Source organism: Oncorhynchus tshawytscha, linkage group LG27 (assembly GCF_018296145.1).
Source record: "Oncorhynchus tshawytscha isolate Ot180627B linkage group LG27, Otsh_v2.0, whole genome shotgun sequence".
NCBI classification, from domain to species: domain Eukaryota; kingdom Metazoa; phylum Chordata; class Actinopteri; order Salmoniformes; family Salmonidae; genus Oncorhynchus; species Oncorhynchus tshawytscha.
The window spans coordinates 11,737,279-11,880,664 of record NC_056455.1 but is presented as its reverse complement, the minus strand read 5'-3'; the positions used below and the strand labels follow the sequence as shown (position 1 = coordinate 11,880,664).

The window sequence follows — 143,386 nt, the reverse complement described above, 5'->3', positions numbered from 1 at the left end:
AAGAAAAAACAAATTACTGTCGTATATACTACAGTTTTCTTTTTACTACCGTATTTATACTATAGTTAACTGTAAATACCACAGCCGTTTTTTGCACAAAACACTACAGTGAATACTATATTAAAGTCGACAAAATACTTCAGTGAATACTATAGTATTTATACCATAATATAGACAAAGACAGAACAGCATGTTTAGAAACGATGTGGTATAGAGGCAGTGAAGAGGTCAATGGACCAAAACAATGGAAATGCCATGTAAACGTGTAGTGGGAAGATGCCATGGGGGAAAAAGCCTGAATCTACTCATTGCCCCCCAGCAAAATTAGCCTACATTTAGTCTATTGTTTATACATGTATGTGTATTTCACACTATATTGAGTTTAAAATTGGAGTATATCGTATGGAGTATATTTGTATGGATGTGTCACGTTCTGACCTTCGTTCTTTTGTTATGTCTTTGTTTTAGTATGGTCAGGACGTGAGTTGGGTGGGTTGTCTATGTTAGAAAAACTATGATTTGCTATTTCTGTGTTTTTTCCTGGTATGGTTCTCAATCAGAGGCAGCTGTCAATCGTTGTCCCTGATTGAGAACCATATTTAGGGAGCCTGTTTTCTATTGTGTTTCATGGGTGATTATTTTCTGTCTTTGTGTATGTCACCAAACAGGACTGTTTCGTTTCATTCTCGTTTATCGTTTTGTTGTTTTGTTCGAGTATTCGTTTTCATTAAATGGCATAATGAATACTTACCACGCTGCACCTTCGTCCTCCTCTCTTTCTCCCAACGACGAACGTTACAGGATGTCAACCCCAATATATGTTCATCTTGTCATCATCAATCAACTGCATTACAGTTCAAAACAACTTTGACTACCAGCATCGATATCTGTATACTACCTATGGTAAAAGCTTATACTTATGGGAGTTAGCGTTTAACAGTCACTTCTTCTAAACCTGAACAGGGACAACTTCTAAATGTTATGCAGTGAAAACAGCCAAATATATCCACATCGGACTTTAGGAACCACATCAAATTGTATTGGTCACATACATATACAGTTGAAGTCAGAAGTTAACATACACTTAGGTTGGAGTCATTAAATCTTGTTTTTCAACCACTCCACACATTTCTTAGGTTTGGCAAGTCGATTAGGACATCTACTTTGTGCATGACATAAGTACATTTTCCAACAATTGTTTACAGACAGATTATTTCACTTATAATTCACTGAATCACAATTCCAGTGGGTCAGAAGTTAACATACACTAAGTTGACTGTGCCTTTAAACAGTTTGGAAAATTCCAGATAATTATGTCATGGCTTTAGAAGCTTCTGATTGACATAATTTGAGTCAATTGGAGGTGTACCTGTGGATGTATTTCAAGGCCTACCTTCAAACTCAGTGCCTCTTTGCTTGACATCATGGGAAAATCAAAAGAAATCAGCCAAGACCACAGAAAAAAACTGTAGACTTCCACAAGTCTGGTTCATCCTTGGGAGCAATTTCCGCTTGAAGGTGCCACGTTCATCTGTACAAACAATAGTATGCAAGTATAAACACCATGGGACCACGCAGCTGTTATACCGCTCAGGAAGGAGACGTGTTCTGTCTCCTAGAGATGAACATACTTTGGTTCGAAAAGTGCAAATCCATCCCAGAACAACAGCAAAGGACCTTGTGAAGATTCTGGAGGAAACAGGTATAAAAGTATCTATATCCACAGTAAAAAGAGTCCTATATCGGCATAACCTGAAAGGCCGCTCAGCAAGGAAGAAGCCGCTGCTCAAAAACCGCCATAAAAAAGACAGACGACGGTTTGCAACTGTACATGGGGACAAAGATCGTACTTTTTGGAGAAATGTCCTCTGGTCTGATGAAACAAAAATGGAACTGTTTGGCCATAATGACCATCATTATGTTTGGAGGAAAAAGGGGGAGGCTTGCAAGTCGAAGAACACCATCCCAACCGTGAAGCACAGGGGTGACAGCATCATGTTGTGGGGGTGCTTTGCTGCAGGATCCGTGCTTTGTACTCGGATTAAATGTCAGGAATTGTGAAAAACTGAGTTTAAATATATTTGGCGAAGGTGTATGTAAACTTCCCACTTCAACTGTATTTGGCAGATGTTATTGTGTGTGTAGCGAAATGCTTCAGGGTCTCTTACAAGACATCAATCATGACGGATTTGATGAATATCCACTTTTTAAAAACGTGTTTAATTTGCCCCAATACAGCTCCCTTCTATCCCTCACGGTCTGCATTCCATTGACCGCCTAACAACCTCTATACTACAGTATTTTTTCATGTGGGAGACCACATAACTTCATAGAGGAAGTTAATGAAAGACCATTGGATATTAAACCATTATTCCCACCCATGCTTTGTCTTTGTCACGTTCGTTAGTATAGATGGATCAAGGCGCAGCGTACGTAGAGTTCCACATAGTTATAGACATTGAAACTTAGAAAAAACGAAACCATAAAGAATAAACAAAACGTGACGACTATGCAGTGCGAACAGGCAACTAAACATAAACAATATCCCATAACCCACAGGTGGAAAAATTGCTACTTAAGTATGATCCCCAATTAGAGACAACGATTACCAGCTGCCTCTAATTGGGAATCACACAAATCACCAACATAGAAAATTAAACCTAGAACCCCACATAGAAATAAATAACTAGACTAAAACTCCTAGTCATGCCCTGACCTACTCTACCATAGAAAATACAGGCTTTCTATGGTCAGGACGTGACAGTCTTTGAGACAACAAAAAAACAAATTTTCTTGAGTTCCTGTGAAGATTCCAGTCACAAACAGTAGGCAACTTGGTCTGCAGTCTGGTTGTCAAAACAGCATGGTAAAAGATTAGATTGTCTTTCTTTCTGGAGGATGTCATTGATCAGTCAGCCCAAGTCAGAATTGGGAATGGACCATGGAAATGAAATGCCCATGGGAGAAAATTAGATTTGTCTGTTTTAACCCCTAATGTGACAGATACGAGACAGTCATCCCACTTGAAAAAAAAAACTGATCTCTTTTGTGTGTCTGAATATCAATCATGACATTTGGTCTCCCAAAAGATTTTTAAGTAAAGCCAAGAATGTAAAAGTTGGAACTTGTCAGGATTCTCCTATCATAATGTATACAACAGTGATAATTAAAGACATATCTATAACCATGCTCAAGAGTATAGAAATATATTTAGAATTATGTTTTAAACTCAGCAGAGCTGTGCATTAGGACAGAGGTTTACTTGACTAATGCAAGGCACTATGCAGTCAGATGCAGCTCCTCATCCCCTTCTCTGCTCTGGTTTCACACACATCTGAAGGAGATGGATCCCCAGACGTCTCTCCAACACACAAAGACTTCCACTTGGTTTGGATGAAGATGCAGGGAACAATGAGAAGCAATCATTCTCAGAGTGAATGGACTCTGGGGATTGGGGACCACTTGTTTAATAATAGGTATGTCAGGTCGGGACTGTTTGTACAGACGTAAAAGAAACATACACAGAACAACCCATAGAGCTTTCAGGCCGTCCCCACTCTGTGTTGTGCTTTCTACTGTATATCACTGGAAAGACTAATAAAAACCAACATGATTTGATTTGTTCATGTATTGTGTACATGAGTGAACCCATCAGTATCAGTTCACCCTTGTTTCAGCTCCTCCTTGGCTGTCCTGTGCCCACCAGCAGTCAGCTCCTCCTTGGCTATCCTGTGCCCCCAGCAGTCAGCTCCTCCTTGGCTATCCTGTGCCCCCAGCAATCAGCTCCTCCTTGCTGTCCTGTTCCCCCAGCAGTCAGCTCCTCCTTGCTGTCCTGTTCCCCCCCAGCAGTCAGCTCCTCCTTGGCTGTCCTGTGCCCCCAGCAGTCAGCTCCTCCTTGGCTGTCCTGTGCCCCCAGCAGTCAGCTCCTCCTTGGCTGTCCTGTGCCCCCCAGCAGTCAGCTCCTGTAATCAGCAGTACCAGGAGGACATAAAGCAGACAGGGTCAGGGTGAATTGACTGCCCTGCTTGTTCACCCTGACAGATCTGTATGTTGGGCCGACAGTGTGCCACAGTTCCTTGTTTGAATAGAGCCCCATGGTTCAGCCTGCAGGGAGATAAGTCTATCAGGGCAGCTCAGGAGAGTTGGCTTCGACACCAGACAAAACGTTTGTCCAGAGGGGAATGTTAGATTTGAGCTCACCACCCAGCTGTACCTTCCATTAGATTGTCTAGAACGTAAACTGTCATAAGGTCCACAAGCTGTGGTGTGGTTCAGTTTGAGTTTAAGTGATGTGCAGATTGGCCATGGACCTCAGGATGACCCAACCTACCTACACATCCAACTGGTTTATGTTTACTCAGAACTGCATAATAACACAATGGCCCCTGCATGCCCAGACCTGCTCCACCACCTCCACCTGACCTGACTCTTCCTTAACACCTGCCTCTGGGCTGCTCATGTTCAGGGTGACGATTACAAAAACATTAGACTTACACAGACAGACCAAGTTGCACCATGGTTATTAGTCCAGTGGGTCTGGCCATCTTATAAAGCTTCGACAAGCTCAGACTTGCCTGAGGGAAATATCTACTTTTTTCTGTTGTGAAAGACAAAGAGGTTATCTTCATTATAACATGGGGCAAGAGAAGGAGGGAAGTGTTCAGAACAGGTCACGCACACGCACACAACACACACACACATGCACACAACACACACACACACACAAACACACACACACACACACACACACACAACACACACACACACCACCAAATGATTATTTTTATCCTGGAATAACTTCTCCACCATGAGTGGAATTGAATGGGCACTGCTACAATACCTCATCACGCTCTATCGCTAATGGATCCTCCTCTGGAAATGGAATTTGGATTTGTTGGGAAAAAAACTCCTTGAGGGAACTGAAAGAAACGTTTCATCTTGCAGAGATGGAAGTGTGTTCTTCTGCCCTGCTGGGTGAAGTGCTTTGTTTTGTACCATCCATTTCAGAATGAAATGAGTGACCTGGGCTTAGGCAGGCTGGTCCTCATAAGACGAAGGTTCAGTGGTGTATGGTGAGAGGGTGTAGGTAGGGGATAGAGATAGGACAGTTCATTCCTGGTAGAGTAGAATAATATTTGTCTGTCTACATACATTAACAATAGATCATCCAGTATAGTTAAGCAATAAGGCATGAGGGTGTGTGGTATATGGCCAATATACCACGGCTAAGGGCTGTTCTTAGGCACAACGTATCGCAGAGTGCCTGGACACAGCCCTTAACAATGGTATACTGGCCATATACCACAAATCCCTGAGGTGCCTTATTGCAATTATAAACTGGTTAATAACATAATTAGAGCAGTAAAAAACATGTTTTTGGTCCTACCTGTGGTATACGGTCTGATATACTAGCGCTGTCAGCCAATCAGCATTCAGGGCTCGAACCACACAGTTTATAATGAGATTTATACAACGGGTGGGCCTAATCCTGAATGCTGATTGGTTAAAACCTATTCCAGCCAGTGTCTATTCCACAAGTTAACACCTATTTACTCTGTTCCATCTTTTTCCTATCCTTAGGAAGATCATATAAACTACATCATGAAATAATTAATTTTTTAAGTCCACTGTATTTATTTAATTAATGCATTATTTACAGCCTTTGAATTAATAATTCAATAATTCATCACAACATTCATCACATGTACGTTTAGATCAACTTACTGCCAAAGAGATGACCATCTATGCAGAAAAAGTGATTCAGTGTTTTCATATTTGAGCTGTATTACTTGAATCATACATAAAACATCCTTTACATAACATACCCTTACAACCATGGCTATACTAATGTTAGGTAATCCTGAGCCTTTTTAGAATATCTACTAATGGAAAGAATATAAAAAAATCATCATAAGGTTTTACAGTTGAAGACTTTCAGAGTATAATGTAGCCTGCTAGACAGCCAGCAAACGGTCACGGCACAACTCTCTCTTGTCTGATCTGATTGCCCACAAAATACTGATTATGAAATTATATTATATTAATATGTGAAGAGTTCCAAAACACTATATACACACATTTTCACATTTGTTTTTTTCATCAGAAATTATTTCTTATCCTTCATGTGTGTGTAAAATATCAAATTGCCACCGGTCTAATGTCCATTGCTCATGTTTCTTGGCCGAAGCAAGTCTCTTCTTCTTATTGGTGTACTTTAGTAGTGGTTTCTTTGCAGCAATTTGTGCATGAAGTCCTGATTCACACAGTCTCCTCTGAACAGTTGATTTTGAGATGTGTCTGTTACTTGAACTCAGTGAAGCATTTATCTGGCCTGCAATTTCTGAGGCTGGTAACTCTAATGAACTTATCCTCTGCAGCAGAGGTAACTCTGGGCTTTCCATTCCTGTGGCGGTCTTCATGCGAGCCAGTTTCATCATAGCGCTTGATGGTTTTTGCGACTGCACTTGAAGAAACTTTCAAAGTTCTTGACATTTTCCAGATTGACTGATCTTCATGTCTTAAATTAATGATGGACTGTCGTTTCTCTTTGCTTATTTGAGCTGTTCTTGCCATAATATGGACTTGATCTTTTACCAAATAGGTAAAAGTATCTTTTACCAAATCTTCCGTATACCACCCCTACCTTGTCACAACACAACTGATTGGTTCAAACGCATTAAGAAGGAAAGAAATTCCACAAATGAACTTTTACGAAGGCACACCTGTTAATTGAAATGCATTTCAGGAGCCTACCACATGAAGCTGGTTGAAAGAATGCCAAGAGTGTGCAAATCTGTCATCAAGGCAAAAGGTGGCTATTAGAAGAATATAAAATATATTTTGATTTGTTTAACACTTTTTTGGTTACTACATGATTCCATATGTGTTATTTCATAGTTTTGATGTCTTCACTATTATTCTAAAATGTAGAAAATAGTAAAAAATAAAGAAAAACCCTTGAATGAGTAGGTGTTCTAAAACTTTTGACAAGTAGTGTAAAGATTTTTTGGAATAAAACCCTTCATGTAAAACGAAGTGGTTGCTAATTAGGATAGATTTGTTTTGTTCTATAACAGACATTCAATACTACAACAAAAACAGCATGTTTGTTTCATAGATGCAAACATTCACAAAGCAAATAGAAAATGCACATTAAAAAACACAGTAAATGTGACTCAGATGTTTCTCCGAATAAATCCATAATGCTAATGTAGCAAAACAGTAGTCTATAGGTCCTCTGGCCTCCTGCTGGACTGCTTGGTCAGTATTGGGGCTGGTGCTGGGTGAGGGTGTCACATATAAGACTCTGCTGTCCCCCATGGCTGCATCTCAGTGAAAAAGCCTTCACGGAAGCTGAGACTATGGTCCAGGGTGATAGGCACTGCCTGCACCTCCTCTTTCAGCTCCTCCCAGGGGTGCCTCTGCTGCTCATCAGGGAACAGTGTCAGCTCCTCAAAGTGCTGTGGGTGGACCGCCAAAGGGAGCGGCTGCTGCAGCCCAGTCAGGTTGAGGTGCTGCTGGATCTCCTCCATGCTGTAGCAGCCCATGGTGGTCACCTCCATGTACCTGCAGGCCTGCTGGTGGTCCCGGTCAGCCCCTCCGCTGCACCACCTCCCCAGGTGCCAGGCCCGGCCTTGATCCTGCTGGGAGAGCTCCACCTTACAGCCCAGGGAGTTCAGAGCTAAGTTAATGTCTAGATCCTCAAAGTTATTGCTGCTCCCATTCAGAACATCGTCAAACACCATGGCCCAGTCTAGTTCACCCTTCAGTGCCTCTGGTTCCATGAGATCCGGTGTCAACAGTGGTGACTTATGGACTGTCTCCCACTTTGTGCCACCAAGTTTGCGTCTGTTCCCAGCACCTGCCCCTCTGTGGGACACTGTGTAGTGGGCCTGGGGGAAATGCTGGTGGTACTCCTGGGTTTTTCGGTTACGGGATGATCCTTGGGTTTTGCTGTGTCTCTGGGTGTTGAAATGGATGGCTGACATCCGCTTGCGCTTGAAGACTCCATTGACAAACATGTCTGCGTACTGAGGGTCAATCTGCCAGAATCCCCCTTTTCCTGGTTCATTCTTCTGCCTGGGAACCTTCATGAAGCACTTGTTGAGTGACAGGTTATGACGGATAGAGTTCTGAGGAGAGAATAGAATGTAGTTCATGAAAAGATGAGCTAACTGACAGCAGTCTCATTAAAGATTCTCTGTCATGTGTTGCTGGATCGTCATAATGTTATAACTAATGATGTATATATAAATCATTGGTTATAACATGTCAAATGTGCATCATCAGGACAAGGTAATAACAATTTAGGTTCAGTGTACTCCTGAATCATATTGTCCCCATCACAGAGATTCCAAGAAAATCAAACAAAGTCAATCATTTAACTTGTCTAATAAAACTACCCATTTTGAATGGTAAGCGAGCGTTGCGTCTTTTTTTGTCCAATGATGTCTACCCATTTTTAGGTTGCACCTCTACTCACGTTGGTTGAGCACCTTCTACTTATTTCCCCCCCCCAAAAAAAAATCAAACATTAAATAACCCACGATTACATCAATGATAAACATATTTAATCATGATAGGCCTAGAACATATTTTCCATACAGCATCAAAATAAATACTGTATCTCTGAGGGATTAGTTGCATGCAATCGCCCACCCATCTCTCTCCCCCTGGGTTGTGTACCTCTCTCAGGTTTGATCAATAATGTAGAAGACAGACTGAGTCACTAACCTGCCAGCTGGTCTCAGCATGTCTGTAGTAGCAGAAGTTCTCTGTGATCCAGTTATAGATAGCAGACAGTGTGATCTTGTTCTTCTTGCCGGCCTGCATGGCCATGCAGATCAGTGTGGCGTAGGAGTAGGGAGGCTTCACCTCGTGGTTGGTATTGAAGTCTACCTCGTCCAGGGACTTGGCTGGCACAGTGATCTGGTGGTGGTTGTTGGTCACTGTCGGTTGAAGTGAGTAGTAACTAGTCCTGTTGGCTGAGGCACTGGAGGTGATGGGGCTGCCTGCACTCTGAGGCATGCCGGAGGCTGCAGTGTCCCCAGCAGGTGGACTGGAAGGGGAGTCGGAGCCCTGAGGGTGCAGGTGGCTGAGCTGAGGCAGGTGGTACGGCTGGCAAGTGGAGCCCGGTAGGCTTTCTAGACTCACACTGACTATGGTGAAGTCCTGGAGCCATTGGAGGCTGGTGAGACTGTCATCCAGGTGCACTGCACCATTCACATTGTCTTGGTCTTCTGGGTGAAGCTTCATCCATTTCTCCTTGAATCTGGTGGCAATCTCCTGACTTGGTAGTACTGGCATTGTAAAGTGTCCCTGTTAATAAATTCCCACAAAATATTGGTGTGATCTCACTCAACTGCATTATAATCTCATAAAAATAAAAGAACAGTGGCCATTCATTCATAAAGAAGTATTTGCAAAAGCAGTACATTTACCTTGGTCTTGGTGTACTCCGCAGTACAGCTTGAATGATCAGCTCCACTGTTCTCATATGGTACCCAAACCTCTTACACGTTATTGCGATGTCTGTACAGATGGCTTGGAGAGAAACTGCTATCTAAACATGTAAAGCCAAGACTTCATTTGCAAAAGCAGCCTTTATGTTTCCACATTCGTTCAGATCCTGTCGATGTGTGATAATAATCCCACAACGGCGAGGGGCAGATCAGAACATACTGAGGGAAAGACAGAAAAGACCGCCTTGAGTTTTAATAGCTCTAAACAAATAGCAGGTCGCTGATTGGCTCCGTGGTTTTCAGGTTTCGCCTTTGTTTCTACGGCTCGCTGTATGCGTGCATATACAGGAAAAATGTGTTAAATCAGCGAAAGCAAACAGAATGTAATTACACAGAATATTCTATGTAATATTTTTTACCTAATTAATCAGAAACAAAGTGGCTTCTGACTGTCATGAATACGTTGTGCATTCATGAATTGTAAGAAGAATGAGTTTTGATTTAAAAACTGAAGTGCAGTTTTGTTACTAAGGGTCTTCTGTAGGCTATTGGACAGTTAATGATACATAATATTTAAAATATATCCTGAATAATTGTAGATAATGAATACATCCTTAGTTAATTGTAAAACAGCCACCTTTGGAGTTACATTTTTTACAACAGTGATGTGACTTTAGCTACACATGGTCGATATTTGAATTGACTTTTGATTAATTCCTCGTTTTATAGACATTGAAGACATAAATGTTACAGTTAATGACAATGTGTGTAGTTGAAACTGCGAACATACTGGCTCTGGGATGAAATTGGGTAATTCTGGCTTTGACATGATGTATTAGTGACATCTACTGGTTATTGTCGATGTTAGGTTCTCGAATTTGCTGTATCCGTTTTTTAATCAGTAGGTATACCCAGCTGACAGTGAAACTATGATTCCGTTAAAATGAATATGATCATTGTAGAAAACTCCATCACAGTTACTCTTTCTCTGGTCCTGGGAGTCTGGGAGACAGGCTCACAAACTCTTGTCTTTCTAACTCAGGGTGTCAAACTCATTTTCCCCCTGCGGATCGCATTCGCGCACTCGGTCTTCGACGATGTCCGGAGGGCGCACTAAAATGTCTTATATTTCCTCGCCATCAGAAATTGGCCTAAAATAGTTCTCTCTCCATCATTTTTTGAATTGCATATACTCCCTGGCTGTCTATCTTTAATTTTGATGATTATTAACGAGTTGGACACAGTCAAGAAACTGCATGAAGGTACTGTAGGTCCATTATCGTTTCTACACTGTCTCTGTATGGTTTTAGTCATACATACACTACATGACCAAAAAGAATGTGAACACCTGCTCGTCAAACATCTCATTCCAAAATCATGGGCATTACTATGGAATTGGTCACTCTTTGCTGATATAACAGCCTCCACTCTTCTGGGAATGCTATCCACTAGATGTTGGAACATTGCTGCCAGGACTTGATTCCATTCAGCCACAAGAGCATTGGTGAGGTCGGACACTGATATTAGGAGATTAGGACAGGCTTGCAGTAGGTGTTCCAATTCATCCCAAAGGTGTTCGATGGGTTTTTAGTCAGGGCTCTGTGCAGGTCAGTCAAGTTCTTCCATACCGATCTCAACAAACTATTTCAGTATCAACCTCGCTTTGTGGACAGGGGCATTGTCATTCTGAAACAGAAAAGGGCATTCCGTTACTACAGCGCAAACTGTTGCCACAAAGTTGGAAGCACAGAATTGTCTAGAATATCATTGTATGCGGTATCATTAATATTTACCTTCACTGGAACTAAGTGGCCTAGCCCAAATCATGAAAAACAGCCCTAGACCATTATTCCTCTTCCACCAAACGTTACAGTTGGCACTATGCATTGGGGCAGGTAGCATTCTCCTTGCATCCACCAAACCCAGATTCATGTGTCAGACTACCAGATGATGAAGAGTGATTCATCACTCCAGAGAATGCGTTTCCACTGCTCCAGAGTCCAATGGTGACGAGCTTTACACCACTCCAGCCAATGCTTGGCATTGCGCATGATGATCTTAGGCTTGTGTGCGGCTGCTTGGGACGAACAGTTCTTGTGCTGATGTTGTTTCCAGAGGCCGTTTGGAACTCGGTAGTGAGTGTTGGAACCTTGGACAGACAATTTTTATGAGCTACACGCTTCAGCATTTGGCATTCCCGTTCTGTGAGCTTGTGTGGCCTACCACTTCGCTGCTGAGCCATTGTTGCTCCTAGATGTTTCCACTTCACAATAACAGCACCTACAGTTGACCGGGGCAGCTCTAGCAGGGCAGAAATTTGACTAACTGACTTGTTGGAAAGATGGAATCTTATGACGGTGCCACGTTGAAAGTCACTGAACTCATCAGTATGGCCATTCTATTGCCAATGTTTTGGATAGAGATTGCATGGCTGTGTGCTCGATTTTATACACCTGTCAGCAATGAGTGTGGCTGAAATAGCCAAATCCACTCATTTGAAGGGTTGTTCAGATACTTTTGTATATACAGTACCAGTCAAAAGTTTGGACACACCTACTCATTCATGGGTTTTTCTTTATTTTTACTAGTTTCTACATTGTAGAATAATCGTGACGACATCAAAACTAAGAAATAACACATATGGAATCACGTAGCAACCAAAAAAGTTTTAAACAAATTAAAATATATTTTATATTCGAGATTCTTCAAAGTAGCCAACCTTTGCCTTGATGACAGCTTTGCACATGCTTGGTATTCTCTCAACCAGCTTCATGAGGTAGTGTCACGTTCGTTGTAACGAGGAGACCAAGGCGCAGCGTGACATTCCTCTTATTAAAGGAAGAACACAATCGTGACACTATAAACACCGGTGCTGACACAGGCAACTAATACATAGACAATAACCCACAAAATACCCAAGGAACATGGCTACCTAAATATGGTCCCCAATCAGAGACAACGATAAACAGCTGCCTCTGATTGAGAACCAATCTAGGCAACCATAGACATAAAAACACCTAGACTAGAAACAACCCCATATACATACAAAACTCTAGACAGGACAAAACATATATATCACCCTCGTCACACCCTGACCTAACCAAAATAATAAAGAAAACAAAGAATACTAAGGTCAGGGCGTGACAGGTAGTCACCTGGAATGCATTTCAATTAACAAGTGTGCCTTCTTAAAAGTTCATTTGTGGAATTTCTTTCCTTTTTAATGCGTTTGAGCCAATCAGTTGTGTTGTGACAAGGTAGGGTTGGTATATAGAATATAGCCCTATTTGGTAAAAGACCAAGTCCATATTAAGGCAAGAACAGCTAAAATAAAAATAAGCAAAGAGAAACGACAGTCCATCATTACTCTAAGACATGAAAGCCAGTCCATGCAGAAAATGTCAAGAACTTTCAAAGTTTCTTCAAGTGCAGTCGCAAAAACCATCAAGCGCTATGATGAAACTGGCTCTCATGAGGACTGCCACAGAAATGGAAGACCCAGAGTTACCACTGCTGCAGAGGATAAGTTCATTAGAGTTACCAGCCTTAGAAATTGCAGCCCAAATAAATGCTTTTTACATTTAACTGGGCAAGTCAGTAAATAACAAATTCTTATTTACAATGACAGCCTACAGGGGAACAGTGGGTTAACTGCCTTGTTCAGGGGGAGAGCAACAGATTTTTACCTTGTCAGCTCAGGGATTCAATCCATCAACCTTTCAGTTACTGGCCCAACACTCTAACCACTAGGCTACCTGCTGCTTCACAGAGTTCAAGTAACAGACACATCTCAACATCAACTGTTCAGAGGAGACTGCGTGAATCAGACCTTTGTGGTTTAATTGCTGCAAAGTGCAAAGAAGCCTCAACTAAAGCACACCAATAAGAAGAAGAGACATGCTTGGACCAAGAAATACGAGCCATGGACATTAGAATTGGTGGAAATCTGTCCTTTGGTCTCATGAGTCGAAATTTGAGATTTTTGGTTCCAACCGTCAAGTCTTTGTCAGATCGCAGAGTAGGTGGACGCATGATCTCCGCATGTGTGGTTCCCACCATAAAGCATGGAGGAGGAGGTGTGATGGTGCTTTGCTGGTGACACTGTCTGTGCTTTATTTAGAATTCAAGGCACACTTAACCAGCATGGATAACCCACAGCATTCTGCAGTGATACGCCACCACATCTGGTTTCACTTAGTGGGACTAACATTTGTTTTTCAACAGCACAATGACTCAACACACCTCCAGGCAGTGTAAGGGCTATTTTGACCAAGAAGGAGAGTGATGGAGTGCTGCATTAGATGACCTGGCCTCCACATTCACCCGACCTCAATCCAATTGAGATGGTATGGGATGAGTTGGAGCGCAGAATGACAGAAAAGCAGCCAACAAGTGCTCAGCATATGTGGGAACTCCTTCAAGATTGTTGGAAAAGCATTCCTGGTGAAGCTGGTTGAGAGAATGCCACAAGTGTGCAAAGCTGTCATCAAGGCAAAGGGTGGCTAACTTTGAAGAATCTAAAATCTATTTAGAATTGTTTAACACTTTTTTGGTTACTACATTATTCCATATGTGTAATTTCATAGTTTTGATCTCTCACTATTATGTATGCTATGTAGAAAATAATAAAATAAATAAAAACCCTTGAATGAGTAGGTGTGTCCAAACTTTTGACTGGTACTGTATATATAATATATACACATTTCATTTCAACTTGTAGGACTATGCATAGGGTGAATTCGGGAAAGAGTGGGACAAGATATAAACTGGGACAGATTAATCCTGATTCCTTTATTTCTTGGTCTGACAAAAGAACATTTAAACTATTGTTACTAACAGCAAAATTACATCACTTAATCGGTGACATCATGGAGGGGCAGAGAAAGCAAACAGGAAGCTCACCCCGGGAAGCACACGGTAAAATCAGTGACATAGCTTCTCTGTTTTGTTAAGGTTATAAAACGGTCCTACATAATGCACTGTGCCGAATGTTGACGTAAATGTGAATACTATGTACTGGTGCATCAAAATACATAAAGTTGCCAATATTATCTTTCAATTTTGAAATTGTCATGTTTGTTCTCCGGCTTTGCCAACCATAACTAGCTAAAGTAGCAGAATGGAGTGGGCTTTTCTAATGGAGGAGAGAGAACCAGTTTACATTAGGGACCACCTGTATTTAGGTTAGGCTCTGGTTCTTGAAGTACTATATCCTGTTATTAGTACTGTTATTTCTGGAATTCAGAAAGCAGGACACTTTTTGCGTTTTCATCTTCTGTAACTTCTTCAGACACCTATACAACATATTGGCCCAACATGATACATTTCTGAAATCCTCAAATGTTTCCTAATCACACCAAATTGAATCGTCATTGAAGTACAATTAGGACTATAATAATGGTGTCAAAGACCAACTGAAAATATGGTCATGCCTCCTGTGAATATGAAATCAACAGTCGTTTTTTTGTGTGATTACGAAACATCTGTAGGATTTCAGAAATGTGTCATGTGTTGGGCTAATATGTTGAATAGATGTCGAAAGAGGTTACAGAAGATGGAAATGCAAAGTGTCCCACTTGTTCCGAATTCACCCTAAATGGTCATCACAGGTCAAGCATGAGACATGCAGTTAAAACCAGAAGTGTTCAACATTACATTTATTTAATTGTTATTCACATGCGGCTATAGGCTACACATGTAGGATCTTAATTTGAGCCAGTTTGCTACAGCAGGAAAATAATCCTGCAGCAACAGGAAATTTGAATTATGTGGATTATAATGAATGGGACATTTTTGTAGGGGTTGATACATTTTTCATTAGTGTAAATCTAGTCTGATATTTTAAAGTAGAAATGACAAACTTTAGAAGCCTTTTTAAACCTTGAATACACTACAAGTTTGCATTTCCTGCTGTGAAGGAAAATTCTCAGTAACAGAATATTGATCAAATGAAGATCCTACATCTGTACACAGGGACGGACAGATATTGATAGAGTTATGAATCACTAAATGTGGTGTTGTCCTGGATACCAGGTCAATAATAGTGAGAAACAGGAACAAGGCACAAGTGTATCATCAAAGTTAACATGACACATCGTTAATCAAAGACACATGACATTTACACCCCTCTACAACAAAACTCACAAGCAAAAGATAACCTAATGTTAAAGATGCAATGTCTCAAGATGTTGCATAAGTAAAATGGTTGAGAAGCATTTAGTTTATTCCCCCTGGGAAAAAAATTAGAACACATACAATGCAGACCATATAACAACCAAGTCTACTCATAATGTAGTTCATTTTTAGATTAAATGTATCAATATATGGACTTAACATAATTGTAATTGCTGAACAGTTGGTTTTAATAACAATTAGGTTTCTTTAAAAATATTTAACGAACCATTGAGAATGCAAAGAAATGTCATACTTTTACAGCTCTGTATATCAGCCAATGGAAATAAAAACCTCCTAGACTACGTGCTCATACAGCTGTACAGTGCCTTGCAAAAGTATTCGGCCCCCTTGAACTTTGCAACCTTTTGCCACATTTCAGGCTTCAAACATAAAGATATAAAACTGTATTTTTTTGTGAAGAATCAACAACAAGTGGGACACAATCATGAAGTGGAACAACATTTATTGGATATTTCAAACGTTTTTAACAAATCAAAAACTGAAAAATTGGCCGTGCAAAATTATTCAGCCCCTTTACTTTCAGTGCAGTAAACTCTCTCCAGAAGTTCAGTGAGGATCTCTGAATGATCCAATGTTGACCAAAATTACTAATGATGATAAATACAATCCACCTGTGTGTAATCAAGTCTCCGTATAAATGCACCTGCACTGTGATAGTCTCAGAGGTCCGTTAAAAGCGCAGAGAGCATCATGAAGAACAAGGAACACACCAGGCAGGTCCGAGATACTGTTGTGAAGAAGTTTAAAGCCGGATTTTGATACAAAAAGATTTCCCAAGCTTTAAACATCCCAAGGAGCACTGTGCAAGCGATAATATTGAAATGGAAGGAGTATCAGACCACTGCAAATCTACCATGACCTGGCCGTCCCTCTAAACTTTCAGCTCATACAAGGAGAAGACTGATCAGAGATGCAGCCAAGAGGCCCATGATCACTCTGGATGAACTGCAGAGATCTACAGCTGAGGTGGGAGACTCTGTCCATAGGACAACAATCAGTCGTATATTGCACAAATCTGGCCTTTATGGTAGAGTGGCAAGAAGAAAGCCATTTCTTAAAGATATCCATAAAAAGTGTTGTTTAAAGTTTGCCACAAGCCACCTGGGAGACACACCAAACATGTGGAAGAAGGTGCTCTGGTCAGATGAAACCAAAATTGAACTTTTTGGCAACAATGCAAAACGTTATGTTTGGCGTAAAAGCAACACAGCTCATCACCCTGAACACAACATCCCCACTGTCAAACATGGTGGTGGCAGCATCATGGTTTGGGCCTGCTTTTCTTCAGCAGGGACAGGGAAGATGGTTAAAATTGATGGGAAGATGGATGGAGCCAAATACAGGACCATTCTGGAAGAAAACCTGATGGAGTCTGCAAAAGACCTGAGACTGGGACGGAGATTTGTCTTCCAACAAGACAATGATCCAAACCATAAAGCAAAATCTACAATGGAATGGTTCGAAAATAAACATATCCAGGTGTTAGAATGGCCAAGTCAAAGTCCAGACCTGAATCCAATCGAGAATCTGTGGAAAGAACTGAAAACTGCTGTTCACAAATGCTCTCCATCCAACCTCACTGAGCTCGAGCTGTTTTGCAAGGAGGAATGGGAAAAAGTGTCAGTCTCTCGATGTGCAAAACTGATAGAGACATACCCCAAGCGACTTACAGCTGTAATCGCAGCAAAAGGTGGCGCTACAAAGTATTAACTTAAGGGGGCTGAATAATTTTGCATGCCCAATTTTTCAGTTTTTGATTTGTTAAAAAAGTTTGAAATATCCAATAAATGTCGTTCCACTTCATGATTGTGTCCCACTTGTTGTTGATTCTTCACAAAAAAATACAGTTTTATATCTTTATGTTTGAAGCCTGAAATGTGGCAAAAGGTCGCAAAGTTCAAGGGGGCCGAATACTTTCGCAAGGCACTGTATATCCTGAAACCGTTTCATCACAAGAACACCAAAAAATGCAACAAGCAGCAGCCATATCTGTTTAGTTGAAGGCACATAGATCTATATGTATGGTGCTACATCTACAGGTTCAGACACTGCAAGTCATGGAACTTGAGCAAGGCAACGACTATGCCAGGATGACAAGCCACAATATAGCTACAGAAATATGCCACGTCTACAAATAACACACTTTGTGCTATACAGTCAGCATTGCGTATTGGCTTGTTGCAGGCTCTATCTATCTTTGTGTTCAGCTGTTCGGGTGTAAAGCTGGACTCTGTCACTAAAAATCGATCAGCTAAATGTGAGATACTGTGCATGTAGCTGTAACTACTAATCTCCTTATTTGAATCCCCAGATGTTCTTCTATAATACACAAATATACAATTTTGCAAATTAATCTACACAATTTTCTAGTACAGGTACAATATATAAGATATCACATAATTCAGTATAAAAACAAACAAATGTAGATATTTACCATTGAAGACAACTTGAAATGAAATGCCTCAATTTGACTTGCTATGACAGGGGAATTCACCATTTCAAAGTAAAATGAATGAATCCTCAAAACCTTTAAAAAAATGACACCATTCAATTATGTCATGTTTAAATCATGTCAAATGTCCACTGAAATGTTTCAAAGTTTGCTTTCAAAAACGTTTCATATCATACAAGCACCAAGAAATAACAGTTTAAAAAAGTTATTAGTTTAGATGAATACAACATGAATGGTATTAATGCTCTCTAAAACAATTAGTGTCAAGCAGTAATTTGAATAGAGTAAACTGAAAGTGAGTGTGCTTCTAGTACTACCATATGGTAGTCATACTCAACCACTGGAATCATGCAACGTCCGCCACTGCATCACAACCCCATCCAGAATGGATAAACAATTACACACTCCTAAATGTATGTATGCAAAGCAATCTAATTAAGGACTTGTTGTTTTTTTATTAAGGTATAGTATGGTTTTAGTAAATCCTTGCAATGACCACCACAAACACATTTTGAATCAATGCCAGTTATGGCATGAATCGGTGACCAAAGTAGGAGAGAGGTCTTCTACAAGGCCCAAGGGGACTGGATCATGGGGGATGGATGGGCTTGGGAGGAGACCATGGCTAAGTCCCAATTATTCATCCTTTAGGCTAAATATGCACTTTCACACTCCCCGTCATGGATTTAAAAGCATTGGATTGGTGTAATTATTGACTGGAGGGAGTTTCCACCATTGTGAAATCCATGTGAGAAAGTGAATTGGGACTCAGCCAGAGAGGGAGAACCGTTGGGTCCAGAGGTTAGGGGTCAAATTGCTCATCCTCCATGTGAAGACTGCTGGGGGGACACAGGAGGGGCTGGCTGGAGCAGTTGGTACTCTGACTCTTCAGGCTCTCTGATGACCCTGTGGACACAAGGAGCATGATCCAATTAAACAAGAGGAGCTCTTACTCCAGTGAAATAAATCTAAACAGTTGCATACTTATCAATACAAACTTGCTGTCTATTTGCATGATAAACAGAGTTACAACCTGCAGCAGATTATTAACCAACTGTCCTGAATCTGACAGATAGCGAGGAATCGGTTTCTCTGAAGCAACGAGACAGAAAAGCAGATAGGTAAAGACAGGACAGAGAAGTCCTACATACCACATTTATTCCTCCACACCAATAGAGCAGGCATCAGGACCTAGAGCTGGCCATAGCAAGGCCAGGTAAAGGGACAGGGCAGGGAGTAAGGAAACAGAGAAGAACAAACAGCACACAGGTTAGATGCAAAGCTGGGGGACTGAAAGCCTGATAGAATAAAGAGAAAAAGAGCCAAAAGGTATTATACGTGCAATCAAAAATGTATGTTAACAATTGGTTTGAGCCTTAAAGACATGCTCTGGTACTTTGGCAACTAGTAAGTATTTTTTAAGGTTCCTATTGTTTGTGTGTTAATGTGTAGTTCATACATAATCTATGAGCAGAACTAGCCAAGAAATCCCTAGTTTGACTGTTTTCTGGAAGCTGTGCAGCGCCATTTTCCCTACATTTACCCCCACATGGGCCAGCCCCCTAGCAATTAAAGTTTCAGCCAATGATCTTCAGCCTGCCAAGGGAGTGACGGCTAGCAACACGCACACAGTAGACAGAGAGAGACATGATGAACATATGTGACAGAGTACACAATTTTCTGGGGCCACTTTTGGCTCGTGGGCGCTACTTTCAGAACTACTAGCTAAAAAGTATACAAAAGAACCAGAGAATATCTTTAATGTCCAGACAAACATACACAATTGTGCACAGATACGCACAGGCCTGGGCCTTGTGTTATTATTAGCTTACCTGGCAGAGACAGGTCCCCTGGTGGGTCACTCTCTGTTTTGGTCAGGCTGCTGTGTTCACTGCTGTAGTCCTGAAGGATCTCTCGCTCTCCTCCAGAGTGCAGCCTGTCCTCTGTACCACCCACGACAGGAGGGAGAGACAAGGTCACAACATGCAACAAGACCTAAATGTCCTTACACTGGTTTGGAATGTACCCTGGTAGGTATTTCAAGTCATTATTTGGAGAGGTCACCTACTCGAACTTGATGTAGACTGGACCACTAACTACGTGCATTCAGAGCATGACAGAACTCACCATCATCTGGGGAGATGGACTCCGGTACATCCTCGGCTGCAGTGGCCTCGGTGGGAGCAGGGCTGCTGGAGAGCAGTGTGTGAGGCTGGGCGTCAGACATCTCAGACAGCTTCTCCTCATCCTCCTCCTGGATGGGTGATGAGGGCGACCTCAGGGTGCTGCGGGGGCGAAACACTTACAATGAGGTGACATGGATAACAAACAAAAAACATTTACAACCGACGTGAAGCTTTATAATAAACAGACTGCACTCTGTACTGTTGTCCTAGTAAGTTTATTTTCTGCAGGTTGGCAAGGCACAGCAATGTCAACTGGATGGATTGCCAAGGACATGCCATATAATCAGTTTGTAGAATGGTGCTGGATACAGAAGATGACCTCTAGCAGCACCTCACCACAACATAAGGACACTCTTTATTCTGACCCTGGGCCAAGCTGTTACACAAAATGATGAGCAATCAATCCAGAGTCAAACCCAATGTCAACAAGCAAATCCATCCAGGGCAGTTAATCTGTCAGGGCTATTAACTTCATACTAAAACTAAATCATTCAAAATTGCATATGCTCCAAGTTAGAGACCGTTCAAATCAAATGGTAATGGTGTGAAGAATTACAGTAGCAGGCAGCTGGACCGTAGAGAGCAGCACTGTGAGACTTTAGCCCACTTCAGCTCCTCCCCTTTCTTCCTAAAGTGTGCACTGATTCACCCTACCTCAAAAGATTTCAAAGCATTGGATTGGTTTAAATATTCGCTGGAGGGAGGTTCCACCATCTTCTCTTACACCTGTCCATTACTTTTAAATCCATGAGGGGGAGTGTAGTGTACGAGTGCACACTTCAGGGAGATGGTCCATCTCAGATGGAGGAGAAAGTGAACTGAGCTTGTTACTACCCTTGTGTCTCAGGATTACCTGTCAGGTGACTTGCTGACCTTGCCCTTCTGCAGGCCCCCGTCCCCGGAGTGTTCTGGGGAGCCCAGCGGCCGGCCCTCCCCTACCAGGCTCCCAGAGAAGTTAATATCATCGTATAGGGGGGCGGGGGGGATGGAGGGGGACACAGAGTGCAGGCCATTCAGGGCCTCCAGCAGAGAGATGGGCTCAAAGCCTGGGGGAACCGAGTCTGAGCTCTGGAGAGAGGCACACGCAGAAAGACTGCTCATATCTTCACTAGTCATTCACAGTCATTTATTAAAGGCTTTGTAACTGCATTGTGATGGAGTTGAGTTTCGTTAAATACAAGTATAAAAAGAAACAATCCTTGTCACACATGATGTCATGTATTAACAACAAATGCCTGGGTCGTGTGCGCCGTACCGAGTGCTCATCATGGTCCATGGTCTGAGCCAGTACAGGGCTGAAAGACACAGGGGACAGCGGCCCAGGCTTCTTCCTCACAGCTCTGATCTGCAGCAAGGCTCGGAAGGCTGGGGAGAGAGACAGACCAAACACTGATTACACTACACACTGTCAAATGGGACTGCATCTTCACTAAAATGTCAACTTTACAGCATTTTCCTTAAATCAGCTCAGTAAACACAGGGCATTCATCTCCACGTCCATTAGGTGTCTCTCTCGCTGAGCTCTGAAACATGGCAGCCTGGCAGGTCTATTTCCTATTAGCTAAGGCATGAAATCTCAGTAGGAAGCCTATTGGAAACAAACTATTGTCGCTCCTTACGCAGTCTGCAGATAGGACAGTTGTTGGCCTGGTAACGCAGGGTGTCAGCACAGGAGTTGCAGAGACACAGGTGTCTGCAGGGCAGAATGATGGTGTCTCGGAGGTCTGACAGACAAACAACACACTCATTGCTGTTGTCACTGTTCTCATCCTCCGATGGCTGCAGAGAACCAAAAAACAAGAGTGTTGTTAAGAGTGATGAACATGTAGAAAAAAATTGACTATGCAAACCAACGGTCTGAAAACCTACAGCAAAATGAGCCACATTTCTGATAGATTCAGGTGTGGTTACACCTCTATAATGGAAAAATGTGCTGCTTTCCAACAGCCTTTGTAAATTCATGTTAAATAAATCTACTGTATGCATCTACAAAAGTTGTTCCTGGTGAGTTCTAGAACAACAACCTTGGTCTCTTGGTTGTTTTTGTTTTCAATTCCATAGATCTCCTGCAGCAGGTAGCTCACACGATCCACCTATAACAGAGCGCACACATGGTAACATGAGGAACACATTGTAGCCTTATGTCCCATAGGGGATAAACAGGACGTAAGCACACATGCTAACAAATGTATGTGTTGTAAATTAACATGTTTTTGTTATTCAGGCATTTGTATTTTGAATAATATAATAGAGAAGACATGGATTAACTTGGATGAACTTACAATTTGCTTCTGCTTCAGAGGCTTGACGGAGAAACTGCCATCCACATGCTTGAAAGGAAGAAATGGTGTTTACTTCACATATTTCATAATGTGTGAAAACAGAACTTCATGACATCAGATTTGCAAATTTGAGTCAAATTCAAACACTGCCCTCTTCCACTCAATCGACACAATGAGTTACTTACTCTCTCAAAGGCTGCCAGCAGCACATGTGCATGTCCCAAGCAATCTGGAAAAGGACAAACACTAATTCATAAGGGATTACTGTACTCTGTGCATACAGTGTCTAATCTAGCACCTGCTATTGTGGTACAGCGGAGAGACAGTTGCCAACTAAGTTTGTTAAGTCAGTCTTGAGATGATATATGGAGCGCAGTACATTAACATCAGCGTCAACCGTTTGGACCACCTACCATCCCCTTCATCCACCACAGCTTGGATCACCATGGGGAAAACACCCCGGTCCAGGTCAAAGTTCAGCTGTAAAGATAAAATAAATGGTGACAACAGATGAGTTTATCAACTGTGAGCTGGTGACATCACTCCACAGGATTGAGTGCTGCTGCCCAGATATACTCACATCCTCCTCCTTCCAGTCGGTGAAATCAATTTTGAAAGAAGGTAGGGAGAAATGTTGGCTCACACCCCTCTTATAGTGTACAGTCTCAGAAACCAGGGCTGGGCCCTTTGGGTTGTACCTACACAAGACAGAAACAGTGATGTCAATTTCTTATCAATACAAAAACTATCAACGTTAATTTAGTATAGCGGAAATATAAGATGTTCTTTATCAGATCTCTTGTTGAGAGCTCTTTCATCAACCACAAATAATGAAAAACAGCATTAGGCCTAACTAAAATCAATTTCCGAATTTTCCCTCTTAAATTTGTCAATGGAAAAGCTCAATAAAAAAACATGCAAAAAAAGGCAGAAAAACACATCCATCCACTCACATAATGACCTCAGCATAAACTATTATATTAATTCCCTCTTCAGATGACATGCGTATCCATGGAGACAGGCGGTTGCTAAGGACCCATTGTATCTCTCCCAGTCTGCTTTTTGGAGACTGACATTCTATGCTGTATATTGGCCACTATCATAAGATGTTCTTATACAACGTGTCTTTAAAGTGAATAAAACAATTTCACTGCAGAAACAGATAAAAGGCATGGATTTCATTTGAGAAATGATGAAATGTAAAATGATGAATTTGATTTAGTTAGCAAGAGAGCAAGAGACAGTGGAAGAAAATATGTATTTCTAATTAGTGAATGACTTAGAAATATCATATTGATGCTAAACATAGTCTATTATGTAAATGAAAAGGTTTCTGAAACAGACTCTTACATACATTGCCATCCCATTGGTGAATTCCTCAAAAGCTTGGCAATACAGGGTGATAGCCACACGAGCATCAGCGTCAAATGTGAACTCCACACCATACAGAACCTTTGGCTTCCCTCCTTCCTCTACTGGAGCATCAGTGTCATCTTTGTACCTAGTAGTCAAGCAGACAAACAAAACAATGTTAAGCTAGGTTTTTCAAGTGGCCAATTTCAAAATGACATAACTTTGATACTGAAGCTATTATTAAGTTAACAACAACAACAAATCCCTCATGCACCACACTTATGAAAGCATGTCGATATCAAATGAAACATAGGCCTAAACAAGTACAGTGAATAGATGTTAAGCTAAAGTCAATCAGCCAGGATTCTTGACCTGAATCACTTGACAATGAAAACAACTAAGAAAAATAAATGAGGTAAGGTTAGTCTGAAGACTACTCGCTGTAGAATATGGTGGTGTTTTTCCTCACCTGACCAAGCGCAGGGAGTCCTTTCTGATATTGACCAGACTTCTCAGGGTCTTCACCGGCTCATGGGGTGCCGGGGTCACGTACGGAAACTAAGCAAAGGTGAGACATGACAACTAGTCTAAGAAAAGAACAGCCCAATGCAGATAAACTTCAAATGCTTTAGCCTAACCAATAACATGGGGGATGTGAATCAAGGACTACTCCTGAACTTCCACTTCAACTAATATGCCTAATAGGCTGTACATGTTACTTCTCTGTCTGCAGCTTGCAAGGTGCAAAACTTAACAACATAGCTAAGAATCTTTACCACTGTATAGCAAACTTGTAGGTCCTTACTTGTACAGGCCTATTTCCAAGGAAGTTCAGATCCATGTTTTCTCCAAATAGGTAACCCTCTGGATGTGGAGTGTCAAATTTCTCCCCTCCCATGAAAAAATGGCTGGCAAAGTAATTCCCTTTAAAAAAATAGAAGTATGTGACTAGATTAGAATCAGGATAAAATCAGGATGGAAGGCCTATCTTTAATCAGGACAAGATCAGGACACTGATGTACAACTCATCTCTGCCTCATCAAATAAACATCTCACCAGGACTGAATATCATCCAATTACCCATTTACAGAGTTCACATGTAACGTTAGGCCTATAATGTTGGGAACTGATGATGTCAGTTTAACTGACGTTAGCAGCGTTGGCTATAGTTCGAGTTTTAGCGTTACAATCCAAATGAATAGCTATATTTACCCGATTTCGGTGGAAATCTGTACGCAGAATTCGCCTGGATATCAATATCCTCAACGCCAGCGATTCTCCGGCTAAGAATCGACCCCATCTTTCCTTGTTGTTGCTAGCTTGCTAATTAGCTACAGACTTGGCTAACTACTAACGTTACTAGCCCCTACGCTAGTGTATTTATCGTCCAAGGGACCGTTTTGTAACAAGTTTTAGACTTTCTTCGGTATTACACAGCCACTTATATATCCAACTGTGTACCTGTCAAGAATAACGATAGAACCAAGGATAACTGGGTTTCCGCTAAAGAAAATAAACACAAGTTTCTAGCCAAAAGACTTCTGATGTGTGATACGTCAAACTACATGGTGTTAGGGACTTGTAGTTCTTTCTGTCACCGACCTACTTACTGATCGACCCTCCCCATGGCTCTGATTTGCGCTCTCGTGCTGCCGATCAAAGGGGCGCTCAGGACACTGAACATAGTTCATACAGTAAATATTTGGGTTTTTACTGCGGACTGTGCTGTCTTCATGGTCGATGAGAGGAAAGGCTAATGCAAGGGAGAATAACCTCAAGGACTGAGCACCAACCCAAGGGGAAAGGTTTAGAATAGCCCGTGTATGCAAATATGGATGATCTAAAGCACCAAGTTATGATAAATCAGTTCGTCCTGACTGCTGGATGCGCCGCAGACCAAGCGAAACAGCTTCTACAAGCGGCACATTGGCAGTTCGAGGTATGGGAACCTTTTCTTGTTGACAATGGGTTTGGTGCATGGAAGATAGATCAGTTACAGAGATCAGTCTGTGTCTGTTTCTCAGAGTCATTAATTAAATACATCTAATTAATACAGTAATGCCAATCATTTGTAAAATAATCTTTACAACATCCCAGTAGGCTAATGCTATTATGCAATGAAAATGTAGCTAACTATGGTATTCAGCAGCCTAATGGCACAATGTAACATTTTCACAGCAGATAGTATAATATCAATTTAGGTTGTATTTGTCTGCAATAGGCTATCATATGTGTAATGCACACTGGACTGTTGCTTATTGACACATATATTTTATTTTTCAATAGACTGCATTAAGTGCCTTTTTTCAAGAAACCAATATTCCATACAGTCACCATCATCAAATGGTAAGTATAGAAAACCTACAGTATTATTGTTAATAATGAATAATTTATGTATTATTATTATTATTACATTATTATGATGATGATGATGATTATTGCAACATCTATGATTATATTTATATTCATGCCCCTGTCGTCCGTGTCCGCCATGTTGTACCCACACACAAGCCTGACAAAAATAAACACACGTTGGCCACGTTGTTCATAGTGCCTTGTCATGTACTGTAGCATATTACTTACTGTGTTATTTCACATGAACGGTGACATGATAGGCTGCTATGTTTCTAATACTTATAGTCGTCAAATGAAGTCATGTGAGTTATGGATGATCTGTACTGCTACTATTCTTTTTCTTGAATCGAAGCCTTGAAAATGTGTCTTGTGGGGGAGGGTGGTTCCAGAAAAAGTGAACATTGTTTTAGTAAAAAATAAATTTAAAAAAGGTCAAAATAAATAAATAAAATGATTTCAGGGCTACAGCACTTATGATACATACTATACAAAACATACAGTTGAAGTATACATACACCTTAGCCAAATACATTTAAATTCAGTTTTTCACAATTCCTGACATGTAATCCGAGTAAAAATTCCCTGTTTTAGGTCAGTTAGGATCACCACTTTATTTTAAGAATTTGAAATGTCACAATAATAGTAGAGAGAATAATTTATTTCAGTTTTTATTTCTTTCAGCACATTCCCAGCGGGACAGAAGTTTACATATACTCAATTAGTATTTGGTAGCATTACCTTTAAATTGTTTAACTTGGGTCAAACGTTTCTGGTAGCCTTCCACAAACTTCCCACAATAAGTTGGGTGAATTTTGGCCCATTCCTCCCGACAGAGCTGGTGTAACTGAGTCAGGTCTGTAGGCTTCCTTGCTCGCACACGCTTTTTCAGTTCTGCCCACAAATTTTCTATGGGATTGAGGTCAGGGCTTTGTGATGGCCACTCCAATACCTTGACTTTGTTGTCCTTAAGCCATTTTGCCACAACTTTGGAAGTATGCTTGGGGTCATTTGGAAGACCCATTTGCGACCAAACTTTAACTTCCTGACTGATGTCTTGAGATGTTGCTTCAATGCCATATATTTTGTGAAGTGCACAAGTCCCTCCTGCAGCAAAGCACCCCGACAACACGATGCTGCCACCCCCATGCTTCACGGTTGGGATGGTGTTCTTCGGCTTGCAAGCTTCACCCTTTTTCCTCCAAACATAACAATGGTCATTATGGCCAAACAGTTCTATTTTTATTTCATCAGACCAGAGGACATTTCTCCAAAAAGTACGATCATAGTCCCCATGTGCAGTTGCAAACCGTAGTCTGGCTTTTCGATGGCGTTTTGGAGCAGTGGCTTCTTCCTTGCTGAGCGGTCTTTCAGGTTATGTCGATATTGGACTTGTTTTACTGTGGATATAGATACTTTTGTACCTGTTTCCTCCAGCATCTTCACAAGGTCCTTTGTTGTTGTTCTGGGATTGATTTGCACTTTTCACACCAAAGTACATTCATCTCTAGGAGACAGAACGTGTCTCCATCCTGAGTGGTATGACGGCTGCGTGGTCCCATGGTGTTTATACTTGCGTACTATTGTTTGTACAGATGAATGTGGTACCTTCAGGCGTTTGGAAATTGCTCCCAAGGATGAACCAGACTTGTGGAGGTCTACAATTTTTTTTCTGAGGTCTTGGCAAATTTCTTTTGATTTTCCCACGATGTCAAGCAAAGAGGCACTGAGTTTGAAGGTAGGCCTTGAAATACATCCACAGGTACACCTCCAATTGACTCAAATGTTGTCAATTAGCCTATCAGAATCTTCTAAAGCCATGACATCATTTTCTGGAATTTTCCAAACTGTTTAAATGCACAGTCAACTTAGTGTGTATAAACTTCTGACCTACTGGAATTGTGATTCAGTGAATTATACGTGAAATAATCTGTCTGTAAACAATTGTTGGAACAATTACTTGTGTCATGCACAAAGTAGATGTCCTAACCGACTTGCCAAAACTATAGTTTGTTAACAAGAAATTTGTGGAGTGGTTGAAAAACAAGTTTTAATGACTCCAACCTAAGTGTATGTAAACGTCCGACTTCAACTGTACATACATTGTCTTTTAATGACAGTGTTAAAATCTTGACACATGTATAACAGGACATTAGCACAGTTTATTCTAGGCTATTTGTCATATAGATTTTCCATTTGGCCAATAGATTTCCTCCTTCGAAACAACATCTGGCTTCATGAGCAATAAGATATCAGTTTATTTAGGTCTAGAACCTTACCTCTCATAACCTACCACTGGGTCTGCCATTTCCCAATGATCTCATCCTGCTCCTATTTTCATTTTTTCATTTTCAAACGGATGAAAATAAACAGGATGTGGGCAGACATTAGATTAGATAAGAAGCAGTGACATTGGCAATACATCTGGCGTGGTCTGTTTACATTAGGGGTTGGCTATCAGGCGTGGCATAAGGTTAAGTTGAGCCCCTTTCATTGACAATTGGTTGACAGGTTAACTACGGTGCAGTATGTGCCCACTGTGTCCTTAAACAGACCAGCGCAGAAAGGCCAAGCGTAGGAGAGGCCCGATGCACATGTAACATGATGTGGAGACATCTCAAGCTGGGGAGTGAGGTTACGAAATGAACTCTGTTACACCCACGGCTATTAAAGGAAGTGTTTTTGAAAGTGCTGTAGGGTATTGTTTCTGTTGTCAGTAGTGGTTGTGTTGTTATGAAGAGCACCGTGACCTTGGTTTAAAATGACACTTGTCACTTGAACAAGTTGACATGACAAACCAGCACCCGTATATTAATCTATCCCTGGCTGTATAACAAGGGACTGTGTTGGGTTAATTATTGACTCACTCTATGGTTGCTCATTGACCTGTTTGTGTTGGAGGTTGGTGAGATTGATTTGTTGATACAGGACACAGTAATGTAAGCTGTGTATCACGTGACACGTGATGTTTGAATTTCCTTTCGTTCATCTCGTTGGACAGTTGACCACGTACATGGAAACAGACATAGTGTATTGTGTCTGCGAGTTAGTGAAACAGCTCTGAAAAAGGTGCAGCCTCGCTAAAGACAGATTACCCATGATGCCCTCAACAATTTTATCTTGTAGATCACACGATGGAGGTCAGTGTTGAAACTCAACGTGCTTATGGGATGTTACATCCACGGATGATTGCGTCCCTTATGATTGAAATGCACATAGGGGTTTTTAAGGCTCATAAGGCATAGGCTGGTGGCAATATTGTAGACGTGTGGCTTATCACAATGTCCCAGTCAATGTCTAGGATGCCAGGAGGTCTGTGGCAGTCATGAATCGAGTCAGTTAAAGAGTCTTCATAACATCGTTCAAAAGAAACAGCTTTTGTAAACTGTACTACTACCCTTGTTATTCCTATTTGGGATTGGCTATTAGACGTTTAGTGTCTACATTTAGATGTGCTCTGATGCGGGATATACTTTTGAAAAGAAAATGTGTCTGTTTACAAGCCCTTTGAACAATGGTAGAGTAGACTGCCTGGTGTACAATAGCACATTTGTTTCAAATGGACAATGCTGGTTGGTAGGATGCAGGACTTTAGTACAGGGTACAGTTTGCCATTGTTTATTCTGAGCCACAAATATGGCAAACTGACAATAAACAATAGGAAAAGGGATGAGAAAGACCACACTCTCTAAAACAAGCTCTCTTGTACTGTTTCCCTGGCTGCAGCTGCTATTACAGGATCCATCCCTATCAAACAGGACTGTTTCTATAGCAGCTCCAGATGAGAAAATACACGGTCGGTCTCCTGTGTGTTTATGTGTACAGAGCCAGCTGATCTGACTGAGCAGCTGCCACACACTGAGGCCCACACCCTGTGTGTCCACATAGCTAACCCCTTCAACACCTTTCTCCTTATACACTGCTGATCTCTTTCAATGTAAAGCAGTGGAAACTCCCACACATACCAGGCTGTCTTGTTATTGTGGTCAGATAACAGAAGGCTTTTGTATTATATGTGTTTTTCAGCTGTACAGTTTTAACCGTTTTGTAAGCAGATGTAATATAAAAAAAATATAATTCTAAATCAAATCTTAGTGTCACGACTTCTACCGAAGTCGGTCCCTCTCCTTGTTCGGGCGGTGTACGGCGGTCGACGTCGCCAACCTTCTAGCCTTCACTGATAGATTTTTCATTTTCCATTGGTTTTGTCTTGTCTTGTCTTCCTTCACACCTGGTTCCAATCCCATCAATTACATGTTGTGTATTTAACCCTCTGTTTCCCCTCATGTCCTTGTCGGAGATTGTTTTATTGTATGTTATATGCAAGTCATGTGTCGGTGTGCGACGGGTTTTGTACCCACTTATATCATTTTTTTGTATATTTTGCTTTTTGGAGTTTTATGAGCACTTATTAAACGACTCCTTTTATACCAAGTTTGTTTTCCTGCGTCTGACTTCCCTGCCACCGACACGCACCCATTACAGAATCTCCGACCGTAACTATGGAGTCAGCAGGAGAGGGTACCCCGGCCATTGAGGTGGAGGAGCGTGTCCAGGAGCAAGCAGTTATGCTCTACCAACTTGGCGCCGCCATGGATCGCGTTGTCCAGAAAATGGACGGCTGAGAGAGACAGGGAGTTCTTCCAGGTCCTCCACCAGCACAACCGGGGTCTCCCCTGAGCGCCCCTTTCCCGCCTGAACCCAGTGGGATCCATCTATCCTTGCCCCAGGAGTATGACGGGAGGGCTGCGAACTGTCAGGGGTTCTCATTGCAGTTAAACCTCTATCTGGCCACCATCTACCCGGCTCCATCGGACCGCGAGAGGGTGTCCGCCCTCGTCTCGTACCTCACCGGGAGAGCCCTGGAGTGGGCCAACACCGTGTGGAGAGAGGGAGATGCGGCATTGGACCAGTTTGAGGAGTTCACCTGCCGTTTCCGGGCAGTCTTCGACCACCCGCCCAAGGGTAGAGTGGAGGGTGAGCGCCTCTACCATCTGAGGCAGGAGACGAGGAGCGAGGAGTGCCCAGGCGTTCGCCCTGGAGTCGACCATTACCGCTGCAGTCTGCGCGAGGACGTCCATCGGGAGCTGGCCTGCAGAGACACCACCCTCACGTTTGACCAGCTGGTGGACCTGTCCATCCGGCTGGACAACCTGCTGGCTACTCGCAGACGTTCAGATCGGGGTCTGGTGGTTCCATCCTCTCGCACTCCCTCTCCGATACCCATGGAGCTGGGAGGGGCGGTACGCAGGGAGACCATAGGGGGTTCACGAGCGTGTACCATCCGTGGCCGCAGAGGTCACACTGCCGGTCGGTGCCGGGTTGGTTCCTCTGGGAAGTGAGGCCGCAGGCAGTGCACTCTAGCGTCACCCCAGGTGAGCCGGCACCACCCTCACCCAGAGTCCTCTGTTGTTCATATGTATGTGTCTGTCACGTTCCCTGAGTTTTCCTCGCATTCAAATCAAATCAAAATCAAATAAATGTATTTATATAGCCCTTCTTACATCAGCTGATATAGCAAAGTGCTGTACAGAAACCCAGCCTAAAACCCCAAACAGCAAGCAATGCAGGTGCAGAAGCAGTCCCAGTATAAGGTGCTCGTCGATTCAGGCACGGCTGGGAATTTTATTGATAGAGCTTTAGCCTATAGTTTAGGGATCCCCATCGTTCCCGTGGATGTGCCCTTCCACGTTCACGCCTTAGATAGTCGACCATTAGGGTCAGGGTTAATTAGGGAGGTCACCGCGCCTTTGGGCATTGTGACCCAGGGGGGTCATACGGAGAGAATTAGTCTCTTCCTCATTGACTCTCCTGCATTTCCCGTGGTGCTGGGCCTACCCTGTTTAGTTTGTCATAACCCCACTGTTTCTTGGCCACAGAGGGCTCTCACGGGGTGGTCGCAAGAGTGCTCAGGTAGGTGTTTAGGGGTTTCCGTTGGTGTTACAATGGTGGTCCAGACCAGGTCTCCACTGTGAGCATCCCCACTGAATATGCCGATTTGGCTCTCGCCTTCTCCAAAAAGGAGGCGACTCAATTACCACCTCATCGACGGGGCGATTGTGCGATAGACCTCCTGGTAGACGCTGCACTTCCCAGGAGTCACATGTATCCCCTCTCACAGGCGGAGACGGAGGCTATGGAAGCATATGTCTCCGAATCCCTGCGTCAGGGGTACATTCGGTCATCCACTTCACCCGCTCCTCGAGTTTCTTTTTTGTGAAGAAGGAGGGAGGTCTGCACCCGTGTATTGACTATCGAGGTCTGAACCAGATCACTGTGAGGTATAGTTACCTGCTACCGCTCATAGCCACAGCGAGAGAGACAATGCATGGGGCGCGCTTCTTCACCAAACTAGATCTCAGGAGCGCTTACAACCTGGTGCGTATCCGAGAGGGAGACGAGTGGAAGACGGCTCGTACTTCGCAGAGTGCTTGGTCGCCTGTTGGCGCATGACCTGTACGTCAAGGCTGAGAAATGCCTGTTCTTCCAACAGTCCGTCTCCTTCCTAGGGTATCGCATTTCTACTTCAGGGGTGGAGATGGAGAGTGACCGCATTGCAGCCGTGCGTAATTGGCCGACTCCCACCACGGTAAAGGAGTTGCAGCGGTTCTTAGGGTTTGCCAGCTACTACCGGAGGTTTATCCGGGGTTTTGGTCAGGTGGCGGCTCCCATTACCTCACTGCTAAAGGGGGGCCCGGTGCTCTTGCTGTGGTCAGCTGAGGTGGACAGTGCTTTTAGTCACCTGAGGGCCCTGTTTACCTCGGCTCCCGTGTTGGCCCATCCGGATCGCTCTTTGGGGTTTATAGTGGAGGTGGACGCGTCCGAGGCTGGGATAGGAGCGGTGCTCTCTCAGCGCTCGGGTACGCCACCGAAGCTCTGCCCCTGTGCCTTTTTCTAGATGAAGCTCAGCCCGGCGGAGCGAAACTATGATGTGGGGGACCGGGAGTTGTTGGCTGTCGTAAAGGCCTTGAAGATGTGGAAACATTGGCTTGAGGGGGCTAAACACCTTTTTCTCATCTGGACTGACCACCGCAATCTGGAGTACATCCGGGCGGCGAGGAGACTGAACCCTCGCCAGGCAAGGTGGGGCATGTTTTTCACCCGTTTTGTATTTACCCTTTCCTACAGACCAGGCTCTCAGAACGTTAAGGCAGACGCATTCTCCCGGCTGTATGACTCAGAGGAGCGGCCCGTGGATCCCACTCCCCGCCTCTTGCCTGGTGGCACCGATAGTGTGGGAGCTGGACGCGGACATTGAGCGGGCATTGCGTACAGAGCCCGCTCCCCTTCAATGTCCAGCTGGGCGTCTGCACGTTCCATCTGCTCTCCGCATTCGGCTAATCTATTGGGCCCATACGTCACCCTCCTCTGGTCTTCCTGGTATTGGTTGGACAGTGCGCTGTCTTAGTGGGAAGTACTGGTGGCCCACTTTAGCTAAGGACGTGAGGCTTTATGTTAGCTCCTGCTCAGTGTGTGCCCAGTGCAAGGCTCCTAGACACCTGCCCAGAGGTAAGTTACAGCCCTTACCCGTTCCACAACGGCCATGGTCGCACCTTTTGGTTGATTTCCTGACTGATCTTCCACCTTCACAGGGTAACACCACGATCCTGGTTGTTGTGGATTGTTTTTCTAAGTCCTGTCGTCTCCTCCCTCTGCGCGGTCTCCCTACGGCCCTACAGACTGCGGAGGCTCTATTTACACGTCTTCCGGCACTACGGGGTGCCTGAGGATATAGTGTCCGATCGGGGTCCCCAGTTCACGTCGAGGGTCTGGAGGGCATTCATGGAACACCTGGGGGTCTCGATCAGCCTTACCTCAGGTTTCCACCCCGAGAGTAACGGGCAGGTGGAGAGAGTTAACCAGGATGTGGGTAGGTTCCTGAGGTCTTATTGCCAGGACCGCCCAGGGCAGTGAGCAGCGTTTGTGCCCTGGGCAGAGATGGCCCAGAACTCGCTCAGCCACTCCCCTTTCTCTCTTCCAGTGTGTATTGGGGTATCAGCCGGTTCTGGCTCCTTGGCATCAGAGTCAGACCGAGGCTCCTGTGGTGGACGTCTGAAAGTTGGCGCAGACCGTCACCGGGTCTGGCTCTTGACCCAAAATCTGCCCCTCCGCCTGCCCTGTCGGAAGCTGGGCCCGCGGTTTGTGGGGACATTTAAAGTCCTGAGGAGAGTGAACGAGGTATGTTACAGGTTACAGCTTCCCCCCGAATACCATATTAACCCCTCGCTCCATGTGTCTCTCCTCAGGCCGGTGGTGGCTGGTCCACTCCAGGAGTCTGAGGTGCGGGAGGTTCCTCCGCCCCCTCTGGACATCGAGGGGGCCCTGGCGTACTCCGTTCGTTCCATACTGGATTCGAGACCTCGAGCGAGGGGCCTTCAGTACCTCGTGGACTGGGTGGGGTATGGTCCGGAGGAGAGATGCTGGGTTCCGGTGGAAGATGTGTTGTATCCTTCTATGCTGTGAGATTTCCACTGTCTCCATCCGGATCGCCCTGCGCCTCGCCCTCCGGGTCGTCCCCGAGGTCAGTGCAGACTTGCGGCTGGAGCCGTGCGCCAGGTGGGGGTACTGTCACGACTTCCGCCAAATTCGGTCCCTCTCCTTGTTCGGGCGGTGTTCGGCGGTCGACGTCACCGACCTTCTAGCCTTCACTGATCCATTTTTAATTTTCCATTGGTTTTCTCTTGTCTTCCTTCACACCTGTTTCCAATACTATCAATTACATGTTGTGTAATTAACCCTCTGTTTCCCCTCATGTACTTGTCGGAGATTGTTTTATTGTATGTTATGTGCAAGTCATGTGATTTTGTACCCAATATTTTTGTATATTTTGTTTTATTTGGAGTTTTATGAGCAGTTATTAAACGACTCCGTTTATACCAAGTTTGTTTTCCTGCGTCTGACTTCCCTGCCACCGACACGCAACCATTACGCAACCATTACACTTAGGTCATTGTTTTATTGCCGCCATGTGTGTCAGGAAGTCTGTTATGATCACTTACAATTTATTGCTGTAATTTATTGCAATGCTATTGACTGAAGCAAATGTAGGCTACCAGTGATCTGCAAAATGCAAAAATACTTTTCTGAAGCAGCCAGCCTTATGCTAGTATGGCTGCTGCTGACCTGTTTTTTTTGTACAAAGACATGCTTGTCCTGAACTGAGCAATGCACATACTAGCTTTATGGTTCACTACGCATCATAAATGATTATGTTGAATAAAGGCATGTCTTGTTCCTATTGAAGCAGCTCAACGCTAATGCCTGTGGGAAATCCAATGTTTGTTCATTCATTCATTAACTCATTCATTCGTACTGCACCATAGAAACCTTAGAAATCCATGTGTGTGGGATACTCCACTAATGTTCTTATCAAGTAATAAGAATTTCTTTATTAGCCTGTGGACATCTTTTTCTTCTTATACATATTTCAGCTCTCATTAACAAAATGTAGTTAAATTGTCTGACAATCCTCCTAAAGAAATATGTTTACCGTAGTCAAAACCTGTTCTGAAGGCAAGCATGTGCCTTGGGGGGAGGGTATCTGTTTCCCCTAGTTCCACTACAAACCACATGACTGTTTGAGATATTGCATAATCTATTATGTGGTGGATATCCTGTCCACACAATGAGAAAACAGACAGTCTGGTAGCCTTCAGATGGTTGGGGTGAATCCTAACACTGGTTGCTTTGACGTTTTATGTCCTGGAAGGTACGATTCCTTTGGATCCTCTTAGGTTCTTACTCATGGAATGGTGTTTGTTTTGGCTGACTGGTCCTGTGTTTGACAGTCACAGAGCAGTCTCCTGAGGCCTGCTCTCTGTAGTGTCAGCTGAGAGGGCAGACTCAGGGCAGGATGTAGAATTCAGTGGAAAGACAAGGGGTCAGTCTGAGGAAGTTGGGCTTCGAAGGGAAAATATTTTTCCCTTTTCGCTTCCACAACTATTATGATGTAGGCACTTCTAAGGACCAGTTGAGGGAGGACATAAGTGTCAAGATGGTAAATCAAACCAAGCTTGTCAATTAGAACTGGAGACAATGCGCCAGTAATTACAAAAGTCAGTAGTGAAATATGTAATCAGAAATGCGTACAGATCGATGTTCTCTTGTTAATGGTTCTCTCCTTTCTCCACAGATGCACACTCCAGCCAACACACCAGCAACACCTCCAAACTTCCCAGACGCACTGACCATGTTCTCCCGCCTCAAGGCCTCAGAGAGCTTCAACGCCAGCAGTCCCATAGCCTCCATGGCGACCTCTCCTCCTCAGGTCAACTGGGCTATGGGCCCTTCTGCCCCAGGTCAGACCCAGCAGGGCCTGTGGACTTCTGGGCAGATGCCCTCTCAGGTGCCTCCCCCTGGGTGGCCCCAAGCCGTCACACAGCAGGCCTCCAGTGAACAGGCCAGCGTCACCATGGAGGCAGAGAGATGAGAGCACTGCAGGGGCCTCGCGATAACAAGAGGAACCAATATCGGGCGGTTCTCTTTGACAAAATGAGAAATGAATTGTCTGCAAGGGAGAGCAGAAAACCAAGTGATGTTGTGGACATGCACTGAGGACAGGAAGGAGGAATTATGAGCATACAGCTGATGAACATTCACATGACGCCACATTGTACAAATTTGCAGACAATTTTAGTTAGGCATACGTCTCATTTTTTTCCATTGATCTGAAACCAGAGACACAGGTGGACTTGTATAACTAGTGCCGAAGAAGGATCTTCTTGTTGTACACACCGATGTGTATGACAGTGTCATCTTTCCTTTGTCTTTCTGGAGTGGTGTCAATGGACTGGATGCCTTTGATACTGGGGGTGCACTGCATAAATAACATCATTCTTCTTGATTTTTTAACCAGTGTAAGTGTGTGAATATCATGTGTTCTAGTATTCTAATGTGCTTAGAAACCAACTTGGATCTGCTTTTTCAAACATTGGGCAATGACTTTGACTGTCTCACTCACACAATCAAGGAACACCAGCTAGCCAATCCAACTTATGTTTAATAAGCAACTTTGCAAACTGCTCCTCTTTGTATACAGTGTTTCTGTCTGCATTGAATGCTAAAGGATGTTATACTGCAATCATGGTTCAGTGTTTTTTGTATGATTTTGTTTTCAGCCACTAGTGTTCAGAGGAAAAGTGAGATAAAGGTTTCTGTCAGAGCGAGACTTCTTGCTTGATATTCCAGCTGTGCACCATCTCGAAGTAGCAGACAGATAGTTTTTGATACAGTGTTGTTGTTGCTTAAGATGGAAATCAACATATTAGGGGAAAATAATAGGGAAAATATATTTAAAAAAATATAGATTTAAAACATATAAATAAAAAATAATAAGAAAAAAAACTGCATATTTGGTGATGCTGTCTCAGGAACTCGGCTCAAAAATGTTTTGTCTAGGCACCTGATCATCTTTTTATTTTGTAAAATGGAATGAATATTGCAATTGAAAGGAACTGATACATTCAGGGAAGGACTCATCCAAACGTTTTCTATTCTACGATCTGTTAATCTGATAATCACACTAGTTTTGCTTTGCACATCGGTTAATCTGAACACACGCCTGTTCCGCAATGTTTTCCAAGAGACAGCTACCACAACAATTTTGTGGATTACCAGACAATTAATTATTTTGTGTTTCTGAATAAATATTGTATCTATTACACTGCATTAGATCTTGGAGTCTGACTCTATGTATCAAATGGCCATGGGGCTCTAATGGAACTATAACCCACAACATCCTGTGCTCTTTTAGTATTTCCCAGATGGCAGTTTATTTCTCTGCGGATGTTGAGTCCAGTGAGTTGGTATGACGCAATCTTCAGTCACACACATCAGGGAGAGATACACTGTTTAAAAAACAGGGGAAATGTGAAATGGTCTAAACAGATGAATGTTTGGCCTTCTCTCTCCATCCTTGGATTGATGAAAGACCTCAGAGCAGACTGAGGAGGAAATCTTGAGTCAGAGACTGTTTATCCCACACTACAAGGACAAGCAGAGACCAAACAGTGCTATGTTATGGCCACTTCCTTGTCTATGTGGTACAGATTTGTTTTTGTATGACAAACCTTTTCACCCCACTGTTCTTTCCCCACCATCTGCTTAGGAAATCAGCTCTCCCCATTTGATAGACGTTGTCTTCATTCATGTCATCCCCTGTGTATGCTATTCAACTTCTCTCTATTTTGACTTGAGTGTTGATGATCGTCATCAGTTCTGTGAGCGTGTTTATGCTCCAACAGTCATAACACATAGCGACATGGATTCAAACATTAACCAGAGCCTAGTTGGACTGTGCACCTATCAACCTCAAACAATTATTGTTATTCTGCTCACATGGTGAACCTCTCCGTATTCTGTAGCTGGACAGGCCTTAGTCTGGTACATTGTATAATGTCATGCTGACATCAGACTGATCAATCTGATCAGTCTGTACTGAGTTGACAGTGAAAGGTGAGTGGCCCCCGAGCAGTCCACCCATCCTTATAACTCCTCAAAACTCATGGGATTGGTGAGTTGTGTTGCTGTTTGTTTACACTGCAAATTGCGGCACTGTAAAACTGTAAGCAGGCTAGCACAAGATACAAGTACTGTAAGCACAAGCTAGTTTGAGCCAAACTACGACATGATGGTTTGGGTATACATACTGGAGATGTACTTTTAGCCTGAAATAGAATAGAGGAAATGGTGAGAGCATGCGCCAGGGGAGATCAGCAATGAGACTTGCTTTTGCCCCAAAATGTGGAGAACACTCAGGCATGCAAACATAAACAACGGCTGCTCTCAAAATGCACAACCCCCCCCCCCTGTTCTTTCTCTTTCTTTCTCACCCTCTTTTTCTATTTCTACCCCTCCTCTCTCTCGGTCCCCCCCAAATAACCAGCAGTAATGAGAGGTGAGTTGTGTGTCTCTTCTGACTATGACTATGACAGTGGGTCTCCTTTAGACCCATCCTGCTGGACCCAGTCCCCCTCCCTATCCCCGTCACCTCGCTGGCTGTGTTGTGTTTCTGTGTTTGCAGGGTGTGACATGAATACCAGGCAGCTGCCAGGTTGGCCAGGATGATAGTGGAGCTGCCAGGAACACAAGACGAGATGGAGGAACAGAGTTACATGGCTGAAATTCCTATAATACACTGCCCCACTCTCTGCTACTCCGTACTGCTCACATTCCAACCCACCACATCCATGACCATTAGGCTTACTTCATAGTTCTTTACATGGATTTCATGCAATGTTTATGAAGCTTATGCATTGTAGGTGGATGGGGGGCAGTATTGAGTAGCTTGGATGAATAAGGTGCACAGAGTAAATTGCAAAGGACAAAGGAATTGTCCGGTTGGAATATTATGTTAAAAACACCCTAAAGATTGATTCTATACATCGTTTGACTTGTTTCTACGAACTGTAATATAACTTTTTTGACATTTCGTCTGTACTAAGTGTGCCTGCGCCTCATGAATTTGGATTTGTGAACTAAACGTGCAAACAAAAAGGTATTTGGACATAAATTATGGACTTTATCGAACAAAACAAACATTTATTGTGGAACTGTGATTCCTGTGAGTGCATTCTGATGAAGATCATCAAAGGTAAGAATATTTATAATGCTATATCTGACTTCTGTTGACTCCACAACATGGTGGGTATCTGTATGGCTTGTTTTGGTGTCCGAACCTTGGGGTGACAGGGTAGCCTGGTGGTTAGAGCATTGGACTAGCAGCCGAAAAGTTGCAAGTTCAGATCCCCAAGGTACCAATCTGTCGTTCTGCCCCTGAACAAGGCAGTTAACCCACTGTTCCTAGGCCATCATTGAAAATAAGAATTTGTTCTTAACTGACTTGCCTAATTAAATAAAGGTAAAATAAAATAAAAAACTCTGATTATTGCATGGTGTGCTTTTTCCGCAAAGATTTTTTGAAATCCGACACAGCGGTTGCATTAAGGAGAAGTATATCTTTAATTCCACTTGTATTTTCATCAACATTTATGAGTATTTCTGTAAATTGATGTGGCTCTCTGCAAAATCACCGGATGTTTTGGAAGAAAAACATTACTGAACATAAACGTGCCAATGTAAACTGAGATTTGGATATAAATATGAACTTTATCGAACAAAACATAAATGTATTGTGTAACATGAAGTCCTATGAGTGTCATCTGATGAAGATCATCAAAGGTTAGTGATTCATTTTCTCTCTATTTCTGGTTTTTGTGACTCCTCTCTTTCGCTGGAAAAATGGCTGTGTTTCTCTGTGACTAGGTGCAGACCTCAGATAATCGCAATGTATGCTTTTGCCGTAAAGCCTTTTTGAATTCGGACACTGTGGTGGGATTAACAACAAGTTTATCTTTAAAATGGTGTATAATACTTGTATGTTTGAGGAATTTTAATTATGAGATATCTGTTGTTTGAATTTGGCACCCTGCACTTTCACTGGCTATTGTCAAATCGATCCCGTTAACGGGATTTCATCCGTAAGAAAGACATACCACAATAGAAGTGCTCCAGCTATTGTACTGATGGGAAATGGTTCAAATATATAGAAATTATACACTCCATCTCCAGAACATTGTGGGTTAGCCTATACAATAACAAGATAGCTATTGTTAAATGTCAGTCATTGTTTGGATATGCTGTCGCAGTATGCAATCTCAGATAAGACATGTTTTTGGAAAACTTGTGAGAAGCTGACGTGATTGCTGAGATTAAAACCTACTTGAGGGTAAGCCTGAAGTGAACCCTCAAAAGCACAAAGTGGGTGAAAGGTGATGAGGACAAAGTGGACACAGCAGCAGATGCTAGAAGAAAGGGAGGGAGGTAGAGATTACAGCAACCAGGAAGAAGAAAAAAGCTGTTCATCACGCGTAAGCCCCTCTGCTACTATGGCATTAACATGTCGCATTTAGCCTACTGCCTAAAGGGAATGATCATATTGACACACACACACACACACACACACACACACCAAGAGCATCTATCGTATCTGCTGTGGGACTGCTGATTACATCTCACATTTGCTCGTGCAAATGGAAGGAATAGGACTGTTCAACTCTCAAAGGATGGGGAGGAGACACTTTTCTTTCCACCATGACTCCCACCCTCTCCCTTCCTCATTGTTACATAAGAGCACTGCGGTGTGCCCCGTCTCTCATCACACAGACTGATCTGAGAACAGAAACGTAGTGTTCCAGTGAAACGAAACAGACAGGAACACAGGTAGAGAGAAATGTCCTTTCATAACGCTCTGGTGTGACAGACAACACTCCCTTTCATTAATTCCATTCATGCATCTGACTGACCCCTCACCCCCTTGTCTGCTGAAACAATCTCACTCTGGACACCCGTCATGCTTCAGTGTAGTAGTTGTAGTAATTGTAGCACCGGCATGCAGGTTTGGGAGAGTCCGGACAGGGAGGCTACCTTACAGCTGGTTTTGCTGATTCAACATGTTACAGCAGCCTCTTCTTATTAGTACTAAAACATGAATTAGTAGCCTGCTGTAGTCAGTTATTTCTGGACAGTGTGTCAATATGTATCCTACTGCAAAACCAAACATAGTAACAACCTTCTTAATATAGCAACATCAAATCTATCTGGCAATAAACACATGGAAACTGTGATCAAATTCACCAATCACAGGGAGTGTGATAGAAAAGGAGAGACTGGGTTGGTTGGCCTCTAAACTTGGCTCAGACTATGGGATGTAAAACTTGCCAGAGAACAAGGGAGTGTCTACTCTGCCAACAGCAGTACTTTGTTGTTATAACTTGTGTGCCTGGAACTTCACTATTGTTTAAGTTTGAATGCATGGGAAAACTTACAATAGGCCAAATGACTAAAATGCAACATGTGAAACAAAACCATACAGAATGCTCTAAAAACAAATATCTCATTAGAGGTAAAACGGCATAAAATTGTCCATATTATCTGCACCTAAGATGCGGGGAAAATAGTTACATTTGAGTGCAGAGTGGTAGACTAAATGTGTCTTCTTCTGAGGAGACTTCTGGATATAGTTATGCATTGTGGACAGTGCTCTCTAGTGGACATTTTAGGCATGGAGCCATTGCTTCGCAACATACAAATTCAGGCTATATAAATAATCGCAAACCTCCACCGAGACACCTATTTCAACCGCTTTCATTCTTTTGTTTATGTCTGTGTATCGAAGTGAATGTTTTTGTTGTTTTGACCCCTAGCATGATGTATATAATTATTGTATCTTCAACAGAGGGCGGAATTAAGTTAAGTTTATTCTCTCTCAGGAAACAGTGGGAGTCTGGGCAATCCTAGGGCCAACGGCAACAATAGCGTAATCCTCTCTTTACATAGCAGGTTACTGTTTTCTCTAATGTGTTACTTTTACATGCACAAGTCTCCAATGAATGTTTTACAAACAGAGATCCAAGCTTTAAAATAACATGGCACTGTTCTGGTACAGGGTTGTGGGCTCAGCTGCTCTCAAGTGTCTACTGAGTATTCTAACAGTGGCTGTCTGAGAAAGACTGAGAGGCCATCTGGGGGTAGTGAAACTGAGAGTGCTCTGAGCCAGAGAGAAGACTCAGTGGATAGTCTGCTTCAGAGTTGCACTGTATCAGGAGGTTTTCTTTGGCTCGCACCCAAGCACTACTTCCTCTCATACTGTGCAAGGAAAGGGAGCTGGTGGTTCATAACTGTCTGTTCTGTAGGACTGAAAATATGCCTACATCTCCCAAAGAACAGGAAGGACATCTGACTCAGCATGCTTATTATTGAAGCAAATGGAACATTATAAGAAAGATGAGGCTGCATATCACATTTTCAGTTCTGTACACACAATAATTATCATGTTACTTTCAATGACAGTGATGGTCTCGGGGTAATCAATAATAAAGAAAGATCAAGATGGCTTTCAGAGTATTAGATGTTTTATTGACAAAGACAAGCAGAGACGTAACATGTGTTGACACAGGCATACATGCCAGGGCCCTTGGGAAAAAAAATAGTACATTTTCTCAAAGCCTTAATTCTCAAAGCCTTCATTTCTTGTTCATCTCTGTTTATACCTGGTTTTGCATCATAATATGCCTTGCAATAATTGGTAATTGTAATCAAATTCAACAAATCACAAGAGCTTGAGTGTAGCATTTCAATAAACCGGTAGGTAGACCATATTTGGTCTATAAGCTTCCAGGTGACGAGCTTAATCATCACATCAATGTTGTTGACATGAGACCACAGATACAAGTAGCTTGTTAGCGGCTGGAGTGGACAACAGGGCATTCTCTCTTGACCTTGGGAGGAAACCCTCCCTATGTTAGACTCAATGGGTTCTGACAAATATTTAATTCGTTTCGGAAACAACCTGCAGGATGACCCCATATTCTATGATAAGAGACAGAAAAAGGTTTTTTTTTTTTTCGAATGCCCATTGGACATCACTGCCCATTTGAGTTTACAAACAACACACAGAGGCATATTAATAAGAAAGACAAATCATTGTGGTTCCAGTGGCGATTTTAGCATGTAAATCTTGGTGGGGCAAAAAAAAAGAATAATAAATGGGATGCATGCCAGCAAAGCCACTACACAACACAATACATTAATTGCACTATAAAGGTGACAAACGGTGCCCACAAACTGTTAGGGCCTACATAAAGCTGTCCCAACATCTTACCACTGCTACACTTGGCTATCAGCGGAGCCTTGTCTGCCAGTGAAACAGTTCATTCAGCCTCATTTACTGCCTCATTTACTGCCATTTACTGCCACAAATGTGGTTTCTAATGACATTTGAGATGTACAAACTATGGCATAAGGGGACAGCAAGCGGATAAGAGGCAATCCGTAATTCCGATTAAAACATTAATGGGTGAGCTAGGACAGACGTAGTCTATATAACTATTTGTTTAGCACTTTTGAAATGTACAGCGACAGAATTCAGAACATGGGTCATTCTTACAGTGTTCTCCCTGTACACCAAGTCAGAACCGTAGGATAAATAAAGGGGGCATATAAGCAGACAATGAAGGCTCTTAAAAAATGTGTTGATTACATTTCTCTAAAATAGGTTATAGGCTACATGTGCACCACCAAGTCAAAACAGTTGGCGAAATTAAGAGCGGTAAATAGACCAAATTATTAGGGTGAGGCACATGGGCTACTAACAGCTTACTACACAACGTACACTTAACATTACTTTCTTAGATACAGTATACATATCTCCCTGGCATATTACATAAATTATGCAGCAGCATACAATACCTTTTGGACTCACCTTGTTGTGCTGTGCTCTCTTGAACAGGAAGGTGGCACGGCAGGCCTTTCTTGTCAAATTTTGTCATCAAAGTCTGGCCTTCTCTGGATTTATGGTGCTTTCAACTGGGAACTCTGAAAAAAAAACAAGGTTGAATCATGATGACGTCATTGATCTTCAGGTCGTAGCTCCAGAAAGAGGCCCGAGTTCCCGACGTACAATTCCGAGTTGGATAACCATTCAAAAAGTATTTCCCAGTCGGAGATCCTTTTTTTCCAGAATTCCCAGTAGGCTTGAACTCACTGAAGTCAAGTTTTGGCAGTTCCGAGTTAACAGATGTTTGGAGTGCGGTACATATCACGCTTCATTGACAGCATGATTTATCATTTTAAACTTCGAAAAGAGACACTTAATCCCAGATTCAAGACCACAGAGCCTCTCCACTGAATAGCAGGCTAGTGATTGCTTTGCAACACTTTCAGTTATCCACTGTTACTGATTCCTTCCCAACCACTCATTGTTGAATTTGCAATTCCAAACTTGTTGTGTAATGTTTATGTCCAATGGCCCATGAGCACCGATACGTTTTATCTATGATTTCTCTTCATTATTTCTCTTCATATGACAAGGATTAAAAGGATTTGCCCGTAGATTGTCGACATGATTCATGATGATGCCTGAAAAGGTAAGATTTTTAAAGTATGATGTTGACAGTCCAATCATAGCTACTGTCACACGGGACTAGATGGGTGCAGGAATCAGACGCAGAGAGAGTTCCACTGAGGTTTACTGAGTGCTTTACTCAGGCATAACAAAATAATAAGCCCAACAGATACAGGGCGCGGGACACACAACGAGACAACCCAAAAACCACAGGGTGCCAAGTTAAAGAAAATAAAATCCACCACTACCTAAAATGCACACACATAACATAAAGACAAAACAAAGGAATAAAGGTCAGAGCTTCACAGCTACTGTAGCTATAATGTAATTTGACATAATTTTATCTGTGACCAATGACCTTGAGCCTTCTTGGATGGGCACTTCTAATGTAACTCTATGGCAGCACCCAAGGGGCTTGAATTTGAGGCCAACCTTAAACTTGGCGGTGACGTACTGTCCCCACGAGTGACAGAACACTGAGCTAATCATGGCACAACTTAAGAACATTACCAAGACCTACGCTCCGTATTTTCCTCTGGCTGCCCCACCACCACAGAAAGCAATGAGGTAGGCTGAAACACCTGCATTTTGCAGCTGCCTTATTCAAGAAAGAAAAAAAGAGACCATGTTTGTATGCAGCTTTATTAACTCAATGATTACATTTTTTTTAATTTTTTTTTTTACATTGTTTGAAAACTGATATGTGACATGTACTAATGCCAAAACAACAACAACAACAACAACAAAAAAATATTTTTTTGGGGGGGGGGGGGGTGTTACGCATGCCTCTGTGAAGAGGGAACGCAACATCCTGCTACAACTCAACTCCCCGTGAAGTGAAAGAGGTATGGACTGTAGGTGTGATTAAGGATGACAATTGACAGAGAGAGTGGTACCGTTTACAAGGAATGTATTCCGTCACAAGATAATATGGTGGAAAGGGGCTGGACTGAACCAAAACAAAGAAAGTAAATATCAAAGCCCCATCTCCTATCTTACCTGCCTAACCACTACTTACCTAATTTTGCACCACCTGGTGCCCTAACCAAAATACAGGGGGTGGTCCTCCCAGGTCTTACCTAGTGTGCCTAGACAGTGAATATACTACGGGTATATGTATGCTCGCGGGCCTCTTGCCTAAGCACTCCCTAGGTGCCTTCCCCTTCCCCCCTAGGAACAAAAGAAACAGAATATTAAACAATTTCACAAACAAACTAAGAAACAAAGGGCATCAAATAAGCTCTATCTGATAATGCAACAAACTAACACAGTACATACCAACTGCCTGTATCACTCTCAAAAACAACAAACATAATATGACCCTCAGCCATCAGCCTCCTCTCTCAGCCATGATCTCTCTAAATTACAACCAATTTTTCTGCAATCTCCTCCCAGCAATCATCTCTCTTCTGAACAGAACTCTGGCTTTTATATAGCTTCAGAAGGAATGGGTAATTGGAGACAGCTGCTTCTTGACGAGGGGGCGGGGTCAGCTCTCCAATTAGCCATAGAGTCGACCAATCAGCTGCTTGAGGGATTTCAGGAAGCCATTTCCTGAAATACACACATGCAAATACACAAACTACAACACAGAAACTGGGGAACGTAACACACCCACCACAAAAAATGCAAACATAGTTTGGAGACGGCGGGCTGGACCGGCTTACCTGAGGAACTGTTGGGAGAATCACGCACATAATATGTTTTCAGCATGTTAACATGACCCACACAGGAAGAACGCCTTCGATCTGGTGTCTTTATCACATAATTGGTGTCACTGAGTTTCTTTTCCACCAGATATGGTCCAGAAAAACATGCTGACAGAGATGAGCCAGGGATTGGCAACAAAACTAAAACTTGATCCCCTGGTGAAAAGAACGGCCAACAGCCTTTTTGTCATAATGCAACTTCATGCGTTTTTGAGACGAGTAGAGACACTTTTGGGCTAACGCACAAGCGGCGTGCAGTCTCACCCGCATCTTACTGACACAATCTAACACATTTTTAGGGGAGCTACTGGGTGTAGGAGATAAGATATGCTCCTTCAAAACTTTCAGCGGACCCTGTGGGGTGTGTCCAAACACAAGGTCAGCAGGACTGAACCCTAAGGACTCTTGTATCATTTCCCTTATAGCAAATAGGACAAAGGGCACCCCCTCATCCCAATCGGTACTGGTATCCATGCAATACTTGCGTAGCATTGCCTTCAGCGTCTGATGCCAGCATTCGAGAGCCCCTTGACTCTGGATGATACGGACTGGAGACCTGATGGGAAATTACATAATGTCTTTAACACATTTGAAAACAGTTTAGACAAAGTTGGATCCCTGATCAGTTTTGGACTCCCTAAAGTAATCCAATGTAGAGAAGAACTTCACTAGTGCCTTCACCACAGTCTTAGCCGTTATAGTACGGAGGGGAATAGCCTCTGGGTATTGAGTAGCACAGCACATTATTGTTAGTAGGAACTGGTTACCTGACCTGGTTTTCGGCAATGGACCTACACAATCAATTATCACTCTAACAGTTCCCCCCCACCACAGGAATCGGGCAGAACGGCCCTCGAGGAACTGTTTGATTCACTTTCCCAGTGAGTTGACATACAGTGCCTTGCGAAAGTATTCGGCCCCCTTGAACTTTGCGACCTTTTGCCACATTTCAGGCTTCAAACATAAAGATATAAAACTGTATTTTTTTGTGAAGAATCAACAACAAGTGGGACACAATCATGAAGTGGAACGACATTTATTGGATATTTCAAACTTTTTTAACAAATCAAAAACTGAAAAATTGGGCGTGCAAAATTATTCAGCCCCTTTACTTTCAGTGCAGCAAACTCTCTCCAGAAGTTCAGTGAGGATCTCTGAATGATCCAATGTTGACCTAAATGACTAATGATGATAAATACAATCCACCTGTGTGTAATCAAGTCTCCGTATAAATGCACCTGCACTGTGATAGTCTCAGAGGTCCGTTAAAAGCGCAGAGAGCATCATGAAGAACAAGGAACACACCAGGCAGGTCCGAGATACTGTTGTGAAGAAGTTTAAAGCCGGATTTGGATACAAAAAGATTTCCCAAGCTTTAAACATCCCAAGGAGCACTGTGCAAGCGATAATATTGAAATGGAAGGAGTATCAGACCACTGCAAATCTACCAAGACCTGGCCGTCCCTCTAAACTTTCAGCTCATACAAGGAGAAGACTGGTCAGAGATGCAGCCAAGAGGCCCATGATCACTCTGGATGAACTGCAGAGATCTACAGCTGAGGTGGGAGACTCTGTCCATAGGACAACAATCAGTCGTATATTGCACAAATCTGGCCTTTATGGAAGAGTGGCAAGAAGAACGCCATTTCTTAAAGACATCCAAAAAAAGTGTTGTTTAACTTCTTGCGTCGAGCCATCCCGGATCCGGGATCGTGAATACAGCCTCAAGCTCATTACCATAACGCAACGTTAACTATTCATGAAAATCGCAAATTAAATTAAATTAATATGCTAGCTCTCAAGCTTAGCCTTTTCTTAACAACACTGTCATCTTAGATTTTCAAAATATGCTTCTCAACCATAGCAAAACAAGCATTTGTGTAACAGCTAGCGCAGCTAGCGTAGCATTTAGCATTAGCATCAGCAGGCAACATTTTCACAAAAACCAGAAAATCATTCAAATAAAATCATTACCTTTGAAGAACTTCAGATGTTTTCAATGACAAGACTCTCAGTTAGATAGCAAATGCTCAGTTTTTCCTGAAAGATGATTTGTTTAGGAGAAATTGCTCCGTTTGGTGCGTCACGTTTGGCTACCAAAAAAAAAATGAAAATTCAGTCTTCAAAACGCCAAACTTTTTCCCAAATTAACTCCATAATATCGACTGAAACATGGTAAACGTTGTTTAGAATCAATCTTCCAGGTGTTTTTCACATATCTCTTCATGATATATCGTTCGTTGAAAGCCTCCTCTCTCCTCTCAATCACTGGATGACTGCGTGCAGCTTGTAGATTACGCACCAATTTAGACAAAGGACACCGGGCGGACCCCTGGTAAATGTAGTCTCTTATGGCCAATCTTCCAATGATATGCCTACAAATACGTCACAATGCTGCAGACACCTTGGAGAAACGATAGAAAGGGCAGGCTCATTCCCGGCGCATTCACAGCCATATAAGGAGACAATGGAAAACAGAGCTTCAAAAATTCTGCCCATTTCCTGGTTGAAGTTTCATCTTGGTTTTGCCTGTAGCATGAGTTCTGTGGCACTCACAGATAATATCTTTGCAGTTTTGGAAACCTTAGAGTGTTTTCTTTCCAAAGCTAAGCTGCCAATTATATGCATAGTCGAGCATCTTTTCGTGACAAAATATTGCGTTTAATACGGGCATGTTTTTTTATCCATAAATTAAAAGAGCGCCCCCTATATCCAAGAAGTTAAAGTTTGCCACAAGCCACCTGGGAGACACACCAAACAGGTGGAAGAAGGTGCTCTGGTCAGATGAAACCAAAATTGAACTTTTTGGCAACAATGCAAAACGTTATGTTTGGCGTAAAAGCAACACAGCTCATCACCCTGAAAACACCATCCCCACTGTCAAACATGGTGGTGGCAGCATCATGGTTTGGGCCTGCTTTTCTTCAGCAGGGACAGGGAAGATGGTTAAAATTGATGGGAAGATGGATGGAGCCAAATACAGGACCATTCTGGAAGAAAACCTGATGGAGTCTGCAAAAGACCTGAGACTGGGATGGAGATTTGTCTTCCAACAAGACAATGATCCAAAACATAAAGCAAAATCTACAATGGAATGGTTCAAAAATAAACATATCCAGGTGTTAGAATGGCCAAGTCAAAGTCCAGACCTGAATCCAATCGAGAATCTGTGGAAAGAACTGAAAACTGCTGTTCACAAATGCTCTCCATCCAACCTCACTGAGCTCGAGCTGTTTTTCAAGGAGGAATGGGAAAAAATTTCAGTCTCTCGATGTGCAAAACTGATAGAGACATACCCCAAGCGACTTACAGCTGTAATCGCAGCAAAAGGTGGCGCTACAAAGTATTAACTTAAGGGGGCTGAATAATTTTGCATGCCCAATTTTTCAGTTTTTGATTTGTTAAAAAAGTTTGAAATATCCAATAAATGTCGTCCCACTTCATGATTGTGTCCCACTTGTTGTTGATTCTTCACAAAAAAAATACAGTTTTATATCTTTATGTTTGAAGCCTGAAATGTGGCAAAGGGTCGCAAAGTTCAAGGGGGCCGAATACTTTTGCAAGGCACTGTATGTTACATGTTTTACAAAATTGGACCACGTCAGACTTTAAACCTGGCCGGTTATAAGTCTTTGTGATCCCCAAATGTCCGGACCACGCCTGGTCATGGGCGAGTGACAGCCCCTGCTGTCAGAACGGTGTAGGAACAAGCACTTGACACACTTCACTCCAGTCATTAACGGTGTCATGAGCTTCCCATTTCCGCATCAAAACTCCTGCTTCCATAAAGTAGGCAGTCTCCTTAGTTTTAGCTTCCTCAATGGAAATTACCGAAGCAAAACACTTGCAAAGACTGGTGTCTCCCTTTTGACATTCAATCACCTTCTCGGGGGTGAATGACAAAAGATTGTAATGTAATTGGGACGCGATTTCGCTTTCCCCTGCCTTAGTTTTTACGGGGGTAAAAACTGTTGGCATTGCAGAAGGCATACTCAGTGCATTGTCTTCTACCTCAACATTCTCAAACATGGAACTAGCCAAATCCACCACATCTCCAAGCTTACGAGATTGTGCCCTCGTTAACACACAAGCAGGAAAAACATAGGGAAATGCTTGAACCAATTTCTCATCTGTAGTTCTGATTTTTGGATTGTCTACTACCTCTAACACAGGGGTAACGTTCCCACCAGCAATATCGTTACCTAGTAGCAATGTGACTCCTTTTCAAATCAAATCAAATTGTATTTGTCACATACACATGGTTAGCAGATGTTAATGCGAGTGTAGCGAAATGCTTGTGCTTCTAGTTCCGACAATGCAGTAATAACCAACAAGTAATCTAGCTAACAATTCTAAAACTACTACCTTATAGACACAAGTGTAAGGGGATAAAGAATATGTACATAAAGATATATGAATGAGTGATGGTACAGAGCGGCATAGGCAAGATACAGTAGATGGTATTGAGTACAGTATATACATATGAGATGAGTATGTAAACAAAGTGGCATAGTTAAAGTGGCTAGTGATACATGTATTACATAAAGATGCAGTAGATGATATAGAGTACAGTATATACGTATACATATGAGATGAATAATGTAGGGTATGTAAACATTATATTAGGTAGCATTGTTTAAAGTGGCTAGTGATATATTTTACATCAATTCCCATTATTAAAGTGGCTGGAGTTGAGTCAGTGTGTTGGCAGCAGCCACTCAATGTTAGTGGTGGCTGTTTAACAGTCTGATGGCCTTGAGATAGAAGCTGTTTTTCAGTCTCTCGGTCCCAATCTTGCCTTCTGGATGATAGCGGGGTGAACAGGCAGTGGCTCGGGTGGTTGTTGTCCTTGATGATCTTTATGGCCTTCCTGTGACATCGGGTGGTGTAGGTGTCCTGGAGGGCAGGTAGTTTGCCCCCGGTGATGCGTTGTGCAGACCTCACTACCCCCTGGAGAGCCTTACGGTTGTTGGCGGAGCAGTTGCAGTACCAGGCGGTGATACAGCCCGACAGGATGCTCTCGATTGTGCATCTGCAGAAGTTCATGAGTGCTTTTGGTGACAAGCTGAATTTCTTCAGCCTCCTGAGGTTGAAGAGGCGCTGCTGCGCCTTCTTCACGATGCTGTCTGTGTGGGTGGACCAATTCAGTTTGTCTGTGATGTGTACGCCGAGGAACTTAAAACTTACTACCCTCTCCACTACTGTTCCATCGATGTGGATAGGGGGGTGTTCCCTCTGCTGTTTCCTGAAGTCCACAATCATCTCCTTAGTTTTGTTGACGTTGAGTGTGAGGTTATTTTCCTGACACCACACTCCGAGGGCCCTCACCTCCTCCCTGTAGGCCGTCTCGTCGTTGTTGGTAATCAAGCCTACCACTGTCGTGTCGTCCGCAAACTTGATGATTGATTAGTCTCTCAAAGCACTTCATGATGACGGAAGTGAGTGCTACGGGGCGGTAGTCGTTTAGCTCAGTTACCTTAGCTTTCTTGGGAACAGGAACAATGGTGGCCCTCTTGAAGCATGTGGGAACAGCAGACTGGGATAGGGATTGATTGAATAGGTCCGTAAACACACCGGCCAGCTGGTCTGCGCATGCTCTGAGGGCGCGGCTGGGGATGCCGTCTGGGCCTGCAGCCTTGCGAGGGTTGACACGTTTAAATGTTTTCCTCACGTCGGCTGCAGTGAAGGAGAGTCCGCATGTTTTGGTTACGGGCCGTGTCAGTGGCACTGTATTGTCCTCAAAGTGGGCAAAAAAGTTAGTCTGCCTGGGAGCAATACATCCTGGTCCGTGACGGGGCTGGTTTTCTTTTTGTAATCCGTGATTGACTGTAGACCCTGCCACATACCTCGTGTGCCTGAGCCGTTGAATTGAGATTCTACTTTGTCTCTATACTGACGCTTAGCTTGTTTGATTGCCTTGCGGAGGGAATAGCTACACTGTTTGTATTCGGTCATGTTTCCGGTCACCTTGCCCTGATTAAAAGCAGTGGTTCGGGCTTTCAGTTTCACGTGAATGCTGCCATCAATCCACGGTTTCTGGTTTGGGAATGTTTTAATCGTTGCTATGGGAACGACATCTTCAACCCACGTTCTAATGAACTCGCTCACCGAATCAGCGTATTCGTCAATGTTGTTGTTTGATGCAATACGAAACATATCCCAGTCCACGTGATGGAAGCAGTCTTGGAGTGTGGAATCAGATTGGTCGGACCAGCGTTGAACAGACCTCAGCGCGGGAGCTTCTTGTTTTAGTTTCTGTCTGTAGGCAGGGATCAACAAAATGGAGTCGTGGTCAGCTTTTCCGAAAGGAGAGCGGGGCAGGGCCTTATATGCGTCGCGGAAGTTAGAATAGCAGTGATCCAAGATTTTTCCAGCCCTGGTTACGCAATCGATATGCTGATACAATTTAGGGAGTCTTGTTTTCAGATTAGCCTTGTTAAAATCCCCAGCTACAATGAATGCAGCATCAGGATATATTGATTCCAGTTTGCAAAGAGTCAAATAAAGTTCGTTCAGAGCCATCGATGTGTCTGCTTGGGGGGGAATATATACGGCTGTGATTATAATCGAAGAGAATTCCCTTGGTAGATAATGCGGTCGACATTTGATTGTGAGGAATTCTAAATCAGGTGAACAGAAGGACTTGAGTTCCTGTATGTTGTTGTGGCCACACCACGTCTCGTTAACCATGAAGCATACGCCCCCACCCCTCTTCTTACCAGAAAGATGTTTTGGTGCAGTGTAGACACTACACCAACACGGAAACGTCCTGATACCAAGTCTGATACTAAGTGGACCCAGTGTAATGGTATGGTTTTTGTCTCTATACCCTATAATATGACATGCGAGCCACAATACGTTTCAGGGGACCAGGGTAAAGCAGTAACAATAACTGACTGCGCCGCCCAGGTGTCTCGTAAGACTTGGATAGGCTTTTGACCAGCTTGTAACTCCAGTTAAGGCAACACAACAGGCAGAGATAAACGGAGCATAGACAGGATCCGGTTTCTCAAATGCTGAATCAATAACTCGATCCAATGGACGAGCCAAAGACTTGACTAAACCCAAACTTTATTTTTCAAAACTGGGCAGTCCGCAATCACGTGACCCTTTTGGTGACAGTAAAAACATTCACGGATTTCATGAAAAGGCTTACGGTTGTCAGAGGAAAAGCGACCTGAATGAGGAACTGATGACGTAATCGTCCGGCCTTCAAAACGAGGCGCACCAAAGACAGTCTTGTGTGTCAAAGCGTAATCATCTGCCAACACTGCTGCCTGGGCCAATGTCGCCACTTTCTGTTCATTTAAATGAACTACAATTCTATCAGGGAGGTTGCTTTTAAAGTCCTCCAACAGCATCAATTCCTGGCTGAACACCAGCGACAAAACAGAGATTCTTTGTCCCTAGCAAACTCAACGAAAGTACGGTGAGATGGTTTCTTGTGGTTCCTGAAGCGCTGTCTATAAGCTTCAGGCACCAACTCAAACGCAGAGAAATAAGAATCAACTTCCGACTCTCGAAATGGAGGGACTAAAGCAAATTTTTACTCACATCGAAGTGGGCTTGATGATGAGCAGCTTGTGGAGTCGCACTGGAGCCAGCGTCTAGTTGTGGGATCCTCACCTCCTTGTCGGCTTCTATTTTCCTCATTTCAAGTTCAAACTGCATCTGTCTCTCTTTATCTTTTTGCTCCATTTCTAACCGAGCCAGCCTCACCTTCAGCCTAGTGGTCCCGCCTGAACGACCTGAAGCAGAAGATAAAGGGTCAAATCGGGGCAATGTAAAGGGGGTACGAGCAACCCCTTCCTTCGCCCTGTCCTCAGACTTGGCATCGGAAGGTCTACCTGTCTCCTCTCCTGAAGCCTCCCTCTCATCATCTTTCAATGAGAGAATTCGTTTTCTCACTAATCCCTCCCTGACTAGCACCAAAAGCTCAGCTCAGGGCTTTCTCAGGGACGAAGAATCAATAATGGTCAGCTACAGCGAAAAGGTCTTTACTTTACGAAACCTCACCAAACAATCAATAGAGTGTGCTTCAAAAAACTTGGAGATGGCTGAGGCAGCCATCTTGTACAATGCAGTCTACTGAACACACAAACTAAACAAGTCATCCAAACTCACAACCTACCATCACACCTCAATCATCAATCACAGAGAGCTCAGTGCAGCAGGGTCCGGTGGGTTTAATGGAATGATCCCGGATGAGCCCCCATTATGTTACGCACGCCTCTATGAAGAGAGAACACAACACCCTGCTACAACTAAACTCTCCGTGAAGTGAAAGAGGTATGGACTGTAGGTGTGAGTAAGGCTGACAAAAGGCAGAATGTGGTACCGTTTACAAGGAATTTATTCCGTCACACGGTAATATGGGGAAAGGGGGCTGGATGGAACCAAAGCAAAGAAAGTAAATGTCAAAGCCCCCCCTCTCCTATCTAACCTGCCTACCCACTACCTATCTAACTTAGCACCACCATTGTACATTTGGGTTTTGCAATACATGTGGGGTTCTGAAAGACAGGTTGCCACTGTTTGGTTCGTTGCTATATGTCCAGAGTCCACAGTATGAGTCATAATACTCATAAAACCTAGTGGTCAAACAAGGAAATGGTTCCAATTATTTTCCACCGTTCATTTTTCCCATAGGGGATTTTAAAACGCTTAAAATAAGGGCTGTGTATGACGTTTTAATAACCATGTAAATCTCTCTAGGACAAGGCGACTTTTATCAATATACTTGCCTGTATTTACACCCCCCCCAAATTAAATTATAATTAGCTGCTAATGTGGCTATCATAAAGAACTACAAATGCCATGATAATCCGGACAAGACTGATGAATCGAGGAAAAGGCAAGAATATCTAAATGTAGTCATGAAAAAAATCGTACACATTTCTTTAAATTAACCTGTTCGCAAAGGTGCCAGCTAGAGGTGACATGCAGGAGCTTGCAGCGATTTGTAGTCTTGCACGATGTGATGCTAATTAGCATTTTCAAATCAGAGAGTAAATAGAGCTGAATATATTGCTAAAAGTCACCTTATCCAAGAGAGATTTACAAACATCAAAATGTCTCACCAGGGTAAGCCTACACGGAACACAGCCCTTATGTCCTCCATTGTTCCGGTACCTAAGAAAGCGAAGGTAACTGAACTAAATGGCTATCGCCCCGACGGACTCACTTCTGTCATCATAAAGTGTTTTGAGAGGCTAGTAACCTGCAATCGTCATCGCACTGCACACTGCTCAGCCTTCAACACCATAGTATCCTCCAAGCTCATCATTAAGCTTGGGGCCCTGGGTCTGAACTCCACTCTGTGCAGCTGGGTCCTGGACTTCCTGACTGGCCGCCCCCAGGTGGTGAAGGTAGGCAACAACACCTCCACTACGCTGATCCTCAACACAGGGGCCCCACAAGGGTACGTGCTCAGACCCCTCATGTACTCTCTATTTACACATGACTGCATGGCCACACACGCCTCCAACTCAATCATCACGTTTGCAGACTACACAACAATGGTAGACTTGATTACCAACCACGACAAGACAGCCTACAAGGAGGAACTGAGGGCCCTGGTGGAGTGGTGCTAGGAAAATAACGTGTCCCTCAACGTCAACAAAATGAAGGAGCTGATTGTGGACTTCAGGAGACAGCAGAGGGAATACGCCCCCATCCACATCGACGGGGACGCAGTGGAGAAGGTGAAAAGCTTTAAGTTCCTCAGCATACACATCACTGACAATCTGAAATGGTCCACCCACACAGACAGTGGGGTGAAGAAGTCGAAGAAATTTGGAAGAAATTTGTCTTGGCCCTTAAGACCCTCACAAACCTTTACAGATGCACAATTGAGAGCATCCTGTCAAGCTGTATCACCTCCTGGTATGGCAACTGCACCATCCGCAACCATAGGGCTCTCCAGAGGGTGGTGCGGTCAGCCAAACACATCACCGGGAGCACACTGCCTGCCCTTCAGGACATCTACAGCACCCAGTGTCACAGGAAGGCCAAGAAGATCATCAAGGACGCCAGCCACCTGAGCCATGGCCTGTTCACCCCGCTATCATCCAGAAGGCTAGGTCAGTACAGGTGCATCAAATTAAATGGCCATCACTAGCCGGCCTCCACCCAGTACCCTGCCCTGAACTTAGTCACTGTCACTAGCCGGCTAGCACCCGGTTACTCATCCCTGCACCTTAGAGGCTGCTGCCCAATGGACATAGACATGAAACACTGGTCACTATAATTATGTTTACATACTGTTTAAACCATTTAATTTGTATATACTGTATTCTAGTCAAGTCCATCCTATTCAACTATTGCTGTACATGTAATATTCTATCCAAGTATTCTTCAGATATACAGTGCATTCGGAAAGTATTCAGACCTTTTGACTTTTCCCACATTTTGTTAAGTTACAGCCTTATTCTAAAATTGATTAAATTTTCTTTTCCCTCATCAATCTACACAAAAAATGCCCCATAATGACAAAGCAAAAACAGGTTTAATTTTTTTTTGCAAATGTATAAAAAAATACTGAAATATCACATTTACATAAGTATTTGGACCCTTTACTCAGTACTTTATTGACCGACCTTTGGCAGAGATTACAGCTTCGAGTCTTTTGGGGTATGTTTCTCCCATTCTTCCCTGCAGATCCTCTCAAGCTCTGTCAGGTTGGATGGGGAGCGTCGCTGCACAGCCATTTTCAGGTCTCTCCAGAGATGTTGGATTAGGTTCAAGTACGGGCTCTGGCTGGGCCACTCAAGGACATTCAGAGTTGTCTTGGCTGTGTGCTTATGGTCATTGTCCTGTTGGAAGGTGAACCTTCGCCTGAGGTCCTGAGTGCTCTGGAGCAGGTTTTCATTGAGGATCTCTGAACTAAGCTCCATTCATCTTTCCCTCGATCCTGACTAGTTTCCCAGTCCCTGCCGCTGAAAAACATCCCCACAGTATGAAGCTGCCACCACCATGCTTCACCGTAGGGATGGTGCCACGTTTCCTCCAGAAGTGACGCTTGGCATTCAGGCCTGATTGGTGGAGTGCTGCAGACATGGTTGTCCTTCTGGAAGGTTCTCCCATATCCACAGAGGAACTCTGGAGCTCTGTCAGAGTGACCATCGGGTTCTTGATCACCTCCCTGACCAAAGACGTTTTTATTTAACCTTTTTTTAACTAGGCAAGTCAGTTAAGAACATATTCTTATTTACAATTACGGCCTACATCGGCCAAACCCAGATGATGCTGGGCCAATTGTGCGCCGCCCTATGTGACTCCCAATCATGGCCGGATGTGATACAGCCTGGAATTGAACCAGGGTGTCTGTAGTGACGCCTCAAGCACTGAGATGCAGTTCCTTAGAAAGCTGCGCCACTTGGGAGCCTTCTCCCCCGATTGCTCAGTTTGGCCGGGTGGGCAGCTCTAGAAAGAATCTTGGTGGTTCCAAACTTCTTACATTTAAGAATGATGGAGGCCATTGTGTTCCTGGGGACTTTCAATGCTGCAGACATTTTTTGGTACCCTTCCCCAGATCTGTGCCTCGACACAATTCTGTCTCTAAGCTCTATGGACAATTCCTTCGCCCTTATGGCTTGGTTTTTGCTCTGACATGCACTGTCAACTGTGGGACCGTATATAGACATTTCCAAATCATGTCCAATCAATTGAATTTACCACATGTGGACTCCAATCAAGTTGTAGAAACATCTCAAGGATGATCAATGGAAACAGGATGCACCTGAGCTCAAATTCAAGTCTCATAAAAATATTTTTAAAATGTCTTTGTCATTATCGGTTATTGTGTGTAGATTGATTGATGAGGAAATATAACCATTTAATCCATTTTAGAATAAGGTTCTGAAAACTTTCCAAATGCACTGTGTGTGTGTGTACCTCCACTGTGGGGCTCTATAAACCAGCTAAGTTAGCTAGCTAGTTAACATGAGTCTACTAGGCTACATATTGAACTTCAATCACCAGTGGTACAATATATGAATTTATGGTTAGATCAGAATAGCCATTATAATCATTGGCCTGTACAGAGAATTAGGTGAAAACCACAAGTCCAAATCCCCATCTCTATCCATGGCTTAGGAAAGGGAATATTTAGCAAGCTAGCTACTGCAGGTCATCAGCACAAACAGACACGTTTTCCTGACAATTGCAACGTTTTGCTCAGAATGTGATTTGACTGATGTGAAGCCAAATCCTAACTGGCCTCTCTTTTCCAGACCATTCAACAGTTAGATGTAGAACTCTGCAAGGAAAGAGTTCAGTTTATTCCTGAAAATATCATGACCAGTATCAACATACTTCTGACATAACCGGCAATAAAACATAAGTTGTAAGTTCAGTTACTGGCCAGCAATGTGTGGAGGACTGGGGGAGTGTGTCTATGTGAGTGCAAAACCAAACACGAAATGTAATCAGCGGATCAATCCACCAATAGAGTGCCTTTTGGGTAAACTATAGCAAGTCCCAATTTAAGTAACAGGGTAGATCATAACTGGGTTAACAATTTCATATTTAAAATCAGCCATAACTCCCCTTGTGGCAGACAGAGCAAATGGAAGTTTTTTGTGTAAGCATGTCTACCCTATTTTTCTATGGATAACAGGGTTGACAAGTTATACTCGAGTCGATGCACTCAGGTTTTCCAACACATAACACCAGAAAATGGCAAAGAAATATAGTACAACCAGCTCTTCTGCTTTTTACACTATGATTTGACTATTAGATGCTCAATGTTTCTTTGGAAAAAAAAGTATTTCAAAAGGAATGGTTTAACCACATTAAAACAAGAGTTCAGTTAAATACAAATATATAAATAAATAAATCAGACTTGAACTTTAAATGAGGGACAAACAAAAGTTAATCATTAATCACATGAAATAAATAACAGCCTTCAGAAATATCTGTTGAGGCATCAAAATAACTAGGGCTTTACAATGATGGTGAAAACTTTGGAAAATGTGGGGATTAAGTGGGTTAAAATCGTCCTAGAACTCAGTAAAACATTCCATGGGACATGTCAAAATGCAGATTTCTGGTACTTTTCAGTTTATATATATATATATAAAAATCTCATGTATCATTTAATATCACAGGCTTTAATAATTGAATATTGGTGCACAATTTCTACTTCATTGTGGGGCTCCAGAGTGGCGCAGCAATCTAAGGCACTGCATCTCAGTGCTAGAGGTGTCACTACAGACACCCTGGTTTGAATCCAGGTTGTATCACAACCAGCTATGATTGGGAGTTCCATAGCGTGCACAAGCCCAGCGTGTAGGCTGTCATTGTAAATAAGAATTAGTTCTTAACTGACTTGCCTAGTTAAATAATAATATCGAAGTGATGCAAAAAGGCACTCTATTCATGGAAAGACCCAGGCAGTCATTGGTATAACTCAAATACCTTTCCTCTTGTGTGTATTTAGTTTCAGGCTGATTGTGTTTGTATCATTGCCACAGTGCAGGGGCCTATGTCCAGTTTCAGTTTGTTTGTATGGGAGAAAAGCCCAGGGATTAAATAAATTCAAATCCATTACACTCACCCCCCTTTTGACCTCCTCCTTTTTCCACAGCAACCAGTGATCCGGGTCAACAGCATCAATGTAACAGTATAACTTTAGACCGTCCCCTCGCCCATACCCGGGCGCAAACCAGGTGCAAACTATCACTAAATGATGCAATTTGATATTGGAGTGAGAGTGGAGCAGAAAAGGCAGAAAACAGGGAAATTATGCATACATTCTTTATGAAACACAATTTTCCACCATGGTGGAATCTTGATCCTCAATTACTTTGTTGCTCACTAATTGGATGTCAATGTAAAGTTATAGCAACTGTTTGTGATCTAATCAAACTCATCCAGACATAATGAAGTGCATGACTGAAGCTTCTCTGGATGTCCATCAAGCCTAATTGTTCTGTACTCTGATTCTAAAGCTGTTCTAATCATGCATGAGGCCTAAATGCATGTTCTGTTTGATTAAACTGTAAAGTGCAAACTCATCACCTCATCCAGGTTGCCTTGGGCTAAATACAGATAACTTAGCCTAGCTCTTATAGAACTGTGCCATACATTCAGATGCCATGCATTTGTATATTCTTATTTTGTCCTACCCTTGAAAGTGCTGTAATTTCCCCAGCCTAATCAGTGGTCACATCACACTCATTTTATTTTTGAGCAATTTAGGATGTTGCACAATGCATTCAGTCACCGGTGTCAGAAAATATGTGTTCTTTCAAGCATTCTTGTCAATGTAGCTAGTTAAGGAGGAAAATGGTGCCTTTACAGCCTGAATGGAGGATGCTTCATGTAGAGTACCAGCCATGACGTTCAAAAAATAAATTTTCACAGTCAGATCTTTTTTATGGACAGTCTGCAGCACCCATCCTCACCCTACTGGACTCAGAAATCCAATGTCTACTGTTCACAGATAATCTGCTACTTCTGTCCCCAACCAAGGAGTGCCTACTGCATCACCTTGATCTTCTGCATAGATTGTCAGACTTTGGCCCTGACAGTGAACCTCAGTAAGACAAAAATAATGGTGTTCCAGAAATAGTCTAGTTGCCAGGATAATAAATATAAATTCTATCGCGATGCCATTGCCCTACAGCAGTGGTTCCCAACCAGGGATACTAGGACCTGAGGGGGTACTTTAGGCAGAGCAAAATTCAGTTGGTGGTAAAATAAATGAAAAGGTTGGAAACCACTGCCCCAGAGCACACAAACTATAATTACCTCAGCCTAAACATCAACACCACAGGTAACTTCCACAAGGCTGTGAACGATCTAAGAGATAAGGCAAGGAGGGCCTTCTACTCCATCAGGAACTTAAAACTCAACATCCCAATTAGGATCTGGCAACAACAAAAATACATAAATCAGTTATAGAACCAATTGCACTCTATGGTTGTGAGGTCTGAACTCACCAACCAAAAATTCACAAAATGAAAAAGACCAAAATGAGAATCTGCAAAAATATAGCTGGTGTACAACACAAAACCACAAACAATGCATGTAGAGCAGAATTAGGGCTATACCTGCTATTTATCAAAATCCAGAAAGGAGCTGTTAAATTCTACAACCACCTAAATGGAAGCGATACCCTCACATTCCACCAAAGTCCTCATCTACATAGAGAGATGAACCTACTATCACGTTTCAGGTAAGACCTAGATGCAGACAATGTCAAAGTAACAACAGTTTATAATCACAGGGGTAGGCAAAAGGCAAGTCAAGGGCAGGCAGAGGTCAGTAATCCAGGATGGTCAGAATGGTCAACACCAGGAAAACTAGGAAAGAGGAACAATCGCGAGACAGTAGCAGAGGGGAAAACCACTGGTAGGCTTGCTGAAACTAAAACCAACTGGAAACAGAGAACACAGGTATAAATACACAGGGGATCATGGGGAAGATGGGTGACACCTGGAGGGGGGTGGAGACAATCACAAAGACAGGTGAAACACCTACAGAAGAGTCCCCTCAGCCAGCTGGTTCTGTTCACAAACAGACCCCCCAGGACAGCAACACAATTTGACCCAAACAAATTATGAGACAGAAAAAAGATAACTGTTTGACACACTGGAAAGAATCAACCAAAAAAAATGAGCAAATTGGAACGCTATCTGGCCCTAAACAGAGAGTACACAGTGGCAGAATACCTTATTACGGTGACTGATCCAAAATTAAGAAAAACCTTGACTATGTAGTTACAGACTCCGTAAGCATGGCCTTGCTATTGATAGAGGCTGCCATAGTCAGACTTGGATCTTGAGAGAAGACAGGCTGTGTGCCCACAAACAAATTGGTGGAAACTGAGCTGCACTTCCTAACCTCCTGCCAAATGTATGACCACATTAGATACATATTTCACACGGAACCACAAAGAATTTGAAAACAAATCAAGCATTGATAAACTCATATCTGTTCGGCGAAATACAGCAGTGTGCAATCAAAGCAGTGAGATTTGTTGCCGTTGCCATGTGAAAGGGCAACCAGTGGAGCACAAACAACATTGTAAATACTATTTCACTTGCTTTGGCAATGTAAACACGTTTCCCATGCCAATAAAGCCCGTTTGAATTGTTTTGAACGCTGCATCTTTCTAGAGTTCAGACTTTCCGACCTGAAGCTCGCCGAAGTCGTGATTTGACCTCGTTTTTTTCTCCGAGTTCCCAGTTGTCTTGAAAGCACCACAAGAGGCGGGTGTTGAGTAGATGAATGATAAACAGACGAGCTAACGGTTGCCATCATTTGACTTCCCTACAAACAGGCTTGTGATATAGCTGTCGTGATCACCTAATTCCAATTGTGTGGAAGAGACAACACAATCAGGTAAATTCCGTGTAGAGATAACTAGGAAACAATATTTGAGAGGCAATCAGCTAGCTAGCTAACGTAACGTAGCTAGCTAACGTTAATCTCCGTTTAGTTTTAAACTGATGTTACTCAATGTGAACTAGCTAACGTTACATGTAACTTGACTGTTCTTTTGAAATGTGTTCCATTTTCACTCATGAAAATAATAGCTAGCTAGATACCTAACCAGCTAGTTGAACTAGCTACAGTAGCAACTATACTAACTAGGCAGACAGTTGTATAACGCTAGCTAGCTGATGTAAACGTCCAGAGTCTAATCGAGGCTTCTCTCACGTCAACAAGTCCTAAATGCAGTAACGACGAGCTAGCTAGTTAAGATGGAAATTTATGTTTGATATAAACTGTGTCGATGTCTAGATAGCTAGCTACATTACGTAAAGAGTGTTTGTCTGGTGGGTTGAGCGGATCATCTATGTAAATAAAGTTACTGTAGCAAGAGGATTCAGGAAAAGGATGGATGAAGCTTTCTAGAAAGTTGCCTCTCACTAGAGAGCCCTATGCTGGTGTTGTTGTATGTCACTTCCCCTGATTCAGTTCCACATGACAAAATTGTGTAGTTGATCTTCTTTATTTTTAGGTAAATTATTGAAAATGATGATGGCTCATTCATATTCTACTTAAACATAAATTGGCAATGGCACTTTTTTTGTAACATCACCATCATTGATCCTCATTGACTTTGTTGGAATTCAGTGTAATGTTATAACAAATGAAGGCCCGTTTCAACTGTTTGTGATCAAATCAAGCTCATCCAGACATAATGAAGTGCATGACTGATGTGTCTCTGGATGTCCCTTAAACCTAAGTGTTCTGTACTCTGATTCTGAATTTCTGATGCTGTTGTAATGTATGACGCTTAAACGCTTACCTTCCAGTTTAATCAAACAAAGCAAGTGCAAATTCATGGCCTTATCTAGGTTGCCGTGGGCACAATGCGGGTATTAACTTAGCCTAGCTCTTATAGAATTGTGGCCTACATTCAGATGCCATGCATTTGTACATTTTTATTTCTATCATACCCTGGACATTCCTGTCATTTCCCCAGCTTAATCAGTCTTCACATCACACTCACTAACTGGTTGGATAGCTCTCTTCCTCCTCCTCCTCTGCCTTAGATTACCCAGTCATTTGACAGGCTTATTTTTATTGTGCTGTCTGGCATTCTGACTGTTTGTTTTGGAGCAGGCAGGCCAGCCTCTTAATCTGTTTATGTTCAAATTCGAGACGCCCTGACATGCATGGTGAACTCTTACAGGCATGGTCAGCTGACCTGGGAAAGTGAAGCCTAGTAGGCCGAAGTATGGATGGCAGGTCTGGACAGCTGGTGGCATAGCAGTGTCCTGCTCCCAAGGCTAGGCTGTGTTTGTTTTCAGACACGTGTAGTAGTCAGGTGAGGTTTATGTTGTTGTAGAGTCTGTTAGGGAAAGTGTTAGGCTAATCTGTAGTCAAGTTAATTGCACTGCATTGCTGAGATGACATATGAGTCTGTAATACCAACATGTTTTAAGCAGACCACCATTGTCCGTTGTGCCCAAGAACACTAAGGTAACCTGCCTAAATGACTACCGACCTGTAGCACTCACATCTGTAACCATGAAATGCTTTGAAAGGCTGGTCATGGCTCACATCAACACCATTATCCCATTAACCGCCCCAACAGATCCACAGATGATGCAATCTCTATTGCACACCACACTGTCCTTTCACACCTGAACAAGAGGAACAACTATGTGAGAATGCTATTCATTGACTACAGCTCAGCGTTTAACACCGTAGTGCCCTCAAAGCTCATCACTAAACTAAGGAGCCTGGGACTAAACACTTCCCTCTGCATCTGGATCCTGGACTTCCTGATGGACCGCCCCCAGGTGGTAAGGGTAGGTAACAACACATCCGCCATGCTGATCCTCAACACGGGGGCCCCTCAGGGGTGCATGCTCAGTCCCCTCCTGTACTCCCTGTTCACTCATGACTGCACGGCCAGGCACTACTCCAACACCATCATTTAAGTTTGCTGATGACACAACAGTGGTAGGCCTGATCACCAACATCAATGTGACAGCCTATAGGGAGGAGGTCAGAGACCTGGCTGTGTGGTGCAAGGGAAACAACTTTTTCCTCAACATGATCAAGACAAAGGAGATGATTGTGGACTACAAGAAAAGGAGGGCCAAGCACGCCAATTATTGTCATCAATGGGGCTGTAGTGGAGCAGAATGAAAGCTTTAAGTTCCTTGGGGTCCACATCGCCAACAAACTAACACGGTCCAAGCACACCAAGACAGTCGTGAAGGGGGCACAACAAAACATATTCCCCCTCAGGAGAATGAAAAGATTTGCCATGGGTCCTCAGATCCTCAAAAAGGTTTTACAGATGCACCATCGAGAGCATCCTGACGGGTTGCATCACTGCCTGGTATGGCAACTGCTTGGCCTCCAACTGCAAGGCACTACAGAGGGTAGTGCGTACGGCCCAGTACATCACCAGGGCCAAACTTCCTGCCATCCAGGACCTCTATACCAGGAGGTGTCAGAAGAAGGCCATAAAAATTGTCAAAGACTCCAGCCACCCTAGTCTTAGACTGTTCTCTCTTCTACCGCATGGCAAGCGGTACCGGAGCGCCAAGTCTAGGTCCAAGAGGCTTCTAAATAGCTTCTACCCCCAAGCCATAAAACTCCTGAACAGTTAATCAAATGGCTACCCAGACTATTTGCATTGCCCCCGCACATTGACTCTGTACTGGTACCCCCTGTATATAGCCCCTCTATTGTTATTTACTGCGGCTCTTAAATTATGTTATTCTATCTCTTTTTTTGAGTGTGTATTTTCTTTAAATTGCATGGTTGGTTAAGGGCTTGTAAGTAAGCATTTCACGGTAAGGTCTACTACACCTGTTGTATTCGGTGCATGTGACAAATAACATTTGATATCTAGTTCTTAACTGTTCCAATAATGTCCGCTCCTCCTGTGTCGTTTGGCCAGTCAATCTCCTTTATGCTGAAGTGAATTGTAGGACTATAGAGCTAAATTTCTCATTGACATAGGCTAAATTGGTTACACCAGACAGCTTTGCTGCTCCATTTTTGTGGCAATGTGCTTGTTTTATTTAATGGCTACTGCGATTGTCTTGGGTAAGTGCTTGTGTTGTCAGGTGAATGAATTGAAGTCATAGGAATGCCATGATGCAGTCGACTGTGATTAATGGGCAGGCATGTGTTAGTATCTTGGAGACTAAATGTTATTGCACCAATGTTTGAGAGAAGCAAGTTGTCTATAATTAACCTAAGCACTTGTTAATGGCTGCATACTGTTAGTGTTTTTCATTTTACAAATAGGACCACATGCAATGAACTTGTCTTTTTTTTCTCCCTTTTTTCTTATAGGCTGTTGGACCTGACAGAAGAGCAGGCTCTGTAGGTGGAAACTCCCCACTGTCATCAGCAGGTAATCATGACTAATGTCCCTTCTCTTCACTCTGCTGCCATGGGTTCTGTTTTTCTGTAAATATTGGTGGCTTTAGGAGGTCATTTCTGTTTTAATGTCAGACTGCCAACTCACTGCTAAACTCCCTAATGTTTGCTGTCGTGAGTGTGTTAGATGATAAACATTAGTATTGTTTATTATCCTAACACACATTTAGGTAAAGGCTGGATTGAAAGCAATTGCCATTGTTTTTTGACTTAAATCTCTGCAAATGTAATATTCTAGAGGCCTCAGAGGCAGTAGCCTAGCCCTAGCCTAAACCCAGCGTTATCCAGCAATACTGTTGAATGTTGTCTGCATCCATCATATTTATCTTACCAATTCACTTGATTGAAAAGATCTAGGGTCTACCAAGACGAGTCAATACTGAGACAAAATTACAAATAAATAAATTTACTTGCGAGGCAGCTGCTGTATCATGTTGTAGTGTGTGGGTGTAGAACTGACTGTCAGTGAACTGATAGGCCTGTGTGTGTGTTCTTCTCACAGACTGGCTGAGTGAGTCCAAGGCCAGTGGTGAGTGGAGCTTCTACCCCAGGCCCCCCCCATCCAAAGGTCCAGTCAGCATGTCCAGCGACCCCCCTCCTCCCTACCCCGGAGGTCCCAGCGCCCCTCTTATCAAGGAGAAGAATGGACAGCCAGCCATTCCGGGTACAATTATTCTAGAACGGTCTCTCTCTCTTGTGTATGATGTGGAGGAAAAAACATTTAGTTTGGGACAAGACTACAAAAAGAGACGCATTTTAAGAGACTATTTTACAAATGGACAGAAGTCCAGGGTAGGAACCACGCACAGGCATACCTGTGAACTTCAAAATACCATCTGGTTTCTTCGACTGGGCTGCTGATTTAGTATTTGCACTGTAGCTGACTAGCTGTAGGGAAACTGGTGTGAATTTGCATAATTGCCTCTAAATGCCTCCCATATCAGCTCTTGTGTGGCTGGTTAGAGAAAGGCCTAGAGAAACATCACCAGGGAAACCTTGAAAGTAGGCCCTGTCTGTGAACAAATCTTTCTTTGTCTGGGCTCCCCCTCCACCCCAGGTTTCCTTACAACAAAATACTGTTTCGACCAGCCAAGGGAATGTGATCAACAAAGTGTATTTGTTACAAACTACGTAACAAATCCTTGAGAATTGTAAAGCTATGAAAAATAACTATTCTGGCCTGAGTAACAGATGATGATGCATGTTCTCAATAATGGGCCAATGCCTTACTTGATTTAAGCCCAACATACGTAATGTTTCTTCAATCAATCATTGCTGTGAAAGCTCACTAATAAATCCTTCTTGTTTGTCTGTGTTTTCTCTCCCAGGCTCGGCGGTCCCTGTATCGACGGGTCCTCCTCAGGGACACCCCCTGCACCCAGACTATGGCCCTCCACCCTACGAGGCCACGCTACAGCCAGGCTTCTTGCCGCCACACGTCCCAGGAGATGGGGCCATGCCCATACCACATGGTAAGCAAACACTGGTCTACAGAGGGAATTAAATAAGATGGGTGACTCTAAATGCATACTCGTGTTGTTTGACATAGCACCTGTATACAGAACATAAACAGTACATACCGCCTTGTGTTTCTACCCTACAGGTGGCTTCTACCCTCCACCAGGTCACTTTGGCCCGGGGCAGTTTGGCCCGAGGCCCATTCAATTTGGGCCTGTGGCAGGTCAGACAGCTCACACGGTGCTGGTACCCCCTGGGACAGCTACCACAGTGACTGTGCTACAGGGGGAGATATTCCAGACAGCACCCGTACAGACTGTGTGTCACCACTGCCAGCAGCCCATCATCACCCGCATCAACCACAGCGTGGGCCTCATGAACGCTGTCTTCTGCCTCTTCTGCTTCTTTGTTGGGTAAGAGGAAGAATTGGTGTACTACATTGTGTAGAGGTTATGTAACGGATAACCAACAAGTGGCTATACGTTCTATGGAAAATAATAAACAACGTGGAAGGTGTGTTCCACAACATTATTTTCCAGAGAACGCATAAAGCCCAGAGTTGATTCTCTTTCACACCATGGCTATAATTGAACACATTTGCAGGTAGAAATGTGTTCATTTGCAGGTAGAAATGTGTTCAACATCCACTGAAGTAGCTAACAAGTTTACTAGATACAGTGCCTTCAGAAAGTATTCATACCCCTTGACGTATTCAATATTTTGTTGTTACAGTCTGAATTAAAAATGTATTAAATGTGTTGTTTTTATTCTCACCCATTTGGCCAGCAGCATACCACCATGCATACCACTGCTGGCTTGCTTCCGAAGCTAAGCAGGGTTGGTCCTGGTCAGTTCCTGGATGGGAGACCAGATGCTGCTGGAAGTGGTGTTGGAGGGCCAGTAGGAGGCACTCTTTCCTCTGGTCTAAACAATATCCCAATGCCCCAGGGCAGTGATTGGGGACACTGCCCTGTGTTGGGTGCTGTCTTTCAGATGGGACGTTAAACGGGTGTCCTGACTCTCTGAGGTCATTAGAGATCCCATGGCACTTATTGTAAGAGTAGGGGTGTTAACCCCGGTGTCCTGCGCTTATTCCCAATCTGGCCCTCAAACCATCACAGTCACCTAATAATCCCCAGTTTACAATTGGCTCATTCATCCCCCTCCTCTCCCCTGTAACTATTCCCTAGGTCGTTGCTGCAAATGAGAATGTGAGAATGTTCTCAGTCAACTTACCTGGATAAATAAAATAAAAAAATCTCCCCATAATGACAAAGTGAAAACAACATGTTTTTAGAAATGTTAGCAAATTCATAAAAAATGAAACCAGAAATATTGAATTTACATGAGTAATCACACTACTGAGTCAATACCTTGTAGAAGCAGTGATTACAGCTGAGTCTTTCTGGGTAAGTCTCAAAGAGCTTTACACACCTGGATTGTGCAACATTTGCCCATTTTTATTATTTTCTAAATTCTTCAAACTTAAATTTGTTGTTGATCTTTGCGAGACCACCATTTTTGTCTCCCACTGTCTGGTGGAAAGCAGACTGAACCAGGTTTTCCTCTAGGATTTTGCCTATGCTTAGCTCCATTCTGTTTATTTTTATCCTGAAACTCCCCGGTCCTTAATGACTACAAGAATACCCATAACATGATGGACCACCACTATGCTTGAAAATATGGAGAGTGGTACACAGTAACTTTTTTTTCTTCAACACAAAGTGTTAATTGTTTTGCCACATTTTTGCAGTATTACTTTAGTGCCTTGCTGCAAACAGTATGCATGTTTTGGAATATTTTTTATTCTGTACAGGCTTCCTCTTTTTCACTGTGTCAATTAGGTCAGTATTGTGTAGTATTTACAATGTTGTTGCTCGATCCTCATAGCCATTAAACTCTTAACTGTTTTAATGTCACCATTTGCTTCATGGTGAAATCCCTGAGCGGTTTCCTTCCTCTCCGGCAATTGAGTTAGGAAGGACGCCTATATCTTTATAGTGACTGGGTGTGTTGATGCACCATCCAAAGTGTAATTAATAACTTCACCATGCTCAAAGGAATATTTAATGTCTGCTTTTTTTCTGGACCCATCTACCAATAGGTGCCCTTCTTTGAGAGCCATTGGAAAACCTCCCTGGTCTTTGTGTTTGAAATTCACTGCTCGACTGAGGGACCATACAATTATCTGTATGTGGGCAGTGGCGATTTTAGCATGTGGATCAAAAAAAAAAAAATTGAGGGGGGGGGGTGCAAGCCAGCTAAGCCACAACACTAAACAATAAATTAATTGCACTATAACGGTGACAAATGGTGTCCACAAACGGTTAGGGCCTACATAAAGCTGTCCTAACAGCAGAGTCCCAACAGCAGTCCCAACACCTTAACACTGCTACACCTGGCTACCAGCGGAGCCTTGTCTGGCAGCGAAACAGCTCATTCAGCCTCATTTACTGCCTTTAAAAAAAACATGGCTGTTTTGGCTGACTTGCTTAAACAAATGTGGTTTCTACTGGCAAATATGATATACAAACTGTGGCATAAGGGGACGATAAGCGGATAAGAGACCATCCGTAATTTCGATTAAGACATTAATCAGCGCTCTAGGACAGATGTAGTCAATATAACTATTTGTTCAGCACTTTTGAAATGTACAGCGGCAGAATTCAGAACAGGACGTTCTCTCTGTACACCAAGTCAGAACCGTAGGATAAATAAAGGGCACATAAGCAGACAATGAAAGGTCTTACAATATTCAATGATTAAATTTCTCTAAAACAGGTTATAGTCTACATGTGCACCACAAGGTCAGAGCAGTAGGTGAAATAGGGTGAGGCACATGGGCTACTACACAAGCTTACTACACAACATACACTTAGTATTACTTTCTTAGCTACTGTATACATATCTCCCTGGCATATTACATAATTTATGCAGCAGCATACAAGACATTTATGGACTCACCTTGTTGCGCTGTGCTCACTTGAACAGGAAGGTGGCGCAGCGGTCCTTTGTGGGCAAATTTTGTCATCAAAGTCTGGCATTCTCTGGATTTATGTTGCTTCAAGACAGCTGTGAATTTGGGAAAACGTCAGTGATCTTCAGGTCGTAGCTCTAGAAAGAGGCCCGAGTTCCTGACTTACAATTCCGAGTTGGATGACCGTTTAAAACTTATTTCCACAGCCGGAGCTTGTTTTGAGTTCCTAGTTGTCTTGAACTCACTGAAGTCAGATTTCCAAGTTAAGTTGTTTTGAGTGCAGCAGAAATCATGTTGGATTGACAGCATGGCCAATGTTGAATATTTATAATTTTAAGCTTGGAAAAGAGACCCTTAAACCCAGACTTGGACCACACAGCCATTCCACTGAATAGCAGGCTAGTGATTGCGTTGCAATACTGGCAGTTATAGACTGATTCCTTCCAAACCACTCATTGTTGAATTTGCCATTTCCAACTTGTTGTGTAATGTTTATGCCAATTGGCCGATGAGCACCGATACGTTTTTATCTATTATTTCTCTTCATATGACAAGGATTTGCAAGTAGATCGTCAACTTGATTGAGGATGAATACTAGCGAAGATTTTGAAAAGTATGATGCTGGCTTGATCAGTCCAATCAAAGCTACTGTAGATATAATGTGATTTGATGTCATTTTATCTGTGGCCAATGACCTTGAGCCTTCTTGGATGGGCACTTCTGATGTAACTCTATGGCAGCACCCAAGAGGCTTACATTTTCGAGCCCTACCCTTAGATTTGGCAGTGACGTGGTGTCCCCATGAGTGACAGAATACTGAGCCAATCACGGTGCAACTAGGGAACATTACCATTACGAGTCACCACTGTGTGTGGGGGGGGTTACAAAAGATGAGGTAGTCATTCAAAAATCATGTTAAACAGTTGCACACAGTGAGTCCATGCAACTTTACATGTGACTTGTTAAGCGACATTTTACTCTTGAACTTATTTAGTCTTGCCATGACAAAGGGGTTGAGTATTTATTGACTCAACTTTTCATTTTTTAAATTAAAACCTCTATGGGATCGGTGTCCCTAAACCGGGGCGGTTGTTGCTAATGTGACTAGGATGATGTAAGTAACAGCCAACTTTCCAGGACATAGACATGTCTTATATGGGCAGAAAGCTTAAATTCTTGTTAAGCTAACTGCATTGCCCAATTTACAGTAGCTATTACAGTTAAAAAAATACCATGTGAGTGCATGGAGAGTGCACAACAACAAAGCTTTTATCACAGCAACAAAGTATTTCCTTTCAAATGGTACCAATAATATGCATATCCTTGCTTCAGGTCCTGAGCTGCAGGCAATTAGATTTGGGTATGTCATTTTAGGTGAAACTTTGGAGAAAAAAAAGGGTGTGATCTGTTCATTTTGTAAAATAAAAAAACATCATTCCTCTTTGACATTATGGGGTATTGTGTGTAGGCAAGTGATGACAAAATCTCAATTGAATCCAATTTAAGTTCAGGCTGTAACAAAATCTGGAAAAAGTTTAGGGGTGTGAATGCTTTCTGAAGACACTGTAACGAGAGTAGTTTCCTCGGTAACCAAACAGACTTGCTAGTATAGCTAACCAAACCATCAGTTCTGCTTGCTGTTATGAAAATCGAATGCAACAATGCCAATAATGTTTTCAATTTAAACGTTTGCTTTCAAAAGCAGCTCAAGCATAGAACATATAAGACTGAAGTAGCCATTGAATTCTACCATGCCTCATAAGGAAATAATGCACGCTCTAGAATGACCTTCAAGCCAGTCAGAAACGAGTATTCAACAATGCCATGGAATAAACACAGAATAATATACTACGGCAGGAAATATTTGATTTCTGGCCAAACACCACAGAATGAAATGAAGGAGAGCAGCGGGATGTTAGCTATAATAAGACTATTGATTTATGGTCTGTATTCTCTGGTGGTTTGTTTTCGTAATTTATTTTCTCTCTCTACCACAGGTGTGATCTGGGTTGCTGCTTGATTCCCTGTCTGATCGATGATCTCAAGGATGTGATACACACCTGCCCCTACTGCAAGGGCTACATCTACACATACAAGCGTATCTGCTAACCACCAACAGACAGACACGTGTACAGTGGGGCAAAAAAGTATTTAGTCAGCCACCAATTGTACAAGTTCTCCCACTTAAAAAGATGAGAGAGGCCTGTAATTCATCATAGGTACACTTCAACTATGACAGACAAAATGAGAAGAAAAAAAATCCAGACAATCACACTATAGGATTTTTAATGAATTTATTTGCAAATTATGGTGGAAAATAAGTATTTGGTCACCTACAAACAAGCAAGATTTCTGGCTCTCACAGACCTGTAACTTCTTCTTTAAGAGGCTCCTCTGTCCTCCACTTGTTACCTGTATTAATGGCACCAGTTTGAACTTGTTATCAGTATAAAAGACACCTGTCCACAACCTCACACAGTCACACTCCAAACTCCACTATGGACCAAAGACCTGTCAAAGGACACCAGAAACAAAATTGTAGACCTGCACCAGGCTGGGAAGACTGAATCTGCAATAGGTAAGCAGCTTGGTTTGAAGAAATCAACTGTGGGAGCAATTATTAGGAAATGGAAGACATACAAGACCACTGGTAATCTCCCTCGATCTGGGGCTCCATGCAAGATCTCACCCCATGGGGTCAAAATGATCACAAGAACGGTGAGCAAAAATCCCAGAACCACACGGGGGGACCTAGTGAATGACCTGCAGAGAGCTGGGGCCAAAGTAACAAAGCCTACCATCAGTAACACACTACGCCGCCAGGGACTCAAATCCTGAGGTGCCAGACGTGTCCAGGCCCGTCTGAAGTTTGCTAGAGAGCATTTGGATGATCCAGAAGAAGATTGGGAGAATGTCATATGGTCAGATGAAACCAAAATATAACTTTTTGGTAAAAACTCAACTCGTTGTGTTTGGAGGACAAAGAATGCTGAGTTGCATCCAAAGAACACCATACCTACTGTGAAGCATGGGGGTGGAAACATCATGCTTTGGTGCTGTTTTTCTGCAAAGGGACCAGGATGACTGATCTGTGTAAAGGAAAGAATGAATGGGGTCATGTATCGTGAGATTTTGAGTGAAAACCTCCTTCCATCAGCAAGGGCATTGAAGATGAAATGTGTCTGGGTCTTTCAGCATGACAATGATCCCAAACACAACGCCCGGGCAACGAAGGAGTGGCTTCATAAGAAGCATTTCAAGGTCCTGGAGTGGCTTAGCCAGTCTCCAGATCTCAACCCCATAAAAAATCTTTGACAGTCTGTGTTGCCCAGCAACAGCCCCAAAACATCACTGCTCTAGAAGAGATCTGCATGGAGGAATGGGCCAAAATACCAGCAACAGTGTGTGAGAACCTTGTGAAGACTTACAGAAAACGTTTGACCTCTGTCATTGCCAACAAAGGGTATATAACAAAGTATTGAGATAAACTTTTGTTATTGACCAAATACTTATTTTCTACCATTTCCAAATAAATTCCTTAAAAATCCTACAATGTGATTTTTCTGGATTTTTTCCTTCTCATTTTGTCTGTCATAGTTGAAGTGTACCTATGATGAAAATTACAGGCCTCATCTTTTTAAGTAGGAGAACTTGCACAAAAACTTGCACAATTGACTAAATACTTTTTTTGCCCCACCGTATCAACTCAACTCTTATGCACACATTAACTCACAGCTCCTCATGGTTGTAGTTGCAGCCTATGTTCTTTCTCCAACATTTGCTCAGTGTGTCGTGCTTCATTTAGCCCTCCTAACTTTACCCTCACTTTCTAAAGCACTTACTTGTTCACACTCACTATATTTACTGTATATCATAGGAGGCTGGTGGGAGGAGCTGTAAGAGGACAGGCTCATTGTAATGGCTGGAATGGAATCCATGGAACGGAGTCCAACACGTTGTCCATGTGTTTGAATTGTTTGGTACTATTCCATTGATTCCATTCCAGCCATTTACAATGAGCCTGTCCTCCTATAGCTCCTCCCACCAGCCACCTCTGCTATATTTATTGTCCAGACTCACTTACCTAGCTATGTACAGGCATTTAGATAAGTGCTAGATAGACACATCACACAGGACTGAACCTGATATAAAAACAGAAACTTATAACAATTGAGAAAAGATGAGTTGCAGACAAGGTACATCTTGCATACTTTATAAAAAACTTCTTTGGTTACAGGAAGGCTTTGAATTTGACATTTATGGAGCAAACTTGAGGGGTAGAGAAAGGTCACACTTTGGGAAAGCTGTAAACATTTGTCACTTTAATCAAAATCGTCAGCAATCATCAGCAATTGCAGGGTCAGTATTTTGTTTTTGTAATTATTTAATGTAATTTAACATGTTAATATTGAGGACAAGGAAGGTTATGTCCATGTCTGAGACCTACTTTATGTTTATGTTCTAATCACCCTGTTTGTCCTACAACCTTAATGTATATCCATTTCAAATGTTACAAGGAAATAACCATGTATCATATTTGTTAGGACAAACTCGAGTCGGTAAGACTGAGTTAATTTGAGTTGTTCTCACTTAAGTGAGAGAAGTATGTGTTACTGTCTTTTTAAATCCTCTGTGCTTTATAGTCACTTGATGTCCAGTGATTTTTGCTAGAGCTGTACACAATAATGCCAGTCATGTCCATATTAATGTATTACATTTTGATAATGAAGAAAATGTGTGCTTGTATTGCGAATGCACAAGTTCCCATGTGAAATTTCATACATTCATAAAACCATAATTGCCATGACTTTACTGTAGTTTTTATTTATTTAAGTGGTTTAGACTGCCATTCAGTTAGATAATTTATAGCCTTGCTTGCCAAGCTTCGTTATCATTAAGACCCAACTGGTAAGGAGACTAGCTAGTTTTTGTAAGGCTTTTGTCAACAACTTGGACTATGACATATTAAGGATAATTTACATGTGGCTTGGTGTCAAATTAAGTGTCTGAGTGAACCTGATCTTTACTCATAATCCTGTACTTTCCACAAACACATCACCTGTCACTGATGCAGGGCTACATTGAGCTTCAACATCCATGCAGTCACCGAGCACCATAACCATGCACATGTCAGAGACCGAGATTTTCTAGTTGATCTATCAGTCCACACTGAAAAAACAGGTTTCCTTGTAATTTTCCATATAGGAAGGGAACGGAGCGAAGCCGACCTGGCGGGCAGTGTCCAATCCGCTCTGCTGGAGGGGCACATTAGAATGATGAAGCGCTCTGCATGATATCACTGTAATTTTGTGCACTCATCCTCTCTCAGGCCATGTGTCCAGTCTGTGTCACGAGGCCAATGTGTGTCAATCTGTGCTGCTGGCCCACACTACTCTGTCCTGCCCAATCCAAAACAGATGATCCTTTCACTGGTCATGTCTGTCAGTTGATGTTCAGAGGGAATAATTAAAGTAGAGTGCATCCAGGGTTTTCCCCTCGTCAGTGTTTTACTACCTTTTTTGATGGGTTACATCATTTCTTTAATGATAAACAGAATGTCCTTCACATTCAACCTCATTTCAAATACATTCTTTCGTATTCAGCATTTCTGTGCATAAACCTGCTACATCATCTGTTCAAGCAAAGTTAAGGTCTCAACGCCACAATCTGCTCTTTCTCTTTAGTGTTCCTTGTCTAGCTTTGATCACTATTGCTCTGATGCATGTTAGTCTGATATGCCATAGAGATACAGGTGTACAAAAGCAAGTTCGTCACCAAGTCTTGGCTGAAATAATGTAATCTTGAATGCAGATTCAAGTAATGTTATCATCTGCTTCATATTGTGTTTGATCCAGGCCAATGTATGGTATGCAAGATCTTTTGTCTGCTTCATTTGAGTCTCGTCTCAATACTACCAATAACCAGCATGCTTATATACAGTAAACACTGACGGCAGGTGGAGTATGTCTGCATGTACATGCATTCTTATGGACACGTTTCACAGGCTGGTCTCTTAACTTTGTACACTCTTGAATCCTCTACATGCAGTGTGAAGTGGCTTGAGGCTGTGTAAGAACATGTAGTAAAAGCAGAGTTTAAGGATTGTATTTAACTTTGAACACAATGAATGTCTTTGTAGTTGGTCTGTTGCCCCCTCAAAAAAATAAATAATTGTCTAATGTACATCTAAATGATGAGTTGGGTCATTACTGTTGCATACAGTGCAGTTATTTTAACAAAACAAACCAGTATTTGTGATGTTATTAGTAATTCGTCAGATAGTCACTCTTTCAATCCAAAAACACAAAGTAATTTTTATAGTATGTAAAACAAATCTAGGAGAAATAAAATAAACATTTGGCAACTACTCAAACACAAATTATGTATCTTCAGCTATAAATTGGAAGTGCAATTGACTTCTGAATGTAATAGGAAACACAAAGATAAGTTAACTAATCGCAATGCTGAATAAAGCAAGGACATACTCTTGTGTATAAAGCATATTTGGTGGAAGTGTATATTACATCAACTCTTGCTACTTTTTCACCAACAAGCTCAGCGCCAATGGTGTGGTCAACTAGTAGCCATGTGGTCCAGTCTATTTGTGCTATTAGCAAACTCCTGTTTATTCACTGTTATGCCAAAGCTGTCTGGCATGACAACAGAAGATTTGGCTACAGCACATACACTATAAAACCAGGTTAGCTGACTCAACTAGTGTTCTCAGGTAGAGATCCAATTGAACACCAGTTTAGTCCCTCCAGCGATGTCCACACTCATAATTGCAGCATTTGTAGAACGTTGTCATCGGTTCATCTGCAGATCTGGTCTGAATCTGCATGAAGAATGCTCGGGGGTGCTCACACTTGGGACATTTTTCTAAAGAACACAAATATGAGAGTTAGAGTAAATACATACCTGGCTATAAGTAACAGTGAATATGGGCCATTATGACCACCTGTCCTCTATAGGTCTGGTGGTGGACACAGGAGGCTGGGCAAATCTAATCCAGCTATGCCATCTGCCTGCCTTTGGGCTACAGTCCAGCCCGTGTTCTATCATTTTAGGCGTGGATGACCAGTGACCACATACTAATTGAAATGTTAGCTAAATTATGCAGGTGATTTGGTAATTTACCTGGCGTGGAATCCACATTTTCCCAGGCTGCAGCTCCACCAAGCACATCATCAACCTCTTTCAGTTTGGGATACTTCCTGTTGTTTACCTATGGGAAAGATGGACATGTTAATGTGTCAATACGTTTTAAAATGACACATTGTAAGAGAACACATGACAGACATCAGTTACTTGGCAATAAGTCTAGGAATTAAGTAAAAGTTCGTTTTACCTTCCTAGTAATGTTATGCACGTACGGACATGTGTTGCAGGCGAATCGATAGCACTTCTGTCCTTCCTCTACAATCAACACATTCCCACATGTTGGACAAAACAGAAGCATATTCTTTTGACTAAATTGGCCAGAACCGATCTCACAATGTAGCTAAGTTTATACATCTATTTCAATCATTTAGCTAAATGATAAAAATCCTGACAGCGTTGTTGACCTCCACTCTCGTGTGAAACGTTGTTACATCTAAAAAGGTTCGGTAAGAAACAACATTTGCTATTTCTTTATAGTTCCTTCTTAAACTAATTCTAATTTATACTTAAAGTTAACTATATTGTATTATATTAGAAAAAGAGCCCTAGAAATGGAACAATGATGATAGAAATAGCAGTATCCCAAATCGGTACAAGTCAGAACCTCCACTCGGGCTAGTTTGACTCCGGTATGTTGTGAGTGACGTACATGCCGGTCGCGAAATGTTTTAGCATGGATTGCAGAGATTCAGACTTTCCAAATATACTTTATTTGTATGCTACAGTTTAGGTATGTTTTAGTAATCGCGTAATATATATTTTACTGTACACGTTGATCAATAGAGTATGAGGTGTGAAAATCTGTTAGTTTATCTAATTAGCTAATCTTACATGAAATAGCTAGCTAGCTAACATAAACTGGTCAGCAACTTTAGCTACAAAATCCTATTCACAATGTAAATGATGGGGGAGGAGACCCAGTCCCTTCACCTGGATGAGGGACTGTCTGTAAAGGAAGAGGAGTTAGGACAGGCAGAGGGAAAGATGAACCAAGTGGAGGATGAACAACCAGAGGAGGTTGAAGAGGAAGATGAGGAGGACGAAGAAGCATTACCACACTCGGAATTCCTGGACATCTTTGAAGAAGGACTGGCTCGCCTTGTACAGGACCCTCTACTCTGTGACCTTCCCATTCAGGTTGGTGACCTAATCCATACAGGGGGAAATGTATCTATTGGATGATGTAAAATCCTCCAGCCTAACCAATGTCTCACTACTGCCTGTGCTTTCCTGCAGGTGACTCTGGAGGAGGTGAATTCCCAGGTTGCTCTGGAATATGGCCAAGCCATGACTGTCCGTGTATGCAAAGTGGATGGCGAAGTAATGCGTGAGTTTCTGACTGTTTCTTAGTAGAATACCATATTTCTGTTCTATTTGAGCAGGTCAAATGAATGATACTGTGTGTGTGTAAGTGACATTCCAATGTGTGTTGGTCAGCCATAGTGGTGGTGCAGAATGCTATGGTGCTGGATTTGAAGAAAGCCATTCAGAGGTTCATGGAGCTGAAACAGCAACGGGAGGGTGGGGTGAAGCACGTCAGCTGGTAACACACACGCGCGCACACACACACACACACACACACACACACACAACACACACACACACACACACACACACACACACACACACACACACACACACACACACACACACACACACACACACACACACACACACACTAACCTTGTGGGGACACACAATTCAGTCCCATTCAAAATATTTTTTCCCTAAACCTAACCGTAACACTAACCCTATTCTTAATATTAATCTGAAAACCTTAACCCTAAAACAAACCCTAGCTCCGAACACTAATTCTAATCTTAACCCTTAACCCCTTAGAAATAGCATTTGGCCTTCTGGGGACTAACAAAATGTCCCCAGGTGGTCAAATTTGTTGTTTGTCTACTATTCTTGTGGGAAATTCTTGTCCCCACAACTATAGTTATATACACACACACACACACACACACTCACAGTTTTGCTTTTTGTGTGCAGGAGATACGTATGGAGAACCTTTCATCTCATATTTCAAGGGGAGAAGCTTGATGATGACAAAATTAAACTAAAGGAGTAAGTTGCAATCATTGTGATTATGGAGTATATTACATAATGCTTTTGTTAACTGAAAACAACATTTCTTGTATTGTTTTATTGTCAGTTATGGGATCAGAAACAGAGATGAGGTGACATTCATGAAGAGACTGAGGAAGAAGTGAAATGGAGGTACAGTAGTCTTCTGAACTACGATCTCATCTGAAAGATGTTCACAGGCAAAGTGGTACCATTGTAATGATGACTGTAACTAATACAATTTTATGGCCGTGTGAACGAGAGAAGCTATTGGAAAATACCACTGTCTTATGTGCCTGTGGCATTTTCCATTATAATAAGATAATACTCATTTCGAAAGGACTCAACATTTGTATTTCTTGCACTCCCCATGGGAGTATAACACTGGCAACCCTTTTAAATATATATTTTATGTTTATAATATTATTGATAATACATTGAGTTGAACAATGAGCTTCCAACTTCAGATCTCACTACCGTGTGGAGTCCTGCCTACTCTGTGAGTTGCCTGCTCAGTCCCCGTTGCTTCGGACCTCTATGTTTCAACCTGGAGATGTACAGCAACTATAGTCATACACTGACATGACTCAGTTGATGTCTAAAAGGTTTTTCAATGGACATCTCAAACGTTTTTTATTTTTATTTTTTTAATTTTTTTAACATGTCGTAGATATGATTGTGTGGAATGTTTCGTACGGTCTCAATTGTTTGTTGTTTGGACATATTCTCTTGTCATTTTGTACAGTACAATTGTGCCACTTCAAATATGAATAAAGGCTACAGTGCAACCAAACACCCTTGAAATATCACCTAATTACAGAGAACATGTTTTAGAATTTTATCTGGCGTTAAATAATTTAACCAGACCTGGGTGTGCCGCCTGGTCTAACAGTGAGAGTACAACCACAATATGTAAATATCTCCTGTAGGTAGTCCTTGTTGAAAACAAGCAAAATATTTCACTATTTCCTGGCGTACATAGAGGAGCATCACAGTTCCCACAGCACAATCTGGGAGCAACCAGTGAAACCAGGTAAAAATCTATATTGTCTCATTACAGTAACCAGCTAAGATGGATAAGAGAAAATGTGAAATATATTTTGTATCTTTGAAATCTTGTTTTTTAGTAATGTTGGGTCACATCAATCTATCTGACTTGTACAAACAGAACGTGATCTCCTTACATTAGTTTGTCTCGGTATGAAGTATTTGTAGATGTGCAAGGTTGATGCTTACATTGATACATAAAGTTAGTGCTGTGTCTTTTGGCTTATCATCCAAGTTGTATAACAGGAATAGATTGAATTGATCTGAATGTGTCTAACTTCATGACCCAATCATCTGAAGAAATGGAATTGTTGGCCTAACACTATATAGTTCTGGGCGACTGGCATGCATTTCAGACCGGACTACCTGATTGGTGGCATTGACTGGTGATGGGTTGAAATGTTCCACCTTTGTGATGTCTGATGCTGGTGGTTATTTTCAGCTCCCAAGATGTCTGGCTCTTCTGAGCACAGGGAGCTGGATAGGATCTCCATGGAGATGAACCAACTGTCATTCAGGAGGCAGCAACTGATTGATCGCAGGAACATGCTGACCATTCTGCAGGAGTTCAGGAACCGCACCAACCGCAGTAGCACAGGTAAAGAGGAAATTCACTGTCTAGAAACGCTATTATTGAGTAAAAGCACTTGGCAGGAATGGATGTGATGTGGCCTCTAACTATGACCCAGCTGGGCTGATGTGTTCTATCACTGACCCCCTCCGAGACATGTATTACCTCTCTTTGTCCAGCAGATGGCTCCAAGGAGCAGACTGAGATTCAATGCCTTGATAAGGAACTGCTGGAGCTGTCTGAGAAGAAGAGAGAGCTGCAGGAAAGGCAAGATAACATTCTCCATTCCAAGGACCAAATAAAAGGTGTGTCTACTTTACCTCTGTTATGGTGATACTATTCTCACACAGCACTCTCTTAATACTCCCATTCTGATCATGATTGTCTCCCTTTAATGTCCTTTGCAGAGTGCATCATCAGTCAGGGGGGCGTATCTGTTCTCCCTGACCCCTCTGTTGTCTTTGTTGAAGCTCCACCCTCTATACCAGGTGAGTCACTTGGACTGAGAGTCAAATGAGGTGTGAACTTGTTCATTTGTGGGTTATTTCAAGCAGTTCCCCCATTTTGCTACAATTATTTTCCTGGCTTGCTTAGATCAAAGGCTAGTCCTATAGATGAGTGATGTCATATGGTCACAACTACACTCCCTCCATAGCTCCGGAGGTCATTCTGGACATCCAGAAACTTCCTCCCTGCTCATCTCAGACCCAGTGCCCACAGTGTCGACAGTTCATCACCACAGAGATTGTCACTTCAATAGGCAATGTGGCCTGTCTGGTCTGTATCACAATGTCTATACTTGGGTGAGTTGACCAGCACTGTCTTACTGCTGTGTTACTACCAATTGTCTGCCATCTTTGAATGGACAGGAGGTCGACAATGAGGTGTTTTCAACTCTATGCTTCATCTAGAGTTGGAGGGAGTAGGATGTTTCGGTTAACAAAGGTGCTTTTTGGAGACTGCATTCCAGATATTTGTTTCCTGCAGTACTATGCAAATTTCAGTTTGGAACAAAAGCCAGTGCCTTTGGGGCTAGTGTCATATCTGATAATCACATCACCTGATGGAATGCAAAGTTTAACACTATCCTTTCTGGTCTATTCTCATTCAGCTGTGTGGCTGGCTGCTGCCTTATCCCTTTCTGCATTGATAACTTCAAAGATGTCACGCATAGATGTCCTAAGTGTCGAAGTCCAATAATTACCATCAAAAAGCTCTGAGGTAAGAGCCCACATGTACACAGAGACTAATAAACAGGTCTCAGACTGGGCTTGGACATCCCCTCTTGTGATGATGAGGCATCTACCATGAATCTGAGGTGACCCATTTGGGGTTCAGTAGACACCCTGTCCCATCCTGCAGGTATAGGACAGCAGTGGATGAGGAGGAAATGGACAATGAATGTTGAATGGAGCCAAGCCATAGTGAAACATGTTCTGCTGAGTGAGAAGTGATCCTAAATTCCCAACAACCGTACTGTGGTCAGTGTCACTCCCACCACTCCTGTGATGTCGTCATCCTGTACATTTTAAGTTAGTATGTATCGCATTGTTCTTGGAATAAAATGTCTTCATCGATGCAATTTATTAGAGAAACTGCATTAAATTGTTTATTTTTATTAAATGTTTTATTGACCTGCAAAAAGCCTGTGTGAATTGTAAAACAGAGGAAAATAGTGTTTCAAGGTCTGTAAACTCTAAAGCTGCATGTGACTTATCCAAGCCTAGTGGTGGCTGTGTTAGGAACTCCTTGGTAAACAAAAAGTCACATGATAGGGTTGTTTTATTTACTAAACACAACTGAATGATTTTCACACACAATGTACATTACCATTTTTATTGACACAAAAAGGCTATATATATATATATATATATATATATATATATATACACACACACACATTATGGGTATACAGTAGTACGCATACTGTATACACCAAACAGTCTTAATACAAAAGAGCTTAGATGTGCTACGTTTGTATAAAATGTACGAAAAGAGCTCATGTGCTACGTTTGTAAAAAATTAAATAAAATGCATGACAAAATATTTACACAATGTGCAAAATGTATGGCATACTATGTATCAATACACTATTGCAAGGAAAGGGGCTATACTAGTATAGTACAAATAAAATTACTTCTGATTCCAGCTCATTCTCCCTTTCTGTAGTTTGGACACATGATCAATGGGGCACTGATGCTCAGACAAAAACAAAGTTGTACACAAAGACCAATCAGGAGCAGGCAATGTTTTTTTGATTAGCTATCCATTTTTATCCACTTACTGTGTAAACTGCTGTGTTTTTCTAACAGAAATGTGTGACATTAAGGCTCTTAAAGGCCCTGTTCATTCAAAAACATTTAGAGTTTCCTGTGTTATATACACTTGAGTGTACAAAACATTAGGAACAGCTTCCTAACATTGAGTTGCACCCACCTTTTCCCCCCAAAACAGCCTCAATTCGTCGGTGCATGGACTACAAGGTGTTGAAGTGTTCCACAGGGATGCTGGCCCATGTTTACGCCAATGCTTGCTTCTCACAGTTGTGTCAAGTTGGCTGGATGTTCTTTGGGTGGTGGACCATTGATATACACGGGAAACTGTTGAGCATGAAAAACCCAGCAGATTTGCAGTTATTGACACACTCAAACCAGTGTGTCTGGCACCTACTACCATACCTTGTTCAAAGGCACTTAAATCTTATGTCTTGCCCATTCACCCTCTGAATGGCACACATACAAAATCCATGTCTCAATTGTCACAAGGATTTAAAAAAGATCATTCTTTAACCTGTCTTCTCCCCTTCATCTACACTGATTGAAGTGGATTTAACAGGAGACATCAATAAGAGATCATAGTTTTCACCTGGATTCACCTGGAAAGAGCAAGGTGTTTTGTACACTCAGTGTGTTTCAGCACTATGAGGTTGGGATAATACTGTGAAAATGATGATAATGCCCTTCCAGTCTTTAGAGCTGTTTAAAAAGGCCGCCTGACATTTCAGCCTGTTTACGTGGGATGGAGTTTTGGTTTGCCAGGCGGTAAATGAGTTAATAGACCAATAAGAATGAGTTCCAAACCTCTGCCAACATCAGCTAGTTTTCACTTTTCCTCTCCCTACTCAGACCACTCCCAGACAGTCATAGTACAATTATTGCTGTTTTCTAAAAAGCTGTTTTAGTTTCTTTTTGATTGTTTTCACTAAAAATGATCACAGTAAAGTACTTAATTGTTACTCAGAAATGATTTGATATTGAGATTTTTTAAAATGGCTCCATTGGACCTTTAAGTAATTTTCTTTGGTAGGGGACAGACAGGTAGGCTAGAATTGATCCAAACCATTGAAATGACATTTCTTTAGCACGGTCTGCAATGTATTTCCAAGGAATGCCTATGCTGTCGTTGGTGCGTCAAACTTTATCATGCCGAATAGTGTTTTAAAGCTTCTTACATTTTTTTGGGGGGGGGGGCTCTACTAAATTACATAAAGGTTTCTGTGTTTCTAAATGCAGTTATGCGTTGCGTAGCTCAGACTGCTTGATAAAGAAGACTGACAACTTTTGTAAAGTCAACCCGTCTGTAACCTCCTCTGCCTTCACCCATTTCAACCGTCGGTTTCAACACTTCAAATGCTTTCACGTTTTATCTTTGGCCAGTATATGTCACTGTAATTAAATGTTTAACTACATGTGTACGATTGCAATAATCATGTAGGATTTTGACCTGAACAAATACTTCAACTGGGAGTGAGTAGTGAAAACCAAGGCTATTACATCAGTGTGGAGATCATTTTAATACCCATCTGTTGGTAGTAATGGTACATATGGATCACCTACTGCTGTGTTTTGAAATGTGTTTTGAAAGGTTGCATCTTGATGTGAGTGACTGGAATCCCGACCCTACATAATCTGCTGGACTAAGGCTTCATGAATAGAGACACATTAGGCCTACGAAATGATACAATAACGATGCTTACATTTGAACCTGCAAGACTATAGCCACATATATTGCTAAGCTGATCACAAAAGCACAAGACAGCCTTGAACCACCTCTGCTTATTCACTGTGACTCCCTGGCTTGTCAAACTGAATGATGTCAACTTGTCCTCGGTATGTCAGCCAACTAAGGTCAGACGGTATATTGAAGAGAGCGATTGAAATGCCGAGGGGAATTTACTGGCTATATTTCTGCCAGTTCCTAGAGTCAAAACAAGCAAAAGCGATATGCAACACAGATGTGCAGTGCACACACAGACACCAGCTCTACACACCAGCTCTACACACCAGCTCTAGCTCAGGTGCACTGCATGTCACACATAAACAAGCAGGATTCAGCTGATCGGTACATTGGGATAAATCCACTCCAGACTTGACAATAGGGTTGAGAGAGAGAACATTTTCAAAGGCTCTTTTGTCGATAATATAAAGGACATAGGCATGGGCCTGGCAAGCTACAGCAGTGCTGGGGGGTGCTCTGCCACCTATTGTGACCCCATGGACACTAAGGCAAAGCATGTTGCAGTTTGGTAAATAAACTCACATTGGCCCTACTCTTCCCCCACATAAGAATAGAGTAAGAACAACAACTGCTAAAAATGTGATGCCTCTCAACTTCTAATTCTGATGAATTCAAGAGTTCTCAGGCCGACAGCTCTCGTATTGTCAACCAATGATGTGGGTTTCATGTGGGTTTCATGCACTCACTTTTATTTTATTTGATCTTACATGATATAAGGCTGCTTACTGTTAACACTTTACTTCAAGTAGTCTCCTGCTTCGTTTGAGTGACAACACAATCAGTCATCACTCTGTGTACTCTTTGGAAAGTCTTTAGTTGAATTAAGTGAAAGCAACACCTTGAAAATAGCAAGATATTTGGCAAATGGTCTTATAAGGCATAATGCAATATGTGCAGTGTTTTAGCATCCAATTCCCTCCTGTGATGGGAATCGCATGGGGGCACTGAGTAAAGCAAAGGCAGTTATTTGAAAGCCATAATGCTAAGCTAATACCACATTCCAATAGGCCATATACATACATACATACATACAGGACTGTAATACAGCTGCCTTAGTGATGTATGCAGCAGAGCAGACAGACTACTGCTACAATAGACATAGGCTTATAATATATACAATCTCTCTGCGCTGTCTGTCAAATTTGACACGAAAGTCAGTCAGTAGCCATGCCACTGGCGCAGTCAGAACCAGGTGTGAAATTCTCGGTAACACCTGGGTCAACATCTGTTTCCACTAGCGAGTTCTCATCCTGAGCCTATCTACTGTAACGCCATTTCAGGAGAGACCACCCTTCCTCAGACCAGGTCCTCTTCTGAAAGAGATCACAGGGGGAGATCAACCTCTTCATACCATTGATCTATACCACAGCCCAGTGGTTGCTTAGACTTCCTTAGAATGAGTGGCTGTTATGAGGGACGATACCTCAGAGGGAAACAGCTACACTGTATATCCAGTGAGGAAGGAGGGTCCTGCCTCTAGCACTCTGATCTGCTCAGAGCAGTGAGATCCACCACCAGTGCTGCTGTAGCCCTGCACATAACTTCCCACAGGGACTCAAGGCCAGCAGCACTGCACTCTCCTCCCCCACCTCCACTGGAGAAGGAGTGTGCTCTCCATCTCACTTATCAGTATGTGTGTGTCTCTCCCTGACAGCCCTCTGTCTGAATAGGCCTGTTTTTGGGGGGGGTGTCAGTCCCAGTGTAGCTGCAGGTCATGGGAATCCAGGAAGTCAGAGGAGAAGACCCCAGACGGGGTAAGGCCCAGTGGGTTGAGCCCCCCCGTCGGCCCGGGCATGGTCAGGTCCAGCCACTCCATGTTGTCCAGGTTGGTGTGGTCCAGGTGGTAGCTGGAGGGGGGTGCACTGACATTGTTGAACCCGGTGGTGTCCGTGTCCATGGGGGAGTGGGGCGAGTGCTCCAGCAGCTGACTGTGCAGCTCTTCCATCAACCTCAGTGTCCGGGGCTCAGTCTCCCCCTTCAGTGTGCCTTCCAGGAAGGCCTCCAGCTGGTTGTCTATGGCCAGGGCTGTCAGGCTGGGTGGGGCCGGGGGTTAAGGGTGGGGGCGGGAGGGCGGGCCACCAGGATCTGGGGCGGGGGGCGGGATAGCACTGTGTTGAAGGGCAGGGTGGTTACGCTGGCGGTCACAGGAAGCAGCTTGTCTGGAAAGGAAGGGTCCTGTCTGATGAATGGGGAGATCTCTGTAGAAGAAAAGAACATGGGAGATGATGGATTCATGGCCAGGGAGGGACTCAGCTGTCTCAACGGAGAGGAGGAGACCCCAACGATAGTCAAGTATTTTTCTCACCTCCACTCTCGATCAACACGTCAAACAGGTCGTCCATGTGCTGACTGGTTGCAGTGGGCACCTGCATAGACAATAAAGACCAGTCAATACCTGCCTCAACGCCTAACAGACCGAGCAGGTCAGTCCAGTGTGTTGTAGTAGGGTGTTATAAAAGCTCTATTACCTGTGCAGCAGTCTGCATTCTGCGCGTCTGTTTAACAGCCTCTTCGTAGCGTGGCGGGTCCTTACTCTTGGGGACATGGTTTGAGAAGTTGGGCTGGCAGGCAGAGGGGGACTGATGGACAGACAAAACAAATCTAATCCCTATAAGCTCTAAACAACCTATGCGGTTCACATATTCAACACAACTAAATGAGTACATGTGGATATAATGCAGTATTTAAACAATACCTTGTTTGTTGAACCATTGGGGACTGCTTGGTTGGACGAGGCCCTGGCAGGGGATCTGCTCCCTGGGGAGGTGTTTAGGAAACACTGGTGGATCTCTGTCTGACCTGGGCCTGCTCTGAACTGGAACCCAGACCCTGAGGTGGTGGTGGTGCACAGTGGGACTGTCGTCTGTAGAGGAATGATGAACGGTGGTTAACACCGTGGTAAACACTCTCTCCGGGGCAGATAAATACTGGTCAACTGTAGTAGTACACACTCTCCCTTAAAAGGCACACAGTGGTTAGACAGGGTACACACTCTCTCTGGGAGGAATAAAAAAGTGTTTATGTATTATTATGTGGTAGTAAATCAAAATCAAATCAAATTTATTTATATAGCCCTTCGTACATCAGCTGATATCTCAAAGTACACAAGTACACAATCTCTAGGGACACAATAAAAGGCATGGGGTATCAGTGCAGTGCAACACAAAGCAGTGTGTTTCTGGGTGTGAGAGCACTCTTCAATGAGTGTTGTGCTGCAGTTGCTGTTGCTAATTCTGGCTGGCGGTTGATTTGGCCCAGTGCAGCTCTGCAGACCTGGATTCAAATAGTATTTGACATCTTTCAATTAAGTAGTGTTTGCTTGAGCTTGCATTTGAGTGACAGATGGACAGAGTGGGCACTTTTGGGACTATTCAATTGGTTTATTTTTTGTCAGGCAGGCCCAGTCAAGCACAGCTTAAGTATTTGAAGGAAAACAAATTTGCACCCAGGTCTGGTCCTATAGAGACTAGAACAGACAACGTAGTCTAGTGTGCTGTCTGCCTGGCCGTCAGTCAGCACCTGCTCCAGTAACCGGAGCTTAGACAGGCTCCGGCCCTCCTTTTGATGTGACTAGGAGAGGAATTCATCACCCTGGCCAGGCCTGCTATTACTTTGGCAACACACTAGATAAATCACCCAGAGAAGAGAATATTAAAGAAGTTGGAGAGGGAGACTCTCTGCTTTCAAAACACGGCTAATGCCCTAATAAATGTGATTAGGCCGGCCCATCACAATAGAATGTAACCAGCGATTTATAAAGTGTCTCTGGAAAGGGTGTTATGCCAGAAAAAAGGGCACAAAAACAGGATGTGCAATTTATTCAGCGGAATAATTCATCCACAGACAACAATTTATTTAGTTATGGTTTGGTGCAGCACACAGCACTTGGAGAGTACTATAACACAATACACAGAGACACTACAATACAGGTGGGTAAAATGGTGTCTGCAGACAGTAGCTTGGGGAATATCCCACTCTAAATATGGGATTGGAGTAAATTAAACCATATATTCTCACCTGTGGCATGGGTTGGGTCTGGGTGGTGTGTTGTTGTTGGTGGGGTGCTGAGGCCTCTATTTCCTGGATGAGGCCTGGAGCTGTAGTGCTAACTGTGGTCTGCAGGACCGGCTCTCTGACCTGCAGCTTAATGCTGTTGTTCGGTAGCTGGATGGTGGCTGTGCTGGTGGGCAGGGAGACAGGCAGCGGGATCTGTGCTCCAGGCTGGCCAGACTTAGGCTGGGGCTGTCTGAGGACCTGAGGCACCTGCTGGTGGCTGATGAAGAACTGAGGCAGGGGGGACGTCTGTACCTGGCCTGAGCTGGGCTCCTCCTGTTTCACCACTGCTAGTGGGCTATGTGTAGAGGCAGAGCAGTTTGAGGCAGCCCTGCCCTCTTCTTTGACCTGGGCCAGGGCCATGGGGGCTGGAGGGCTGGGCTGACCCCTCTTCTCCCCCTCTAGCTGCATCTTCAGCTCCTCCACCAGCCTCTGCTCCTGCTCCAGCTTCCTCATCAGCTCCTTGATCTGACGCTCCTTCTCGTGCAGTCGCTGGTCCTTCTCTGAGGTTCTGGTCTCCATTGGGCTGTCCTCCAGGCTGCCTTGGTGGGGAGACGACCCAGAACGAGTGGGCCGAGCTGGGGAAAGAGATCCTGGCATCCCAGCCTCCTCCATGCCCAGGCTGGAGACCTCCGAGGGCACGGGGGACACAGGAGGTGTGGAGCTCATGCTCTCAGGCTGTGGGGCCCCTGTGTGGCCTGTCAGCTCCATGGCAGTGGCAGCCTGGCTGCTGGGGATCTCCTGATAAGGCTTTAGTCTCTCTATCAGGTCAGTCTTGGTGCCAGACACCGGAAGACCTCGCAGTTTCAGCTCCATCTTCAGCTCAGCTACCTACCGGCCAGGGATAATGAACAGTCATGAGTCATCATAACAAAAGACAAGCCCACTCACTAAATCTCCATACAACATGTCACTGCCTAGGGGCTGTGCTCTGCCCTTTAATATATCTATATATTATATATCTATCATATAGTGAAAATCTATGTTTGTACGGAGCAGGAGTGAGCTTCACCTTCATTTCGTCCAGGTTGGCAGGTAGGACACCAGGCTTGCGGTTTGTCAGAGTCTGGTTAGACCGTGCTGGGGCAGCGCTGGGTAGAGAGACCATGATGGGACTGGACAGACTGCTGCCACTCAGAGACATGTTGGAGCAGCTGTTCTGACCCTCCATCGACCTGTAGGAACACAGACAACGGGAGGAGGGTTTCGTGTTCGGATGGGAGAAAGAGTTTCCTGTATGTCCCATCATTCGCAATCAACAGTCTCCGTCCGGGACAATGCACACAGGAATACTATATATCTAAGCCAAACAGAAGCTGTGCAGGAAACAGATGTGGCAGATGACATCACTATTATCCAGATGTGGACTTATTCTGTTAGGGAGGATTGTTTGCTTGAACCACATTGTTCAAAGGAAACAATGTTTGCCTTCCAGGTGTAGTGATGATGTACTAACCGCCCTCAACACAAAGCTGTCATTCAATAAAACTGCAACTAGAATGTGAGGGCTAGCCACATTATTTGGCCTACAGTATGCAAGCTGCGGTAACACATAACATCCCAATGTCCTTTTTACAGCGGGACATACTTGAGTGGGGCAGGCAGGATGGTCTGGTAGTTATAGTGCTGCTGCTGCTGGCTCAGTATCTGCAGCTGGAGGAACTGCTGCTGCTGATGCAGGAGCCTGGCGTAGGCTGAGTCCATGGGGGCCTCGTTGGCCTCCTGTTTCTGGTCCGGGGGGATGTACTGGTGGTACTTTAGCTTCTTCACCCGCGGCTTGGGATCCTTATTCTTTTTACTGCGGCTCTTGTCATTGGGTGTCTTTGGTTGGCTTTGCTGCACAGGGGAAAAGAGGAACGGTTACAAACTACTGGATACTATCCGGGAGGAGCAGTGAAACATTTTCACTGAAAACTTCAAAAAGGTTCATCTCACGGAGTGGATTGTGGACCTATTTAGTGATCTAAAAGCCTGTTCTGACGGTTATGGATAACGTCTAAACATCTTGCCAGTATTGTGAGGCTTGTACATGAAATTGTGCCTATTTCTCGCTGTAGTATCAAATAAATAGGTGGGATATTGTGATAACGTCCAGTGAGAAAGACAGGATGGGGAAATGGAATGTGGAAAGGGATGTGGGGTGACCCTTATTGTTCAGTAACTAAATTACAGGATACACATTAAATGGCTTGGCATTTGAGAGGTAGATGCAAGCCATAAAAAATATCATAACACCAATTGAAGTTGGTTTATGCAAACACACAGCCCCGAATGTGTTCCTCCCTGTTCTTCAACACGGGAGGGGCAGAGATCAGAAAATATTCATTTGCTTTGAGTATAAAGGATTGTGACAAATGCCCAAGTTATTGCTTTTACTCCCTTGCTTCCATCCTTTATGCCCTGAAGGCTAAGAGAAAGCCTGTCACTTAACCTTAATTGAAGACTGAGAGCGGCTGGCAGTTTAAGCCAATGGATTTGTGAAAAACTCCTCTAGGCCTTGTTGTGCTTTGAACCACATTTGAATTGGCTGAACCATCAGTTTCGACTGGTCTCTGCCTGCACTGACGGGTTCTTTCACTGTGACCGAACACAGCCCCAGTGTTTGTCCTCCTCTGACTTCTTATCTCTGATTACAGTTCCAAAGGAAGCAACATGAAAATCACAGCAGATCAGAGAGAGAGAGTCAAATATCAGAGGTGACTTTCATGTTTACAGGGTATGTAGGAACAGCTTGTTCAGCTAACTGGGATCAAAAAGGAACCCAAAAAATCATCATTGCTGATATAAATAGCTTTCTGTACCAAGAGACAGAAAAGTTTTTGCATTGAATGTACATCTTTGCACATTGCCATGATTTACCATACCTTTGCCACAAGGTTCAAGTACTCTCCATCATGTGATATGACGTCCCTTTCTTTCAAGTTTGTGGCTCACCTTTACTAACATGGGCCCTGGCTTTGGAGGGACAACAATGGCGATTGGCTGAGGCGTGGTCACCAGGCGATTATTCTGATGCTCATTGGTGGAGACATGAGAGAAGTTGAAGAAATCTGTTGTGGACTGGGAGGTAGGTGGGCAGTGCTAAGATAAAGAGACAGATAGAAACCACATGGCCCGTTCAGTAATGAGGGGAACAGAGGCCTGTAAATCCCCCTCCCACACTAAGCCACAAGGGCAGAGCTGGAAAAAGACTAACAAAAGATGGATGTCGTCTAACAGAAAAAAAACAGGAGGCAAATAATATTTTCTAGACAGCAGAATTTGATATTCAACAGGTAGGTGCACTGGGAGACTTTTATTTAGGCCCAAAATATAGAAACAAAATATTTACACTGTTAGTGATACCATAACAACACAATTTAAGATGGGTATTTATAGGTGGTGAGGTATGGCGATGGAACCTACCTGCATGGTGATGGAGCTGTTCGGTGGGGAGGTGGAGAGGGCAATAGGCTCTTCGGTGACCCTGGGGGTGGGTGAAGGAGCAGAGGAGCTCTGGGACTCCTGGCTGGCCGGCTGCTCTGGGGACAGGGCATCGCCGCTGTCCTCAAAGTTGTACACATCCAGTGTTTTCGTCTTGGGGAAGTCATTCTCCACCTCACCGTCTGTGGGATCTGCAATGTAACACGTGCAAAAAAACAGCTTATTAATTACAAGTAGGCAAATGTAGAGAGGTTTGTACGAAGTTGTTTCTCATGGTAGTCACTGGAAATGTCTCAGTGCTGTGTTAGTCGTAATAGGCACTTTCAGAAATCTACACTATACAAATATGCAGGGAGTGGGAGTTGAATGAGTTACTTCGCCCTTAGCCTGGAAATAATAATGTATAAAGTCAAGAGTGTTCTCTACCGGTGACGCCGTCCTTGGCGAGGCTGGGTTCCACAGGCAGAATGTTCTTGACCACCAGCTCCATGGGACCGGGTCGCTGGGCCAGCTTCTCATTGAGGTCATCAGCCAGCCTGGCTCTCTTCAGCATCATCTGAGTGGCCTGCAGAGAGGGCTCCACATGGGTCTCTGTGGGACAGACAGCAACTCATCAGTAACTGCTAGTCTACCTAGAACTCACAACAGTACTGTTCTACTACTGTGTGTCTCACAGTGGAGACTGTTTAAGGTGGTATGTCCTCATACGTCAAAGACAATCAATCAGACAACTGATTGTAACATCTCAAGTTGTGAATATTTCATGTCCTATGGATTATATCCAATAGGGAGGGGTACAATTTCCCAGGATCCTTCTCTTCCATCATCTTTCTTTCTGAGAGCTAACTTGGCCAGCTAAACGTACATATACTTTCTGTTGGTAGCTCCGTATCATCTGTATTCTCTACAGCCTATCATAAAGCATACAGTACATGGCAGTGAGGTTACCTTGCAGGATGTGCATGCGGACCAGCTCTGAACGTTCAGGTCTACTGCGAATTTTGTGCTTCAAGAAGTTCTCAGTCTGTAAGAAAACAACATAAAACTACATTTAATCGAGATGATATGGAATGGCATATGTATGTGATAATGTGTGTTTATCTCAATGAAGTATAATGAACACTAGTGCGAGTGAGATGAGTTTGTGAGGTCTTACCCTGGACCTCTGCAGGCTGCGGATCTGTTCGTGGAAGGTAGCAGGGCATTTCAGTGCTATGGGAGGGAAGATCAACATCATGTACAGTGAGCTCCAAAAGTATTGGAACAGTGACAATTTGTTGTTTTGGCTCTGTATGAAATGATACAATGTGCAGGTTTTAGGGTATTTTCATCCATATCTGGTGAACCGTTAAGAAATTTCAGGAGTTTTTGTACATAGTCCCCCCCTTTTAGTAGACCAAAGGTATTGGGACAAATTCACTTATGTGTATTAAAGTAGTCAAAAGTGTATTATTTGGTCCCATATTCATAGTACACAATGAATACATCAAGCTTGTGACTCTACAAACTTGTTGGATGCATTTTCTGTATGTTTTGGTTGTGTTTCAGATTATTTTGTGCCCAATTATTGTTAATCAGGGGCGGAAGGTAGCCAAGTGGTTAGAGTGTTGGGCCAGTAACCAAAAGGTTGCTAGATCGAATCCCCGAGCTGAAAAGGTAAACATCTGTCGTTCTGCCCTTGAACAAGGCAGTTAACCCACTGTTCCTAGGCCGTCGTTGTAAATAGGAATTTGTCCTTAACTGACTTGCCTAGTTAAATAAAAGGTATAAAAAAGAAAATAATAGAATATGTTTCTAAACACTTCTATATTAATGTGGATGCTACCATTAGTACGGATAATCATGAATGAATAATGGTGAGTGAGAAAGTTACAGACGCACAAATATCATACCCCCAAGATATGCTAACCTCTCAAAATTATACTTCTGTAACATTTTCACTCATTATTATTTATGATTCATTCAGGATTATCCGTAATCATGGTAGATGTAGAAGCATTTAGAAACATATTATATTCTTATTTACAATAAAAGTGACTGCAAAATGACACAATACATTATTTACCATTAATTTCTAATGGGCACAAAATAATCTGAAACACAACCCACAACCAAAACAAACAGCAAATGCATCCAAAAAGTTTGTAGAGTCACAAGCTTGCTGCAATCATTGTGTGCTAGTAATATGGGAGAAAATACTAAACTTTTGACTACTTTAAGACACATAAGTGAATTTGTCCCAATACTTTTGGTCCCTTAGAATAGGGGACTATGTACAAAAAGTGTTGTCATTTCTAAATGGTTCACCCGACATAGATGAAAAAAACATCATATGAAAGCTGACAGTCTGCACCTTTATCCTCATAGTCATTGTACAATTTCAAATACAAAGTGCTGGAGTACAGATCCACAACAACAATAAAATGTGTCACTGTCCCAATACTTTTGGAGCTCAGTGTAACTACCCATAACTTCTCATGGGTCAAAAGTCAACTCGTCCTCTTGAAAGTTCATATTTAAGACATGATGTAGTTGCACTTGATGACAAGCTGACGACAACAAGGGAGAGACAATAATGTGTGTTATTCCTTTGGAAGAGAGGATGACTTTGCTACTACACAATAGCTGACGGGAGTAGGACAGGATGTCTCTGAATGCTCCACTCATCCAACTAGTGAGACAGTCAGGCCGAGACTTTGATCTCATCAGACACACTTATCCTGCTGTTGGCATGGCACGGCTACACCCATTAGTCACCTCTAGCTAACACAATCCCTGTTTGCTCTACACACACACAAACACTGAGGTCTGAACACACACTGACCAGTGGTTCTTCTTAGTCAGAGGGAGTGAGTCAAACTCAGAGGAGCAGAGCTAAGCATTCCTGAGCGTCACCCAAGCCCTGGCCTGCATACCTATTGTAAGTCCTCTGTGTAGGAGAACCAGAGCGATTCACCCAGTGTCGCTGGCTGGGAGGTTCCTGTGTTACCTGTGCTAGGGCCGCAGTGGGGGTTACTGACCTCCTGCGCAGGCCCTGTCGCTGACTCATTCAGCTCTGATTGTGGAGCCTAATAAGAGGAGCTTAGAGTCCACATGGAGGAGGCCTCTTAGGGCTGGACAAGACAAAGACAGAGCACACTCCCAGCACTGAGAGGTCTCTGGTCTGGGGCTCCTGCAGCTCTAGTTGCACCACTGTTCTCTTTCTCTCTCTGTCTGTCTGCTGTCTGATTTCTTATCAGTCTGTCTGCTCTAGTCTGCAACCCACTGGCTCCCAGAGAGACTGATCCAGTAAGGGCAGCAAGAGGAAGGATCCTGCTCCTCTTTGCTGACTTTGAGAGCCGGGTGTGGAAGTTTTCAGTATGCCTTTTGGTTTCTGGTATGCCACTGGCCACCGATGTATGCCTCACTCTGGCTTAAGACCCTGGGCCATTCCGAGTATTTATTTATTCTACAAACATCATGACGAGGTTGTGGTGGAGGGTGGTCGAGACATCAGTGGTGGCAGAATTCCACTCCTGTATGGTTGTCATAATAGTAGCAAATCAGACAGCACTTAGTTCAATCTATGGTATTAATTTAGGTAATAATTGTATGATATTTTCTGAGAGCTTTCTGGAACCAAGACCCACTTTAATGACTGTGGTGTGGGTGCAGTTATACTTGTTCTACATGCCAGACCAATAACCTTAACTCTTGTAGAGGTGAGTTACAGTATATTAAATCCTTGGGGGTTTGAGAGAGGCGGTGCCCAATGCTCAGTGGTTATACTCACGTGGCATGATGCCCTGCTCCACTAGCTGCTCACGGGTGCGTCTCTGCTGCAGGCGGCGCTGGAGGACTGTGGGAGAGAAGCAGAGATAGGTTAGAGGTCAACCTATGCCCAACTAGCCTGGTCCCAGATCTGTTTGTGCCGTCACCCCAATGACCATAGGATTTAGCAAGACAGTCTAATTCGACTCACATAATGGACAACTTTTACATTTGAGCAACTTTTAAACAGCTTACTACTTTTTAACTACTTAGCTAGCATGTTAGCTAACCCTAACCCCTAACCCTAACTCCTAACCTTAATCCCTAGCCTAGCTAACGTTAGCCACCTAGCTAACTTTAGCCACAACAAATTGGAATTCCTTATAAAGAACATTGTGTACTGGACACGATTCTTTATGAAGAAGAAAACTGTGTCATGGACCCGAAAAAATTGATGAGTCACCAATTTGTGTTGACACGCCACGTCACAGCCCAGCCAGAACAAAACAGGAAGCCCTGTTCCTCCACCTAAGACATCCTATAGAGACAGCCTACAGACTTTCTCCATGGTTAACCTACCAGACAACTAGCAATAACACTCTTCTTGACACTGAGTTTACTTTCGAGCGATGACATGGGCTTTACAAGCTCTCTTCAAATAAAGTGAAGACAAGGACATACTGAGGACGGACTGGAATGCAAATGCAGAGGTAACTTTACATAGATGTTCAACTTGAAATACAAACATAGATAGACACAGGCAAGGGATGAGTCTTTCTCAAGTACCACTGTAGAAATAACAAACCCTGAAGACCAATTACAGGCCAATGTTCATATGTCCGAGTCACCTCCGAGTTGGAGATGATGTCCTCCCAGGACTGAGTGAACTCGGTCTCTTTTATAAAGTGCCACTCCATAAAAAGTGAGATGTGTTGTTTTGTATTGGAGCTGTAAGCACTGCTCCATGAAGTCCTTGCAACATAAAAAGACAAGAAGGACTCTTATGCAGGAGGCTCCAAATCCTTGGACGGCACCCAATGTTATTTTTCCATCATAATAAACTGCAGTGCGGGCCCAGTTTACACATGTATAAACAGGCGAGTGTGGACGTGTTATTTCAGTGGAATAACAGTGATCCTCAGCAAAAATATTTGAAGAGGAAGGTGACGGTTGATGGTGTCGAACGACGCGGCGCTGTGAAGAACGTTGGGGCCCTTATCGTCACCAAGGCACTGTGTTCATAGTGAGGTCGGACTGCTGCTGGAGTAGACTGCTCATTGGCTATGGCCAGATGGTCAATGCACAGTCAAACACACACATACACACTAAACACTACATACTACACACACACACCCAGGCCTGCTCTGCTCTAGTCCCCTGGGACAGTCACTGCGTCTGACCAGGCCAACGTGACTCACTCCAGCTAAAATAAACTGGGCAGCTGTGAGAAGAAGGCCTGGGAACCGTGGAGTCTGGAGGTGGCATTGGGGTGGGGGCCGGGACTGGACTGGAACCCAAAGCATTGTACAGAGTGGGGGGGACCCGCTCCCACTGGTGGACAGAGGAGCACAGAGAGTCCCAGGGAGCCAAGGCAGGGGAGCAACTGAGTCCATTCTCAGAGACCCCCATAACTTTAACAAGCCCCCTGCGCCTCCAGGGCTCAGAACACTGTGTTCCTGCTCCCTATCCATGGTTCCCATTACACGTTCACACCAGGGTCAGGTTAGCGTTTTTTGTCATGAATCTTGTTCTGGAGGAAGTTCTACAGTGGCCACTAGCTGGAACAGCCACAAAGACATCAAATCAGATTTTGACCCTAACTTTAACCACACTGCTAAACCTAATGCCTAACCCTAACTTTAAATTAACACCAAAAAGCTTGTGTTTGTTTCCATTCATTTTTACAAAATTGTGACTTTGCAGCTGGCCTATCTAAAGGGAAAATCGCTCAGAGCTGCCTCCAGGACTAGATTCATGACAATACACGTCAACCTGCCCACCAGCGGGGCACCGACACAGAAAGATCATTCTGGAAGATAGGAGAGAATTACCATTAGTTGGTTTCAATATTCATGTTACCCACTTTAACTCGACTGGAAAAGAATGCTAAAGGATAATTGACGATATTTTGAGAACAATTCTGCCATTTCAAGTTGTTATTCTTGACATCAATGTGGCAGTACAGCCCATGCCTGAGGTGCTCCTTACATTTGTTTGGCTGATGTCAATAGTGCTGTTCTCAGTGAACCCTGTGTGATGCAAGTCGGCTGTACTCCCCTGTTCTCCAGCACAACATAAACAGAGGTACTTCACAAACCTCAGAGTGTACATAGGCTTTACTAAAATCCCTGTCTCCTGATTCTATGTTTGTCTCAACAAAACTCATCTCTGGACAAAGTCTACCATTAGATCTCTTGCCCTGACTTTTTCCTAGAAACACTCTGCGTAAATACAAAAGAGAATCTGTTTTGTTATGGCTACACTGTTATAGAGACAGTCGGACACTGACATAAGCTATGTTGACATTACTACGGGAAATATACAGTATTCTCCTTGCAGCTCAGCTGTGCTCCGTGGTCTTGCAAATGCTCATTCACTTGATGAGTCAGTTTGATGTACTCTCAAAGATCGATGAGGAATAAAACATTGGCAATAAATTCAAACCAGATCCATCCAACTCATCCAAGCATGATTCTACACCCATGACCCGAGGGGACACAATACCTTTTAAATATGACTTACATTGAAGCCAGGTAATAGTCATATCACCTTTTCTTTACACACCAAGTTGTTCTTTGAAACACCTAATACTATCAGGAGCAGATCACGAACAGAATGTGGAGCTACAGCATTTCCAGGTTTAGCATTTCACTGGGGGCTATTCCCCCCAAACAACATACTGTACAGCAGAATGCTATCGTTCAAGAAAAGGTACTAACTAAGTGGTGACATCATGCTTAGCTGATAGCCCCAGGGTAACACTGAGCTTTGCAGTTATTTGTCATCATAAGAAGTGAACACAGAGTCCTGGGTTTAAGGATCCTAATAATATGATACGCTATATAAACCCACCTCCCTTAGACCCCTCCCTCATTCTGGTCTCATCTCCTCCCTCATTTTGACTTTGTTAGTTTCTAAGAGAAAACAACAACTCTTTACACTATTGTGGTGCTGTTAATCCAGTCTCAAACTGATGCTGGACATCATTTAATAGCTATTCGTTCTGTAATGCCCTATCATTTCCTGGTGGGGCTCTCTGTCTCTGTCCTAGCCCAGCGTCAAGGTGTTATCATCAATTAATCAGTACAGATTACTCTGACATCACTGCCGTGGGTCAAGTTGATCAAGGCCTATAAGTAGCTGTATATTTCATTCAAGGTAATCACGTTGACTGAAAAGCAGACCTAAACCCATAAAGCCATACACATTTCACTGTAACTCCATTATTTTACTGAGAACTTTAACAACTATTTGCCTTCTAGTGAGAATATACTGTAGTTAAAAAGTCAGAAAACACACAACATTTTTGGAGACAACCGTAGAGGAAACCAAAATGGAAACTGATTTATGTTGATACTGGGCTTCATGCCAACAACGTAGTGATGCTACCTAGCAGAGAGAGGAAGAAAGAGTGAAAAGGTAAGTGATAGAAATAAAGAGTGAAAGGAGGAGGAGGGAGAAAAGGAAAGGCAGAGAGAGACAGGGGCTCCTGATTTAAATTTACCCCTGCAGACGGCGGGGGTCTCCACGTCGAGGCACGCCATAGAGGAGGAGAGAGCCGGGTCGCTTAGCGGCCGGGTCTGGAGTCCCATGGAGTGATCAGGGCAGTGAGGAACGAGGACCAGCATGAGGGTTTAGTAATGAGGGAAAACACCCAGCTAGGAGTGTATGGTAAGAGAACTGCTTCTCACAGTCTGGTATGTACAGTCCCTCCCTCTCTCTCTCTCCAGTCTCTCCAATCTCTCTCTGCCTGTCTTTGTGTTCGTCTCAGCGGGAGCGAGTGTGCGCTCACTCATGCTCTGGCTGGGCTCAGCCAGTAAGAGTTAGGAGGAGGAGGGAACACAGACAGACGAGCCACTGTTAACCCCTGCTGGGTCACTCTGCTCAGCTCTCAGTGCTCTGCTCTTTCAACACTAGCCTCATTAGAACTAAATACAATGAGCCAAGCAACTTTAATTATCAAAACAACAGAGAACAATACAACCTTTTGACCAAACCAACTGCTGTCCTAAAAGTCTATAAAAGTAAGTCATACTTTCAACCAAATCATGTAGTATGCTAACTACATGCATGCATTGAAATGTAATTTTAACTTCTAAAGTCTCACTGAACTGAAAGACTTATTGTGTCTTTCTTGTCCCAAAAACATTGAGTATTTGTGACTTTTGAGTGAGAGGATGAAAAGCTCCATGAGAAAACGAGCCGGGAGTTGTTTTTTTCATACCATGTTGTGTCACTGGATAAGAATTACAAAAACAAAACATGCTGAGGCCCCTGGGACATCGATGTTTATCTTTGTCACTTTTCCCAGTTGTAAAGTGTATTTCTGACATGTGGGATTTTTTTTGCCATTGCTATCATTTCAATTTCTACATCACTACACTCAAAGCACAAACATGACATTAATACAATCTTATCTATTGTTTTCATTTGTGTAGACCCGACCGTAGCTGTTGCTGACTAATATTGATATAAGGGAAAAGTATCAATATTTTCTTTTGGATTTCAAACAAAATAGATTAAATGTAAACATTAGAAATAGTAGGTGGTTGCATTCAACCCTGTCTCCTTCACAATGTTGTCTAGGAGAACATATATCTATCTGGTCTCTGTGTCCGAGAACAAATAACAGCAAAGAGAAATATCACCCACCCAGAGGAGACTTCTAAAGGGACAACAGGGATGAGAGAACACCGAAGAATGATAACAGATGAATAGGTGGTCATTTCCAGCCGGTTAGCATTCACATACAGGAAGTATGAGTCATACGCTTGAAGTCCAGACATGTGTGTCCCTCCCTACTCCCTAACACTGCAGGTTAAAGGGCAAAGGGCAGCCAACATGAACTGGCATGCTGCTTCTATTTCCATTCCAATCCATTTCGCCCTGGTATATTTCACCCATGTCAATGTTCAAGGGCGACTTGGGAACAGTCCTTAACGTGTTAACCGTACAATACTATAAAATGACAACTGCAAACTGAATGTCTAGATAAACAGCTGTAGTCATATTATGACACTAACAAAGATACGGACTCGAAAGGAAAATGACTGGCCGGCACCATGTGTTCAAATGGATTAGGAATGCTGCTTAAATGAAAGCAAGCCCCTTTATAGAGCCGGTCCTGATCCTGATTCTAGCCCCCATCATCACATCATCAACAAGCCGTAGAGTGCAACACATTTGAGTTTTTCCAGTGTCTGTCTCCTGGGCAGTAAGGTTGGGGTGACCAGTGGTCTCCACTCCATACCCTCCATCCCTGACTGTGCCCTCTCTAGGGACTGGGAAAATATCAGGGTACCACTCAGGGTGGGTGAGTGCCAGCCTGCCCACCAGATACTGCCCCAGTGCTACCCCTCACTCTGGTTCACATGCCAGGGGAATATTTCCAGACTGGGGTTCTGGCTGTGGTTGTGAGAACTAGAGGGTTAGGAGAGTGAGATAACAGAGGAGATCTCAAGATACTGAAGGTCCACATTTTCAAGAAAAATGCACTGGGAAATATTAGCAAGGAATTCATCATTAGTGAAAAGTTAAACGAGAGGCTCAACCCGTTCATTGACTTTGTTGAAGTCTGTTAATCCGAATCTGCATCTAATTTATCATATTTAACTCATTAACAACGCCCACCTAAAAAGCTGATTTTCTGAGAGCAACCAACAAACAAAACACTTAGTGGCCCAAGGAGAGGACTGACTTTGGGACTTGATGTCAGGAACCGTTCAAACTGCGATTATGTGTTGGCTTCCAGATGCAATTCCAGTCTAATTCCCCACTTCTCTCCACAAACAAATCTCTCTGGAGTGGAGAGGAGTTTGTTTTCTCACTGTCAGGGTAGGCTCGCTCTCTGATGGATGACGTAGAAACCACAGTCTCTGGGTTCATTTCAATCAGATTTCCTTGATTTTTCAGAGCCTCGGAGCTTCAATGCATTTTGAGGAGGCAAGGCGAGAGGATGCAAGGAATCAAGGACAATTGATTCACCCAATGTGTTTTCACCACTTACCCTCCTGATACTAGGTATGCAATTACAAAATTAAAATTAGGTATGCAAAGTGTTAATTACTAACTGTAGAAGCCTTTTTAAACCTCACTATTCAATTAGCAGCCAAGTTTGCATTTCCTGCTGGGCAGGACATTTCCTGCAACAAACAGGGTGATCAAAGTAAGATCCTACATCAGTATATGACACTACATAGGCTAGGCCATAGAGTGTCATTTCAGATGCATGCCCTAGGTCAGGGCTGCCCAACCCTCTTCCTGGAGATCTACCGTCATGTGGGTTTTCAGCCCAACCCTAATTTAACACACCTGATTCTACTAATTAGCTGCTCAACAAGACCTTAACTAGCTGAATCAGATTAGCTAAATTAGGGTTGGACTGAAAACCTACAGGACAGTAGATTTCCAGGAAGAGGGTTGGGTAGCCCTGCCCTAGATGATTGACCAATGTGACTGAATGGTCTACTACTCACCGTTCTTACGCTCTTTGAGAGGCGGCAGGCTGGGACTGGGCTGCATAGTCAGATCCTCCAGCTCGTGGGTCACTGCCTCGCTCCGGAGGCTGGAGTCCCCCTCCACTCCCAGACTCCCCTGGGGCTCCATGCTGCAGCCTCAGCACTCCTCAGGAGGAGGAGCTAGGCCGGGTCTCCTGGAAACCAGCAGGGCAGATAGAGCTGCTGTTGTCAGTTGTTGCTGGGGAGATGGGAACATTGTGCCATTTTACAGCAGGAGTTATTAACCATGAACAAACTTGGCTGCCAATTGAATCATTTCATTTACTTATAACAGTTGTACTTCTAACAGTTGATTGCATGGAGATCACTATGGAACTGAAGCAGAAGGGAGCGTGACAATGAAGTTAAAGATTCATGTGCCACGTTAACATTTAATCAGAAGCTGGTCAATAAGAATCACGCTAAAAGCCGAATTACTTATTTTAACAGATGAATGTACCAGATGTAAAAGGTCTTAGAATATTGTACGGTTCTAATGAGTAATATATTTCCTAAGTTTTGTATAGCATTGGATTCCACTTCCCTTTTGGTCTTACTACCAACACTTCATCAACCCATATTCTGGATGTACTATTTACTATAGAAAAGGTCATGTCCACAAGATACATCTCAGCTTTACTGTCAGGCCAAGAACTGATCACCCCCATCTGATGCAGCCTAAGATTCCAATCTGTCCAAACCAAGATTGGGTTTGATTGAAGTTAGAGGAAGCCTGTGATCTCTGGTGAACCGCAGCCTTTCTCATTCCTCTGAGAACAGAGAGTAAATCTGCTGCTCATCAACAGACAGCTTTCTATCAATAGTGCAGACATTAGCACCTGCCAGAGAAACTCCCTCAGGGATGCTTAAAAAAAAAAAATCTTTATTTAACCAGGCAAGTCAGTTAAGAACAAATTCTTATTTCCAATGACAGCCTACCAGGGAACAGTGGTTTAACTGCCATGTTCAGGGTCAGAATGACAGATGTTTAACTTGTCAGCTCGGGGATTCGATCTAGCAACCTTTCGGTTACTGGCCCAATGCTCTAACCACTAGGCTACCTGCCGCCCCAATGCTGTCAGAATATTGACGAGACAAACCTTGCCTGCAGTGCAGCTAAATCCTGACTTCTCCTCTTTCCCAGCGTTACCTTACCAAAATGTTATACCACCGTGTACCACCCACCTTATCCCTCTGACTACTTTCAAACGGCATCACCTTGACCTTAGCTATTCATCCTCTCCTCCTGCAACCGACAACCTTCATCTACCCTGCTAACTTCACTTTGCCTGCTAGAACAGCTGCTATAGCTTCTGTCCCTGGCTCATTTAGACTATCACATCATTAGCATTTCTACAGGACCTTCTTACATCCCAGCTCCAGCCAAGGGACAGATGGACGTAAAACCATATGTTCTACACAAGTCTTTCTGTGGCTCTTATCCCAGAGTAAGTGTGTGATAAGGAGTGTGTAGACAGCATTGTAGAGTTTAGGCTGGGCACAAGGCGTGTAGAGCCAGATGTTCAGATCTAAATATGCTATGTAGAACAAACATTCCTCTCGTATGTGTTGAATAAGGAATTAACGTTGGCTCTATGCACGGAATTTCTATCCGTAACGTTGGAGAACGTTTTACAACTGAACGTGGCCCTGTTCGATGTCTGCCAGTGACAGATGCTGAATGTGCAACGTGAGGCAGACTGTGGTGCAGATCCAGGCTGCTTAGAAATGGAACCATCATTGGTCTGTTTCAGGAGAACAGCCTACAGAGGGGATTCAGGTGTACACAACGTTACCCTTCAAGTGCCAGAGAGTAATATAAAATGGCCTTACCCTATAGCTGCTACAGTGTCTGGCTTCTGAAACCTGTCGTCCAAAAGCAGAAACACAAGACGTCTGAGCTGCAGGGCACCTTCCATCTCTAAAACAAACTCCAGCTGTGTTAAAACTGAGACGGATCTTTGTTCTTCTTCGTGCATTCCGGTTTCAGTGCTGAAGATAGTCTTGGTAGACTCCCACTGGGAGCTGGCAGACCGGGAGAGGAATGAGACGTGGCTACGGACAATGACAGCATTCTGGGCCCAGTCCTCCCATCTCAGCGTGCACTCAGCACAGCTCCTCATGAGTAAGCAAAGCAACTGTTTAGCACATCTCAGCATTAGCCTAGGTCATTATGGTTCTTCTCTTGAATTCACACCACTAGTACAGAATATATTTTTTTCAATGTCAGAACATGTGGTTTTAAGGGTAGAGAGTGCAAGCGATGAAAGAATGTGAATATTTATGTCAGCTTGACGTGTAAACTGATGCTTGGAGATACATATCGAAGTAAGTGTGCTTTTTTTATTTTGATGAGGGGGGAAATATATATTTAAAAAATCCTAATAATTTAAGTGATATACTGTATGGGATGTCAAAACCAGTTATTTCTAGCACCTTGTACCAGACAGATGTGCCACTTCCCCTATCACCCATTTGACTGTCCTATGTCAGATAGTGATGCCATAAAACATATCAGAAACACTTTCCTCATATAATAGTCAATTTCATCGCAGCGTACGCAAAGACTACAGTTTGCTGATTGATTTATGCAACACAATGGGTTAAATCGCAGAGATAACAAAATTATGAAATGATGTGCCATGGAGCCAAACATATCATCCTTCCATCCCCTCCGTCCCAACCCAGAATCTACTCTCTCTCTCTCTCTCTCTATAATGTGCTCCAGCCTCCCAGAGGATGGAGTGGCACCAGTCCCATTTCTCCCGTCTGTCTCCAGGGTGTTACGCTGGGTAAAAAGAGAACCAGCTGTGTTGCAGGATGACTCTGGATAAAGACACAGTCCAAAATGGAAATATTGTTATTTATCTACAACACACATATAAATCTCCATAGTCCTTTGGTATGAGTAGCAGTGCCAGAAGACGTCAGAATAGAAGACGGACAAAGATAGTTTTACACAATGAGGTCTGTGCTCTCTACCACACGAGGCACATTATCAAGATGGGCCAAACAAATGAGAAAGCAGCTACTTAACTCAGTTGATATACGGTACAACTAGGAGAGGGTTTGTTTGCAGCTAGGAGAGGGTGTGTTTGCAGCTAGGAGAGGGTGTGTTTGCAGCTGGGAGAGGGTTTGTTTGCAGCTAGGAGAGGGTGTGTTTGCAGCTAGGAGAAGGTTTGTTTGCAGCTAGGAGAAGGTTTGTTTGCAGCTAGGAGAAGGTTTGTTTGCAGCTAGGAGAAGGTTTGTTTGCAGCTAGGAGAGGGTTTGTTTGCAGCTAGGAGAAGGTTTGTTTGCAGCTAGGAGAAGGTTTGTTTGCAGCTAGGAGAAGGTTTGTTTGCAGCTAGGAGAAGGTTTGTTTGCAGCTAGGAGAAGGTTTGTTTGCAGCTAGGAGAGGGTGTGTTTGCAGCTAGGAGAGGGTTTGTTTGCAGCTAGGAGAGGGTGTGTTTGCAGCTAGGAGAGGGTTTGTTTGCAGCTGGGAGAGGGTTTGTTTGCAGCTAGGAGAGGGTTTGTTTGCAGCTAGGAGAGGGTTTGTTTGCAGCTAGGAGAGGGTTTGTTTGCAGCTAGGAGAAGGTTTGTTTGCAGCTAGGAGAGGGTGTGTTTGCAGCTAGGAGAGGGTGTGTTTGCAGCTAGGAGAGGGTGTGTTTGCAGCTAGGAGAGGGTGTGTTTGCAGCTAGGAGAGGGTGTGTTTGCAGCTAGGAGAGGGTGTGTTTGCAGCTAGGAGAGGGTGTGTTTGCAGCTAGGAGAGGGTGTGTTTGCAGCTAGGAGAAGGTGTGTTTGCAGCTAGGAGAGGGTGTGTTTGCAGCTAGGAGAGGGTTTGTTTGCAGCTAGGAGAAGGTGTTTTTGCAGCTAGGAGAGGGTGTGTTTGCAGCTGGGAGAGGGTGTGTTTGCAGCTAGGAGAAGGTGTGTTTGCAGCTAGGAGAAGGTGTGTTTGCAGCTAGGAGAAGGTTTGTTTGCAGCTAGGAGAAGGTGTGTTTGCAGCTAGGAGAAGGTGTGTTTGCAGCTAGGAGAAGGTTTGTTTGCAGCTAGGAGAGGGTTTGTTTGCAGCTAGGAGAGGGTGTGTTTGCAGCTAGGAGAGGGTGTGTTTGCAGCTAGGAGAGGGTGTGTTTGCAGCTAGGAGAGGGTGTGTTTGCAGCTAGGAGAGGGTTTGTTTGCAGCTAGGAGAGGGTTTGTTTACAGCTAGGAGAAGGTTTGTTTGCAGCTAGGAGAGGGTGTGTTTGCAGCTGGGAGAGGGTGTGTTTGCAGCTAGGAGAGGGTTTGTTTGCAGCTAAGAGAAGGTTTGTTTGCAGCTAGGAGAGGGTTTGTTTGCAGCTAGGAGAGGGTTTGTTTTCAGCTAGGAGAGGGTTTGTTTGCAGCTAGGAGAGGGTTTGTTTTCAGCTAGGAGAGGGTTTGTTTGCAGCTAGGAGAGGGTTTGTTTGCAGCTAAGAGAAGGTTTGTTTGCAGCTAGGAGAGGGTTTGTTTGCAGCTAGGAGAGGGTTTGTTTTCAGCTAGGAGAGGGTTTGTTTGCAGCTAGGAGAGGGTTTGTTTGCAGCTAGGAGAGGGTTTGTTTGTTTGCAGCTAGGAGAGGGTTTGTTTGCAGCTAGGAGAGGGTTTGTAATGCGATCCCTGGACTCTTTGCCAAGACTAATGTCAGCTTTCAGTGTGCTGTTGATCTATGATCGATACTCAAATCCCAATGCTTCTTAGTTTACACTCTCAGTCAGCTGAAGTACGCACATTAGTGTTGTTTACAACCAGGGCTGTGCAGGAGATGAAGGACTGCCTCTCTTCACTTGAGATGCTCCGGCTGGCCAAATAAACCAGACTTATCGGCGATTCATGTAAATAAAGATAAAGCGTCTCCAAACTCAGGCTGAGTTCCATTATTAACACGATACAGTCTTTTATATGCAAAGAATTTATCGCTCTGCAATGCATCAGCCTGCCTGGCTGTATTCAGTTAGCAAAGTGTGCACCAAGTCAAAAACGTCAGGTGCACCTTTGGCTAGGATGGACGTGTACTGTCTAGATGAATCCTCTTGGTACATGGTCTGTGGTACTCTGCAGGTCTGTTAAATATAGTCTAGCTCTCAAGCCAGTCCTGTTCCTTAGATAGCTTGTTGTTGGCCAAAGACAGACCAGGAACCATGCCATGCCATAACTATGGGGCGTTCTGGCTCCTTGAACAACCAGATGTAGATCATATCAATTGGAATAGCCTGGGTTTTTGTTTGGATAAACTTGCAAACCTTGCGAGAGTTGTTTACTGGATTCCTTTCAATGAAAAATCTGTCATTAGTAATTTCTACCAAAATGTACACATCACTCATCATGAAATGAAATGAACATGAGAAGAGGAGAGAAGAATGTAGCTCTTCAACTGACCTGCCACATCCTTTCCAGACAATTGCCAGAACAAACATGACATTTCCAGTGGATGCCATACTGATGGGTCTAACCTTTCAGTTAGGAAGCTACTTCAACACAACACAACACTCCATCACTGAGATGGCTGTGCAGACATGTACCGTTCCTGCATACCAATAACGGCTCATTAAACTTACAGTATGTGCAGGGCCATAAGCCCCATTACGTTTTTCCTGTACTGCATACTAGGTTTTTCTCCTGGCTGATGCCATATGTTGTCATGACGAGAAAACATACATTTACACTATGACTTATATTGATCTCATTGGACTGTTGACCCTATGTCCTAAATTATCTTTCACAATGTCCATTTCCACTTCTTTTCCCCCAAAAGAGAATGCCTTTAGACATCAAAGCCTTTTCAGTGTCAAATCCTGAGTGTTGAGTCCCAAAAAGTGTGTAACTACAGAGTTACATCTAGTGAAGTGTTCTCAGGTTACAGTACAAAGAACCAAATCAAGATGAGACCAGGTTCAGCAATTAACATGGTCACTTTAGCTTACAACGCATAAGAACCACAGTATAAACAGCCAGCAATAACATGGTTGACAAACCCTTATAAGACACTCAAACTGATTTAAGGCTCCACTAGCAGACTATGGTTTCTCATTAGAGAGACTAAACACTGAAGCAATCCTCTGTCTTCCCCCGAAGGTACATGACGTGTGCTCTAACCAAGTTCAGATGCACTGTGGCAGATGGCATGAGCAGCAGATTCTTCTGCATCACACTGGTGTTTGCTATGAAACAAAGACTTGCTTTAAGTGAGTGAGAGAGAGAGAGAGAGAGAGAGAGAGAGAGAGAGAGAGAGTGAGTGAGAGAGCGAGAGAGAGAAAGAGTGAGAGAGTGAGAGAGAAAGAGCAAGAGTGAGAGAGTGAGAGAGCGAGAGAGAGAGAGAGAGAGAGAGAGAGAGAGAGAGAGAGCGTATGTAGAGCATGGCTAAGACACCCACATGTCAATGTGATCTGGCGACAGGTACCCACATGTGAAGAGAGTTAGTAGGTCTTGCCACAGCTCTAAGCCCAATTCTGGGCAAATAAAATAAAGGGACTTGTTTTTGGCTACATAAACCACCTGGCATGTTGATACAACCAAGATAAATGCCTAGTTGGATCAAGGCCTGACTGCCTAGCTAGAACACATGAGCATAGAGTGTCAGGGTTGAGTGTTTGGGCTGATTGATTGCAGGTTATAAAACATTGAGATTACAAGCCCGTAGCATAGTGTTATTCATTATTGAGAGAGGTCTGCGTAGTTGGCACAGTTTGACCCTGTCTGTCAGTCCAGGAACGAGGTGTATCGCCTTCCACCTGGTTTTAGATGTTATCTCAGAGGCCAAGCCATGGATCTGACACTGTAGGAATACTATCTCAGAGGGAATAGACTTGCTAGCCTAGCCATTGGTGATTACAGTGCCTCGACATTACAGTGGACTCTGTAAATCCAGACACTTGTATTTATTATAATGATAAAGATTGTACTACTACGGGGAGCATGCTGATACAATTCAGTAACTTTGGCTCTTGGTTTTCACAGAGGAATCTCCTCTATACCGACTACCTTCCCATTCCTGCTGCTCTGCTCTCCATCCCCTGCTAGGCTCTCTGCAGCGCAGCGCACATGGTGGGAAAGCCAGGGAAATCCCTGTAGGCCTCTGACTTCTCTTTGAAGGCCATGAAGGCTGTGCGGCACGCAGGCAGCTGCCAAGAAGAGTCTACGGAAAGGCAATCCTCTGGCTGTGTGGGTCACATCATCTTCAACACACACACATGGATGCATGCACGCACACTTACATACACATACATGCACACACAATCAGATCACACACACACACACATGACCACGCACTCACACAGGGATGGGCAAAAGTGACACACGGATCACTGTAAAGTACCTCAGCTGGATTGCTGCTGTCACATTTACATTTATTGCAAATGATGATAATGAGATACTGAACCCAATGCCTGGACATAAAATCAGTCCATACAATACTACTACTGGTGAGAAAGATGGCCACACACACTCCTAATCATTAAATACACACCACTGTGTATTTCATCTGCCAAATATTTGAGTGTAAGAATTGAAGTGAGCCACTGTTCTTTATTCAACATTTCTATTCTATTACTTTCTTCATAGAACAAACCGCAGAGGAGCAGTAGATGGCGCTGCAGTGCGTTAGCTGGAGTGAGTCACTTCGAATTCCTTAACTGATGTTGTTGGAAGCCAATTACATGCCATTTTCAAGAATGTTCTGTTCCTAACCCTGGCAGTGCCTTTATTTTATTTTTTTATTCAAAATTACTGATCCCTAAAGGAAAGGAAACTTCAGCCATGTGTCACCATTGTTATTTCGGTAATTTAGTATATTTTCTTCGAACCCAACCTCTATGATGATGTTTGGGTTTAACTTGATCTTGAAAAGGCATTAAGGAAAGTATATTATCAATTAAAATAATCACATATTGGATTATAAGAAGCCCTTTCAAGTAAATTGAAAGTAAATGTTCAATCCCCATTGATGATTTACACCACAGTGTTAGAGGGGGAGAATATTTAAACGGGGTGAGACAACCTTGAGGTGTTATCTGGGCTTACCTGTGACAGTACGAGAGGGAGCAAAGAGAGGACACTGTCTGGCAGTGCTGCTGTACAACTCAATAGGTCATGGCGCTGCCTTCCAAACTAGAAAATATATTTTTTGCAATGAATGCCCTTCCCAATCACATTTTGTGGTAGAGGCACAGTGGCTGTGAAATGAGACTACCATCACTTCAACAATGAGAACAAATATCCTCTAAAAAGGAAATGATAGATTAACATGTAAACCAGATTGAGATTTGTTTGTCCGCTTGAAAGTTTGCATCTCATTGAAGTGGGTTGCCGTGGTGACGCTAATTGGTGAGCAAAGTGCAGTGTTGGTTGGGGCTAAACAATAACAGGACAGGTATTTATAGATCAGTGGCTCTTCACTGGAGTGGCAGCCTTAAGATATGGAAAACAGGCACACTGAAGCCATAGGGTCCAGCTGCGACTTCATCTCCCAGAGCAGTCATCCCTCAGGGTCTCTATGCTGCCCCCTACTGATATGCAGTAGCAGTGTGTGGGTAAAATCACTGGGGAAGCCATATTTGCGCATTGGGACAGTGATATATAGGCCTAAAGGCAGAGACAATAAGAAGACACAGTGGCAGAATAAATTCAACCACACCTTTGTTTATCACAAAACTGCTTCCGACATTTTCGGACCACTAAACAACTATTGATTTAGAACCACAGACAGTTAACCGCAAGGCGCAAAGAAAACAGGAGCTGCCTCCACTATTCCTGCAGAATTTCAACTTCAACATTTCAACATCATCGAGCCGGTTGCATCACCACCTGGTATGGCAACTGCTTATCATCTGACCGTAAGGCGCTACAGAGGGTAGTGCGAACGGCCCAATACATCACTGGGGCCAAGCTTCCTGACATCCAGGACCTATATAATAAGCGGTGTCAGAGGAAAGCCCATAAAATTGTCAGAGACTCCAGTCACCCAAGTTATAGACTGTTTTCTCTGCTGCCGCACGGCAAGCGGTACCGGAGTGCCAAGTCTAGGACCAAAAGGCTCCTCAACAGCTTCTACCCCCAAGCCATAATACAGCTGAACAATTAATAAAATCGCCACAAGACAATTTACATTGACCCCCCTCCCTTTTGTACACTGCTGCTACTCGCTGTTTGTTATCTATGCATAGTCACTTTGCCCCCACCTTCATGTACAGATTACCTCAACTAGCCTGTACCCCTGCACACTGACTCGGTACTGGTGCCCCCTGAATATAGCATCGTTATTCTTATTCTTATTGTGTTACTTTTTATTCTTACTTTTTATTTTAGTCTACTTGGTAAATATTATCTTAACTCTTCTCGAACTGCATTGTTAGTTAAAGGCTTGTAAGTAAGCATTTCACGGTAATGTCTACATTTGTTGTAATAGACGCATGTGACAAATAAAGTTTGATTGATTTGATCATCAACTCACCTCTGCTTAGTCTAATACAGTGACAACTAAAAGATACCAAAACCTATTTAGTCCAATTAACGTAAGCTAAATAGGATGTGGCTGTCCATGGTTCTGATTTCTGTGTGCGTGTGTTTGTTCGTGGAAGTAGAAAAACATGTTGACTCACCCTACTTGTAGAGAAACATCAATGCCATCCTCCTCTCTTTCATGTTGACGAAACTATCACTCTGTCATACAGTACACACTTTATTTTTTGTTGTCCTAGGCTACCTGGCTAAAATGCTTGCTTGCTAGCCTAACTCCTAGTCATGGCCAACGTTAGGTAGTTAATATTAGCCTTCGACATCTAACTACCATACATATTGAACTTCCATGCCATTATAATCAAGGCTTCCCTTGGCATCCATGAATACACGCCACTGCTGATATGTCATCTCTCAGTGAAGTGCATGTCAGGAAAAGTGGGGGTTTCGAAAAGAGTGGGCATTTAGAAAGGAACCATATAAGAAGAAGTGAAGGTTTCAAAAGGAACCATATAAGGAGAAGTGGGGGTTTCAAAAGGAACCATATAAGGAGAAGTGGGGGTTTCAAAAGGAACCATATAAGGAGAAGTGGGGGTTTCAAAAGGAACCATATAAGGAGAAGTGGGGGTTTCAAAAGGAACCATATAAGGAGAAGTGGGGGTTTCAAAAAAAGGAACCATATAAGGAGAAGTGGGGGTTTCAAAAGGAACCATATAAGGAGAAGTGGGGGTTTCAAAAGGTACCATATAAGGGGAGAAGTGGGGGTTTCAAAAGGTACCATATAAGGAGAAGTGGGGGTTTCAAAAGGTACCATATAAGGAGAAGTGGGGGGTTTCTAAATCAAATCAAATTTTATTTGTCACATACACATGGTTAGCAGATGTTAATGCGAGTCTAGCGAAATGCTTGTGCTTCTAGTTCCGACAATGCAGTAATAACCAACGAGTAAACTAACCTAACAATTTCACAACAGCTACCTTATACACACAAGTGTAAAGGGATGAAGAATATGTACATAAAGATATATGAATTAGTGATGGTACAGAACGGCATAGGCAAGATGCAGTAGATGGTATCGAGTACAGTATATACATATGAGATGAGTAATGTAGGGTATGGAAACATTATATTAAGTGGCATTGTTTAAAGTGCCTAGTGATAAATGTATTACATAAAGATGGCAAGATGCAGTAGGTGAACAGGTGAACAGGCAGTGGCTCGGGTGGTTGTTGTCCTTGATGATCTTTATGGCCTTCCTGTGACATTGGGTGGGTTAGGTGTCCTGGAGGGCAGGTAGTTTGCCCCCGGTGATGCATTGTGCAGACCTCACTACCCTCTGGAGAGCCTTACGGTTGTGGGCGGAGCAGCTGCCGTACCAGGCGGTGATACAGCCCGCCAGGATGCTCTCGATTGTGCATCTGTAGAAGTTTGTGAGTGCTTTTGGTGACAAGCCAAATTTCTTCAGCCTCCTGAGGTTGAAAAGGCACTGCTGCGCCTTCTTCACCACGCTGTCTGTGTGGGTGGACCAATTCAGTTTGTCCGTGATGTGTACGCCGAGGAACTTAAAACTTTCTACCCTCTCCACTACTGTCCCGTCGATGTGGATAGGGGGGTGCTCCCTCTACTGTTTCCTGAAGTCCAAGATCATCTCCTTTGTTTTGTTGACATTGAGTGTGAGGTTATTTTCCTGACACCACACTCCGAGGGCCCTCACCTCCTCCCTGTAGGCCGTCTCATCGTTGTTGGTAATCAAGCCTACCACTGTAGTGTCGTCTGCAAACTTGATGATTGAGTTGGAGGCATGCACGGCCACGCAGTCGTAGGTGAACAGGGAGTACAGGAGAGGGCTCAGAACGCACCCTTGTGGGGCCCCAGTGTTGAGGATCAGCGGGGTGGAGATGTTGTTACCTACCCTCACCACCTGGGGGCAGCCCGTCAGGAAGTCCAGTACCCAGTTGCACAGGGCGGGGTCGAGACACAGGGTCTTGAGCTTGATGACGAGTTTGGAGAGTACTATGGTGTTAAATGAGGAGCTGTAGTCGATGAACAGCATTCTCACATAGGTATTCCTCTTGTCCAGATGGGTTATTGCCGTGTGCAGTGTGGTTGCGATTGCGTCGTCTGTGGACCTATTGGGGCAGTAAGCAAATTGGAGTGGGTCTAGGGTGTTAGGTAGGGCGGAGGTGATATGGTCCTTGACTAGTCTTCCAAAGTTCTTCATGATGACGGAAGTGAGTGCTACGGGGCGGTAGTCATTTAGCTCAGTTACCTTAGCTTTCTTGGGAACAGGAACAATGGTGGCCCTCTTGAAGCATGTGGGAACAGCAGACTGGGATAAGGATTGATTGAATATGTCCGTAAACACACCAGCCAGCTGGTCTGCGCATGCTCTGAGGATGGTAGCACAATTGATATGCTGATAGAATTTAGGGAGTCTTGTTTTCAGATTAGCCTTGTTAAAATCCCCAGCTACAATGAATGCAGCCTCAGGATATGTGGTTTCCAGTTTACATAGAGTCAAATAAAGTTTGTTCAGGGCCATCGATGTGTCTGCTTGGGGGGGAATATATGCGGCTGTGATTAAATTCGAAGAGAATTCTCTTGGTAGATAATGCGGTCGACATTTGATTGTGAGGAATTCTAAGTCAGGTGAACAGAAGGACTTGAGTTCCTGTATGTTGTTATGATCACACCACGTCTCGTTAATCATAAGGCAAACTGCGCGATGTGTGAAGAAACCAGCTGGCTGCACCGACTCGATAGCGTGTCTCGAGTGAGCCATGTTTCCGTGAAGCAAAGAACGTTACAGTCTCTTATGTCTCTCTGGAATGCTACCCTTGCTCGGATTTCATCAACCTTGTTGTCAAGAGACTGGACATTGGCGAGTAGTATGCTCGGGAGCGGTGCACGATGTGCCCGTCTCCGGAGCCTGACCAGAAGACCGCTTCGTCTGCCTCTTTTACAGCGTCGTTGTATTGGTTCGCCGGCTGGGATCCGATCCATTGTCCTGGGTGGTGGGTAAAACACAGGATCCGCTTCGGGAAACTCTTATATCCAGTAGTTCCTCCCGACTGTATGTAATAAAACCTAAGATTACCTGGGGTACCAATGTAATAAATAACATGTAAAAAAACAAAATACTGCATAGTTTCCTAGGAACGCGAAGTGAGGCGGCTGGAAGCGCTGGAATTCCATAACTACTAGAACTGCCATGACTTGATATGTCAATTGTTATTATTATTTCAAATATTCAATAATAAATAATACATTGTAAAATGTATGAATTTTGTTACAAGTTAAGGTAGCTATGTGCCAATTTAATGGAGCCAGATGAATAAAAATATATGCCATTTAGCAGACGCTTTTATCCAAAGAGACTTAGTCCTGCGTGCATACTTTTTACGTATGGGTGGCTCCAGGAATCCAACCCACAACTCTGACAATGAAAGCGCCATGCTCTACCAACTAAATCACACAGATTACATTTATTCTTAGACTACATTACACTTTTAATCAAGACAATTTGGTTTCATGAAAGTGCAATAATCCGTAACTATGAGCGTTAGTTAATTTATGTTCCTGTAACCAGGGTGCGTGTCTGTCCCACTGAGTAACTTGATGCCTAGTTATGACATTACGTACGAGCACATGACAATATTCCTCTTCCCATAGATGCCTGAGGTAGATGATTTTCCTTCTGTAAATTACGACTAAGAGGCAGATGCGGGTGTAAACATGTCTAGACAATGGGCTGCCTGTATAACTCAAGAGCTGACCTCTTCCTGACACAACAACTCTGCTATCTCAGCAGGGGTTTGATTCTGTGTAACCCACAAGGCCTACTGGCAGTGGATTGGTTTCACAATAGTGTAGAAATCAATACTTGTCCCCTATAGATTCTTCAAAATACACATGATGCCAACACTAAATCTTTGTCCCTTTGAACTGACACAGCATATCCATTTCATAGGTTCCTTGTGTACCACAAGGTTAAACCCCTAGTGAGCATGAGGCCACCTCTGTTGGGGCCGAGGCGACAGCTCAAAGCCCGAGTTCACTTGTGGTCCTCTGAATTGGGATGTACTGTGTCACCACCTAGGGCAGAAAGTGAGCCACATAGTGCACATGACTAAGCATTGAGTGTCAACGTAGTAAGATTTCCACCCTATCCTGGGGGTTAAAAGTGTCCTCATGGATCCATGGTCTATTGTGTTTGTTCTCGTGGTTTGTGTAGATGCAATTTGATGCTAAGTAGCTGAGCCATGTCAAATCCGATTACAATGCAGACTCATTTGAGACTTGTTGGGACACATCTGTAGAAAAAAACAGACATGGGAGGCAAAGCCTGTGATCTGCTTGTTATCTGGATCATTCATGAGAAGACACAGACAGTGGTGAGATAAACAATAAATCATTATGTCCTATCAGGAAATAGTCATGCTTAAAAGCAGTTCAGCACAACAGGAGTTCGAACAGAAGAAGGTTGAAATTGAACAATCCGCAGTGGTGACGGAAAGTGGATTGTGAGGAATGGGAAAAAACTAGAATGTATGTGGAATAGAGAAAAAAATGGTATGTTACCACATTACACATTTATAACTTTGAACCTCAATAAACACTCACTGACTCACCACCAGTAAGCCAGAGGAGGTCAACTGTATGGCTAAAAATAGCTGATAGTACTCGCCAAAAAAAGCTGGGAAAAATACAGGGGAAAAAGGCTCCTTTTCCATGTGTGCTTAGGCCATATGGGTCTCACCACACTCAGAACTGCACAAAAGAAAACAGTGTGAGACTGACTACTGCAGCACTGCAGAAAGAGGGAGACTTCCTCATCCTTAACTCTCCTTCTTCCCCACCCCCCAAAATTCCCCCATTTCAAACACCGTAACTTTCCCATAAGTCTAATAAATTCTCCAGTGGCCATGACTGAGAACTTCACACATGGTGTCTGACCCTCCCACTTCCCCTCCTGGACCCAGGGCCCAGGCAGCGGAGCGGGCCGCTGCACTCAGCATTGGGTCAGTGGAGGAGGGGGCGGCTGGATCAGCCGACCACAGACAGAAATAGCCTTCCGCTTGGCCGTTGGCATGTTGGGACTCATGGCGTGGGCCTGGGAGGAGGGAGGGTGTATCTGTTTTGGTCTACAATCACAGTTGGGGAGTACTGCTCTGCTTTCCAGATGGCAAGTTTCCATTCAAACAATGTCACTGGGAGAGTTTGAGGTCTTAATTTAGTCCAACTAAAATAACCTATGAGGCAGATACTACTGCAATGGCACATATATACTACACAACACAATGACCTGTGGTCCAATATTACCAAATGGGGATGTAGCCTATACTTCTTGATATTTTACTATTTCAAATTCTAGTATATACATTTCCTTCAGAAAGGATTCATATTTCATACTTATTCCACATTTTGTTGTGTTACAGCCTGAATTAAAATGGGATTAAATCTTCTTCTTTTTTTAACTCATCCTTTACACACAACACCCCATAATGACAAAGTGAAAACGTGTTTTTAGAAATGTTTGCAAATGTATTGAAAATGAAATACAGAATGATCTCATTTATATAAGTATTCACATCCCTGAGTCAATACATGTTAGAACCCCCTTTGGCAGTGATTACAGCTGTGATTTTTTTCTGGGTAAGAACTGGATTGTACAGTATTTCCCGATTATTCTTTTTAAACTCTTCAAGCTCTGTCAAGTTGGTTGTTGATCATTGCTACAGCCATTTTAAAGTCTTACCATAGATTTGAATGCCGATTTCAGTCAAAACTGTAACAAGGCCACTCAGGAATATTCAATGTCGTTTTTGAATGCAGCTCCGGTGCATATTTGGCCTTGAGTTTTAGGTTATTGTCCTACTGAAAGATCAATTTATCTCCCAGTGTCTGTTGACAGCAGACTGAACCAGATTTTGCATGTGCTTAGCTCTATTTTGTTTATTTTTCTAAAAAAAACAAGCTTTGCCGACGACAAGCATATCCATAACATGATGCAGCCACAACCATGCTTGAAAATATGAAGAGTGGTACTCAGTGATGTGTTGTGTTGTATTGTATTGTATTTGCCACAAACATAATGCTTTGCATTTAAGTTGATTTCCTTGCACCAGTTTTTGCAGTATTACTTTAGTGCCTTGCTGCAAACAGGATGCATGTTTTGGAATATTTTATTCTGTACTGGCTTCCTTCTTTTCACTCTGTCAATTAGCTTAGTATTGTGGAGTAACTACAATGTTGTTGATCCGTCCTCAGTTTTCTCCTATCACAGCCATTAAACTATTTTAAAAAGTCACCACTGGCCTCATGGTGAAATCCCTGAACGGTTTCCTTCCTCTGGGTGTATAGTGACTGGGTGTATTGATACATCATCTAAAGTGTAGTAATAACTTCACCATGCTCAAAGGGATATGCAATGTCTGTTTTCTTTGTATTACCCATCTACCAATAGCTGACCTTCTTTGCCCAGGCATTGGAAAACTTGTTTGAAATTGATTGCTCTACAGGGACCTTACAAGATAATTTTATGTGTGGGGTACAGAGATGAGGTAGTCATTCAAAAATCAAAACTATTATTGCACACAGAGTGGGTCCATGCAACATTTGTACTCCTGAACTTATTTAGGCTTCCCATAACAAAGGGGATGATTATTTATTGACTCAAGACATTTCAGATTTTTATCTTTAATGAATTAGTAAACATTTCTAAAAACATAATTCTAATTTGACATTATGAGGTATTGTGTGTAGGCCAATGAAACAAAATATAAATGTAATACACTTTCAATTCTGGCTGTAACTATACAGTGGGGCAAAAAAGTAGTTAGTCAGCCACCAATTGTGCAAGTTCTCCCACTTAAAAAGATGAGAGAGGCCTGTAATTGTCATCATAGGTTCACTTCAACTATGACAGACAAAATGAGAAAAGAAAATCCAGAAAAATCATGGGGGACTTTTAATGAATTTATTTGCAAAATATGGTGGAAAATAAGTATTTGGTCACCTACAAACAAGCAAGATTTCTGGCTCTCACAGACCTGTAACTTCTTCTTTAAGAGGCTCCTCTGTCCTCCACTCGTTACCTGTATTAATGGCACCTGTTTGAACTTGTTATCAGTATAAAAGACACCTGTCCACAACCTCAAACAGTCACACTTCAAACTCCAATATGGCCAAGACCAAAGAGCTGTCAAAGGACACCAGAAACAAAATTGTAGACCTGCACCAGGTTGGGAAGACTGAATCTGCAATAGGTAAGCAGCTTGGTTTGAAGAAATCAACTGTGGGAGCAATTATTAGGAAATGGAAGACATACAAGACCACTGATAATCTCCCTCGATCTGGGGCTCCACGCAAGATCTCACCCCGTGGGGTCAAAATGATTACAAGATCGGTGAGCAAAAATCCCAGAACCACACGGGGGACCTAGTGAATGACCTGCAGAGAGCTGGGGCCAAAGTAACAAAGCCTACCATCAGTAACACACTACGCCACCAGGGACTCAAATCCTGCAGTGCCAGACGTGTCCCCCTGCTTAAGCCAGTATATGTCCAGGCCCATCTGAAGTTTGCTAGAGAGCATTTGGATGATCCAGAAGAAGATTGGGAGAATGTCATATGGTCAGATGAAAGCAAAATAGACCTTTTTGGTAAAAACTCAACTCGTCGTGTTTGGAAGACAAATAATGCTGAGTTGCATCCAAAGAACACCATACCTACTGTGAAGCATGGGGGTGGAAACATCATGCTTTGGGGCTGTTTTTTTGCAAAGGGACCAGGACGACTGATCAGTGTGAAGGAAAGGCAGTGATACAGCCCGCCAGGATGCTCTCGATTGTGCATCTGTAGAAGTTTGTGAGTGCTTTTGGTGACAAGCCGAATTTCTTCAGCCTCCTGAGGTTGAAGAGGCGCTGCTGCGCCTTCTTCACGATGCTGTCTGTGTGAGTGGACCAATTCAGTTTGTCTGTGATGTGTATGCCGAGGAACTTAAAACTTGCTACCCTCTCCACTACTGTTCCATCGATGTGGACTCACTGCCCTTAGATTGACATGCTGTTCATGTTACTGAAATGCTGTGCCATGGAAATGTAATGCCGGGAATCAGGTCTAACTGCATCGGGAATCGGGATGATGTCAACCGGGAACATTCCACTGGAGGGTAGAATCTCATGAGGTGGGAACATGTTATTCAAACAAATTCACTGGAACCGACATTCCGACAGTTTGTCGTGACTATCTGAATCATGTTCACACAGAAAACATGTTGCTCTTGTAGTATTCATATTACATTCAAGTCTGTCCGCATGGGCCCAGCAAAGTGTCGTATACACTTACGATTCCCCAGAAAAGATTAGGAATAACATTTATTCATTGGAATAAATGGTAACAATAACAGCGTCAGAACAGTGTAACAGGCCTCCTGCCTGAATACGGACAGACAGCACAGTAGGACTGAGAAAACACAACCCAGAACACCAAGGAACCACCATGTCTGGTCTGCCCTCTCCCTGCGCTGTGCTGTCTCACTATGAATACCCAGAGATGGGTAGTATTTCTGTTACATGTATTTGAAATACACAATGAAGTATTTTGTCATTTGAATTACACTGGGCCGAACTATACCAATGTATTTTGTAATTGTTTTCAAAATACGAAAAACTTTTCTTTATCATTTTTTTTATAGCGGTTCACATTTTGTGCCCCCCCCTTTACCCTGCATCGGTATCAGAAGTCTGATGGCACTATGGTGTGATAAGATGTAGAAGGCCAAAGAGGCCATGGAGAGCAGAAATACTTATGTCATGCTGACACCTGCTAAATGAATAAATATACACTGAGTGAACAAAACATTAAGAACACCTGCTCTATCCATGACATAGACTAACAAGGTGAATCCAGGTGAAAGCTATATTCCCTTATTGACGTCCACTTCAATAAAATTCACTTCAATCGGAGTAGATGAAGGGGAGGAGACAGGTTAAAGAATTATTTTTAAGCCTTGAGACAATTGAGACATGGATTGTGTGTGTGTGCCATTCAAAACGTGAATGGGCAAGACAAAATATTGAAGTGCTTTTGAACGGGATATGGTAGTAGCTGTCAGGTGTGAGTGTGTCAAGAACTGCAACGCTGCTGGATTTTTCATGCTCAAGAGTTCCCCGTGTGTATCAAGAATGGTCCACCACCCAAAGGACATTCAGCCAACTTGACACAACTGTTGGAAGCATTGGAGTCAATATGGGCCAGCAACCTTTTGAAATGCTTTCCTCACCTTGTAGAGTCCATGCCCTGACAAATTGAGGCTGTTCTGTAGACAAAGGGGGCACAACTCAATATTAGGAATTTTTATGCCCTAAGCTCTAAGTTCCTCAGTGCAACACATCACTAAGGATCTATCATGGTCCAAACACACCAACACAGGTGTGAAGAGGGCACAACAGGTGGCTGAAAATATTTGGCATGGGACATCAGATCCTCAAAAAGTTCTACAGCTGCACAATCAAGAGCATCTTGACTGACTGCATCACCGCTTGGTATGGCAACTGCTTGGCATCCGACCGCAAGTCACTACAGAGGGTAGTGCGTATCACCCAGTAGATCACTGGGGTCGAGCTCCCTGCCATCCAGGACCTCTATACAGTGGTTCTTCCTTTAAAAGTGGTGGTGTACTGTAGCACAGCTTGCAAGATGCCGCATAATTCTATGGCACGTTATTTAAGTGTCAGCCATTGTTGCCAGAATGACACAATTTACCACAATATGCCACCATCTACCACAAAATGGTAGCGGCATAAGTTCAAAACTTTTAAAGGAAGAACCACTGTACCAGGCGGTGTCAGAAGAAGGCCCAAAGTCTCCAGTCACCCAAGCCACAGACTGTTCTCTCTGCCACCGCACGGCAAGCGGTACCAATGCACCAGGTCTAGGTCCAAAAGGCTTCAGCTTCTACCCCCAAGAAATAAGACTCCTGAACAGCTAATCAAAGGGCTACCCAGACCTCTCTTTTACGCTGCTGCTACTCTCTGTTATTATCTATGCATAGTCATTTGAACTCTACCTACATGTACATATTACCTCAATTACCTCGACTAACCAGTGCCCCTGCACATTGACTCTGTACCGGTACCCCCTGTATATAGCCTCACTATTGTTATTTTACTGCTGCTGTTAAATTATTCGTTACTTTTATTTGACATTTTTACTGAACACTTTTTTTCTTAAAACTTCTTAAAGCAATTGTTGGTTAAGGGCTTGTAAGTAAGCATTTCACTGTAAGATCTACACCTGTTGTATTCGGTGTATGTGACAAATACAATTTGATTCGATTTCTATCTTATCTTTTACTCTGCATTGTTGGAAATGGACTCTCGATGCAAACTTAACTTCTCACCAGCCCTGCAAAAACACTGCAGCATGAACTACTGAACGAGTGTGAGAACATTGATGCTGTCCAGGCTAGCTGCTTCAATAAACAGACTTTAAATATACAACTTTGCCCTTTCGTAGACCCTTGTAAAACTGTATTGTAAACACACTTCTTCCATTAGTTGCAATGGGCTCATTTCATATTGCCAGATACACCAACATTGACAGAAAACGGTAGCAAAGAAGAAAAGGAGTGTGCAATTTTCCAGGTGGTCTGCCCTTCAAGAGTTTGTAATTGATTTGACAATTTACTTTGTATAGCATTGCATCTGCAACAGTGCAACAGAGATAAAATAAATGATGAAAGGAAGTTTGACAGTGGACAGTCATGTAACATACATGTATTCCTTCTCTCTCAAATTCAACAGAAAGTGCAGAACACACAGCACCTCTCTCTCTCTCTCTCTCTCTCTCTCTCTCTCTCTCTCTCTCTCTCTCTCTCTCTCTCTCTCTCTCTCTCTCTCTCTCTCTCTCTCTCTCTCTCTCTCTCTCTCTCTCTCTCTCTCTCTCTCTCTCTCTCTCTCTCTCTCTCTCTCTCTCTCTCTCTCTCTCTCTCTCTCTCTCTCTCTCTCTCTCTCTCTCTCTCTCTCTCTCTCTCTCTCTCTCTCTCTCTCTCTCTCTCTCTCTCTCTCTCTCTCTCTCTCTCTCTCTCTCTCTCTCTCTCTCTCTCTCTCTCTCTCTGCATTCTCTCTCTCTCTGCATTCATTGGCTGTCATCTCCCCAGAGCTGATTGACTTCCCGCCTCCACTTTGGAAAACAGAAAAGTTACCCCGATTACAACCGTTTCCTTCCTTCCTCCATCCCTCACAGTGCTGCTGGCTCAGATGGATACATGATTTACTCAGGCCCTACACCCACAGTCACATCCATGTGCATCATACAGTGGGGAAAGGGTGCTGGGAGAGCAATCTGGCTCAATCTAGAAACTGTTTTCCCTTGAGAGAAGCTTTCTGGTTACATGGGTTTGTTTGGGGAGTGGGATTTCAAAACGAATGAAGTCCGAAAAGACTTCAAATATATGTTGTGTTTGTTGACAGTGTTAAGCAGCATATGAACGCCCAGAGTTTTAACAGAACATCTGGGAGCATATTGATGTTGTGAACTCTCATGCTGACCTCTGTGATCCTGAACAAGATCAACAGGTGTTTAAAAACATAATAACCCAAAAGTTTACACAGGTTCATGACCTTTGAGCGGCACATATTTTCTGCATTTGGAGTTAATCCTTAAAGCGTCAGTCAGCGGTAGAAACAATAAGGAACTAGAAACAGAGCTGCCATGTCTATCAACATCATCTTGATTTGATTTGACAATAACAAAGCGCGGTTCCCCACCTCTAGTTCAGTAAAAAGTTAAGGGATGGGGCTGGGAAAATGTAACCTCTCTCAAATTCATAGACATAACTATGGACTCAACGACTGACAATCCATGATATCAAAATGATCGTTTTAACCATGTATGTTTACCTTTTCTTTGTGTACAAATGTTGGAGTAAAACTCGCTTATATTTTGGGTTCCGATGTGGTATGACAGTTGAACTAAGCTCATGAAGCACTAACAAGTTATATTCTTCTAGAATCATTGCGTACATATCATGCATTTATAAGTCAAAAATGGATGTAGCGACTGCTGATTGCGCCTTTTAACATTTAAAAGACTTCATCATATAAGAACACTACATCTAATCCAATCTAATCTAGCTCAAATCACCCCACTACGAGCTGTACTTAATTGGTGACAAATGCACGTCTGGGGCTATTGTCAAGTAGATATACACTATTTCAAAATGTCAGGTGTGTTAGGTTACCTAATAAATTATCAGAAAAGTTGCGTGGTATTGTGTTGTTAAAAACTGGTCACGCACATTCGTTGTTCAACATAAACTCAACATACAAAACCTGCCATTATCGTGAAAATAGGCTGTCAAGATCTGCCATTATGTTTTTGCCAAATATAGCCCCTTGACATTGTATCCAATGTTCATCACTTATTATTGCACCGTTACAATGCATCACCAAAGCAACCGGTGGCAGTGGTGCATTTTGAAACAGCCATGAAAAACAGTGACAGTAGAATTATTGAAACATTGACATGCAAATCTTACCAATTTTCCTTTGAGTTCGTTGGTATTTGTCTTGATGGAACGGAATAGTCGCTTGTTTGAGATGATTAATAAATAAATATCTATTTGTTTTTCTTCGGTGAAAGTGAAATTGTTGGTCTTGGAAAAAGATGGCTGCTCCTCGGCTGGAGTCGATGATGTAATCTGAATTTAACCCTTTGATGTGTTCAATAGATAGTGTTTATTCCTGCTCCGTCTCATTCGGAATTCAATATAGCCTTCATAATTGTTTTAAAATCACTGCATCATTTGTAAATGTTTGCTATACAGTCAGGTCCATAATTATTGGCACCCTTGATAAAGATGAGCAAAAAATACTGTATAAAATAAAGAATACAAATACTGAGCGATATTGTATGCTCAAAAGATTTGGGAAATAAAAAAAAGTACTAATTCAATTGTACAGAAAAAAAGTGATTTTGTTAAGCAAGTATTAAAAACAATCTAAAAATATCTACATTTTTTGCACCCCTGGTTTCATTAAGTAGAAAATAATCCCATACCACCTTTAAAATATGGTGGTGGATATTTGATGTTATGGGGTTATTTTGCTTCCACTGGTCCATGCTGGGGCCATGTTTAGGTCATCGGCATCATGAACTCTACCCAGTACCAGGATGTTTTTAGTCAAAGACCTGGTTGCCTATTTGGCCGCAAGTGGATCTTCCAGCAACACAGTAAACCCAAGCGCACATCACATTCCACTAATAAATGGTTAATTGGCACAAAATCAACATTTTGCAATGCCCATCTCAGTCTCCAGACTTGAACCCCATTGAAAACCTGTAGTTTGAATTGAAGAGGGTAGTCCATAAGAGCAGATGAAGGATATCAAGGATCTGAGAAGATTCTGTATGGAGGAACAGTCTAAGATCCCTCTCAATGTCACGTCCTGACCTTAGAGAGCCTTTTTATTTCTCTATTTTGGTTAGGTCGGGGTGTGATTTGGGTGGGCATTCTAGTTTTTCTATTTCTTTGTTGGCCGGGTATGGTTCCCAATCAGAGGCAGCTGTCTATTGTTGTCTCTGATTGGGGATCATACTTAGGCAGCCTTTTCCCACCTTAGTTTGTGGAATCTTGATTTTGTATAGTTACTGTGTAGCCTGCAGAACGGTAACGGTAATATATATATATATTTTTTTGGTGTTCATCAAATAAAGAAAGATGTACGCTTACCACGCTGCACCTTGGTCTACTCATTCCAACAACGGTCGGGACACTCAATGTGTTCTCCAATCTCATAAAACATTTTAGAAAAAAGGCTCATTGCCGCTGTCCTCACAAGGTGAGCTATTGAAAGATATTGAAAACAGGGGGTGCCAATAATTTTGACCCTGTCTTTGAGATTTTCTAAAACTATTTGTGAAATGTATTAAAGAGCCGTGATACTATCATGAGCAGTGTCTGGGTTTCTTACTTTTTCTCATCTTTTCCAACTATTACCATGCACCTGCAAAAAAGATAGCTCAGATGTGCGAGTTAGCAATTGTATTAGTATGATTAATATAATTTCCCATTTTTTTAGCATACAATATATCTCAGTATTTGTCAGTGGTGTAAAGTACTTAAGTAAAAATACTTGAACGTACTACTTAAGTAGTAGCAGTAGTAAGAAGTAGTAAATAAGAATGTATTCTTAACTGACTTGCATAGTGAAATAAATTTCTAAGTGACCCCAAACTTTTGACCGGAACGGTAGTGTATGTGAATTGATATCAGAACACAGAATGTGAACAGACAATGAATGTTTATCAGTTTTTAATTGAGAGGTTTCAGTTTGGCACAGCATTTATCTTATGTGCAATGTAATTCTTATAAAACACTAATCCAATAGTTCCCATTAATTAATAGTATGAAAACAGATATTTTTGATCAAATAACTAGAATAAATCAGTATTTGATCCACTATTTATTGATGACAATATTGTTGCATCACTTATTTCAGACGCCCTACTCAGAAGTTTAGAGGCCATCAAAAACTAAAATGTTCTTTATACTATACTGCCATCTAGTGTGAGTTACCAGGTTGATAATGAAAAATACTCCTGGAATATTTATTTGACCTATTTAACTAGGGTAGTCAGTTAAGAACAAATTCTTATTTTCAATGACGGCCTTAGAACAGTGGGTTAACTGCATTGTTCAGGGGCAGATATCAGATTTGTACCTTGTCAGCTCGGGGATTCAATCTTGCAACCTTTCGGTAACAAATCCAACACTCCAACCACTAGGCTACTTGCCAACCCATGAACATAGCATAGTGCCCAGAGCATGATGGGGAAAGAACTGTATGTATGACACACTGTCTCATGAATTTGGTACCTTAAGACTGTGCCAGTTCACTGTGCTAAAGCCCAGGCATAAGGTGGAGCTAATACAAAAGGTTCAGGTCTCAGGCACAGTCACTCATCAACTTGAGGTTTGTTCAATGAACCATCACCTCTACATAGAACATGACTTTGAATATACACTACCATTCAAAAGTTTGGGGTCACTTAGAAATGTCCCTGTTTTTAAAGAAAAGCCATTTTTTTTGTCCATTAAAATTAGATCAAATTGATCAGAATGACAGTGCAGACATTGTTCATGCTGTAAATGACTATTGTAGCTGGAAACGGATGATTTCTTATGGAATATCTACATAGGCGTACAGACTCCCATTATCAGCAACCATCACTCCTGTGTTCCAATGGCACGTTGTGTTAGCTAATCCAAGTTTATCATTTTAAAAGGCTAATTGATCATTAGAAAACCCTTTTGCAATTATGTTAGCACTTGAAAACTGTTGTTCTGATTAAAGAAGCAATAAACTGGCCTTCGTTAGACTAGTTGAGTATCTGGAGCATCAGCATTTGTGGATTCGATTACAGGCTTAAAATGGCCAGAAACAAAGATCTTTATTCTGAAACTCGTCATTCCATTCTTGTTCTGAGAAATGAAGGCTAAGAGAGAAATTGCCAAGAAACTGAAAATCTTGTACAATGCTGTGTACTACTCCCTTCACAGAACAGCTCAAACTGGCTCTAACTAGACTAGAAAGAGGAGTGGGAGGCCCCGGTGCACAACTGTGCATGAGGACAAGTACATTAGAGTGTCTAGTATGAAAAACAGACGCCTCACAAGATAAACTTGGATTAGCTAACACAATGTGCCATTGGAACACAGGAGTGATGGTTGCTGATAATGGGTCTCTGTTCGCCTATGTAGATATTCCATAAAAAATCAGCTGTTTCCAGCTACAATAGTAATTTACAACATGACCAATGTCTACACTGTATTTCTGATCAATTTGATGTTATTTTAATGGACAAAAAGTGTGTTTTTCTTACAAAAACAAGGACATTTCCAAGTGACCCCAAACTTTTGAGCGGTAGTGTATATTTCTAGAGCAATCAAAGATGAGATTCCACTCACTATAAACCATTTAATTCCAATGACAAATGTAAAATACATAGTGCTTGTAGATTGCATATAGCGTGGAGTCCATGTGCTGTTCATATTCATCTTGGAGAGATAGTGGTTGTTTCTTTTCTCCTCACACATGAGAACACACATGATCGCATGCTGTAGTATGAGTCATGAGAGGAGTTGCTCGTGTCTTCCCATGTCTTTGTTCCCTTTCCACTGCTATTCCTATGCTACTGCTGGAACCTGACTGACACGTGTCCTGCAAAGCAAAGCCCAGACTTTGGTCAATGTGGTGTGAGTCTTAATCATCGGGCCCAAGAATAGCAAGAGCCAATGGGGGGGGTGGAGGAGGCTGCCCCTCACTGAGGGACCAAATGCCAACCCTATCTCTAGTAGGAGGAGTGGTTGGTTATGTGTGAAGTGACTCATCTCTGTGTTCTGTATTTTCCAGCCCTGCAGCCTTTCATTCCCTCGCTGATACAGATGGCGAGAGAGAAACTGGGAGGCGAAGGAGGAACCATAGAGGGGGACTGTGTGTGACACTACAGGAGCCTAGAAGGTGTAGGGACCGTCATCAGAGCCCTGGTGGGTGGACAAGTGGAGCCTGCTGTTATAAAGAATACACTTGGTGTTTTAACAGTAGCTAACATAGGATGGAGACATCATTTAGTTGATTTAAACCCAGACAGTAATGTGTCACTATGTATTTGTTTTGTGCTCGCTGGTGGTGCATGAGATGTAATGCAGGACATTTTTCTAGAAATGATTTACGGAATCAGAAGAAAACAACATATTGTCATTTTGGGATTTATTCTCACTAAGTCACAAGGGGGCAGTATAGTATTCCTAAAGAGATGACTAGGGATTTATTTGACTTCTACATTTTATCTGGGACACCGCAAAGTTTTGATGTCGTGGCATTAAGTCACCTGAACAGAATGATTACTTAAAAATGCCTTTTTAATTTACGTCGTTTGTTCTCTCTGTCTTAAAAATTCTGCCATTTATAAGGAGAAAGAGGAGTGAGTTGTTATGATTATGGTCTGCGCTATTATTCTTCGTTATTATTCCGAAGCAATCATTTTTTTTCGGTCAACAGTAGCCTACTTAATACATCCCCAGCTCGGACTCAGTGTCACTCCTACAATCAAGATGAAGTTTCACAAAGCTGGGATGTCACCTTCCTAGAGTACACACAGTGTCGCAGGCTGCAGCTAAACCCCTGACGCCATCCCTGCCCCCAGAATATGTTACCATAACAGACAGTCACACCTCAGTGCCCAGCAAAGTGACTCAAAGACAACTAAGTCCTCAGCACACAAGCCACAGGGCTCACGGATGATGTTTACTGTTGTGTGGAAATGTGTCGTGACTCGTAGCAGAAATGCCCATGACTACATTACTTGCATTCATAAGTCGAAAAGGCATTCCAAACTCATGTTTAATTCATGAGTCGAAAAAGGCATCCCAAACTCATGTTTAATTCATGAGTCGATAAAGGCATCCCAAACACGTGTTTATTAGCATGGTAAAGAAGTCTAATGCTTTCAGGAAGGACACCAACTACTGTACAGTAAGAATCTCTGGTAACGTAACTCCTGTAAAATAGCTATTGGCAGATGTGAAACACTGATCCATGTCAGTTTCGATACGGTCTCCTATCAACATATGGTAACAGTATTCAGTCGAGGTAGAAAAGAGGAAGAGGAAACTGACATATTCTGAGGCTTCTTCAAATACTGGGGGTTGCAAGCCAAGTCTAAACATCTGAAATGCATTTCAATTAAGTTGAATAATAATCAATACATTAGGAAAAGGTCTCAACAAGTGAAGGAAACTAATGGAGAAAATGAAAAAGCCCTAGTTACCATGATTGCATTAATGGCCACTGTGATTGTGATGAACAATGCAATTTCAGATCAATTAACAGAAATTAGCAATCTAGTTACTAGTAAGTGACTCAACAAGTGTATTCAAATCAAATGTCAAACCCACTGTGGAGGAATTATAGAGGTGCAGGAGTAGAGGCTGAATACCAAGGCTTTCTTCAGTGAAAAGGTAATGAAATAATGGTCAAACGAACCTCAAAATCTCCTTGGTTTTCTAAGGTGTTTACCTAGTAGGTTGAAAGATTCCACAGAGGGCAGATCACTTTAGAATAGAATATATAGAATAAAACAAGATGTTCTCTCCGTTCAGTTTTATTTGGTTGGTGTATGTGTTTAACAACATCGCACAGTCTTCTCGTGATCTCAATTAAAGCCTGGACCAGAACAGCGGAGAATATTCTACAATGTACTGTAATTACAATGTAATTACTTATGTTAAAGTTAGGTGTTACGAATGGAGGGTTTGCGGCAGGGTTCTTTGGCTACTGTTCAATGGATGCCGCTGTGGCAGACTCAGTAGTACCTGTGGCTGGACATTCAGTTGACTATTTATCATCACTTCAGTATCAGACTAATTTGTTAATGGCAGTTAATTGGGTGGATATTAAATGATCTGGGCTAATGGCAGTATAGGGGTTATTTGAATGATTCCAAGGTAATTATACATGCCATTTACAATTTGGCCCAAATTGAAAAGCTATACTTTGTTGGCATACACTGAGTGCACAAAACATTAAGGACACCTGCTCTTTCCATGACAGACTGACCAGTTGAATCCAGCTGAAAGCTATGATCCCTTATTGATGTCACTTGTTAAATCCACTTCAATCAGTGTAGATGAAGGGGAGGAGACAGGTTGTATAATGATTTTCAAGCCTTGAGACAATTGAGACATGGATTGTGTATGTGTGCCATTCAGAGGGTGGCTGGGCAAGACAAAATATTGAAGTGCCTTTGAACAAGGTATGGTACTGAAGTAGGTGCCAGGAGCGTGAGTGTGTCAAGAACTGCTGGGTTTTTCACTCTCAACAGTTTCCTGTGTGTATCAAGAATGGTCCACCACCCAAAGGACATCCAGTCAACTTGACACAACTGTGGCAAGCATTGGCGTCAACATCCCTGTGGAACATTTTCGACACCTTGTAGAGTGCCTTCCCCGATGAATTGAGGTTGTTCTGAGGGCAAAATGAGGGGAGGGGGGAGGTGTCCTCAATGTTTTGTACACTCAGTGTATAGGCCAGTAAGATCAATTGTTGCATTCGAACTTTGCAATCAAATATCTACACAGAAAATAACATCCCAACAAAAGACTACTTTTAGCCATAATTCTGATGTTGTTGCAGCTATAACAAGGTTGTCAGATTCAATTCAGCCCAACCAAACGGCTTGAGCAATAAAACCTGGAAAACATTGTGCACAGGAAAAACAACAGCAGAGATATATGACTTGGGGAAAGTAAATTTGCAGAGAGAAAGTAAATAGGAGCTAAATAAATAGACATCCTTGCTGTGGTGAAAAACTGCCATGACAGATGCTAAGGTAAAAAAAAGAGCTACATTTGTTGGAAACTTAAATAGGGAGGTATGTCAGCCTTGAGAAAGATGGGGGATGTTTGAGCAGCCTGTCAGACGGTGACAGAAGCTGTGCTTTGAAATGCAGTGGTAGTGTCACCAGCTCATTAAATGAATCTAACATATCCAACAAGATGAAATGAATGCATGTTTCATGGAAGCAAAATTTGAAAAGGAGAGTAAACTTTTGTTTGATGATCCCTGACAAAAAAAAAAAAACTGAAGTTGCAACTTGACTTGAAACAGGGGAGGCACTTAAAAGAAGCACATGGACTCAAAGCCAAAACCAAACAGTTTGGTTTCCAACTGCAGGGAGGAATCACAGATAGGGACATTGTCAAATTGACGATTCAGGAGGTCTATGCCATACGCCCACAGTCATCCAGCTCATACTGACTGTACACAGATATCTGACTTCAGTATGCACCTATTCATGCATGCAAGCTATTCCGAGGCAGTTGTGCAAGTAAAAAAAGGTCAACTCTAGCCCTGGTTTCACTTGGAAGAATAAGCCAGCCTTCTACCTTCTGTGTCTCAGTCGGCTGCCAGGCTGCCAAATTCTGACAGAGTACAGGCTTTGTAGGGATACGTTTTGCTCCATTAAAATGTGTGGGCCGTAAATAGATGGCCTGATCGAAGAGTTTGTGTTTCGTGTTGCAGTGCACTGGAGACCCAAGCCCCTGCAATACAGCAGCCACAGCCTTCACTGATGTCCTCATTAGCAGAATGGGTCTAAACTCATCCCAGATAACATGAGATGGGATTCCTGTAGGACGCTTATCAGGGTCACATTATCATGTAGTACTGTATGTGTTTATCACTAGTTATGTAGGCTGCTATAGAGGGCATCACTGAGGACCTGATATTAAATTTGTGGGGTGATCCAACAAAGCGTATTGCATGTTGCAAATATTGTGCCAGTGTAGTGGACATGAGTCGGTCATGGTCACGTGATGACGTAGCCCAACCCTCGATCTTCAAAACCAGTGTCTGCCCTCAGCCTAAGAGGGAATTTCCTGTTGGTCTAATACGTTGGTTGATCCTGGGGGAGACTCGGGTTCATATCCCGCATGTTATACCGGTTAGACCTTTTTCCAACCATATGGTAAACATATTTAATCTGTACTTAATGCAAACTGAATTTTCTGCGTTGGCATGGTGTTTTGGGAGAGTTATAAAGCAGTGGCATTTCTTCTTTCATCAGAGCATATGAGCTGCTTGGAAAACCGAAACCATGGTTTACAGTGAATCCTCCAATTCTATCAGGCCTGGTCTTTGGTTTTCTTGTCTGATATGCTATATATGCCTAGTGAGAAACATGAGCACAGTACATTCCACATACACATTCATTTTCCTGCTGGGTGGAAAATGTGGTTCTAACAGGGTTTGAATACAGAAATGAATATTGTCTCAAAACTAGCTTAGACAGAGATGAAGTATTTGTCTTTGGTCGTTGCGTATAAAGGGATCTGGGTGTGGGCCTCAGTACCAAAGGTCTTGGTCTGGACCTTGGTCTTGCCAACCAATGTCTTTGTCTGTGTCTCAACTAATGGTCTGACAGGGCCACGGTCTTGGTGGTTTCTCAATAAATGACTGAAAAACGATCTCTTGTCAGAGTTCTGTGGCTCAGAAGGAGTGACAGAGCACACTACATTTGAAGGAATTTCTATTCAGTGTCTCTTTCAGGCTGACGTTCTCTTTCCCCTTCAGGTATTCACAAAGCAATGTGCCAGTAAATTTCTAGAGCGTAGCCTTGCTTTCTGGGGCCAGAAAATCGAAAACAAAAACCAGCAGCAATATGCCTGGCAGAGCTCACCAGTCCACCACACCTGGGAGCAGTGTAGAGGATGGGCATTCACATGTCGTTGTCACAGTGAGTCACATTTGACTGGGAAGCCTTTCAAGGTTCGCAACAGCACAGCTCTGTGTAGTATCTCCACTTTGTCAGGTGCACAGAGTTCTTCCCCTCAGCACTGCTAATGCTCTCAGCGCTAATGGTGATCTTTCTCTCTCTCTCTCTCTCTCTCTCTCTCTCTCTCTCTCTCTCTCTCTCTCTCTCTCTCTCTCTCTCTCTCTCTCTCTCTCTCTCTCTCTCTCTCTCTCTCTCTCTCCCTCCCTCCCTCCCTCCCTCTCTCCTCAACGTGGTCTATCAGACATAATGTTATGCAAATGCACTGCCAACAAAGAGATTGCCTTTTTTTTTCAAGAGGTAAATTGTGATTGACGGCTAAAATAAGCACCTGCAGCTGTCTTTCTAGTAAAAGGCAAAAGCCTATCGACAGGGAAACAAACGCTGGGTAAATCAGCAAATGGCAAAAGGGGCTTCTTACAGGGAAGATGTCTCTGGGATGTAAGGGATTGGAGCTTAAATATTTATTTAGAAAGACCTGCTCCAGTTTCTCAGCTGTAACTTTCAAAGCTTTTGAGAAAAGCTATGTTTTAATCAGATGACTTCCCCCCTGACTGTATTATAAACCAACTCCAACTCTGTAGAGCATTAGCGACATCGAGTACATCACAGCAGTTTTTCCCTTTCATTAATTTCCAACATTTTTGGTGATGTTTGATGATTCTCTGTCATCAATGAATGAGCTGCTCATTTCAGTCCTAAAATCCCTGTAGGTCTGGCGCAATAAAGAGCCAGCTGATTTCGGCATTTTGTTTGATGATTCTCTGTCATCAATGAATGAGCTGCTCATTTCAGTCCTAAAATCCCTGTAGGTCTGGCGCAATAACGAGCCAGCTGATTTCGGCATTTTGTTTGATGATTCTCTGTCATCAATGAATGAGCTGCTCATTTCAGTCCTAAAATCCCTGTAGGTCTGGCGCAATAAAGAGCTGATTTCGGCATTTTGCAATAAACCCTTCAAAGTCTCTTTATTTCTGAACAATAGATTCCATCATTATTTGCTCTGAAGCAGTCACTTCCGAAGGCCTGATCAGACTTCCAGCTGTTGAGAGGGACTGGCTGTCTACCCATCATACTCTTACAAAACCACCCATTTCCCCTTCACTACAGGGTGTGCGGGTAGGTAAAGGAAAGTTGCAGAAGTATTTGTTTGGCTGAACTTCAGGATTCCACTGGGGAGAGAGAAAGAGGACGAGGAGGATAGAGAGAGGTGAAACGAAAGAGGCAGACTGGATGCACTGCAGCCACACCACTTAAAAAAAACTGGAGAGGCAAGTCAAGACATGTTTCTGTTTACTCCCAACAGACAAACAGGGGGTTCATTAGCTCCTCCAAAGCTTCACACTGTTAAGGGTAGAAGTGAACTCTCATCCTGGTCCGAATGAGTCTGATGGTCCACCAGAGACTCATCTGCTCTGTGGCTCTTTGAAGCAGACCGACCTGGAGCATGTCAGGCTCCTTGCATCCCTGTTGTTCTGCCGTACGGTGCACATATTAGGACATTCTAAATAAGACATCCAATGATGTAGCATGTATTTGTTGTCAGTCGTCTGATGTAGCTCCTAACATGTTCACCATACAGGGAGGTTGTGAGCTGCATGGGCCCCAGATGACTATCTGAATGGCTTCAGCTGAGTGTCTGCTGCCGCGCATCATTGCCCCACAGCTCTCTCCACGGCAAAAACTGACCTTGATGTCACCAAGATTAGTAAGTGTAGCAATTTATAGGGCTTTTGTCGACCTTGTTTTGGCCACTTTTACGTCAAAACACAGGAGTTGATTGATGGAATATGATTTACTGTATGTCGTTGTTTGTATGTGTTTGTTTTGTATTGCTTTACCGCCTAGTTTCCCCCCCATAAAATTATCTGCATATCACATGTACTGTATGTCTGTGCAGTGGCTTGTACTCACAGGTTCCCCAATAAAAATGACCAATTAAAAAAAGAAATGAACACATAAAATAATTTGTCTCGTGTTTCATAATTTTCCTTAGATTCGCAAGAGGCTGACGTATTTCACCGGAGAAAGCATCCAAGCAAGCGAAACAGCGCCCCTCTGTCTCTGTATGTGCAGCCCATCTATCTGATGCTGTCTGGTCAAAAATAGTATGATATTTTTGCAGCCCGTAGCATTGAATGCAAGGAAAGCCAGCAAGCATTTGGCCTCCCTTGATATATATATATATATATTTTTTTTTTTATAGCCAATCAGCGTTGAGCTAAACTGAGTGAGCTCAACTGTGTGTGGTCCTGGTGCACCAAAAAAAAAAGTGTAATGGGAAGCCAGTTTGGATTTGGGGTATCCAGCCAGGACGGGTTGTGCAGGCTCGTTGCTCGAGACCTCCAGTGTGCCTCCACGGCCCAGTGCATCCAGTGTCTCGACCAAGGAAGAGGCCACCTGTATGTCTCCCCAGCCTGGTGAGTCCTGTGCCTGCTCCTAGAACCAAGTCGCCCTCCTGTCCGGAACTGCCAGAGCCGCCATCTGTCCGGAGCTGCCAGAGCCGCCCGTCAGTCCGGAGGCGCCAGAGTTGCCCTTCACTCCAGCGCCACAAGAGTCGCCGTTCACTCCGGCGCTGCCAGAGTCGCCCTTCACTCGGGCGCCGCCAGAGTCGCCCTTCACTCGGGCGCCGCCAGAGTTACCCTTCACTCCGGCGCCGCCAGAGTCTCCCACCTGTCCGGCACCGCCAGAGTCTCCCTCCTATTTGGGGCCCGCGGTGGCGAGGGTCGCCACTCCAGAGGCACCACCTAAGTGGGCAAAGACTAAGGTGGAGTGGGGTCTACATCCCGCACCAGAGCCGCCACCACGGTGAAATGCCCACCCAGACCCTCCCCTATAGGTTCAGGTTTTGCAGCCGGAGTCCACACCTTTGGGGGAGGGGTGGGGGTGCTGTCACGTCCTGACCTTAGTTTATTTTTTATGTCTCTATTTTGGTTTGGTCAGGGCGTGAGTTGGGGAGGGCATTCTATGTTTTGTTCTAGGTTTTGTACTTCTATGTCTTTGGCCTGGTATGGTTCCCAATCAGAGGCAGCTGTCAATCGTTGTCTCTGATTGAGAACCATACTTAGGTAGCCTGTTCCCACCTGTGTTTGTGGGTAGTTGCTTTCTGTTTTTGTGTCTGCACCAGACAGAACTGTTTCGGTTGTTCTCTTTGTTGTTTTTGTTAATCAGTGTTCAGTTCCATTGATAAAAGTATGAACACGTACCACGGTGCACCTTGGTCCTCACCTTCTTCCACCAACAGCCGTTACATGAGGAGTCAGTGCCATGGACAGACACATGATATTTAGCTTACATTGGACTAAATTGTTTTTGGTATCTTAGTTGTCACTGTATTAGACAAAGCATAGGTGCTTTGATAATGTTAAAACGTTGAAGTTGAAATGGTGCTTCAATAGTACAGTTGTGGCCAAACGTTTTGAGAATGATACAAATACAAATTTGAATAAAGTCTGCTGCCTCAGTTTGTGATGGCAATTTGTATATACTCCAGAATGTTATTAATAGTCATCAGATGAATTGCAATTAATTGCAAAGTCCCTGTTTGCCATGCAAATGAACTGAATCCCCAAAAAACATTTCCGCTGCATTTCAGCCCTGCCACAAAAGGACCAGCTGACATCATGTCAGTGATTCTCTCGTTAACACAGGTGTGAGTGTTGACGAGATCAAGGCTGGAGATCACTCTGTCATGCTGATTGAGTTCGAATAACAGACTGGAAGCTTCAAAACGAGGGTGGTGCTTGGAATCATTGTTCTTCATCTGTCAACCATGGTTACTTGCAAGGAAACAAGTGCCGGCATCATTGCTTTGCACAAAAAGTGCTTCACAGGCAAGGATATTGCTGCCTGTAAGATTGCACCTAAATCAACCATTTATGGGATCATCAAGAACTTCAAGGAGAGCGGTTCAATTGTTGTGAAGAAGGCTTCAGGGCGCCCAAGAAAGTTCAGCAAGCGCCAGGACCGTCTCCTAAAGTTGATTCAGCTGTGGGATTGGGGCACCACTAGTACAGAGCTTGCTCAGGAATGGCAGCAGGCAGGTGTGAGTGCATCTGCACGCACAGTGAGGCGAAGACTTTTGGAGGATGGCCTGGTGTCAAGAAGGGCAGCAAAGAAGCCAGTTCTCTCCAGGAAAAACATCAGGGACAGAGTGATATTCTGCAAAAGGTACAAGGATTGGATTGCTGAGGACTGGGGTGAAGTCATTTTCTCTGATGAATCCCCTTTCCGATTGTTTGGGGCATCCGGAAAAAAGCTTGTCCGGAGAAGACAAGGTGAGCGCTACCATCAGTCCTGTGTCATGCCAAAAGTAAAGCATCCTGACACCGTTCATGTGTGGGGTTGCTTCTCAGCCAAGAGAGTGGGCTCACTCACAATTTTGCCTAAGAGCACAGCCATGAATAAAGAATGATACCAACACATCCTCCAAGAGCAACTTCTCCCAACCATCCAGGAACAGTTTGGTGAAGAACAATGCCTTTTCCAGCATGATGGAGCACCTTGCCATAAGGCAAAAGTGATAACTAAGTGGCTCGGGGGAACAAAACATCAATATTTTGTGTCCATGGCCAGGAAACTCCCCAGACCTTAATCCCATTGAGAATTTGTGGTCAATCCTCAAGAGGCGGGTGGACAAACAAAATCCCCCAAATTCTGACAAACTCCAAGCATTGATTATGAAAGAATGGGCTGCCATCAGTCAGGATGTGGCCCAGAAGTTAATTGACAGCATGCCAGGGCGAATTGCAGAGGTCTTGAAAAAGAAGGGTCAACATTGCAAATATTGACTCTTCACATCAATTTCATGTAATTGTCAATAAAAGCCTTTGACACTTATGAAATGCTTGTAATTATACTTCAGTATTCCATAGTAACATCTGACAAAAATATCTAAAGACACTGAAGCAGCAAACGTTGTGGAAATTAATATTTGTGTCATTCTCAAAACTTTTGGCCACGACTGTAGAGATAGCGCCAATTTCTTTTCGACTTGTGGTAACTCTCCGGCCTTTTGCCTCTTGGTAGGCCGTCATTGTAAATAAGAATTTGTTCTTAATTGACTTGCCTAGTTTATATAAGGTTAAATAAAATAAAATAACATTCTAAATCGATAGTGGTTTATTAGTCCGAATATGTCTGAAATATTAACTTGATTGACAATGCTGTAGGTCATGTAACTGTTTGTTATATGCAATATGCTTTGTGGACTCCGCCGGACAGATGTTGCTCTCCGGTTTTGTGATGAAACAAAGGCATGGTTGAATTTCTTCTGCCACTGTGTCTTCATATTGTATCGGGCTTTAGGCCTACAGTATATGTCACAGTGGCAAGGCATATGAACGAACAGGTTATAGAACAAACAACACAATTATCACAACACATCGGTTGTAATATGGCTTTTTCCCCTGGCTTGGCTTCCCCAGTGATTTTACCCACTCACTACTACTGTGTCTGTGCACTGTATCCCTTGACTACTTTACAAAGAAATAACTAAATTATTCAATACTGTCAATATATTCAGTCTGTTTGTTTCAAGCCTTTATTCTGAGTTTGTCCCGCCCTGACCTTAGAGATCCTTATTGTTTTCTATGTTTGTTTAGGTCAGGGTGTGACTCGGTGAGAGAGTGTATGTTTTCTATTTCTTTGTTTTTTTGCCAAGTGTGGTTCCCAATCAGAGGCAGCTGTTTATTGTTGTCTCTGATTGGGAATCATATATAAGTGGTCATTTTATTTTGGGGTTTTGTGGGGTCTTGTTTTCTGTGAAGTGTCTGTTACCTGACAGAACTGTTCGCTTTCGTTTTTGCTTTGTTATTTTGTTTGAGTGTTTTTTGAAAATAAAATCATGAGCACTTTCCACGCTGTGCTTTGGTCCACTCCTTTCGACGAGAGCCGTTACAGAGTTGTGACTATGTATTAGAGCAAGAAGGAAAGTAAGGGAACGGGGGATACCCAGTCAGTTGTATAACTGAATGCATTCAACTGAAATGTGTCCTCCGCATTTAACCCAACCCCTCTGATAACACACGCATTCATCACGACTGGAACTGAAAAGCTCACAAATTACAACAAAGGCCTTTTGTACTTGAATAAATCAATGTCTTTTTAATAATACGGATGATGAAAAAGAGGTCCCATTTGTTTATCAGCCTGAGCCTCATTTGACCCCTTGACAAAGAGTGTTGCCTGCTGACCATGTTATTATGCCCCAATCAGGGGTTTGCTTCAGTCTAGCTCTCTGGAGTCAGGGTAATGAGAGCTCTCTGTGAGTCGCACTTCCCTCTCATGGCACAGCAGACACTCAACTATAGTCCTGTGCATGCTGAGGACAACAGCTCCACAGTAGCTGCATCATCACAATGTAATGACAACAATGAGCTTCTTGAATGAAAGCATCCAAATAGCCTAGGTAAATGTATTAATCCAGCAGGTAGCCTAGTGGTTAGAGTGTTGGACTGGTAACTTGAAAGGTTGCAAGATCGAATAAAAATCTGTAAAAATCTGTCGTAAAAATGTCGTAAACATCTGTCGTTCTGGCCTTGAACAAGGCAGTTAACCCACTGTTCCTAGGCCGTCATTGAAAATAAGAATTTGTTCTTAACTGACTTGCCTAGTTAAATAAAGGTTAATTACTGAAGACATTGTGTTTTGATACTCCTTCTGAATCTAGTTCTACTACTGTAGCATATCCCACTGTGTCACACGTTTACGAGGTATTATTCACAAGCTCCCTGCTCATAAAAGATGTGCACACAAACTCAGCAACACACATTCCCATGCATCCCTCCTGTTTAGAAACAGAATCTAAATGGAATCCTCCCAACTGCCGCTTTGAAAATGTTGTGGCTCGGTCTGCTTTATGTTTTTCACATTCTTTCCTCATAGTGATGAGACCACATGCAAATGACAGTGAATCCCAAGGTTGTCCACAACAACAATAGAAACAGTAGCTACTGTTTATGGAGTCTGAAATCGGTCCATTGTGAATAACCATCAGATCATTTGTGTGTATGGAATAAACCGTGCTGTATCTTCTCTTAGCTTGTTGGAACTGGAATACCCGAAAGAGACAACAGCACAGGGAATAATTCAATGAGCCGTTTCAAAGGAAATCTAGGTCAGTTTGACAAACTGTGACTATGATAAGGACAAAGTCATGATGTTTCATTTCAACTACGGCCCTGTGTTTGTGTCTTTTTAGTGAAAAGGCTACTTGAGGAGCTATTCTGGGCTTCATCAAATACAAGCCCAAGACTGGGTGAAATAAGAGGTTATGCAGAGAAAAACAACGGCATTATTTTATTTCAAAGTTCTGCTCATCGTTAGTCTTCCTCCACCCAAACGCTGTCTGAATTTATTTGACAAATGAAACACAGCAACGTCAAACGTCAGCCTTGATTACATACATTTGAATGGGATTGAGAAGCAGTATTAAAACACTGAGTTGTGTACTTCAGTGCTATACTATAATCTTGATTTAGCACTGTTGCTACTTTTTATTGTGTTTGTGGAAATTCTCAACGTGATGCAGTGCAGTATGAAATCAGGTCATGAAACAACTTCCACAATACAAACCATCCTACTGGCAGGCCTTCGTCACTCATGGTCATCCATGGCTGTTTTTCATCTGTTACCATGACAACGTCCCTCTGCATTAGCCCTCCCTGCTTTCTGAATGTGCAGAACAAGGAGACCGAGGCAGACTTCTTCAGACCATCAGCAGCTGCCTTCAATGCTGCTGATCACAAACCCCAGTGATTTTACAATATCATGGAAAGAAGTGCAGTAGTTGGAAGCTTGAGATTGTGACTCATCAATATGGAATATGAACTTTAGTCACCTGTCGACTGGTCAGTTTTGGTCCATAATGTAGCCTAAACTAGATTATACATTTTTATGTTGGAAATTGGAGTGTAGAAATTTTAATAGGTATTCGTAGCCTATGACTAAATGTTGCAAAATTATTTGAACATAGTCATGGAATCACCTCTGTCGCAACAAAGGAAACACATTGGTGTCCTGATGAGAAACACAGTTAACATTACCAGCACAGTGTCACATTACCAGCACAGTACCATGCCATTAGCTACACTAAATCTCCCATTGAGGCTCTCTACTGAGGTTTCAATGTGGGCTGTAGACCTAACTCTTCCCACTGTACGTCATATACTGAGCCCACATCTCTTTCAGTGCTCCACTACTATATAGAGCAATAATGAAAATGACAGTGTCATGGTCTAGCTTATACAAGGTTAATGCTCACAATGTTGTATGTCGTATGTCTTTATTATGTCATGTTCCTATGAAATCAATATCTGCCAACACAAATGACTGAAAATTGTACTGAGTGGGGCGGCAGGGTAGCCTAGTGGTTAGAGCGTTGGACTAGTAACCAGAAGGTTGCAAGTTCAAACCCACGAGCTGACAAGGTACAAATCTGTCGTTCTGCCCCTGAACAGGCAGTTAACCCGTGGTTCCTAGGCCGTCATTGAAAATAAGAATTTGTTCTTAACTGACTTGCCTAGTTAAATAAAGGTAAAAAAAAAAAAAATTAAAATAAAATAAAAAACACCTACTGCAAAAAAACAGATCAATTCACTCGTCGTCAAA

The 143,386-nt window shown here is 43.0% G+C and overlaps 7 protein-coding genes across 15 annotated transcripts; 3 read left to right on the top strand and 4 right to left on the bottom strand.

Moving 5' to 3' along the window:
* Positions 1-6,914: 6,914 nt before the first annotated feature.
* On the bottom strand, positions 6,915-9,805 carry LOC112246050 (forkhead box protein J1-B-like). Its single transcript, XM_024414316.2, has 3 exons — positions 9,441-9,805; positions 8,734-9,318; positions 6,915-8,132 (listed from the first exon to the last, which is right to left on the bottom strand). The coding sequence occupies exons 2-3, from the start codon at positions 9,304-9,306 to the stop codon at positions 7,293-7,295; spliced, it is 1,413 nt and encodes a 470-aa protein (XP_024270084.1). The 5' UTR covers positions 9,307-9,318; positions 9,441-9,805; the 3' UTR covers positions 6,915-7,292.
* Positions 9,806-18,543: 8,738 nt separating this feature from the next.
* Positions 18,544-25,465, bottom strand: LOC112246049 (probable E3 ubiquitin-protein ligase MGRN1). 2 transcript variants are annotated; one of them, XM_024414315.2, is made up of 16 exons: positions 25,142-25,464; positions 24,735-24,853; positions 24,399-24,487; positions 23,931-24,077; positions 23,157-23,274; positions 22,990-23,056; positions 22,762-22,805; positions 22,577-22,624; positions 22,319-22,387; positions 21,914-22,073; positions 21,550-21,659; positions 21,148-21,362; positions 20,236-20,393; positions 19,941-20,051; positions 19,260-19,305; positions 18,544-19,014 (listed from the first exon to the last, which is right to left on the bottom strand). In XM_024414315.2, exons 1-15 carry the CDS (start codon positions 25,227-25,229, stop codon positions 19,265-19,267), a joined length of 1,584 nt encoding a protein of 527 aa, XP_024270083.1. In that variant the 5' UTR covers positions 25,230-25,464; the 3' UTR covers positions 18,544-19,014; positions 19,260-19,264. The 2 variants fall into 2 exon arrangements, with proteins under 2 accessions (XP_024270083.1, XP_024270082.1); XM_024414314.2 differs by lacking the exon at positions 19,260-19,305 and having other exon boundaries at positions 25,142-25,465.
* A 126-nt stretch (positions 25,466-25,591) lies between these two features.
* On the top strand, positions 25,592-37,953 carry LOC112226071 (UBA-like domain-containing protein 1). Of its 3 annotated transcripts, XM_042307306.1 has the most exons (4): positions 25,592-25,868; positions 26,216-26,275; positions 34,528-34,837; positions 36,414-36,511. In XM_042307306.1, exons 1-4 carry the CDS (start codon positions 25,814-25,816, stop codon positions 36,466-36,468), a joined length of 480 nt encoding a protein of 159 aa, XP_042163240.1. In that variant the 5' UTR covers positions 25,592-25,813; the 3' UTR covers positions 36,469-36,511. The 3 variants fall into 3 exon arrangements, with proteins under 3 accessions (XP_042163240.1, XP_042163241.1, XP_024246056.1); XM_042307307.1 differs by lacking the exon at positions 34,528-34,837 and having other exon boundaries at positions 36,414-37,953; XM_024390288.2 differs by lacking the exons at positions 25,592-25,868; positions 26,216-26,275; positions 34,528-34,837 and adding an exon at positions 34,970-35,990 and having other exon boundaries at positions 36,414-37,953.
* Positions 37,954-63,070: 25,117 nt separating this feature from the next.
* On the top strand, positions 63,071-73,504 carry cdip1 (cell death-inducing p53 target 1). Of its 2 annotated transcripts, none has more exons than XM_024390287.2 (6): positions 63,071-63,241; positions 66,671-66,731; positions 67,260-67,421; positions 68,086-68,229; positions 68,361-68,628; positions 73,190-73,419. In XM_024390287.2, the coding sequence occupies exons 3-6, from the start codon at positions 67,337-67,339 to the stop codon at positions 73,299-73,301; spliced, it is 609 nt and encodes a 202-aa protein (XP_024246055.1). In that variant the 5' UTR covers positions 63,071-63,241; positions 66,671-66,731; positions 67,260-67,336; the 3' UTR covers positions 73,302-73,419. The 2 variants fall into 2 exon arrangements, with proteins under 2 accessions (XP_024246055.1, XP_024246054.1); XM_024390286.2 differs by having other exon boundaries at positions 63,073-63,241; positions 66,671-66,787; positions 73,190-73,504.
* A 2,596-nt stretch (positions 73,505-76,100) lies between these two features.
* Positions 76,101-78,785, bottom strand: polr3k (polymerase (RNA) III (DNA directed) polypeptide K). Its single transcript, XM_024390284.2, has 3 exons — positions 78,541-78,785; positions 78,330-78,417; positions 76,101-78,071 (listed from the first exon to the last, which is right to left on the bottom strand). The coding sequence occupies exons 1-3, from the start codon at positions 78,649-78,651 to the stop codon at positions 77,944-77,946; spliced, it is 327 nt and encodes a 108-aa protein (XP_024246052.1). The 5' UTR covers positions 78,652-78,785; the 3' UTR covers positions 76,101-77,943.
* A 166-nt stretch (positions 78,786-78,951) lies between these two features.
* Positions 78,952-83,900, top strand: LOC112226067 (U11/U12 small nuclear ribonucleoprotein 25 kDa protein). 5 transcript variants are annotated; one of them, XR_006080114.1, is made up of 11 exons: positions 78,952-79,490; positions 79,590-79,680; positions 79,791-79,896; positions 80,349-80,423; positions 80,512-80,576; positions 81,353-81,456; positions 81,913-82,068; positions 82,224-82,346; positions 82,449-82,529; positions 82,697-82,844; positions 83,153-83,900. XR_006080114.1 is itself a non-coding variant. In XM_024390283.2 (6 exons), the coding sequence occupies exons 1-5, from the start codon at positions 79,254-79,256 to the stop codon at positions 80,567-80,569; spliced, it is 567 nt and encodes a 188-aa protein (XP_024246051.2). In that variant the 5' UTR covers positions 78,952-79,253; the 3' UTR covers positions 80,570-80,576; positions 80,891-81,346. The 5 variants fall into 5 exon arrangements, 4 of the variants coding, with proteins under 4 accessions (XP_024246051.2, XP_042163238.1, XP_024246050.2 ...); XM_024390283.2 differs by lacking the exons at positions 81,353-81,456; positions 81,913-82,068; positions 82,224-82,346; ... (1 more) ...; positions 82,697-82,844; positions 83,153-83,900 and adding an exon at positions 80,891-81,346; XM_024390282.2 differs by lacking the exons at positions 78,952-79,490; positions 79,590-79,680; positions 79,791-79,896; positions 80,349-80,423; positions 80,512-80,576 and having other exon boundaries at positions 81,354-81,456.
* A 1,603-nt stretch (positions 83,901-85,503) lies between these two features.
* On the bottom strand, positions 85,504-126,127 carry LOC112226066 (myocardin-related transcription factor B-like). The gene is given in 16 exon segments (XM_042307142.1): positions 85,504-88,104; positions 88,107-88,256; positions 88,364-88,424; positions 88,527-88,637; positions 88,754-88,921; positions 90,076-90,942; positions 91,124-91,286; positions 91,700-91,947; positions 93,046-93,192; positions 93,517-93,725; positions 93,961-94,125; positions 94,483-94,558; positions 94,691-94,746; positions 97,307-97,372; positions 103,980-104,199; positions 125,982-126,127. Coding segments are annotated over 15 exon segments (2,973 nt in total). The 5' UTR covers positions 104,110-104,199; positions 125,982-126,127; the 3' UTR covers positions 85,504-87,748.
* Between the last annotated feature and the right edge of the window lie 17,259 nt (positions 126,128-143,386).

What these genes read in the sequence shown, in the direction of transcription:
- LOC112246050 (XM_024414316.2), bottom strand. Translation starts at nt 9,306, where the DNA reads ATGCCAGTACTACCAAGTCAGGAGATTGCCACCAGATTCAAGGAGAAA. An exon ending in ATGCTGAGACCAGCTGGCAG is followed by an intron (nt 8,133 to 8,733) that starts GTTAGTGACTCA and finishes TTCTCTCCTCAG; the next exon opens with AACTCTATCCGTCATAACCT.
- LOC112246049 (XM_024414314.2), bottom strand. Translation starts at nt 25,229, where the DNA reads ATGGGGTCGATTCTTAGCCGGAGAATCGCTGGCGTTGAGGATATTGAT. An exon ending in TGCTGGCAGCCTTTGAGAGA is followed by an intron (nt 22,625 to 22,761) that starts GTAAGTAACTCA and finishes CTTCCTTTCAAG; the next exon opens with CATGTGGATGGCAGTTTCTC. An exon ending in GTCAGCAAGTCACCTGACAG is followed by an intron (nt 20,394 to 21,147) that starts GTAATCCTGAGA and finishes TCGCCCCCGCAG; the next exon opens with CACCCTGAGGTCGCCCTCAT.
- LOC112226071 (XM_042307306.1), top strand. Translation starts at nt 25,814, where the DNA reads ATGCGCCGCAGACCAAGCGAAACAGCTTCTACAAGCGGCACATTGGCA. An exon ending in CGGCACATTGGCAGTTCGAG is followed by an intron (nt 25,869 to 26,215) that starts GTATGGGAACCT and finishes ATTTTTCAATAG; the next exon opens with ACTGCATTAAGTGCCTTTTT. An exon ending in CGGCTGGAGCCGTGCGCCAG is followed by an intron (nt 34,838 to 36,413) that starts GTGGGGGTACTG and finishes CTTTCTCCACAG; the next exon opens with ATGCACACTCCAGCCAACAC.
- cdip1 (XM_024390286.2), top strand. Translation starts at nt 66,745, where the DNA reads ATGTCCCTTCTCTTCACTCTGCTGCCATGGGTTCTGTTTTTCT. An exon ending in TGGACAGCCAGCCATTCCGG is followed by an intron (nt 67,422 to 68,085) that starts GTACAATTATTC and finishes TTTCTCTCCCAG; the next exon opens with GCTCGGCGGTCCCTGTATCG. An exon ending in GGCCATGCCCATACCACATG is followed by an intron (nt 68,230 to 68,360) that starts GTAAGCAAACAC and finishes TCTACCCTACAG; the next exon opens with GTGGCTTCTACCCTCCACCA.
- polr3k (XM_024390284.2), bottom strand. Translation starts at nt 78,651, where the DNA reads ATGCTTCTGTTTTGTCCAACATGTGGGAATGTGTTGATTGTAGAGGAA. An exon ending in TGCATAACATTACTAGGAAG is followed by an intron (nt 78,418 to 78,540) that starts GTAAAACGAACT and finishes TCTTTCCCATAG; the next exon opens with GTAAACAACAGGAAGTATCC. An exon ending in AAATGTGGATTCCACGCCAG is followed by an intron (nt 78,072 to 78,329) that starts GTAAATTACCAA and finishes TGTGTTCTTTAG; the next exon opens with AAAAATGTCCCAAGTGTGAG.
- LOC112226067 (XM_024390281.2), top strand. Translation starts at nt 81,921, where the DNA reads ATGTCTGGCTCTTCTGAGCACAGGGAGCTGGATAGGATCTCCATGGAG. An exon ending in CACCAACCGCAGTAGCACAG is followed by an intron (nt 82,069 to 82,220) that starts GTAAAGAGGAAA and finishes CTCTTTGTCCAG; the next exon opens with CAGATGGCTCCAAGGAGCAG. An exon ending in AGCTCCACCCTCTATACCAG is followed by an intron (nt 82,530 to 82,696) that starts GTGAGTCACTTG and finishes CTCCCTCCATAG; the next exon opens with CTCCGGAGGTCATTCTGGAC.